This window comes from Leiobunum rupestre, chromosome 4, assembly GCF_980474605.1.
Source record: "Leiobunum rupestre chromosome 4, qqLeiRupe1.1.hap1, whole genome shotgun sequence".
In the NCBI taxonomy this organism is placed as follows: Eukaryota; Metazoa; Arthropoda; class Arachnida; order Opiliones; family Sclerosomatidae; genus Leiobunum; species Leiobunum rupestre.
The window spans coordinates 68,379,544-68,523,722 of NC_143387.1; the positions used below are offsets into that span (position 1 = coordinate 68,379,544).

Below are 144,179 nucleotides of genomic sequence, written 5' to 3' on the forward strand. Positions count from 1 at the left end.
GTTTTGGGAATCCCGAGTTGCGTGACGGAAGAGGTCGAGCTTCCTGAAATTCGTCCCGAATTTTTCAAACGATTATTTGGACTTTCAATAGTCGGGTAAAGTTGACTATCGAAAAAGTGTTAGGTGGAGAGCTGAATATAAACCGCGGGAATGGACGGGAATGGATGGGAATAAGATTGTTCCCCTAAAACGATTAGGGAATATATGTAGAAGGTAATTTGGAGTTCACGAATTCTTCAAAAATGATAAATTGTGACATTTTCAAAACCATAGTGTTAATATTTGGGTTTTTAATTTTGTATTGTAAATAAGTTCATATTTTCAAATTTAGACGCTAAAATGCTAAATCGTTTACCTGAAAATTTTGTTATCTCTTTTGAATATTGCATTCAAACATTTTATTTCCAATATTGAAAAAACATTTTGAAAAATATTCGGAACGAACATTTTCTTGTAAAAAAAACGAAAAGTACCATTCTAAAAGTAATTCATGTTAGCCTTATAGCCCACGATACTTGAAATTAAAGCTTCTAAATTTGAACTTGTTGAATCTAGGTCACTAGTCTTTAATGCTAAAAAATAAAAAAAAACGTAAAATTCAAAACGGTTTTGGAGGGGATTTAGGATAAATGAAAATTTTCTAAAGCAGTGGCGTAGCTAAAAAAATTGGGCGTACATGTAAAATGGGAATATAGGACCCCTCTATATTTACGCCACTGTCAGTTCAGCCATCGTCGTGAACTTGGGGGACCTATTAAAAACGCGGGTTCCAATGAAAAGTTACGTCACAGTTTTACAGGAACCCAACAAATATTTTAAAATAATTTCGAAAAGTAACTTAAAATATGGTCAAAATTATATTTTGTCTCCAGCAGGCTAACTGTATCTTTTTCTTAAGCCATATATTACACTATGACCTCAGTCAAAATTAAAATCTTGCCTTCGATTAAGAAACGGAGGCTGGTTAGTTCAGTACTTTTTCAAATTTTGATTCCATTGAGCCTTACACAAAAGATAATTTGAGTCACAAGTAAGGGAGCTTCGCTCACTGCGATTCAATGAATTGGTTGAATTGCAGAAAGGGACGAGCTCACTGATGTCTTTTCCCAAAAAAACCCGAAATTTATGGGGATGTTAAAGACAATAAATTAATAATAATTTTATTCAATTTAGTCAAATAATAAATTTTATCATAAGCCTTTATTTAACAAAAAGAATGGCCACCCTTTATTTTGATTATATTTAACTTATTTAAAATAGTTTAAGTTAACTTTCGTTGTAAACTCAAAACAAATATTCTTACTAAGTCATCTATTTTGTTGATTAAATTTCTATTTTATGCAAAGAAAACTATTTAGTCTACACATAATCGTTTTAATACAAAATTTTCAAAAAAGTATACGTTACGAAAATGGAGGATCAAATTTAATTTCTAAAATATATCTAAAATTGTGCAAATCAAAATTCGATGTTGATCGAAAATCACAATCCAAAATGTGTTATATTTGATTAAATTTTTAAAATGTATTCTGATTAGAACAACATTATTTGATACAAACAGAATAGGCTTTAAACTGGGTGTGTCTTGATTTTAAAAGGACCTTGTACCAAGTAATTTTTGTCAAGCTTTTTGTAAAAATTTAGCGTTTCTTATCGGGTGAAGACAAGCCCGGCAAACATACAGAGATTTAGACCCAACGGTAGTGCTGTTTTGCTTCGCTCACTCGATCAATTAAATCCTCAACAAAAAAGCGCATTTTCGTACGAAAGGATGGGCCCCAATTTTCCCAAAGAGTAGGTCTAAAGTTAATAGTATCTGGAAACGTTCTCCAGTGTAATAGAGGAGCGAATAGAATCGGAGCAGCCACGAGGAGAAAGTGAGGTCCACTCCTTTTATATCGAGCGGGACTAGAGACGCGTCTATTAAATGGAGGATTTCGGATATTGGGGCAAAATGGTGAGAGAGGCAACCACCAGGGGGACCTGACTGCCGCGCTAGGCCGCGAATCAAATCTTCCTCTGCTGGCGCGGAATTGATCTAAAAAGAAGGGTCTCTGCAGACAGGGCAGGGACGCTGAACGTGGGTAGATCAAATATAATAATAGAAGCCCAAAGTAAAATCCTCCTGAGGAAAGCGCGCAAGAAGCGAGGAAGAGAGAGAAGATTTTGGCCATTTCCGGCGCTCCACTTTTCTCCTTCAAACGGGATTTTAGATTTTATTGTCATTTAAAGAGAGGCTTTCTTTTCTAAAACGATTCTGAAAACTTCGCTTTTTATATAAAAATATAAGCGCTCGCATTTTATATTTTTTGGGATGAAATAATATTAAAGGTCCAACTCTTTTAATAAAATTCACGCGACTATTTTTATAGGCTTCGAACGTACGAAATATAGCGCCCTATGTTGGAATACTTTCAAACTAAATTTGGGGAGAATAGCGGATTTTTCGGATAGGCCCGATGATAGAATGTGCGAAGAAGGTTCAATTTTCCGGGGCCCGACCATAATGTAGGAGCCCGGGTCACAATATATTAATAATAATATTAAAGGCCTAACTCTTATAATAAAATTATCTCGGCCATTTTTAAAGGCTTCGTGAGTAGAAAATATAGTGCCATCTGTTGTAATATTTTCGAACCTAATTTGGGGAGAATAGCAGACGATTTTCGAATTTTGATAGAATGTGGGAAGAATGTGTGAAGAATGTGTGAAGAATGATAGAATGTGTGAAGAATGTGTGAAGAATGATAGAATGTGTGAAGAATGTGTGAAGAATGATAGAATGTGTGAAGAATGTGTGAAGAATGTTCAATTTTCTGGGGCCCGGCTCAGGAGATTCGTGCCCATTAAAAACCACCAAGAGCGTATAAATATACTTCTCAAATAAGAAATAAATTATGTACTTCTGGTAACACTGAATCTAAAACCATTGTTCCAAATTGTATTTCTATATGAAATATTCAAAGGGGAGTTTCTCTGGCCAAGTGGATTCTGCCCGTTTTTAGTGACAAGGGTTAACCAATTGCGAAAAAATTGATACTTAATTTATAAAAAATATATACTAACACATTCATTTGTATTTCTGTATTTTTCGATTTCCAGAAAATTATCCAAATATTTATGATTTCTCAATATTTCCCATATTACCCAGAAACAAATTACTGATATTTCTCAATATTTCCCATATTACCCAGACACAAAATACTGATATTTCTCAATATTTCCCATATTACCCAGACACAAAATACTGATATTTCTCAATATTTCCCATATTACCCAGACACAAAATACTGATATTTCTCAATATTTCCCATATTACCCAGACACAAAATACTGATATTTCTCAATATCAACTTAAAAATTCCAAAATTTCTTATTTCTTAAATTTCCAGAACTTAGTATTTCTTAAATTTCCAGAATTTCTTATTTCTTAAATTTCCAGAACTTAGTATTTCTTAAATTTCCAGAATTTCTTATTTCTTAAATTTCCAGAACTTAGTATTTCTTAAAATTCCAAAATTTCTTATTTCTTAAATTTCCAGAACTTAGTATTTCTTAAATTTCCAGAATTTCTTATTTCTTAAATTTCCAGAACTTAGTATTTCTTAAATTTCCAGAATTTCTTATTTCTTAAATTTCCAGAATTTCTTATTTCTTAAATTTCCAGAACTTAGTATTTCTTAAAATTCCAGAATTTCTTATTTCTTAAATTTCCAGAATTTCTTATTTCTTAAATTTCCAGAACTTAGTATTTCTTAAAATTCAAAAATTTATTATTTCTTAAATTTCCAGAACTTAGTATTTCTTAAATTTCCAGAATTTCTTATTTCTTAAATTTCCAGAACTTAGTATTTCTTAAAATTCAAAAATTTCTTATTTCTTAAATTTCCAGAACTTAGTATTTCTTAAATTTCCAGAATTTCTTATTTCTTAAATTTCCAGAACTTAGTATTTCTTAAATTTCCAGAATTTCTAATTTCTTAAATTTCCAGAACTTAGTATTTCTTAAATTTCCAGAATTTCTTATTTCTTAAATTTCCAGAATTTCTTATTTCTTAAATTTCCAGAATTTCTCCTTTTTTAAATTTTCAGAATTTTTTATTTCTTAAATTTCCAGAATTTCGTATTTCTTAAACTTCCAGAACTTAGTATTTCTTAAATTTCCAGAATTTCTTATTTATTAAATTTCCTATATTTTTCGGATTTCCCAAAATTAACTATATTTTTTCGGATTTCCCAAATTTTCCTATATTTCTTAAGGATTTCTAAATTGCAATAAAGAACAATTTATATTTCTCAGTACTCGTATATCAGATTTCTGAAGTGGCTTTAGCCTCTCGGCCGGGGTAGTTTTCTATTTGCTGATCTACCGAGTTTATTCAAAGACGAATAAATATTAATAAGCGCGAAATTAAATTTAACAAATATATCTTGAAATCAGATATAATACAGGAAATAAGCTTGAATATTTAAAACTACATTTTATTTTTCAATTCCGAGATTATATTACCGGCAGAGGGAGTAAAAAACGTATTTCAATACGGAAATAGAGAAAATGGAAAAATATCCGGAAGAAAAGAGTCTTTACTTTTAAAGAGATCATAAAAGTTCCCCGTCCGGAATATGTTATTTAATACCAATCTGAGAGAGAGATGAGGTTCTTGGAATGAAGTATTGAATGGGACCCCACCCGCAAAATAATACATTCCATATCCGAGGCAAAACTGAGGAATGCATCTCCTATTATATTTGTACCGGGAAAAAGAACCAATGGGGCATTCGTAAAATAACGCTTTAAGGGGGAAGACTACAGTGGCCATTGTCTACTTTCGCGCTATTTCAAGTTGAACTCTTTTAATTTTGTATTTTAACTTATAAAATATAAATATATAAATATATAAATATTTAAGTTTAGAACAGCCTCTTGTTTAGTGCTTAAAATAATTTTGACAATTTTAAATTTAAAAGTAAGTAAGTTTTTACGTTTTAATTCGGACCCCCGGAACTAAACAAGTTGGGCAAGTGCCAAAACTACCCTTTAGTTAGGACCTTATATCTCGTTAACTATTAATATCAGAATTATCAAAATCATTTTAAGCACTAGAGGAAGGTTCAGCCTAATAAGAAAAATATAATTCAATTATGTAATTGTTAAAACAGAAACGTTCAGCTTGAACGAAAAAGAGGTTTTTACTGTATTCTTCCCCCTTAAAACGAACACGCGTACATTCTTACTTTCGAAAATTTGTACTCGGTAAAAATGTATACTCTAATGAGGTAAAACTATACGAAGTATATTTTACTAATCATAAATATTAAAATTTTGTTCCATGGTTAAAAATTGTAACTTAGTAAAAAAATTTAAAGATCCGCTACTACATGGAGTTGTTTGATAAAATAAAATAAAATGTATTTATCGTCGGGAAGCTTTCGGGCCGTGGTCCTTCTTCAGCCTATAATACACGAATACTAAAATCGCTCGAACAAAATATAAATTTTTACAACATTGTTTATACAATATTATCTCCAACCTAACACCTCACTTTTTACCTCTCCGAGGGGACTTTGTACCCTAGGAGGGGTTATACAACCACCATGTCTGTCTGTCTGTCTGTCTGTCTGTCTGTCTGTGGGTAGGTCTGTCTGTCGGGCCTGCGAACGCGTTTGCATTTTCGGGGCAAAGGGTAATCACTGTGTACCCAGTTTCTTAGAATCAGGGAAAAGGTTTTTCCAAAAGCGCCCTCTTTTTGTCATTGGGTGTAGTAAAATACTTTAATCGGCCGGGATTCGAACCCGAGCCCTCTTGCACGACAGGTGAGCGCTCTACCGCAGAACCACGGATACAGTATTTAGTATTATAGGCTGAAGAAGGACCATGGCCCGAAAGCTTCCCGACGATAAATAGGCCTACATTTTATTTTATTTTATCTTTTAAATTTTTTTACTAAGTTACATATTTTACTAATAGTGGGGTGGCGGAGAGGTTAGCACTTTCGCATCGCGTGATCGCAGCAAGCGGAGCCGGGTTTGATCCCAAATTGGGGCACTGGGTGAAAACTCGGAACAACTCCTTCCGCGTTGAGTTTGCAAGTTCTCTCCCCACTGGTTTAAGGGGTTTTCCCCGGAGGTCTCCGGTTTCCCCATCCATAAAAACTTGTTGAGGTTAACGGTAATAGTTAGTGTAGGGAGCTGTTGGCTCGCGTGGCATGAAGGGCTTGCCACCACCCTCCTACGCGTTGTAACCCGGCCACCTGAATTAATGGCTTTAAAAGTCGCGTAATGACTTAGGCCTAAGGTGGTGCCTAGGACATTTGCCTAGCTGATTATTATTATTATTATTATTATTATTATTAATATCAGAAGTAATATCCAGATGAAGTATCTAAAAATAATTAGCTTCACGCGCCAGCCGTTTATGCCACGCGAGTCAACAGCTCCTTACAATTACTATTATCATAAGCCTATCATAAGAAGAGGTCTACCGTAGAGCCCCATGTTTATGGCACCTAGGAGCAACAAACGCAGCACCCCACACAAGGAGAACGCAACCCGTCGAAAGTCGTGCATTTTCTTGCGTACATTTTTCATTGGTTAGACGCTTTAGCGCCTGCTGCCGTCGGAAGGGGAAAATTCGGAAATTGACTCCCCCCCCCCCGCCCGTAAAACGTTCAGCGTAAAGGCTCGTCCAATGAAATTTTACACAGCACTGCATTACCGTGTCTAAAGGCTAGCTGCGTTCTTCTTGCGTTTGTTGCTCCTAGATGGCATTGTACATGCGAGAAGAAAATGAACGCTTTTTTTTAATCAAAGAAGAAAGGGCTGATTGAGTCTGAGAAGACCGCGAGCCCGGCGAAGACACCATCTGATTAATCAGGGCGAGATATGTGTAACGGCCACGCCAACGGGGAGATACGTGGGGACAGGGGTGGGGACACCCGTGGCGGAAGTATTCCGACCACCCGTTGGGGGACTGGTGGTCGTTCTCACACGGCCATCCACAAACTCTGCCTCCTGGACGCCTGGGAAAATGAACGTTCGGCGATAGGGCAGTAGAGACATCTTTTTTCAAAAATTCTGAATCTAAAATATTGTCTTACTTGGTAGAGCAGCCACCCTCGGGTTGATAAATGCCACAAAAAACGCGTCTATATCTCCAATTTGAAAAATAAATACTTCAGAAACAAGTTTTCTTATTTCTAAAAGCCAATTTTAGGTTCTGATGAATCATTTTGCAAAGATAAGTGTTATTTTTAAGTTTTAAAGCGATAAAATTGTGAATAAGCCTTGGCTACGGTTCTGAGGACTTGTGGCGGAGTTTTCTCCAGCCTGGTTCTAACAATGTGAGTTTAAAAACGTTAGCGCACGGCTGGAGCGCAGTGGCGTAACGACAACGTTTGCCCCCCACCCCCGCAGGATATCACAAGTGTTGTCTGTTTCAAATTAATTTGTTTGAATTACACAAAAAAGGCCAACTACGTTTTCTACACAAATATGCAATAATTAATATTAATAATAATAATTGGTAATGCTATAAAGCAAAATACCTTTCGATAAATGAAGAAAATTAGATGCATTAGATGTCTATAGAAACCACAAAGAAATATATTTAGAGTATTCTACGTTTTAGAAAAATTTTGTATCAGAGGTTATTTTTCAAAATTAACATCGAATAGTTAGGAGACAATTACGTTAAGCTAGGGAGTCGTTGTCGAATATCGGGGTGAAAGCTAAAACTCGGGGTCAAACTCCTCGCCAAAATCAATTTTTGTATAGCGAGCTTTGCCAAAATCGTAAATTTCAATGGAAACTGTAAGCTACGTATCTGGTCCCCCATTCTTTGGCTATATTTAAAAGGCAGAGGTCGACCGCAAATTTCATTTTTAGAGTCCGGGTGCCCAAATTGAAAACATCACATAAGTACTTTCGACTTTTCCTCGGCTCTTAAGCTATAGAGGTTCGCCGCCGCCGCGTAACGTCTAGAGCCCGCCCTCTACGCGTACAGCCCACGAAGTCAAAAGCCGGTGGCAATAGCAACTGATACGCCGGAAGAAGCGAAGAGTCTCGGAGACTCTGGTATCCGTAAAGTACGTTGCACGATCGTATAAAAACTTATAGCGTCACGTCTCTGTGTTTCCTTTTCGGCTCGCGACAACCTTTTTTTATTACCAGTGGCCGCCGCGCGAGGGCGCCCCGGAATCAGACCGCAAACCAAGATAAACGCGACTTTTTATATTGAATAAGCCTAATCAATGATGTAAGCGAAGACCCGGAAGACAGAGAAAGGGAAACGCGAGAGAGAGAAAGGGCGGACCAGCCAATAGGAGAGGTAGGGGGCAAAGTAATTTCGGGCCCCGTTTGGGCGACCACCTCGGCGGGTAAAACTAGATTTGATGGACGGAGGGCAACGGGGAGAAGTAATAGGAACCCCGAGGTTTTTTATATCAAGGTAAATGCTCTATCCGACCCGACAAATTACCTCGATGAAATCCCCGGGTTTTTTATTCCCCACCTACCGACCTCCCATTCACGACGCGAAATACTAAATTTGGCCCTTTTATTACGCAACGATATTTACCAGGGTTGTAATCCCGGAAGAGGTCAGACTGAGTTAAATGAGAAATCGCTCTGTAAATAGGAAATTGAGGTATTTCTTCCACTAATTAGATTTTGTAGTTGCGGCGGGGTTTATCGGTACGTTTTCAAGCAGTCCGAGGCAGTCTACGCGAAAATTATATTACTTAAGCTTCGTTTACTTTAGCGAAAATAAAATTGAAATACCAAAATGTTTTCAGAAATGTCTCTAGCGATAATGGAAATTGTGTAAAGATGGTGGCGCCATCTTTCGTTTAATATTTCATGACAAATTGCAAAACAAGGCCAATTAGGACGGCCTTGATATTTTTTTATTTAGTTATTAATCAAGATCGTTTTCTTTAGCGAAAAAAAATTGAAATACCAAAATGTTTTCAGAAATGTCTCTGGCGATAATGGAAATTGTGTAAAGATGGTGGCGCCATCTTCCGTATAAAACTTCATTTATTTATTTATTAATAAAAAAAATGGATCACTAAGCTAGAACAAAAATAAATAGATATTAATAAGCTAATGGTGCGGCCGTACAGTGTATTAAAATGGACGTAGTTACAGGTTTTAAAATATTATGGCGAGGTAAAGAAAGGTCGTAGAAGAATAAAGCAAAACAGATAACACATTCATTATTATAACCAGGGCTTGTTTTTGGGTAATAATGCCAAAAGGGGGAAGTAAAGATAAAACGTTTGGCAAGTTGGTCAATTTAAGGTCGCGCAATTTTTCGAACAGAGCGACGGAGAGTATGACGAGTGGTACAAGAGAGAACATCAACGGTAGGGAATTCCATAGATCGATTGTTTGGTGGGTAAAATGCCATTTGCACAGGGATGTCTTGGTCCTAAGTTTAAAGATTTTGGCGTCGTGTCCTCTAGTCAAATCGAAAGAAGGAGTTGGTTGGGGTTGACTGATGAGGCGCCTTTCCACATACTCCCGAGTTGTAAGATATCATTCACTACATGTCTGAGTTTGGGGGAGTCGAATTGAAGTGTGGTGTCGCGGTCATCGGGGGATAAGTGTTCTAGACCGCGAGTCAGTTTGGTAAAACGATTGTGCGCTTTCCTAAGGCCATCTTGGCTTCCACACTTCTGACGCGAAGTTTATGTGGGGAAGAACCAGCGACATATGGGGTGCGGATAAGTCGTGGGGACTGAAAGAAGAAGTTCCGTCTGGTTAATTATCTTGAACCGTGGAGTTAGGGGACAAGACATTTGTCCTTGGAGAGCCACATAATGTTTCCTATTAGTTGTGAAGCTTGAGAGCCACAATAGCACCTTGTAATTTATTCCAGCTACTGATAGTGCATTTACGAGCTCTTGATGAGGGATGGTGTTAAAGGCTGTACAAAAATCTAGGTAGATGGCATTGACTGATTTCCCTTCATCGAGCCAGGTTGTCGAATAATTGGTAATCAAAAGTAGGTTTGTTGTGCAAGAATGTTTAGGTCGGAACCCATGCTGTTAAAGTGAAGGAAGTCAGTTTCATTCAAGAAATGACGAGAGAGGTTCGTGCAACATGGCTAGTATTAGCAATGGGTCTGTTGTTAGAAGGGTTGGTATGAATCCCGGCCTTGTGGATAGGCGTGATAGTGGCTTGTTTCCAGGAGTATGGCACAATTCCCATACTATAGCTTAGGTGTATTATTGTGGCGAGCGGGTAGGGGAAATGTAGAGGTGTAAGCAATCGGGCCCAGCCGCTTGGTTGTGGTTCAGCATTAGGAGTAGTCGAAGAACGGAGTCAACATCACAACGGAATTCGGTATATATCCTACTTGGTTCGCTGGTAAACGGGAGTGTGGTTGGTGACGGATAATCTTGGTTAGAGGATACTTCGATAAAGTGTTGGTTGAGGATATCAGCAATACGGGCAGGGTCAGTAGCCGTGGTACCATCAGCAGCTGTCATTTCGGTCATAGTGAATTTGTTTTTACGGAGTCTATTCACGTGGTTAAAGAAAGCTTTGGGATTGGAAGCGATTTGGTTCGTAAGGTTGTTTTCAAATTTCGCTTTAGCTTTACGTGACGCATTGGTAACGGCGTTGCGGGCCTTCTTATATTCATCGTGGGCAGACTCTAGTTGGGGAGCTGTGTATTGGCGTACCTGAAGTTAGCTTTGGTTGGACAGGATTGCTTTGGCGACGGACTGATATATCGCATTAGTGAAAGCATTCTAACAGGTTTCGACATCATTTTGGTACAGCTCTTCATTCCAACTGATGGATGAAAGGTAGCTCCCAAAATTGTCACAGTCCCCTTTGAAGAAGTCACGACAAATACGTGTGGGTTGAAGAGTGCCTTGATTGGGGCAATCCAATTTATACGTTATTATATTATAGTCACTTTTCTCTAATGGTGGATGTTGACCAGGTGGGGATCAACTGTGAAGATCAAATCGAGAATACTGGGCTTCTGGAAGATATGTCCTGTACGGGTTATTGGACCAGATTCTGGAATTGTGGAGTCTGATGAGATTGTAACGAAAAATATGAGCCCCTTTGAACCCCTTTAAGAATTTGTTTATTAGCTTTTGGTGGCATTGATTCTGGGAATTCCTAGTGTGACCTTTTTAAAAGACTCTTAGGTTAACTAATTAGGTCCGGGTGGCTCGCGTCAATTTCACTATTGGGTTGAGCGAGGAGGCGTTAGTAAACGAAAGGAAATACCTTAAATGAGGCACGTTGATTGTCTAGGGGTTTGATCTTTGAAATAGGCTTAAGTTAAAGAAAGGGGCTGAAATGAGTTGCCAATTTACCATATTTTAATACTAATTACTATCGGGTAACAAAACCACAAATAACAATAAACAAAATAAAAAGAACATGCACTAATAATACACAATAAAATAAAATAAACATGCATAGTAGTTTTAAGCTTAGTATATACTTAAAATTATCCAAATAAGGATTTAATTAATCAAACGTTTGATGTTAAAGAAACTAATTTTAACATGTCCAAATAAGGACAGACTCCAAATAAGGAGTTTATATTATAGGGGGAATATTCCCCGATCAATTTAAATATTGTCCAAGTAAGGACTTAACATTTTAATCATTAATTCATAAGAATTAATGATGAATGGAAGCAAGATAATATGAAATAATTACGAAACAGTTTTTCGAGTCCATGTTGACATCTCGTCGTTGGTTTCGTGATGAAACGGTGTTCCGTGCGTCGGAGACTCCGTAGGCGCCGCGCAGCGAGTTACCGAATGGGCTATTCGCCTCTTTTTCAAACTGTATTGCTGGACGCGCAAATATTTTAGAGTCCGAACTTTTACTGGACGCGCAAGTTCGAAACATTAAGTTTTCAGAACATAGTCGAGTTTCTATTCGGGAGTGGGACTGATTATGTCTTGCACGATAGATTGGAAATTTTCATCTCTCTCTCCTTTTCTCGAAACGTTCGTTGTTTTTGTATTTCTTGTTGAAACAGTTTTTGGCGCGGGTACCAACGTGGTTACCAATCAGGTTCCAGGGGCACTGATTAAAATAGGTCACGATGGACATGACGTGACCCCTTACACTTAGGATTGGTGGGTTCATTGGGAAGGCCAATAGCCAAGCCCAACCCTTTAATTAAGTTCTGGTTCCCACACTCTGTGAGAAAAACGACGCGCACATTGGGAAATCCCAATTATACAGAGGACCCTCGTCAAAGTGGTCATAAAAGTTTCCAAGAAGAGAAAATACATTCGCGAAAAGAAAAATATATATATACCGACAATAAGCAAATAAATCTTTCGTGGTAAAAATAGCGCGCCCGCTTGTGGCTAAAGCAAGATTATTTAAATTAAATAATCTTGACTAAAGTTTTCCCTTTATTTTAATTTTTGGTCGTAATTAAATATGATGTTTTATTACAGTATAAGAAATTAGAAGTTTCATTTAAATCAAGGAATACCTCTGCGTATTGTTCCATACCAGAGTGACTGAGAAAAATCATATCACCTCGGGTAGGAATCGAACCTACGACCTTTGGGTTACCGTCCCAACGCCACTACCATTGAACTACCGAGGCCACGAATAACCAGGCCTCGGACATCCAATTTAAGAATGACTCGATCTGGTTAACATTATTGACGGGATACATTTAACCCGTTGTTGACGGTGCCGTAGCATTTCTCGTCAACTAATTTATAACAGGACCTTGATAGCCTGTAGTCATAACATTGAGAATTTATGTTTTATAATTACGCAGGAATTAATATAATTAGAAGTTTCATTTAAATCAAGGAATACCTCTGCGTATTGTTCCATACCAGAGTGACTGAGAAAAATCATATCACCTCGGGTAGGAATCGAACCTACGACCTTTGGGTAGTGGCGTTGGGACGGTAACAAGTTTTTAACAATAAAAATATTTTGGTACAAGCTAGAGCAGTACAATTAGAATAATTACGTGACGAATTGAACTAGCGACGAAATAGAACTTAATCGGCGATGATTAGGTTCCACGTCGCCGCTAGTTCATTCCCCGCCTAAGTAATTATTCCAATATAAGATTCTCTAATAAGGGTAGGTTCGAGTTACAAACTGGGCGCTTACAAAGAGAGTAGTACCCGAGGTGTTAATTGCCGATTTTGTTCAAAGTCGGGCGTAATGTAGACCTATATGAGATATGTAATTTCCCAAAAGGAGACGTTGCACTTCCCTTTCGATTTGCCATGGAAGCTGAAAATGTTTTTCACCACTTAAAACTAAAAAATCTCCATTTTAAAAAGCATGGAATTTTTTCGGTTTTACTTACCAATATTTAAAAAAAATTGAAAATCACGACATGGGTAATTTCGACCACGTTTAGGTAAATTTCATCAATTTTGGGTAAATTGGAACATTTTTGGGTTAAAGTTGTAAATATTTTTGGGTAAAATAAGGAAAAAATCTAATTTTTGTTTTAAGTGGTCAAAAAAATTTTCGGTTGCCATGGCAAAACCAATGGATAGTGCAACGTTTCATTTTGGGAAATTTCAAATGTCATATTGGTCTACATTACGCCCGACTTTGAACAAAATCGGGAAAAAACACCTCGGGTACTCTCCTTGTTAGTATCCGTACCATGGTTTATGAAAATTAAATCTGGGGATCTAAATGGCGGAACTAACTTTCGTAAGTTATTATATTGTTTTCATTTAATATAATATCATAACTAACTGATTATGAGAAATAAAAACGACTTCGTTATATTTGCATATTTAATAAAACAACTGATGATATTTACAATGGGTCCTACTAGTTTCGTTTCGCTTAGCAAAACATCCTCAGGGACTAATGTTTTGCTAAGCGAAACGAAACTAGTAGGACCCATTGTAAATATCATCAGTTGTTTTATTAAATATGCAAATATAACGAAGTCGTTTTTATTCCTCATAATCATCAACGCATATTGCACTTGCAACATCTTAAGCCTTATCATAACTAACATAATAACCATTAGTATGACACTGAAAGACGTCGGTTAATGATATTAATGATGGTCTGTTGTGGGGTGATTGCGTAATCGGAGGATTCGAAACCGGAAATTCGTCTAAAGATTATCTTTACGGCTGTATACATGTATACTAGCCAAAGCACGTTTGGGCAAGGTTTGGGTCTCCAATTCGAACAAAACTACCTTCAGAAACCAAAATAAATTTTAAAATGTGTTCCGATTCAACTCGCGGAGAGTTGTCAGTCCTTAGGATGTAAGTGACCTTCTTGGTTTCTTACACGAGACTCTTCCACCGCACGATTTTTTCTTCTTAATGGGAGATTTTAACCTACATGTTGACTGGTTGAATCCGTCCCTTCGTACAGCCCAGGAGCAATTTTTTTGCGATACTGTGTTTGGCCTTGGACTTCAACAGCCGGTAACAAATCCCACACGCGGAAATAACTTCCTTGACTTGGTTTTCTTAAATGACCAACGTTTCCTCACTGAGATTCACACTAGAGACAGCCTACCAGGTTGTGATCACTTTGCGGTTGCTGGAAGCCTGAACTTACCTCGGCCTTTTGTTCAGAGAATTCATCGAACTATTCTCAATTACAAAGATCTGTCTAAAAATGATCTTGAAGACACTTTGTACTACGCGATATTGATGTGACTTGGGAACTTTGGCTTGATCTCTTTTGGGCATGCGTAAGGGACAATGTTCCGAGTATAACCATTCATGGGAAGAAGTGTCCGCCCTGGATTACGGCTGATCTTGTTCGCGCGAGCCACGTGAAGAATTCTCTTTTTAGGAAGGCCAAAAAGTTGGGAAGAGATTTTGATTGGAAGAGGTATCGGGATTTTAACAACACTTTGAGAACTAAGACTAGAGGTGCATATGATATATTTGTGTCAAATTTGCATGATACCATTGCTACTTATCCTAAGCGGTTTTGTAGTTTCGTCCGCTCAAAGTCCCAGCTCCCTCGACCGTCTTCGTTTAAAGTAAAGAATGGGCAAATATCTGTCCTTTGGCCAAAGCTAAGGCCTTTGGTGAATTCTTCTACCGAAGCTTTAGCACGCCAGACACTGCCTTAACTCTACCATCCATTTCGACACCAGAAAAAAACATTTTCCATCGCTTCTGTTGACGCATCAGATGTTACATTGGCCTTGAAACGTTTGAAGAATGGATCAGCCTGTGGGCCGGATGGTATTACACCTAGGCTTCTTAAATTGATGTCTCCTGCCATAATTGACCCGATGGTGAAAATGATTAACTTATCACTATCGATGTCTTCTCTGCCTTCTGTTTGGAAGCTTGCTAATGTTGTGCCGGTCTTCAAAGGGTCGGGCAAGCGTAACGATCTTTCAAATTATCGACCTATATCACTCACGTCTGTCGTTGGAAAATTACTCGAATCGATTGTTTACGAGAAGCTGAATAAGTTCTTGGAAGACAATTCCTTAATACCTACCTCGCAATATGGATTTCGACAGGGTCGCTCTTGCACGCACCAGCTTCTGAAGTCTTTCCACGAGTGGTCTTCCTTTCTCGATGAGCGTAACCCACCTGACATTCACGTAGTGTCGTTTGACTCCGTTTGCCACAAGCGGCTTATTTTTAAACTTCAAAGAATCGGGATCACTGGAGAGGTATTGCTTTGGCTTCGGGATTTTTTATACAATCGCTTTCAACGAGTGACCTATCGTGGTGAATTCAGCACGTACCTTCCAGTGCGTTCTAGAGTGCCTCAAGGCTCGATTTTGGGACCATTACTTTTCAACATCTTTGTGTCTGATCTGCCGTCTGTGTTGACTTCAAAATGTTCTCTATATCAGTAGGCGGATGACAGCTATATATCTCTCGCAATTAGATCTTCCGCGGATCTTTTGAACTTGCAAGATAACATCACTAGTATTTTCAATTGGGGTGTGGCCAACAACATTTCCCTCAATATTAAAAAATGCAACTTCATGGTAATTTCAAGGAGGAAGTCCCATGATGATGTCACCTATAATATTAATGGCGTTCCACTTAACCGTGTGTACTCTATGAAGATTCTCGGTGTCGTCTTTTCAAGAGATCTAAAGTGGACCTCCCACATTAATTACGCTAGCAATCGAGTTCGCCGCTTATGTGGTCTTATTCGTAGAACCACTGGTTTTACGCCCGCATCTACCACTCTCTTTCGTTCGATGTGCTTGCCAGTGCTGGACTATGAGTCTCCAGTTTGGAATCCTTATCTCAAGAAGGATATTGCAGCACTGGAACGCGTGCAGCGTAATTTCACGAGTTACTACCTTAAGTCGCCTCGGTCATATTTGCCTGGTCATATTCCTTATGGCCAACGCATACGAAATCTTGACCTTTGGCCACTCTCCGTTCGTAGAAGTGTTTCGGATATGGTCACACTCTTGAAAATTTTCAAGTCACCGACCTTTAATATAGATGACAAAATGACATTATGCACCCGGAAGACCTGCCCTACGTATAATCTCAAATTTGCAAATGCTTGGCTTTTGAAAATTCCTTCTTCTTCAGAAGTGCACGGACTTGGAATCTTTTGCCAGCTGACATCCGGGAGAATGACACTTCTCTTTCAATTCAACATTTTCGATCTTTGGTCTCGGAGTTCTTCTTTTCGGATTGGCTTCTTCAAAATTCTTAATTTATTTATTTATAATTTAATTTATATCTAGTAAAATTTATATTGAGCATTTGTTTTTTTAAATTATTTATTTTAATTGTTTGTACTGTTTTGGTAACCACCCTGTATAGGCTTTGCCTCTGTGGTTGCCTGCAAACTTTGTGTTGCGAAATAAATATTATTATTATTATTATTAATGATTTATATGGTCATTGCCGAGACAGACTATCATTAAGAAATTTATCATTGGGAGAATAGGAAGTGTCATACTTACAGTACTATGTTACTTATGGTATTACTCAGTATGTGAATATGTAGCTTTTTTATAACTTTGGTCGTCATTTTCCAAAATGGCGAATTTTTGACTCTTCTTTAAACGTGTGATAGAAGAGCGCTTCGTACTACTTAAACATCGCAATTTTACAAAATCTTTAATTGTAATATGTGGAAACAATATCGATTTACCCGGTTTCAATGCATGTTTGACAGTTTCCGGTTTGCTGTATTACGCAAATACGCAAAGGGGCGGACGTAGAGTTCCTGGATAAAAAAAACATTAAGCTAATTTAAATTGAATAACAGTTTTACCCCATGCTTTTTCAAAATGAAAAAATCAATAACTTTGAAACTATATTGATTCTATTTTTAATATTTATAGTATAAACGAAATATGAAATACTCTTTCGAAAAACACTAAAAAACGAATTCGAGTAAGTCGAAATAAGGTTCGTTTTACGGTGATCTATAGAGGTAAAAACGACTGTCAGGCCGCACAGCAGAGAGGTCGTAGCCCCACCCCTGTTAATTTTGTTTGGACCCAACATAGTGTTTCATACATATAAACATCGTTAGGATTTGAATTGACAACATTTTCCCAGCATTAAACAAATTTGAATAGTGGAACTATAATTTAGATAATCATGGTCCAGTTGTTTCTTCATTTAAGTGGGTGCTATGGCATTTTTTTGGGTTTTAGTTACGTTGTGACTTGTCACGTATGGAAATCAGGAACGTATGTAATTAAGTGCTTCGTCTTAGACGAGGGGTAAGCGAGGGGTCGGACATTCAGGGAATATTGTACGGGATTTCGAAATCATTTTCTGGATTTTGGTGGATTTCGAAATCTTTCTTCGGATTTCGAAATCTTCCTACGGATTTCGAAATTTTGAAATGGATTTCGGATTTCGAAATTGATTTCGAGATTTCGTTCCGGATTTCGGAAAATAGTGGATTTTTACAAAATTCTAAATCTTTTTTTGGATTTCGTTTTGTGATTTTGGATTTTGTTCCGGATTTTGTGATTTCGCGCCGGATTTCGTGATTTCGTGCCGGTTTTCGGGATTTCGTTCCGGATTTCGGAAAATAGTGGATTTTTACAAAATTGGAAATCTTTTTTTGGATTTCGTTTTGTGATTTTGGATTTTGTTCCGCATTTCGTGATTTCGCGATTTCGTGCCGGATTTCGTGATTTCGTGATTTCGTTCCGGATTTCGGAAAATAGTGGATTTTTACAAAATCCGAAATCTTTTTTTGGATTTCGTTTTGTGATTTTGGATTTCGATTTGGATTTCTAAGGGAGTGTATGGGATTTTGACTAAATGTCCGACCCCTCAGGGGTAAGACACTCTGCGAACTCGGTGTACACTGCCGTACCTTTGATAGTGCTAAATGGAACTCGCAAACTCTTGAAAATATGTACCTTTAGCAGTGCTAAATGCACGAACTCGGTGTACAGGTTATCTGAGACTGTCTTACCCCTCGGTCTTAGAGGGGTAGGGCGAAAAGTTAGGTTTTTGCCTAGTCAAATAGAAAAAGGTTGGTTTTTGGATTCAAACAGAGTTCAAATAGAGAGGAGAATGCAGTGGTATAGCCAGATGGGTGGCCCAAGGGGCAAGTCCACCCCCCCCCCCGAAACGTATGGCTTTTTTTTTGTTTCCCATTGTGTGCTCCCCCCGAAATCAAATCCAGGCTACGCTACTGAGAGCATGGACGCCGGCAGAAATTATTTCAAGGGGGAGTTATATAGTGAACTCGCTCGATGGTTTATACAACATTTACACATAAAACGATCCGATAAATGAACGAGCTATAGCTAAAACTTAGTAGGAATAGGGATACAAGTTCCCCGTAATTGATGCAAAGGTGGGAGCTGTAGAGATTACCTGTGCAGGTCAGGTCAGATCAGATCACGATAGAAAATATTTTTTGCAGGTTGCAGGTTGGACAGGTGAAAAGAGTGGCAGATACAGGTTGGGTAGATCATATTATCGCAGATTTGCAGTTTTACCTGCCAACCTGCCATATATACGAAAGGTCCGCTTTATCGCAACATAAAAGAACTAACAAAACGAGTATGCCATATGTATACTATGCTGTGACGAACTGGTGCCTCTCTTCGCTAAAATAACCGCGGGGATAATTGAAATGTGTAGCTTCTCGGATTACGTTTTCCCTTACTCTCTCCACGCCAGCTCCAGGCTGCGGCCTCTAACTCTCTCCATGCGGTTTGGTTTTAGTTTCGTTTTTACACTCTAGACTCTAGTCTCGTCACTCGTGGGCCTTAGCTGTAAAATACGTTTTATTTTGGAGACTAAGAATTAAATTTCTACGGTGCCGGCGACGTTGGATGATTATTTTCTTTGTAGGTTAAGACGTCAAGTGTTTAACAGACCAGTTAATATTTAATATGTCTTTTAAAACATTACCAGTGGGAGACTCTCACTGGTAATGTTACTTGCTTACTCTTTAGCATTTACCTCAATAAAATATATATTAATACTTCTCTACATATGTCTTTATTAGTATTTCTGCAGGTGATTTGCAGGTTACCTGCGCAGGTTGCAGGTTGAACAGGTGAAACAGCCTGCAGGTGCAGGTTGGGTAGATCATTGGTTTTAGAAACAATTGCAGGTTGCAGGTGGTACAGGTTAGAAACTTGGCAGGTGCAGGTTGGACAGGTCGTCGCAAATTGCTGCAGGTCCCACCTTTGAATTGATGTAACACACATTTCAAGTAACTGGATCACTCTTCTTCGTCACTGCACCCCACAAAAATTTCGACAGAAAAAACAACAGGGCAAGGCCCGATTCAGGGGGGGGGGTGGTAGGGTAAAAAGGTATGGCTAATGAAAGGAGGGGGGGTGGAGCAATTTCCCTGTTTGCCCACCTCAGCGCATGCCCATGGAAAAAAAAATATCCCATTTTCAAAATGGTCATTGTGTGAACTCTAGAAAAAGTTGGTTTGGTTAGCTGCCCTCTTACTCCATCCTTGAGTCCTCTATTAAAGGGGCCCCCAAGGGTCTTAATCCGGCACTGGGGCCGCCAAGAGCCCAGTTAAAAACGTATAGTTCCGTGCCCTAAGAGATAGCTTTTTCCTAGAAATATCAAGCCTAGTACCCGGGGCAGAGGCGTAGCGAGGGGAGGGCAGGCGAGGCATCCGCCCCGGGCGCCGACGATCAGAGAGGCGCCAATGAGGCACCGAAAGTATTAAAATGGATATTGTATTACATATTACACTCATTATTGTTGGAAATTAAAAAGTTGAATTGTGAATGTGGCATTTTCTGCCATTCGGTAGTCAAGTTTTACGGGCGTTTGAAGAAAGATAAAAAATGTCGTTCTTTTAGATATTAAACTACAATCATTGTTCCGGGTTTTCTAGGAAGCTTATTTTTGATTAACCATTCATTTATTTTTATAAGTTCTCAAACATTATTAAAGGCTTAAATTAGCGATATTTGTCAATTTTACGGACTGTTTTGTGAGATAATGCTACAATATAGAAGGTTAAAATTGATATTATTTTGTTAAATATAATAACAATTATCTGTTTGTCATACTTCGTAATTTAAGTCTGACCGGGAGAAGGTGGGGGCAAGCCTGATAATGGGTATATAATGGGTAGTTGGGGGGGGGGCGCAAATTTGGGAGTTTTGCCCTGGGCGCCAAATATCCTCGCTACGGCACTGCCCCAAGGTTGAAAAAATAAATTATTTATTTTAGTTTTGGTCAATATAACTAAAAGACCGAATTAGATTAGATTTCACGGTTAATTTCTCTCAATTTTGTTCGTTAAAAACTGTAAATTTGGGTTTTAATTTTAGTATGACCATAAGTGCAATAATATTTATAAGTATGACACTTCCTATTGCTTTAATATTAATTTTCTAACCAAACCTTCTTTCGGCACTGATACTCTCTTCAAGCTGCGACTTGGACTCGCAACTTACCGTTCTTGGGAAATAATTTTCGTTAAGAATTTAAGCCTAATATCAAAGAGCACGTACTGGAGTCGCGAGGAATTTTGACATTGTTTTGAAACACTCATGCGAATCGCGCGTGCCAAAAAAAAAACATACTTGGGCTCGTGCCACCGAGAAAAACCTTTTTAAATTTTATTAATTAAGTGTAATATTCCGCCGATCTATCGGAAACCAGATATTTCGGCTTTGGCGGAAGTCTCGCGTGTTTTAGACACTAGGGGGCTCTGTGCTGATAAAACATCTGGATTGCGCAATAGCTATGAAAATCAGTTCCGTTGTAAATCTCGTTAATTGTCATACTTACTGTTATTATGTTACTTATTATATGGCCTATTGAATCTTTCCATTATTTCAGTTAATTATAGTCCTTTTTTCATCATTTATTTGAAATCAACACGCTTTCTCCTATTCACTTCCGCAAGAGAGCTTTACAACGAAAACAAACTTCACCATTGAGTTGAGAATATTAATTGCATTTCCGTACCCTTAAAAACTACTATTCGAAGTTATGGGAATGCGAAGTTATGGGAATTTTGTATTCGGGGTTTTGGTTCGAAGATATGAGAATTCTACGTAATGGGAATTCGGAGATATGGGAATTTATGGAAATTTTGTATTCGGGGTTGTGGTTTCCGAAATTATGAGTCGTTCCCGAAAATACCAACAACTTCAAGGAAAACCTTAATTTATTAGAGAATTATATGAGGCTGAGCTACCACAAAGGAAAGCCAATTTCGCCTTTGAGATGTAAATGGTCAAGTTTTAATAGCGACGCTAGCGCTTTCTACTCGCCTTGAGGAAAAACTCCCATCAATTGTTATATATTTTAATGATAAGGGCTTTTAGGAAACAAAATTGGGACTCGGACAGTAGACATAGCGCCAACTCATTTTTCCCACTCATAAAATGATTTTAGTAGTGCTACTAGCCACTTTTCAAGAAATTGCTTGCTTTTTCTATCTGAGCGCTCGAGATCGACCCGATCAACTTTTCAAGTTTCATTTGCGTACTCGGATCAATTTTCATGTGTTCTACCACGGCCAACTTTTATTTCTCGCGCATCTCTCGCGCTACAGCGGCCATCTCATTCGTTGACGTTTCTGGGTTAACCTATGAGCAAAAGATGTGTATGACGTCAGCGCCCCTAGCGGATTATTTTTTTTTAGTATAGTTTTTACATTGAAGACAATATAACCACCGAGCGTGGCGCTGACCTCCTACACATTATAGTACAATTTATAGGGGGAAAATCCTTGCTCGCGGAATTTCGACGAATGTGTTGGCCGTAGTAGCGCGAAAAGCGCGTGATCAAAGTTGGCCGTGGTTCTACTTAACGCTATCGAGCGCTCCGGTCTGCCGATTCACGGCCAACTTAGATCCACTGCTACTCGCACTAGAAGGCCCCCCAGCTTTATTTTCCTCCCATGTTAACGACCGTATGAGGAAAAGCCGATTTACGTGGGAAAATTCCGCTTGGCGCGCTAGGAACCGGGACAACCCTTCTAATGTTATCCTACGGGGAAAATTTTTCGAAACAGTCCCACTTTTAGGAACCTTTTCCCTTATCTTTGCAATATTGTTCAACGCTGAGATTTTAATATGATTTGAAGTAAGGTTTTAGCTTTATTTTAAGACTATGTTTGTAATTTTCCGATCTTTTGTTCGCGTACAATCTTCTTTTAAAATCGACCAAAATTTTAAGGCGAGGAATTGACTCCGTATCGAAAATAAGCCTCGGCGTCATCTTGCGCGGCGCGAGATTAAAAAATGTAAAGCTAAGAACACAAAATAAAATATCTCAGATTATCTGATAATACAACTTGGGTTCTATTTTTTACTTAAGTTAATATTTTATTACTTAAATTTTAACGTTTTATTATTATTAAACTGTTCAAAACATTATTTCAAATGGTTAAAGTTTGCTGTCTCTGATACAACCTAAGCTAATACAGTGTTTTGTATTAATTTGTGATTGTAACAATCAACAACACACTGAGAAATTGGATAAAACTATTATGAATCGCTTAGTTCCTCCTCTTCTGGACCATTTGATACACAATATTTCTCAAAATTTTGAAAAAGTTAAACACCTACAATACAAACCAGTTAGTCGAAAAGTTTTGAAACTTTAAATTTTATCTAAAACAATTTTATATTTCACGTGAAATTTGTTACAATAAATTAGATTCAATTTGTAAAACTATGAAATTTAATATAAGACAAGTTTTTAAAATTTAATACAGTTTGAATTTATGTTTAGTTTTCAATCAGGCGCGCAAGATGACGCCGAGGCTTATTTTCGATACGGAGTCAATTCCTCGCCTTAAAATTTTGGTCGATTTTAAAAGAAGATTGTACGCGAACCAAAGATCGGAAAATTACAAACATAGTCTTAAAATAAAGCTAAAACCTTACTTCAAATCATATTAAAATCTCAGCGTTGAACAATATTGCAAAGATAAGGGAAAAGGTTCCTAAAAGTGGGACTGTTTCGAAAAATTTTCCCCGTAGGATAACATTAGAAGGGTTGTCCCGGTTCCTAGCGCGCCAAGCGGAATTTTCCCGCGTAAATCGGCTTTTCCTCATACGGTCGTTAACATGGGAGGAAAATAAAGCTGGGAGGCCTTCTAGTGCGAGTAGCAGTGGATCTAAGTTGGCCGTGGCCGATTTCACCAACTCAACAGATCGAGATCGCTCTTGCCACTTGGAGCAAGGTTTTATGTATTTCAACGCGCTTGGTAAACTCAGTAATTTTTTTCGCTTGTTCCTTTTCAACTCTATGATTAAACACAGGAATTTTCGAAACATGTTCCATTTCTCTGTCGATTGGAGTGAGATCAATAGGCGCTTAAATAAAACGTCTTCAAGGAAATCGCCAAAAAGTAACATTTCCTAGAGCCAGGTCCGGCAAAAGTAAACTACAGCAACCTCATCTTGTTTTATAATTATTTTCGGCGGATACGATAGAATTTGACGCGGAGATTACGATGGTATTTTTTTAGGGCCGCAAATGAAGATTTAATGTTTTAATTTAATGGTAAAGTTTTTGCAAGTTCCTAGATTTTGGGTTGAAATTCTTTTTGTCGTGTGTTCGCCGACACCGTACTATTTTAAAAACACCTTGAAATTTCCCAAAATTAAGAAAACTTGTAATTTATTTAACAAACTACTGGAATACCACGTGGAAATTTTTTTATCTCCCAAACTACCGGAATACCACGTGGAAATTATTAGGACTGAAAAACACGTGGTGTCGGCGAACACACGACGAAAATAATAACAACAAAAAACGTTAAAATACCCAGTTAAATTTTTTCAATTAAATTAAAAAAATAAATAATCATTTGCGGCCAAAATAAAAAATACACACGCTATCAACGTGACAAGGTCTATACCACGACGAAAATAATAACAACAAAAACGTGAAAATATCTAAAAATGTTAAATTTTTTAAATTTAATTAAAAAGTTAAATAATCATTTGCGGCCAAAATAAAAAATACCCATGGTATTTACGTGACAAGGTCTATCACACGACGAAAATAATAACAACAAAAACCGTGAAAATACCCAAAAATGATCAATTTTCAATATTAAATAAAAAAATTAAATAATCATTTGCGGCCAAATTAAAGTTACCCACGCTATCTACGTGACAAGGTCTATCAGGCGCAAACAAAATAACAATTAAAATCAATGAGGTTTCTGTAGTTAACTTCACCCCCAGGACCTGCTGAATTGGCTGAACTTGGCTCTCAACGCCATCTAGGTATTGTATTGAGAAACTACTAATTTCAGTTACAAAACTTTACTTTTAATAAAAATTTTATAAAATCTTTAAAAAACAGTTAATAACAATCTTTAGCATGTTAACTTTATGTACATGTATACGCAGATTGCTTGTTTCACTCCAACATTTTCAAACTTTTAAATAAGCCGAAACACTTTTTGAAAACAGAGTGATTAGTGACTTCTGGTGGTAGTGAAGAAGGATTTTCCTAAAAAAAACATAAGAAAAAATTTAAAATCAGATAAATGTATTATATTATTTTAAAGGGGCTTTAAACTTCATTTACATAGATGAAACATTATACTTCCAGTTATTGAGAACAGGCTAATAGTTCATATATTTTTGTTGATGAGGATAAATGAGTCACAACAAGTTATTGGTATCAAATTTCTAAATGATTATTTTCCTAAACTGAGGATGTTGATATAATAATCAGTGTAATTTAACGATTATTTTATTTTTACTTTGCTAGCTAATTTAAATTAAAAGTTTAAAACTGAAAAGGAGATTCCTTTCCAATATTAACTGGAAGTTACACACATGTACCAATTTTAGTTAGTGGCATATGTGTTGATAATTGTTTTGCATGTCAACGAGATTTATAACCCATTTCAAACAGAAATAAAACAAGCAAATTGCTATACTAACGATTATGAAGTCAACAAAATAGGCTAGTTTCACAAAAGCAAAGCTATCCGATTTTGGTAAGATAACGCTAATATTAGCGAGAGCATGTTGGTATATTGGGCAATGAAGTTGTGCTAAAAATTAAACATAAAATTAGCAAAGAATTTATAAAAAATGAAATAGAATTTAAAAGCCAGAACTTAATACCTTTAACGGCGAATTTATAATCAAATATTAAATGAGAAAGTAGTAAAAGATGTTCCAAAGCATTTTGGACTGTTTCCTCAAAAATGGAGTAAATAAAACTTTCAATGACTGAGTCCATGTTTACGAGATACACATTAGAGTTATTTTGTTCCACTCCGAACCTTTTAACAAGCAAATCTAAACACAAGAAGTACCGCACGAGACGCATGTTGTACATTAGATTTAAGAACAATTCTTTGCCCTCAACGCTTTTTAACTTTGCATAATACACCAATAACTCGTGGGCTAAAAGGCGGTTTGTGTTAAAATAATCTGACTTGCAAATTAAGGCTATTTTTAACAATGCCTCTATAGACTCAATGAGTAAAACTTCATCTTCTATCAGCAAAGAGTCTTCTTTATCACTAATTAATTTCAGAGTTTCTCCATACCAACAGATAATGCTCGTTAATTTTATATTACGACTGTTGAAGAATTTTGATATAAATGTGCCATGAAGAGTGTTTTTACTGAAAAACAAAAAGATATATTAATTAATCATAGTATTCATCCATCATAAGTAACGTAGTAAACATAAGTATGACATCTTTATTTTCAAAACATTAAACAATGCTGAAGAGATAAAAAAGACCAACATTTGGGGAAACTAAAATGTATTTATTTAATTAAAACCGATACGCGGTACTTCGGCTGATAGGCCTATAAGGCGAAGTTACAATTTAAGTCCTTGAAGGCCTATTAGCCGTTTTACCGCGTATTGGTTTTAAACAAATAAATTGATTTTAGTTTCCCCAAAAGGTTTTTGGTCTTTTTATATCTCTTCAGCATTGTTTAATGTTATCTTTACATAGAAAAAACAGTGGTTCTCGTATTTTCTTAACTTTCAAAAGATTTTAACCTCTCTCTACACTGTGGCTATTCTGTAAAAAATAATGGTAACCACAACCTGCCAATTTGAATGATTAGGAGTCACGTCGTTAAACATATTTTGATTTAAATGGTGAAACTAAGAATATATTCACTCGCACTATAGTATGGATAAGCTCCATAACCTCTCCACTAATTCAACACAATTTGAATATTAGTTAAACTCGTTAATTATTTCCAATTAGTTAATGATTTTGAGCTCGTTAAGGGCTTGAAGCCTAGAAAAGGGGTTAACTTAAAACTCGTAAGCTCGCTATATTTTTCAAATTCAAACTCAACTAGAAAAAATTTTGAAACTCTAACTCGACTCGGTAGGTAAAATCTGAAACTCTCACACCCCTAGCAACTAGAACAGTTTCATGAAGAATTAAACAGTATAAATTCTCCAAGAATGTCAGTGTGAGAATGAATCAGGGTTTCACAAATCTATTTTCAGAGTGGGTATCTTCCAACGCAGTGGATTCTTAGGGATGATAGACAGTCAATTAATTTGGAAATACGAATTACATCATATATTCAATGTAGATTAAGCATTTGCAGCGTTGGAGCTTTAGACACATTACAAATTTAAACATACTATTTTAGTATTTCTGGCTCCCCCCTTTTCGGCTTTCCGTTGCTATATGCAACGCGTTTTGAAATTTTTAATGTTTAGGCTTAGTTTCTCTATTCGGTGCTATAGTCGCCAGCCAGATTTCCCGCACGGTACTGATGAGTTCCAAATAGAACGAAACCGGTCTACCGTTGGAATTTCTGGCTATTTTATTTATTTTTAATTTAGATTATTACTCGAAGATCTATTTGATCCGAGTTTCGCGTTTTTTGCTCGAAGACCTATTGGTACGAGTTATTAGTAAGTTTTTTTAATTTCTTAAAATTTGTTTAGGATTTAGCTATATTATCCCTTTTAATTATGGACTAATCTACTTTTTCGCGTATTTTATCATCCTTCTCACAGTCCATAGGTGGTTTCTTCTAACTTAACTTATTATAATCGTTGACAGAGCGATTACAGTAGAAAAATTATTATTTGGAGGATACGATGTGTCATACTTATATCTATTACTTTACTTATAATTAATAAAACTGTGCTTATAATTACTTATGTATGATGAAATGTCTTTGAACATTTATTGCCAAAACGGATATTAAGTATTTCAGTACCAATGTTGATTGGTATTTGAAGCATTCCTTAACTGACAAGAGCTTGATGAAAGATGTGATGTCATTCGAAATTCTGGACCAAATATCCATCTTTTGGTTTAAGTTTTTAGGTGATTCTATCCTATTAACAAAAGAAAAAATTTTTAAATTTTTGTTAGGAAAATAAATTTTAAACCAAAAACTAAAACCTAAGTGATTCCATTAAGGCGTTGAATATTCCCTGAGCTGTAGCTTCCTCAGATATCTCTATAAAACTGACTAGTAGAGGAATCAACTCCATAGGAATAACAGAGCCCCGAACTGCCTGCAGGGCTGTTAAAAGATGGAAAGTCACACCGTGATCCACCAATTTGTCCTTGGACATGCTCTCCATGAAGTCTTCTGACGTACTTTCTATTACTGTTAAAATAAAAAATCTGATTAAAGACAGCAAATCAACAAAGTAAAGTAAATTCTAAATTTTTACTGCTATAAAATGATGAAAGTTGTACAGAAATTCTCTTGAGTTCTTTAGAATTTACATTGAACGGTTCGCACAAATCACTATATTCCAGACCCAAATTTAAGGTATATTTGCGGTTCACCCTGTTTACAAAAAAATATATTAAAATTTTGGGTTTTATTATTCTAAATTATTAATAATGCATTACCTCTTATCACACAAGCCTTCCACGGTCATCAAAAGGACATTTCTATAGTCATTAACATCACAGGGGTTTTTGCAACTATATGCTCTATCTACCACGATGGTTAAATCAGGCCCACCAACGAGTTCTGTATTAGAGTAACATGTGACATTTTGATTTGTATTTACAACGCTGCATTGTTCGAACGTTGGTAAAGTAGACGAGGGTTCTGTGGCATCAGGTAAAGCTTCAAAGTGGCACTTTGATATAGCTTTGAATGGTGCCACAATTTTGCTATGAGAAAGTTCCTTTGCAATATTCGGCTTAATTTGACAGGATTCATCACTATTGATATCAGGTAAACTATCCAAACTACACTCCCAAAAATGTTCAGCTTTAAGTTCTTCCTTTATTTTCGACGAAGTTACTGACTGTTTATTAAATTTGAGGGAATTGTTAGATTTTTCAGGTACAAAAACAATCTTCTTTTCAACATGATCAGAAAAATTCATTATTTTATCAGAATCATCATGGATGTCAGGTAGAGAATCAAGGCTGTTTTCAGATGGTAAATGGAACCTATTTTCATTCGTAAGTTCATTCTTTATAGAAAATGTTGCTTTTGATGAAAAATTTTCATTTATATCAGGCAAAGCAGAAAAGCTGTCTTCTGAATGACATAGTGTTGGTTGATTACTAGAACATGGATCTTTCGGTATTTCTTCTTTTTTGGAATAACCAGGTTCTGACAAGGTTTTATTAGAAGATGAAGTAGAATTTTCAATATGGGGTAATCTATGTTTTTTTACAAAAATTTTAAGTGTGGGTTTTGCTATCATTAGCATTTCAATAGAATAAGAATCTTTTTTAATCTTTGTATGCTTTTTCTTCTTATTAGTTTTTCTTTTAGATTTGTGATGACTTAATTCGGGTAATGAACACAGATTTGTTTCGTGGCTTTTGAAACACTCTTCAGTTGTATTTCTTCTTGCTGTTGCAGGTATTTCATCGAAATTAAGGTTTTTATCACCCGAATCTTGTTTTCTGAAAGTTTTTTTGCTACAAATATCTGTTGCGAAATCTACAATTGTGCCCTTTATTTGGAAACTTGTGACCTGATCCTCCAAAGCTTTATCTACTAAGAGTTGTTTCGGTGTTGCCTTGGCTGATGTTTTTTCATGTTCAACTTCTAAACGCTTTCCAAGTGAAACTTCTGGTAAAGAATCCAGACTATGTTCCGATTTGATCAGCGCTGAGTAACTCTTATTACCCAATTTGTTCTCTGTCATTGTGGTTTCAGTTGAAACAAATTTTCCAAGTAAAACCTCTTGCGAAGAATCTAGACTCTCTACTGATTTTAACAGTGTGGGGTACTTCTTATTTTGCAATTCATTCTTCTTCAACTCTGTCAGTGTCGAGCAATCATTAACAAAAGTCCTTGTCGAAGATATTTCAAATAAAACATCTGGTAAAGAATCTAGGCTGCCTTCAGACTGGTAGGTCTTACTAAAACTCATTTGAGTTTCATTGCACATTGTTGAGCTTTTGTAATTAGAATACTGCTTTTTCGAATATGGTTCTCTCGAAGGGTTTTTGAGGGAAATATTATTATTATTATCCACAATGTCTTCAAATTGGAATGGTGTGTGCTGACTTTTTAAATCTTTTTCAATTACTAGTTCTTCATTTATGGCCAGAGTTACTTTAGCTAAAGGTTTTTCAAGCATAATCTTTAAAGAGTAGTCAAGAGACTCAAGACTGTCTTCTATCCGAGCTGGTGTAGGGCAATGTTCTTTCTTATTTATGCCCAACCCTGTTCTTGAAACTATAAATGGCCCAGATGTTGATAATATGAAAGGTGATTTGGTTGTAAGTTCCTCCAACAAAACCTCAGGCACAGATTTCTCCATGTTATCTTTGAAGCAAACTATAGCACCGGATAGGCAATCTTCTTTCTTCCCACAATAATTCAAATCCAATTTCCTAGTGGTGCCATTACTTGAGACTGGTGGTAAGTCATATAACACTTCAGACAAAGAATTCACAATATCTTCAAAGCTTAATTTTGCATCAGATAGATAATCTTCTTCCTTTCCACAAGAATTCAAATCCATTTTTTTAGTGGTGTCATTACAAGAGACTAGTGGTAAGTCATCTAACACCTCAGACAAAGAATCCATGATATCTTGAAAGCTTAATTTGGCATCAGATATTAGATCTTTCTTTCCATAAGAATGCGGATGCATTTTTTTAGTGCTGTCACTATCAAAGACAGGTGGTAAGTCATCTAAAACCTCAGGTAAAGAATCCACAGGATTTTTAAAGCGTACTGTTGCATCAGATATGGAATCTTCCGTCGGTCCAAAAGGACTCAAATCCATTTTTGCGTTGTCATCATCAGAGACTGGTTGCAAGTCATCAAAACTAGAGTCTTCTGAGCATCTGGACTCAAATGAAGATAAGGCGAGACATTTTACCTCCTCACTGGTGCTCAAATACATTTTTCCACTTGCGTCTTCAACAGAGACCTGTGGTATGTCATCTAAGCTCAAGTATTCATAGCAAGAGTCATCAACAAACTCATGTTTGGACACAAGCTCATTTTCACCAGACAAATCCATTCCTGAATCTTCTTTGAAGTTGTCAATATCTGGGATAACAGAAAGATCAACATCTGAAATAACTGAAGAAAGTGCCACTCCTTGTACAGGATCAAATTCCAGTTTCATCTTTTTGGCGGGAGGTGGTTCAGCTTTCTGGGTCAAATTAAATTCCACAAAAGAGTCTGTGTCACTGAGGTCATCGTAATTATTGTTCAAAGGCACTTCAAAGTTGGGCCATAGTGTATTATTTTGGTTATCAGAGGGTTCAGATTTGACTTTCAGAACATCAATGGTCTCTTCTTTAAATATGGAAACAAAACTTTGGTTTGACTCTTTAAAAAAGGGTTCTTTCTTTATATTAAAACATTCAAATTGAGTTTCTTCATCTATGGTTCCAATATTTGCATTGCACTTCACACTTTTTGAATTTAATTCATTCGTCATATATTGAGCATCGACTATCAATTTCTTTTTCGGTGGAGCTGAAAAACACTTTTCTTTCTTAACATTGCAGTTATCGGAGGAATCGTCATCCCAAATAACAATTTCTTTTATCTTGAGCTTCTTTTTCTTTGGGGTCTTTTCTTTGAAAATTTCCAACTCTCCAGTATCAAGATTAGGAAGCGAATTGATAAAGGACAAATCAGATTCAACACTACTAAAAGAACTGTTACTTAAACAAGATGTTATTTTTGTTTGCGGAGAACTCTTGAGATTTAACGTTTTTTTTTGTTTTGGTTTCACTTTAGCTTTGGCAGTGGTTTTTCTCTGTTTAACATTTTTTACACCACTCTTCTGTTGAGATAAAATGTTGAAAACCCTGGAAAAAAATGATTTATTTTTATTTTATTAAATTAATCAGTCAAAACATCGACGTTTAGTAAATGATGTAAGTAGGTAATTGATGGGTTTTAAAATTCATTTTCCATGTGAAAATACCTTAACATATTAAGCCTTGGAAATGGACAGTTAATACTATACTTACTCATTATACAGTTCCAAATTAACCACCCCGTCTGGTTCATCATCTTCTGAGCTTTCTAAATTAATTCGAGATTTACCAGCCATCTTAACCCATTAACCTAAGTGTTAGTTAACTGAAACATCTAAAATTAGTATTAAAACTTACTACCGCGATTCGTGAACAATGTTATTGATCGCCCAGAGTAATAGTTGAGTGCAAAGACTATATAGCATATATAGTCTTTGGTTGAGTGTTTCGTTCGTAAATAGATGGCGATAGGTGGCCTGTCTTCGAAAAGAAACTCGTCGCTAGGTTACGCTGAAGTTTACGAAAGACGCCGGACGCGATTTTCGTACGCATGTTTTGTAGAACAAAACTAGAAATTCAAAGTTTTGGATAAATTTCTGATATTTAATATTTATTAGTATGATTTTGTTGGTTAAACTACGAATCTTTTATTTAAATTAACGTAATATAGTTTCCACAAATTGGACGGTTCGATTTTGACTCTCGACATTCGCGAATATAACTTTTGACAATCCAAGGCCTAAGAGAGACGCTTTCCAAATACCCAAATAATTATGGATGACGGCAGAACGGATTATATATTTTCGGTTACGTCTCTTCTAAGTGGTGTTTCAAAAACCGAACTCTTAAATTTCGTTGCAGAGAATAATAATGAGGTAAATTTTTACATATCGTAATTCCATAATTTCCTTGTGGTATTGGCGCCTCTATTGAGATGACAAATAATAAATCATAATAAATGCAGTGCCGTAATTAGACACGTGCATCAGGTGCCCATGGGCCAGAGGCCCCCAAAAATTAAACGTAATAAAATTAAAATAATAAAATTTTACCCAATTTCCGCCGCTATCTGCTGTGCAGCTCAGATCTCAATATCCGAAAATCTTTTATCGATAGATCGATTAAATCGACTATACATTTGTTTCTATCATTCCTAATAATTTAAGATTTACAATTTGCAGTGTGACTCCAATCATTTTTGATTTAGAAAAATGCATTCGTCCTAATGTAAATATTTTGTGAACGATCTAGGCAAGAATGGGTTTATTATTTTATTTCTACTTCGGGAGTGTGTAATATTGAGTAATATTATACAGATCAGATCTGGAATCGGGATGGACTAGGTGGCCCCGCCAGCGGTAGGCGCAAGTAGGCACGTGCATGCCTACGTTGAAATATTTCGGGCCTACTTTGGCGGCCTCCAAATTTTGAAATGTGCCTGCATGGGCCTCTAATATTTGAAGCAACTACATGCAAATTAATGTATTACACGGTTTTTGTATTAAAAAAAATGATAAACCTTTCAATTATTTTTTAGAAAATACATTAGTTGTTAAAAATTCTCTCTCATGGGGCCACCCCTTCCTTCAAAGTTTTATTTATGTTGGGGATTTGTTGACATCGTTGGAGGGACACCCGCTATGCGCTTCTTAAAATCGTCCCGTATTTCAAAATTGGTCACTCCTTAAGAGCGCCAACGTATCTACAACTTTCAAAGCAATTCAATTATTAGATGTGAATGTTTTCAAGAGTCCTAGAAAGATCAGGGTTATGATTTAATTCTCAAAATGCCACAACGTCGCGACACTATAGGTGATGGAGCGAGAAAAAAGGTCTTCATTTTGATAGAAATAGGTTTGATTCCATAATTATAGCATTGCAGAATATGGCTGAAAACGCATAACCCGAGGATGCCGCCGAGTGTCGCGTGTATGTTTCCCAATTAAATAGCTTCAGCAACTTGACTTAAATTGTGGTTTTAGATAAAGTGTTAGGTGATACAAATTATCTAAAGTCGTATTAACGGAAACCGTTGCTATTTGTGAAGCTACAGTAGCTAGCTTAGGTGTTAGAAGGTCTGAACGGTTTGACTTAATTGGAAATGAAGCTGAAAGTTGGAAGAATCCTGCAATGTTCAGGTCCCGGCAGCGCCGTATTAACCCATGCCAGGGCCCCTAGGATTCGAGCTTCTTTGGGACCCTCAACCCTTCAACATCCCCCTCCCCATTGTGACGCGTGGGCCCCTGCTCTTGGTAGGCCTATAGGTTTTAGCATAGTCAATCTTATGGATAATGCGTCACTGCATGGGTACCGGCTCTGAGCAGCGAACGGAAACGGAAGATAATACCTAATGCTCGGTTTCCACTAGCGCTCGTTATAATGTATTTTTCATCACGCGCGGTAAAACCTTTGTACGTCCTTAAGTTGAATGACGTGCTAGAGGAAACCAAGGCTTACAGGTGACTAAAACATTGCGTCAATACTTCCACTACTGAAAGTGGAGCAACCGAAGCAAATACCCTAATTGAGTGGATGAGAAGCGCTTACTTCGAAATAATTGATAAATTTACCAGTAATGGAAACTACGCTATAAGAAAACACCGGCCTTTTCAAAACATTCATGGCGTCTGACCCCCACCCGGAAACATTTCTTCACGAAAACGACTCATTGTTAATCATACAACCGGTTCCAATGCGACCTCCATAGGTAAAAGGGACAGATAAGAATAGCCAAAAATAAAATAAAAAAACTCGAGTAACGTCACTGACTGACTGCTTTATTTACTTATTGGCAATACAAGATGGCTTTGAGAATCTTGTCAAATACTACATTATTATCTTACGCATTCCAGTGGCAAATACTATATCCGAAAGGAGTTTCAATTATCTCAACAGAATTATAACACGTCTGCGGACAACAATGGGGGAGGAAAGGCTATCAAACCTAGACACTTTTTTGATTAATCGCCTTATTTGCATATCAAAAGATCAACAAGACGTTCAATATACTTACTATTGGAGTTTTAAATCCAATGTTAATCAGCAGAGCTACCCTACACTAACTAACTAATGAAACTAGTAAGAAATCATAACGTAGTGATTCAAAAAAACAAACGTTTATTAAGAATGAGTACTTTACAAGATGAACGACATATTAGGAGTGACGGCCATAATAAACGCTGTAAGCGAATATATATACACATAAGGTTAAAAAAATAGTAAGATAAGATTAGTGATTAAAAATATATCTTATTTACAATAAACTTTTTTTAACCTATTAAAAAAAACTAAACGAGAAAAGCCGATAACGCTTTTTATCTTCAACACTTACACCATGGATTAACTAACTAGCTTCGCTACAGGATGTTCCTCACCGCGGAAAACGCGTTTGCATTGTATTGCTCATACCCTCTAGCGGTGGAAAAAAGCGTTACCGGAATTTGATATGTTTACTGGACCCACGTGGTGTCGTGTTTTTACGTTTTCAAAAATTCAAAGTTTTTGGTTTGCTTGTGAGTACTTAATTTATGTAGAATGTACTTTCGATTTATTGGGGATATCCCCAAAATTAAGAATATTATACTATAAGAAATATACTTACTTATTTAATTAAAAAGTAGAAAACATGTACTAGAAGAACCGTTAGCTAGTTAAAAATTCAAACGACGACCTTGGAACCGACAAATTTTATCCACCCCGAAATATCTTTCAAAACATGTCGTTTCGAATCTATTTCCATTTGGCCGACTGCCCATTTGGCCGACTGCCCATTTGTCCGACTGAGAAGTCGACCAAATGAGCTGACGGCCAAATGGGCATTCGGACATATGAGTAGTCGGCCAAATAAAAAGTCGATCAAATGAGGAGTCGGCCAAATGAAAAGTCGGTCAAATGAGTAGTCGGCCAAATGAAAAGTCGGTCAAATGAGTAGTCGGCCAAATGAAAAGTCGGTCAAATGAGGAGTCGGCCAAATGCACCCCACCCCGTAAAACGAACGCGGACTTAGCGTGGAGGTTTGAGGAACATCCCGTAGCAAAGCTAGTTACTTAATCCATGCTTACACGTACCTTATTTTGTCTTGAAAAAAATAGTTTTTGGCCTTAAAAGTTGAAACGCAAAGTAACGCCAAGTATTTGGGTTTGAATTTTCGCCGCCATCTTAAGGTGTATCGCCAGCGCCAACAGCACCTTAGTGAGCGATTTGCGAACTATCCTAACTTTTAAAATCGCGCAATTTAGGCTTAGGTCTCGTATAACTGGAACGCGCCGCGTGTGCAAAACAAATCTTTCGAGTTTTCAGCAGCGCGCGCTTTTATGTTGTTTTTCTGTCTCACCGATTTATCACCAGGTGTCGCGGCGGACGCGCGCTTTTCAAATTCCCGAAATTTGTTTATTTTATTAAAAATTAACCACTTAATATTTTTTTATGCGGTTTTCGCCATAAATTTTAGTTTTTAACGGGCTATAGGGCTATCAAACCAGTTAAAGCTTGACCGTTCCCCTTTAAGCGTGATTTATCAAACTACCTAGGAGACAAGCCTTATTTAGTAGTTGACTAATTTGGAAAAAGAGCTAATCAAAGGGTGGCATCCTTCGATTAAAAAGAAAGTCGGTAATATTTAATTGTAAATAATTTATTTAATAATTTAATTTTTATTAAATAATTTAACAATAATAACGTAAATATTTATAAGAAAAAGCCAAATTCTTTCAATTTTCGTTTAAAATTTAAGGAATATTTAGGTTTAATAGAAAATATTATGAAACATTCATTGAGTAACTTGGAAAAATTACGAAGTAACTATTTTAAGGAAGTTTTTGTTTAATGATGGATTAAAATACAAAGATTCATTATTCGTAAATCAAACTACTAAATTTTAATAGACTTGGTGGAGGGATAAATTGCGACCGTTTTATCCCAAGCAGGGGCGTAGGAACCGGTGGGGGTTGGGGTGGGGGCCGTGGGGCAATTCCTTTCCCTAGAATTTTGCTGGGAGAGGCAACTAATGTTATTGCCCCCTCCAACTTTTTGGTCAGTTGAAATCTTCAAAAGGCTCAAATTCTCATTTTAAAAGCATATAAAGCTTATAGAACCTCAACTGTGTTTAAATTTCATTCTTTTCTCGCCAATTTAAATAGTAGTAAAAAGTACACACGCATTCGGAGAAGCTACACTCCATTAAAAATTCCAAACCATTCTCCAGACCCCTTTTCGTTTCTCTTTGACCCATCCAACTTCTAGAACGTTCCTACGCCCCTGATCCCAAGTCTTGACAATCCAAACCTGACATATAGAATGCTTTCTAACAAGTCTAATCCCATGCAATTCCTATATTTATCTTTTTCTAAATTCACTTGTGAAAAAACGCGTTCCACATAAGAATTTGATATTGTGAGGCATGGGATTTTTATTGAACCTTCAGCGAGCATCTTTAAACAAATAAACCTCTTTTCAAAACTCTATTGGGTCTTGTTAGTTTACCCATATCAAAGCATTTACAGTCCTTATTTGTTTTTCTAAGTTAGACAAGTCTGTATTGAAAAATTCTTTGGGTGGTGTCTTGAAAGATTCAATTTCCGAGAGAATTATGTTCGGAGCAATATTCTTCATGACATCTAAAACGCTTTTGGCATTTGGCAGTCTTATTTGACAGTGTAAACAAACCGCCTTTATAAATTTAAAACACATGAATTTTACGTCGTCTTTGTTACTGACATTGCTTTTGTTTATATTTTCGACAAGCCGAGAAGCCCGCTTTACAGGCGGGCCCTCAGCTAGTTGTGTGTTTCGAGGCACTCCACCTCAGTACGCCCCCTCAATCCCTTTTTCCCATGGGATAATTTCCGTGCCACCCTTTTCCCCATAGTCGAACCACCGCAGTAAGGCACCCTCCCCCTTTTACCCATGCGAGAATTTCCGTGGTACCCTTTTCCCCATAGTTGAACCACCGCAGTAAGGCCCCCTCCCTTTTTTCCATGCGATAATTTCCATGGTACCCTTAACCCCATAGTTGACCTCCCCCCGTAAGGCCCCCTCCCCCTTTTCCCATGTGATAATTTCCTTGGTACCCTTTTCCCTAAAGTAGAACCACCCCAGTAAGGCCCACTCCCTTTATTCCCATGCGATAATTTCCATGGTACCCTTTTCCTCAAAGTAGAACCACCCCAGTAAGGCCCACTCCCTTTATTCCCATGCGATAATTTCCATGGTACCCTTAACCCCATAGTCGACCTCCCCCTTTTCCCATGCGATAATTTCCATGGTACCCTTTTCCTCAAAGTAGAACCACCCCAGTAAGGCCCTACCTCACCTTTTTTCCCATGTGATAATTACCGGGGTACTCCCCATTTTTCCCATGTGATAATAACCGTTCCTCCCCTTTTTTCTCATTTTATGATTATCGTGGTACCCACCTCCCCCTTTTTCCCATGTGATAATTACCGTGGTACCCACCTCCCCCTTTTCCCATGTGATAATTACCGTGGTACCCACCTCCCCCTTTTCCCCATGTGATAATTACCGTGGTACCCACTTCCCCCTTTTCCCCATGTGATAATTACCGTGGTACCCTTTTCCCTAAAGTAGAACCACCCCAGTAAGGCCCACTCCCTTTATTCCCATGCGATAATTTCCATGGTACCCTTAACCCCATAGTCGACCTCCCCCTTTTCCCATGCGATAATTTCCATGGTACCCTTTTCCTCAAAGTAGAACCACCCCAGTAAGGCCCTACCTCACCTTTTTTCCCATGTGATAATTACCGGGGTACTCCCCATTTTTCCCATGTGATAATAACCGTTCCTCCCCTTTTTTCTCATTTTATGATTATCGTGGTACCCACCTCCCCCTTTTTCCCATGTGATAATTACCGTGGTACCCACCTCCCCCTTTTCCCATGTGATAATTACCGTGGTACCCACCTCCCCCTTTTCCCCATGTGATAATTACCGTGGTACCCACTTCCCCCTTTTCCCCATGTGATAATTACCGTGGTACCCTTTTCCCTAAAGTAGAACCACCCCAGTAAGGCCCACTCCCTTTATTCCCATGCGATAATTTCCATGGTACCCTTAACCCCATAGTCGACCTCCCCCTTTTCCCATGCGATAATTTCCATGGTACCCTTTTCCTCAAAGTAGAACCACCCCAGTAAGGCCCTACCTCACCTTTTTTCCCATGTGATAATTACCGGGGTACTCCCCATTTTTCCCATGTGATAATAACCGTTCCTCCCCTTTTTTCTCATTTTATGATTATCGTGGTACCCACCTCCCCCTTTTTCCCATGTGATAATTACCGTGGTACCCACCTCCCCCTTTTCCCATGTGATAATTACCGTGGTACCCACCTCCCCCTTTTCCCCATGTGATAATTACCGTGGTACCCACTTCCCCCTTTTCCCCATGTGATAATTACCGTGGTACCCTTTTCCCTAAAGTAGAACCACCCCAGTAAGGCCCACTCCCTTTATTCCCATGCGATAATTTCCATGGTACCCTTAACCCCATAGTCGACCTCCCCCTTTTCCCATGCGATAATTTCCATGGTACCCTTTTCCTCAAAGTAGAACCACCCCAGTAAGGCCCTACCTCACCTTTTTTCCCATGTGATAATTACCGGGGTACTCCCCATTTTTCCCATGTGATAATAACCGTTCCTCCCCTTTTTTCTCATTTTATGATTATCGTGGTACCCACCTCCCCCTTTTTCCCATGTGATAATTACCGTGGTACCCACCTCCCCCTTTTTCCATGTGATAATTACCGTGGTACCCACCTCCCCCTTTTCCCCATGTGATAATTACCGTGGTACCCACTTCCCCCTTTTCCCCATGTGATAATTACCGTGGTACCCTTTTCCCTAAAGTAGAACCACCCCAGTAAGGCCCACTCCCTTTATTCCCATGCGATAATTTCCATGGTACCCTTAACCCCATAGTCGACCTCCCCCTTTTCCCATGCGATAATTTCCATGGTACCCTTTTCCTCAAAGTAGAACCACCCCAGTAAGGCCCTACCTCACCTTTTTTCCCATGTGATAATTACCGGGGTACTCCCCATTTTTCCCATGTGATAATAACCGTTCCTCCCCTTTTTTCTCATTTTATGATTATCGTGGTACCCACCTCCCCCTTTTTCCCATGTGATAATTACCGTGGTACCCACCTCCCCCTTTTCCCATGTGATAATTACCGTGGTACCCACCTCCCCCTTTTCCCATGTGATAATTACCGTGGTACCCACCTCCCCCTTTTCCCCATGTGATAATTACCGTGGTACCCACTTCCCCCTTTTCCCCATGTGATAATTACCGTGGTACCCTTTTCCCTAAAGTAGAACCACCCCAGTAAGGCCCACTCCCTTTATTCCCATGCGATAATTTCCATGGTACCCTTAACCCCATAGTCGACCTCCCCCTTTTCCCATGCGATAATTTCCATGGTACCCTTTTCCTCAAAGTAGAACCACCCCAGTAAGGCCCTACCTCACCTTTTTTCCCATGTGATAATTACCGGGGTACTCCCCATTTTTCCCATGTGATAATAACCGTTCCTCCCCTTTTTTCTCATTTTATGATTATCGTGGTACCCACCTCCCCCTTTTTCCCATGTGATAATTACCGTGGTACCCACCTCCCCCTTTTCCCATGTGATAATTACCGTGGTACCCACCTCCCCCTTTTCCCCATGTGATAATTACCGTGGTACCCACTTCCCCCTTTTCCCCATGTGATAATTACCGTGGTACCCTTTTCCGAGGGGGTAACCACTAGGTTTTTTAGTGTACACCCGACTACAGATTACTTGGTACTACAGAAATATTACTTGTACTACACGTATTACTGAATATTGATTGTATTACCAATTATTACACCATACTGCCATATATTACACATTGTATTACACGGTACTTCGCGGAATTACGAGGTACTACGCCGTATTACAGCTACTACACAGTATTTAACGGTATTACGGAGTACTACAAGTTTTTAATGGTATTACATAGGGACACCAAGAATGTATTTATGTGTACCTAGGGATAATATCAAGAACGTATTGAAGTTACTAAGAATATTTCAGCATAGCATTAAACCCTGGTACCATCCTCACAGCTTTTGTGGAGAAAGTTCGTCTGCATTTAAGGCGCTTTCAAGGTCATACCATATAGCAAACTTGAATGGGAAAGCAGACGATTTTAAGCTACAAAGGCTGCGAGGATGGGAATCAGAACCCTGTAGTCCAATATTCTTAGTAACTTCAATACATTCTTGATAATATCTATGTCGAGACGTTTTTTAGCGTTCCTCTCAATCCACCCGTTGGTCCCCCCAGTACGCTTCGCCGCTTAAAATCCAAAAGTCTTGGTATTTCATTGGTGGGTAATATTTACTTCACTCGACGCGAGGCCAAATTTGATCACGCGCTGTTCGCGCTACAGCGGCCAACCAATTCGTTGAAGTTTCTATGCTAACCTATGAGCAAAATATATGTGTATGGTTTGAGCGCCTCTAGCGGAATATTATTTTTAGAATAGTTTTTGCATTGAAGGCAATATAAAAACGAGTGTGGCGCTGAACTCCTACAGGTTATAGTACAGTTTATACGGGGAATTGTTTTGCTCACGGAATTTCGACGAATGGGTTGGCCGCTGTAGGGCGAGAGATCAAAGTTGGACGCGATGGAATTAAACGCTGGTGACGTTTGTTTAGCCCCCCCACGCGACGGGAGGTAAGGCGTTGATAATCATTCTTCATAATATAAATAATTACATTTTTGGTAAGACCAGAAATAAATAATGTTATTGTAAAACAAGCTGGCACAGACAAAATAGTAGCCTCCTCCTCTTAAGACCTAATTTTACATCTAGCGTTATTTAAAATAGTATTTAATCGAATATCTAAATATCAATGATAGCAACCTATACGGCGAAATTCCCAATCGGGGAGAGAAATACCCCTTTGATTAAAATCCGCGGCTCAGCACTGGCATAGATCGATAGAGATAACTAATACCCATCGGATGACGCCTGAAAAGGACCCGTCACTTCGAGGAATCTCGTACGGGCCTTGATTCCGTGATTCCGAATCTCAAGAATCTGATCTGGAATCTTGAGAATCTCGAGAATCTAACAATATATACGAATCTTCGAAATATAGGAATCCTACTCGAATCGTTGAATCACATACGAATAGGCCCGGGCGGCTAACCAGCGATCGAAGCCAACTCAAATTGGGGGCCAAAGAGGAAAAATTTGGCATTAATGGGAAAAGGGGCTAACACGATTGCATAGCCGGTGGGGCCAACTACTAGCCAGTCCGGCCCTGTATACGAATCATGGAATCTCTTGATTCCAGATTCATTGATTCGGAATCTCGTACACGGAACCCTCGAAAGGACCCCGAGAGCGACCCGAGCCTCGGATTAACCCGAGGAAATTAGATTAATTATAACTTACTGAGTTTACAGCACACATTGCTGCGATCGGACGATACGACGATACCTTCGCTCGACTTACGCTCTCAGTTTCTTTGAAGAAAAACAACGAGAAAAAGCCTCGGAAGAAGCGCTAACCGAGGAATTAACGCGAGCGAACCTTCGGAGTGAACTACCGTCGGGAACTAACCCATTCCCATTTCTAATTTTTCCATAAAATGGGGGATGATGGGTTGTTGTCTCAGTTGTTGTCGGAACTTTTTATACGCGTAAACCGAGGCATAAACAACGTAATACCATCGGCTCGACCATCGGTGATTTTCCCACTCGGGCTATGCGAGTAAACGTCGACGTCCCCCCCCCCATCCCGCACCATTCCCTCTTCACTTTCGCCTGGAATTCCACCTTCGCCCTTGCCTCAAAGTTCCACTCGTTCCTTCCTATGTTCCCTCTGTCTTTCCTAAATCGAATTTGAAAAGTATTTCCCCCTATATTTACAATATTACACAAAATCATTTGGTAATACATGAGATTAAAATATTATGCAATAATGCACTGTACTATATAATACTACATCTTAATAGACAACGTACTACACTTACTACGCGCAATATTACTTGATATTACGCGATATTACACAGTATTACACGGTACTACTAGGTAATTCCTCGTATTACACAATAATTCACCATATTACAATACTACGCTGTATTACAAAGTAATTTGTAGTATTTATTCGTAATACAAATAGAAGTGTACACCTACTACACGAAGTGGTTACCCCCTCGCCCTTTTCCCCATAGTAGAACCACCCCAGTAAGGCCCTTCCTCCCCCTTTTTCCCATGTGATAATTACCGGGGTACCCCTCTCCCTTTTGTTCATGTGATAATTACCGTGGTACCCTCTCCCCCTTTTCTCCATGCGAGAATTTCCGTAGTACCCTTTTCCCCGCAAAATAACTCAAATTCGCAGTCGTACCAAACCCCCCTGTACCCCTTTAAACCCCCTGCATCCAATGGCTGATGCATAAAGGCCACGGGACTAACGTACGCCGTGAGAGCCACGGGACTTTCAAATCGGAACTACCCTTTACGATCACCTATCCCCCCCCCCTCCGAAATTCGCGGCGGAAAGAGAGAAAATTTCTGGTGTATTTCGGGTTGGGACAAACACGGCCCAACTCTCAGGGGTGACATATTTTGAGAAAATAGATAGTCGAACCACCTCAGTAACGAAGCGAAAGGCAGTCTCGGTTTCCCTCTGTTCCGCGGGTCGCTTTTTCCTCGCCGGCCCGCCTTCGCCTTCGTTACTGACTAACCAAAAGCTCGAACGACGACGAAGTGGTTTTTATTTCCACATCGATATATATATATATATATATATATATATCGAAGTGGGACTATTGCTATGGATGGAATGTCGTTAAGTGTTGTAGTTTGTTTGGCGTGGAAAAGCGACGACACGGTAGATGGAGCTGCCAAAAATAAATTATGTAAATTATTTTATTGGCGGCGCCGGGACTCGAACTCAGATAGCCGCTGGCCGCGTTATCTCTATGAACGACGCCTTTACCAACCAAGCGACGCCGCTCCGTTCAAATTTCACTCAGAACTTCTAGTCGTTTTTAGCGACGCGGGGTGATTTGGCTAGTTCAGTTGTCGCAATTGTCGTTCCTTTTTCCGCGTTATTTTACGTATATTTACGGCGTTTAAGGTCAAGTGAACCTCAATCTTCGCCTCCTCCCCCAACCCCAGTGGAGACACGGGTAGGGGTCGGCGTTTGAATAAGAAATTATACGATTGTTTATATTTATCCATAACCGAGAATTATTCAGAAATATTCGAAAAAATGATTAATTTTGCATGTTAAATCGTTGTTTAAATTTTTGCGGTAAATTTATTTGTTCCGCCGACCTCTAGACACGGGTGTGGCGGGGAGTTTGAATTACAGTGTGGGGCTACAGAACTTTTACCGATGGCCAGTTTCAGGTCTGTCAGGTAAACAGGGGACACAATTACGACCCCCCCCCCTTTTATAACAATACGTTAAAGTCAACTCTATTAACTTAGGATGGTACTTTTTATATCAAACGATAGAACGCGCAGTGCCGTTAATTTGTTTTTCACCGAGCAATTAGTTTGAAAAAGAATTAAAAATGTAATAGGAAAAATGTAAAAGGATTAGTTTGGTGGGAAGTTTGGAACTTTTAGTCTTGATCACATTTATAGTTGGTCCAGAGATATCGCTCTTGTCCGAAAGTTTCGGCGCGTTTCTTTGTTTGAATATTTCATCGAGCAATTAGTTTGAAAAATAATTAAAAATGTAATAGGATTAGTTTGGCGGTTAGTTTGGGGGGCAGTTTGGAACTTTTAGTCTTGAACACATTTATAGTTTGTATATTTGGTCCAGAGATGTTGCTCTTGCCTGAAAGTTTTGGCCCGTTTTTTTGTTTGAATATTTCATCGAGCAGTTATATTGGCGGAAAGTTTGAATTAAACCCGGGTCTCCTGAGGGTGGGCGGGTTGGTCTCATTCGATAGAACTCTTTTTTCCGCCCCCTCACGCGTTCAACTAATTTACGCCCCCTCCGACCAACCCCCTTAAAGGGAGAGTGACCGGACAAAAAAGTTGGTCTCATTCGATAGAACAATAAAAGTAAAATATTGGAATCGTCTACGCTCGCGTCTACGTGAAAGAGTCAGACCAAAAAATCCAAAGCAGTCGAACATAGGGCCTGTTGCAAAAGTCTGCTTTGCTAGAATCGCACATGTTAAAGTCAATCTGCTAGCACTTTGGCTAGGGCTTTTGCAACAGGCCCTTAAGCTGCGAAGTATGCGACCATAGGATGGTAAATTATATATCAAACGATAGGAAATCACATGGCCTCAACAGCTTTTGTATTGGTTTGCCCACCCGCGTATCCTGAGGGTGGGCGGTGCCCACTCTTTAACATATGATGGTAAATTATATATCAAACAATAGGAAATCACCCGGGTCTCCTGATGGTGGGCGGCATCCACTCTTTAACTTAGGATGACAATTTATATATCAAACGATAAGAAATCACGTAGCCTCAACTGCTTTTGTACTAGTTTGCCAACCTGGGTCTACTAAGGGTGTATGGGTTTGCCCACTCGAATACACTGATGTGGAACTAATATTACGGCCTGAGCCGACTTGTTATAATATAGATCAAAGTCGGGTCTAAATCACAGTCGTTCACGACTAGGAATATGGTTTTCATATTTTTTAAATCTAAACTGTTCAAAGTTTAGTTTTCTAAATTGGTTCTAAAAATTCCTGGTTTTAAAATACGTGATAAGAAAATGTTATAGAAGTTTTGAAATTCGCCAAATATTTTCAACGGATTTCCATTTTCCATTTCGAACAATTTGGTCAGCCATTTCAACTGCCTTAAAATAGATTGCAAAAATCCAAATGCAATCGAGTTAACGGGTCGTTGAACATACCATGTATTGCTCCATTGGCTTAAAACGCGATCTATACAGTCGCTGATAACTAGCCACCTCGTTTTCGACATAGAAATTAATTTGTCCGGGTCTTCGTCATCGTTCGTAGTTTTGAAAATGTCTCTGTATTTTATTAAAAATCCGAAGGTCAAAGAGAGGAGTTTATCGGCTAGCCCAAAAAATTGCCCAACACCCCACCCAAATTTTTTTGAAAATGACTGTCGAAAGTAGCCCTATTGGGCTGGAAAACCACCCAACTGGCAGCCCTGCCCAAAGACAGGGACGAAATACTAGCCAAGGAAACAACCGCGATACCAATACGGTCAAGCTGTACCCGTAACTAAATGGATTACGGCGTTCACGGAACTCCCCACTCCTTACGTTTTCACAGCTTGGGACCATAACAATACAAAATGTTATTTTTGTTGAGATATTGTTCAAAATTACCTTAATTTTCCGTTTATTTTTTCCGATAAGAATGTTATTATTTTTGGCGTATTTTCTCGGTACAGCTGGGAATGTATAGTTTATTTTCAAAACTAATTCAGATGTTTTCCCAGGCCTCTTTATTTCCTCGCGGGAGATCTTTTAAAGGTTTGAACGTTCATTATGGCCGTTATTCGACTTGTGTTAGGCGTTCGGTTGCGTCGTGGCCCGTAGGACAATCCACCTTCGTCGTCCTTTGAGTAGGAAACGTTTTGTGACCTCGTCAGCCTACTCGCCAAATTGAAGTCCACCCGACGCGGTATTCATCGTATTCCAAAAGGTGCCCGAAATGTGGTCTTGTCATTCGCGATAATTCGCTGGAGTCGTGGAAGGTTCTATGCTGTTTTTCTTCGGTTTGCTTCCAAATATCCCATTCGTGTCCGATTGAAAACCGCCAAACCGGTCTCCGTCGCAACTTCGGTTAAAAATAGCATCAGAGGTTTTAAGCAGGGTTTCGTCACCCCATCCATTTCTAAGCCGCAGTTCACGTTGTCTGCTCGGAAGACTTTCGCTTCCAAGGACCATGGCACCTAGGAGCAACAAACACAAGGAGAACGACGCTAGCCTTTAAACACGCTACCGCCGTGTTGCGTACAAATTTCATTGGACGAACCTTTACGCTGAACGTTTTATGGAAACGGGGAAGACAATTTCAAATGAAATGAAAATATAGAGCTAGCATCTTAAAAATATAAGCCTAACTTTCAAAACATGCTTGTTAAAATAATGGAAATTTTTCACCTTTACGACAGCAACAAGCGTCCCCCATGGTGTTCCCTTTTAACCAGCTAGCGTTTTTGACATATTAAGGCTTGGCAAAAACACGACGCTCTGTTTACTGGTGAAAAGTTTCCAATATTTCCACAAGCACTATACAAACAATACCTGGCGGGTCCTGGCTCTCGAAAATATTACTTCTTGGCGATTTCCTGGGAGGATGATTTATTTAAGCACCTATTAAAATAGTGTCATGAAGTCTTTTCTATAGAAATACATTGAATCTAGGAGGATGATACGGGTCATTCATATTCATAGATTGAATCCTTCTATTAGGAAACGAAACGAGTCTAGCAGGCCCGGACTGGCTCCTTTGGGGGCCCTCGGCTAGAGGGTGGTGTGGGGGGTATGGAATAAAAATTAAATGATTATGTATAGCACAACAAATAACATTTAAAGTGTACTAGATTCTACGCGCTCTGTAATTTGAAACGTCAAACGCGTCTAAAGGACTTTTAGGAAAAATTTATTATAAGCAATTTGGGGGCCCCTTGAGCCGGGGGTCCTCGGCGATCGCCGACCAGCCGACCTGGCCAGTCCGGGCCTGGAGTCTAGGTGGCGCTGCGGCGTCTTGTTCTTTGGAGATAGCGCCTATCTCAACGGCAACCAAAAGCGGGCGTAGCGATAGTTTTCGATTGCAAATGTAAGGGGCCAAAATAACACATAACCTTTCGGGGAGGGTAGTTTGCAGTGGAAGAATAAGTCACTCTAGTCCTCAGCTGCGCGAATGTGGGTTCCGGGCAGCCTTTTGTTGGGCCGTGATGAGCAGTAGCCCTGCCAGGATTTTTTCGCGAGTAGGCACTGCGTGATTAAGAGGCCCCCATAAAAAACTCCTTTGTAATTTTCGTTGTTCTTTAACTAGCCAAATTGTATATCATTATTTAAAAATTTTATTATTATTAAATCAATAAAATTTTTATTATTATTAAATTAATAAATTTTTTATTATTATTAAATTATTAAAAATGTTATCATTATTAAATTAATAAAAATGTTATTATTATTAAATTAATAAAAATTTTATCATTATTAAATTAATAAAAATGTTATTATTATTAAATTAATAACAGTTTTATTATTATTAAATTAATAAAAATTTTATCATTATTAAATTAATAAAAATGTTATTATTATTAAATTAATAAGTTTTATTATTATTAAATTAATAAATTTTTTATTATTAAGTATATTATTTACAAATAAATATATAACCTCTTTACCCAAATTCATCAACTACTTATTTAGGCTTGTCTCCCCCATTGTTAAGGGGGAAGACTACAGTGGCCATTGTCTAGTTTCGCGCTATTTCAAGCTGAACTGTTTTATTGTTTTGTTTTAACTTATTAAATTAATATTGATGTGTAAAACAGCCTCAAATAATTTTGACAATTTTAAATTTCAAAGTAATCTAATTATTACGTTTTAATCAGTACCCCCGCCAGGAATTTTTAACACACAGGCCCGGTCTGATTTAAAGACCCCCCCTATCTATATATTTTAATTTTGAAATGTCCGATTTTAAAGAATTTTCTTGACTATAGTAAAATTTTTTAAATTATGACACTAATATGTTAATTTAAACGTTTTCTTAGGAAAGATAAAATTTTATGCCCTCGCAATTTAATCAAAGAATGATACTATTCGATTAGAGCTTTTATCTCGGAAGAGACTTTGAAAAAATTTGACTGGGAGAGAATCGAAATTGAGAACTACCTGTTTGTTAAGGAGCAGAAAACGAAATGAACAAACGCGCGTTATCTGGGACAAGTCCGACCACCGAAGATCTAGGTCCTTTCTCTACAATCAGTGGTCACTGATATCACGTGATTTTTTTTGCTGCTTTCCTTGCACGACGGACTTCCCCGTCCCGGGCCAGTCTTTTGTCATATACTCTATATCAATGTTAACAGAGTACACTACCAAAAGCAGAAACCACAGAGTTCGCTGCCTTTGTTTGTGTACTCAAGTAATATTGATTTCGAGTATAGGTGGTTCTAAAGGGAACGTTTTGTTAGGGCCATTTAGGACTCTTGGAAATTGGAATTGAATAGGAGTTCTTTTTTTAGGGGGCTAGATGACCAATTTTAAAAATAAATAAAATTTAAAAATCACATTTGGAGGCCCCAGAGGCAATTTTTTTAAACTTTTAGAGGCCCCTAAAATAGGCCTAAAATTTTTGAACATAGGCACGTGCCTACTTATGCCTACTACTGGCGGGGGCACTGGTGATGAGGGCTTTTGTTTGCTATATGTGAGGCAGTCACGATGGCTGTCTCATTGCATGGTTCGCAAAGCCCACTTTTGTATTGTCACTTTTGACCTTGTGCCGTATATGCTCGCGAAGCATCACTTTTGGTCTTTGTAAGGGCCTACTCTCCAATCCCAATATAATATTAATTTACAACCCCTTTTCTTTACCATACTTTCGTTTTAAAGATAAGAATTGAGAATTGCCAAAAATGCCAGTAATGGCTTGTTTTCTTTAATTTCCAAGAAGGAATATTTTCGGTTATTTCTATTCTTAATAGACGTTTAAATAAAACCTGTTCAGTGATTTGCTTAGATGTGGTAATACAGATAGTATCGTTCAATTTCGCACACGCCTCCTGAAAGAAGAAAAATGCGCTCGCGCTATCAACTTTTCAGTGACTCACGCGCATGCCCGTAGGGGGGAGGGGAAAAAGAGAGCGGAATTTATTGAAACGTCTATTGTATTTTACTCTTCGGAGTTTCGTTATCTTTAGCCCAAGGGTTTAGATAATTTATGACTGTGTTATTGAAGTTTTGCGCAAAAGTGCGTGGTAGTTAACCCGTGACCCAAAGTGGGTCACCAATAATTGGTGGTGGAACTCAGAATAACAATATGGCATAGAAGTTGGTGTGTATATAGCATTGAGCCTTCACACCATGCGCGCCAGATTCAAAATAAAACAAATGGAAAATTAACTAACACTAATAGAGAACAAGCAACAAAATGAAAACACAAACAAAAGATTAAAGAACGCGACAAAACAAATAAAAAACCAAAAAAGAAACCAGAAATAATGGTCGGAAGAAAGTTATCAAGTCCGAACAGCGTTGCGAAGTATATCACAAGTGGCGGAAATCACGTCGGAAAATCCGGCGTGGACCGCTTTCAACAAAGAGACGGGAAGAGCCCTCTTATGGAGACTACTAAGAAGACTTCGGCGTGCTGCCACTTGGGATGGACAGGCGAAGAGGATGTGCTCCGTGGTATCCACCGGCCCGCACTGCGAGCAAGAATCCGAGCTACTCAAATTAAAGCGGAAGAGAGTTGCTTTCGTGGGAAGGCGTCCGCAGCCGAGACGCGCCAAAAGAGTGTCATCCCGCCTGGGGAGCTGAAGCCGCGTTAAGTCAAAAAGGGACGCCAACACGTGATTGGGTCCCCTTGACATCACCATCGACCCGGACCAAGAACAATCATCTGACTCTTAAGGGGTTGGAGTGTGCAATAACTGTTGGCTTTACCGGGGAGTCGGGTCCGGCTCTTGTAACCCATAAGGTCGGTGGTGCACTGGGAGAAGTTAGCTCTGATCAAATGATCCTATCTCCACTTCCGACTTCGGTCAGGTATGGGCTGGAAACTGGGCTTCGGCTCAGGTTAACGGAGAGGGTCAGGGCAAACTGGCCGCCTCGGAGGATTGGGTAGCCTGCTGTGGGGCGGAGGGTCTCCGTATGAGGCGCTGTGGTCCTGTTTCCCGGCCTTTTGGGGCTACACCGGGTGTCCGGTGCCAGCTGTGCTGGGTTACTTGGGCCGCTGTGTGCCAGTCGTTCCCCTTCTTTCTGAAGGGTATGGCTCTCTACCTACGTAGGTAGGGTGTCGGCTGGAGTTGCTATAGCATCCGCTCTTATTCCCACTGCTGTGTGCGAAGAGGGGATTGGTCGTCCCATTGTTGCATCTTCTGTTGGGTTGAGTGGCTTGCGTCGAAGGTGAGACCATCAGCGGTAGGGTTCTCTCACTGCCTTGGCTGTTCTGTGACTTCTGTCACCTGTCCGGGCTGTGGACGCCTGCGTAGGGCATTATGATGCGGTACACCGGGCTACAAATCTGATACACATGACTCTTTGGTTAAAAACCAAGACTCCGTCGAATTTACATTAGAGAGGTGGGGGGGCGGAGTGGTTAGCACTTTCGCCTCGCAGCAAGAGGAACCGGGTTCGATCCCAGCTTGTGGTACTTTTCTGCTCGTGTTTAAAAGCGAGAGCGTGTTCCATTAGAAATATGGTCAGGTTTTGAACGTGTTCAATTAGAAATATGTTCGGGTTTTGAACGTGTTTATTATGTCATGTGTTCAGGGTTAAAAAGTGTTCTAAATGTATTGTGTTCAGGTTTTGTACATGAGTTACTGGAAATGTTCCGCTTGTGAACATATTGAAAATCTCCGGACCCTTATACTGTTGTAAAAACCTTTAAATTGAATATTTATTAATATTAAAAGACTAGTTACAAAACGAAGCTCTTGAATGGTCTAAAAAACTGTTAAAAACTATTTTATTTTTCAGTTAACATAGCTTAAATTAATAGATCAGGGTTTTCTACACTTTGATAAAGTGGTCACTAACACTTGTAAGTGAAACTTTAGGCCTTGGCGGGAAAAAGTAATAATTTTAACATTTATTCTGCATTTGTAAATTACTAGTACAATAGTTTCTAAAACTATTTTTAATTTTAAACAAGTCAGTAAATAAACTAAAACCTACCAAACTTTACGACAATAAGAGGCCGGAAATAGCGGTACAGCCGAATGTAGATTTTATCGCTATAGAACACGAAACCATAGATCATGTCCTTGAATTAACATGTTCACAGAACAAGTGTTCAGGTTTTGTGTTTAGGATATCAATTTTCATCTATTTCGAAGGGAATAACACTAGGAGAATGGCGATGTGTTCACAATAGAACACATTTTAGTCTTCGTAACATTTTCAAGCGTTCAAATTCTAATCGTGTTTACGTATAGAACATTTAAATGTGTTCAAAACCTAAACACACTTTTTTCTGTGTGGTTTAAGCGGTTTTCCCCCGAGCTCTTCGGTTTCCCCTTCCATAAAAACTTGTTGAGGTTAACGGTAGTAGTTAGTGTAGGGAGCTGTTGGCTAGCGTGGTATGCTGGGCTTGCCACCACCCTCCTACGCATTGCAACCCGGCCACCTGAATTAATGGCTTTAAAAGTCGCTCGATGACTTAGGAGTAAGGTGGTGCCTTGGGTATTAGCCTAGCTGATTATTATTATTATTATTAGGTCCTACAAACCCTCCTCGGGTTTGGAACTCAGTAAAAACTTGCTCTCTACATCCAACATCAGAGATGTACAGCCTCGACGGCTTAAGCTAAAAGTCCGGTCATTTGTGCACGGATCTAACAACTTTATAAAAGTCATCAAAAAGTGATCTTAACGATTCATTTCTTCCTCGCACTTTCATGCCATCAACCGGAGACCACTTCACCTTCATTTTTCGCCACCTGGACTCTTGACAAACAATTCATTTCAATATCGTTACATTAAACTTCGCCTTCCTGCGGTACCTTCTTTTTTTTAAACCACGTAAGTGGAATAACGGCAGCTTTACTCGTCCTTCGGGCCAAAATGTTACTGTTAATCAAAATGTTATTGTTAATATTACCTTTAAGGCAACTTTAATTTAAACTAATTTAATTGAATAATTTGGCAATTCTCAACCGTCCTCTTCTTAAGGCCTTTTCACACGAGCCAACTTTTCAAATCAAAATGCTGAGTCAGCAAAAATGGATCAGTGATCCATTTTTTACTCGCGTACTTTTTTGGTGGATCAACTCATCGAACTTTTATTCACACGAACCAACTAGTTGACTCAACTCAAGTTGACTCATCTAGTTGGGTCAAAAGGTTGGCTCGTGTGAAAAGGCCTTTATTTGGTCTCCAATCAAAGCTTAGACTGCCACTAGACACCTCTAAAATTATTCATGCCCTCGCTAACACCCTACTATTTCCTATTATCGTACTAATGTATATTTTCCCTTTAAGGCTTACTAATTTTGAATAAAACACGTCACGACTCTAGTTACGGCACTGCATAAATGTCCATTCATTCTGCTACATTCCAATAATTCCAAAAAACATTTTAATTATTTAAGGCTGAAGTAATCGCTAAGTTTTTCAACCAGGAAAAACATCACTTATTTTTCTTCTTTGGCAATAGTTCACCAAGTGAGATTAATTAATTTTTTTACCATTTAATTAATCATAAATGGTTTATTAAAGCAAGTGGTGGTTCCGAAAAATAGAGGTCGGGGATGGTTAACTTTTATTCAACAGATAAAGCTCTCAAAATTATTCGTAAAATGTTTTGATCAAGTAATTTATATTTCTGTATTATCCGATTAATTTTTTGATAAATTTGTAAAATTAATGGGAGAAACGACGTTTTTTTCGATAAAAAGCTCAAATTTTACGAATAATACATGTTTTTTAATCATGTTCCGAAATATTAACCGGTAAATTTCTTTGTTTACATTTTTTTCCCGAAAAAAATCAATTTAAACATGGTTAATGATTAACCGTCCCGACCTCTACCGAAAAAATCCCCCATATGTGCTTAAGTTTTTCGTATCACCCCAAAAACATCCCGTAAAGTATCGCCCCCTATCGGCAATGCGATATCTCAGATTATCTGCAGAAAATAATTACCCGTAATTATCAGTTCTCTGTTGATAAACGTAATGTATGTTTGCACTTTTTCATATATTAGTTTATTTTTGTTCAATCAAAAGGATGTTTATTATAATTAAGGAAATAAAATTGACACTAAGCCTCGGTCATAAGACAATGAACGTGGTAAATTCGAGAGACTAGAACTTGAATAGGACCCAGTAAAATGTGTATCAAATAAACAGTTATTTAGTGCTTTGGAAATATTAATCGGACCTATTACGCTAGGTTGGACGTGCTGCAGAAAACGACATCTATCGGGAATATTTTTGCAAAAATTAGAATTTCTAAGTTTAATCGTTTTGATTATGAAAATGAATAAAAACTTAATTAAATATTAATAAGTAACTTTGATTTTTATAAAACCATATTTTTTATTGAAATTAAATTTTACTTGGTCAATAATTCGTATTTTTATTCATTTTTACAACGACATCTATCGTACTATCCAGGTACTATACTAGAGTCGCCACTTGCTTTAAAGGTAAATTTGAGTAACGATAAAGATGAATTTTTATTAATTAGGCGGAGAAATAACCGACATTTTAATCGCGTCGGATTTGAAAGACGTCAATACATCGACGAAAAGTTTTTGCGTCTATTTCATAAATACCGATAAATCGTCCAACGTTGGTATTACCATTTCAAATGTTCAGGAGGTCAGAAATAATTATATTTGCTTATTTTTATTATTATTTTGAACATTAAATAGGTTAATCCCGTGCTATAAAACTTTATTTGGAAACGTGTAGCATTATTGTGCACAGACGGTTTACCATACGCGTTTTCTAGAATGGGATTAACTTGTCTATATAAAGACAGAAGTAAAAGAGTCTGCCTCGAGAGCCCTCCCAGCCTAGCTTCTACCATAGGTTTCCTGAAAACTTCCAACTTCGCCAACCTCCCTCTTACCCCCTATACCAGCAAGCAGGAATCCATACCTCTACTTGGAATGCTTATCCTGCCGTATCGCGTATAGTAAGATCACTCTGACGGCTTTGGCCCCGCCTACGAAAGAAAAAATTCCCTCTGCGCGCGCTCCCCTTTCACGTTGTTGTTTGTTAAGTTACCATAGTGACGTCAAGAAGACCGTCAGCCACATCGAGACGAAAATCTGCCGCGATAAGCATTCCTAGTAGAGCTATGGATTCCTGCAGCAAGCTAATCATATTGATCAAATTCAAATATTTTTTTTAATAGTACCAGCGATTGTAGGTGGTTTCTTTTCACTTGTTCCGGGGTTTCGGAGTAGGGTAAGAAGAGTAAGGCTATGATCGTCATTTTACTTCGATTCTGTGGTAGCGAATAGTTTGAGTCGGAGTAAAAACGTTTTTCTTAAATGGCTGCTGTGGCCTTTTTAGCTGATAAATTCTGGTTAATAGACGATAAAATCCGATTTACTCCTTTACACCTCCTTTTCGAGAAGGAGTAAAAAGAGTAGCCCTAATACTCCGAAACAAGCGAATACTTTATAGGGCGGAGTAATTATCATCCCTGGAACCGGCGAATAAAACGTTTTAGGGTAAACAGAGTACACTCGGTCCGAGAACAGGCGAAAAGAAATCACCAAGTATCGACCAGGGTTGGATATAAGACACTAGTCACGGCATTTGACTACTAAAATAAATGCTCTGACTGCTAAAATTAGTCGAAATCTGGGGGCTCACTAGTCAATTTTACTAGTGAAATATTTACCTAAATATTTATAAATAATGTTTTTTTTCTCTCCAACCCCAACCTGACGCGAGGTTTTTATCTCGCCAACCCAGACCCTATGCGGTTTTTAGTTTTTTTTATCTCCAACCCCAACCTGACGCGAGGTTTTTATCTCGCCAACCCAGACGCTATGCGGTTTTTAGTTTTTTTTTATCTCCAACCCCAACCTGACGCGAGGTTTTTATCTCGCCAACCCAGACCCTACGCGGTTTTTAGTTTTTTTTATCTCCAACCCCAACCTGACGCGAGGTTTTTATCTCGCCAACCCAGACCCTACGCGGTTTTTATTTTTTTTTATCTCCAACCCCAACCTGACGCGAGGTTTTTATCTCGCCAACCCAGACCCTATGCGGTTTTTAGTTTTTTTTTATCTCCAACCCCAACCTGACGCGAGGTTTTTATCTCGCCAACCCAGACCCTACGCGGTTTTTATTTTTTTTTATCTCCAACCCCAACCTGACGCGAGGTTTTTATCTCGCCAACCCAGACCCTATGCGGTTTTTAGTTTTTTTTTATCTCCAACCCCAACCTGACGCGAGGTTTTTATCTCGCCAACCCAGACCCTACGCGGTTTTTAGTTTTTTTTATCTCCAACCCCAACCTGACGCGAGGTTTTTATCTCGCCAACCCAGACCCTATGCGGTTTTTAGTTTTTTTTCTCTCCAACCCCAACCTGACACGTAGTTTTTTGAGTTTTTAATCTCCTAGACCCCGACCTGACGTGATTTTTCGAGGTTTTTATCTCCCTGATCCCGACCGCGCACAATTTTTCGGGTATTTTTATCTCCAACCCAACGCAATTTTCCGTGGTTTTTAACTCCCTGATCCCGACCGCGCACAATTTTTCGGGTATTTTTATCTCCAACCCGACGCAATTTTCCGTGGTTTTTAACTCCCTGATCCCGACCGCGCACAATTTTTCGGGTATTTTTATCTCCAACCCGACGCAATTTTCCGTGGTTTTTAACTCCCTGATCCCGACCGCGCACAATTTTTCGGGTATTTTTATCTCCAACCCGACGCAATTTTCCGTGGTTTTTAACTCCCTGATCCCGACCGCGCACAATTTTTCGGGTATTTTTATCTCCAACCCGGACGCAATTTTCCGTAGTTTTTAACTCCCTGATCCCGACCGCGCACAATTTTTCGGGTATTTTTATCTCCAACCCGACGCAATTTTCCGTGGTTTTTAACTCCCTGATCCCGACCGCGCACAATTTTTCGGGTATTTTTATCTCCAACCCGACGCAATTTTCCGTAGTTTTTAACTCCCTGATCCCGACCGCGCACAATTTTTCGGGTATTTTTATCGCCAACCCGACGCAATTTTCCGTGGTTTTTAACTCCCTGATCCCGACCGCGCACAATTTTTCGGGTATTTTTATCTCCAACCCGACGCAATTTTCCGTGGTTTTTAACTCCCTGATCCCGACCGCGCACAATTTTTCGGGTATTTTTATCTCCAACCCGACGCAATTTTCCGTGGTTTTTAACTCCCTGATCCCGACCGCGCACAATTTTTCGGGTATTTATATCTCCAACCCGGACGCAATTTTCCGTGGTTTTTAACTCCTTGATCCCGACCGCGCACAATTTTTCGGGTATTTTTATCTCCAACCCGACGCAATTTTCCGTGGTTTTTAACTCCCTGATCCCGACCGCGCACAATTTTTCGGGTATTTTTATCTCCAACCCGACGCAATTTTCCGTGGTTTTTAACTCCCTGATCCCGACCGCGCACAATTTTTCGGGTATTTTTATCTCCAACCCGACGCAATTTTCCGTGGTTTTTAACTCCCTGATCCCGACCGCGCACAATTTTTCGGGTATTTTTATCGCCAACCCGACGCAATTTTCCGTGGTTTTTAACTCCCTGATCCCGACCGCGCACAATTTTTCGGGTATTTTTATCTCCAGCCCGACGCAATTTTCCGTGGTTTTTAACTCCCTGATCCCGACCGCGCACAATTTTTCGGGTATTTTTATCTCCAACCCGACGCAATTTTCCGTGGTTTTTAACTCCCTGATCCCGACCGCGCACAATTTTTCGGGTATTTATATCTCCAACCCGGACGCAATTTTCCGTGGTTTTTAACTCCTTGATCCCGACCGCGCACAATTTTTCGGGTATTTTTATCTCCAACCCGACGCAATTTTCCGTGGTTTTTAACTCCCTGATCCCGACCGCGCACAATTTTTCGGGTATTTTTATCTCCAACCCGACGCAATTTTCCGTGGTTTTTAACTCCCTGATCCCGACCGCGCACAATTTTTCGGGTATTTTTATCGCCAACCCGACGCAATTTTCCGTGGTTTTTAACTCCCTGATCCCGACCGCGCACAATTTTTCGGGTATTTTTATCTCCAACCCGACGCAATTTTCCGTGGTTTTTAACTCCCTGATCCCGACCGCGCACAATTTTTCGGGTATTTTTATCTCCAACCCGACGCAATTTTCCGTGGTTTTTAACTCCCTGATCCCGACCGCGCACAATTTTTCGGGTATTTTTATCTCCAACCCGACGCAATTTTCCGTGGTTTTTATCTCCCTGATCCCGACCGCGCACAATTTTTCGGGTATTTTTATCTCCAACCCGACGCAATTTTCCGTGGTTTTTAACTCCCTGATCCCGACCGCGCACAATTTTTCGGGTATTTATATCTCCAACCCGGACGCAATTTTCCGTGGTTTTTAACTCCTTGATCCCGACCGCGCACAATTTTTCGGGTATTTTTATCTCCAACCCGACGCAATTTTCCGTGGTTTTTAACTCCCTGGTCCCGACCGCGCACAATTTTTCGGGTAATTTTATCTCCAACCCGACGCAATTTTCCGTGGTTTTTAACTCCCTGATCCCGACCGCGCACAATTTTTCGGGTATTTTTATCTCCAACCCGACGCAATTTTCCGTGGTTTTTAACTCCCTGATCCCGACCGCGCACAATTTTTCGGGTATTTTTATCTCCAACCCGACGCAATTTTCCGTGGTTTTTAACTCCCTGATCCCGACCGCGCACAATTTTTCGGGTATTTTTATCTCCAACCCGACGCAATTTTCCGTGGTTTTTAACTCCCTGATCCCGACCGCGCACAATTTTTCGGGTATTTTTATCTCCAACCCGACGCAATTTTCCGTGGTTTTTAACTCCCTGATCCCGACCGCGCACAATTTTTCGGGTATTTTTATCTCCAACCCGACGCAATTTTCCGTGGTTTTTAACTCCCTGATCCCGACCGCACACAATTTTTCGGGTATTTTTATCTCCAACCCGACGCAATTTTCCGTGGTTTTTAACTCCCTGATCCCGACCGCGCACAATTTTTCGGGTATTTTTATCTGCAACCCGACGCGATTTTCCGAGGTTCTTATATTAGGGGTGTGCGAGTACTCGATCATCATCGAGTACCCGACGTTTTTTGAGGTCGAGTACTTGAACTCGAATAAGAAAATTTAAATACTCGTCGATTATCGAGTAGTAAAAATTTGCCTTATTCGAGTACTCGACTACTCGAATAAGCCGCTTGCTAAACTCGTCGAGTTATTTCCCCGTCGATAATATTCAGCCCGTCGTGTAATCGTCTAAAAAACGCCACCCTCCCCCTCTGTACTTCTAGAACTTTCTCTAAAGTTTCGGTTTCGAATCGAGCTTCACTTAGGCGGTTTTTCACGACTCTGACGGCGGCGTTTTTCGGGTGTTAGGCTTAACGTATTCTTTTAACAATTAAAAACCGTACGGAACTATGTTAAAGCTAAGTAGAAGAATAATATAATTAAGTTAATTTAGATTTTAAAGTTATTAAAATTAATTAAAATTTTTAATTAGCTACTGGTTTTTCTTTAATCGACAACCCCGGGCGATTTTTCAAACTATTAGAGTACCCGAACGATTTTTCTTAAATACTCGATACTCGAAAAAGGATTTTTTTTTAGCTTAATCGAGTACTCGAGTACCCGACTCGACCAAAATATTACCCGACTCGACTACTCGACGAAAGATTGTCGAGTACTCGATACCCGACTCGATCACCAAAAACCACTACTCGCACATCCCTATTAAGACTTATATCCCTGATGATGCCTGATCCCGACCCCGCGCCATTTTTCGGGCATTTTTATCTCCAACCCGACGCGGTTTTCCAAGGTTTTTATATCCCTGATCCCGACACCGCGCCATTTTTCGGGTACTTTTATTTCCCCGAACCCCCATTTTTTCGGGTTTTTCCTCTCCAAACCCAACCCGACGCGGTCTTACGATATTTTGATCTCCCAATGCCACGGGATTTTTCCAGTTTGTTTCCCCCGTCGTCGACCCCTCAGAAAATCTCACCAGGTAATAGTGAGAGTAGGGAGCTGTTGCCACCACCCTCCAACGCTTTATAACCCGACCACCTGAATTAAAGGCATTAAAAGTCGCTAGATGACTTGGGTCTTAAGCAGCGTTCAGACTATGTGAAAATATTACGTTAGCATCGGTCGTGTCGTTTCGGTTATGTTGGTCGCGTCGGTTCGTTCATTTCACTGTTCAGAAAGGAACCAACCTTGCACGGAGATTAACATAAAAGGTGATTGTTCATCCAATCAGAGCTCAGTAATAACGGCGGAAAAATTGAAATAATTTTTTATCCACCTCTGATTGGTTATAGTATTTCGATGGTTCTAAAGGTCGCCACTACCTAGAGTCAGCGCTGATGAGGCATAAGGCTAAATGTCTGCTATGAACGTTTTGAGCTTTAAACCGAGACGCCATCTAGGCAGTCCGCAACGAAATGTAAAAATGTAAACGACACGCGCGAAAATTTAAAGTCTCTGTTGAGAGGTCTGAATGGTGTAAGAAATCGAAAGAACCGACACGATCGACGCAAACGTAATATTTTCACATAGTCTGAACGCTGCTTAAGGTGGTGCCTTGGGTGTTAGCCTAGCTGATTTTTATTAAAGGTGTGCATGTCGGGTCTTTTGAACCTGGAGAATGGAAATGGCGTCGTCGCGTTGGCCAGGATCATGGACAGCGTCATGGTTCCGGCGGTCAAGCTGGGACCGGCGAGTTTGGACTGCAATTCTTCGGCGCACGAACTAAGCCCCGAGAACCAGGAGCGCCTGAAAGCCAGCACGCTCGTCCACTTGCGCATGTACGCTGACTCTTTGCTAGTGGCCGGAAAAGTCATGAGCCGAGACAGCGTGGTGGACAAATTGAAAACCTTCTCTTTGCCGACGGGGAAATCCAGGGAAGCTCGCTACAAGAAACGCACCTTTTTAGTTCATGTCGAAGAGGTGCTCAGGCAATGGCTCGACCAGGTCAAACAGGTCAGAAAATTTATAACTTAGTTATTGTAGCTATTGGTGCGTAAAAGTAAAAAAAAAATTTTGAAAACAATGGTTTTTATTAATTACATATATATATATATATATATATATATATATGTAATTAAAATAAACGACTATAGTTTTGACTTCTCCAGGTCATCTTAAGGACCCTGAAGAGAAGGCGAACTATAGTTGGTTATTTTATTTGATTTTAAAGATATTATGCAATACATACCATTGTTTAAAAAAATAGTTAGGTCAGAAAATTACGAATTGTATCCTAACAGTCTAATCATAAGTAACATAATAGATATAAGTACGACACGTAGTATACTCCCAACGGTAATTTTACTAATCATAGTCTGTTTTTACAATGACTATTAAATTATAACGTGGTGAGTTGTCACTGTCTTTGGAACTAGGTACCACCATCGATGTTTCTATTAAAAACGCTGAATTATCGAATTGTCATACAAATTTGACTTCTATAAACACCCACTTTGTTTTTTAAGTGAAGTATTTTCCAATTTGAGACTTAAATTCAAATTTGGCTCAAAATATTTCAATTTCAAAAAGAGTATTACGAATTGCTTTTAATTTTTTTTTAAATTTTACATTTATTTTATATTATTTTTTAAACTGAAGGCTTCAACGTTCGTTCGAAAAACACAAAATAAAACAATTTCGTTTAAATAGTTATCTGTTTTAGACGTATTTATCGCCATCTAGCTAACCTGGCAGAATGTTTACCAACAAGAGGATTCCGAAGTGACAAGTTTCCCGTTCCAAAATCTGTCATTAACCGATATGGTTTTGTGTCATATGATGGTTTTTACGTTACTTCTGGTTTTAAAGTATTTCAAACGCTACTGTAGCATTTCTTCACATTTTTTAGGATTTAACCGAAAGCAATCATTTGAGGCAAGATTTCGAGTACATGGGACCCCAAAGCGAACTAAATTTTTGGAAAACTTCCTGGGAAACATTCGGCTTCATTTTGGACGAAATCGAAAGCGACACCTTCCGGAAAATTACGCTCTTCCTTCGCGAAACAAACTCTACTTACTTAAAGGTTCCAATTGCAATGCTTTTATTTGAAGGCGCGACAGTCTAGGACGTATAATAGTAGAAAATTTCAATTTCCTATCCTGTTGCGAGGTCCGTAGCTGAAAGTCGAGAACACCTTGCTCAAGGTTGAAATCGTCATAATTATAGTAGTTATTTTTAGCCTCTTCCTCTAGTATAAAGGAAAGAGGCTGTTATTTTCGCTCCTGATGTATGCGGTGGTGGTGAAGGTGAATAATACGTATAGGTCGCCGGGAACGACGATTTCTCTTCAACATCACTCGATATAAATCTAATTCAGGCGTCATTCGATTGGTATTAGTTATCTCTATCTACCATATTCCGCGGTTTTTAATCAAAGGGGGATATTTCTACGGGGAGGGTGATGAAAAAACCGGTTTTGAGGGGATGAAATTTCTTCGGTAGAGGGCTTGCTCGTTGGTTGTCTGTACGATAATGGCGGCGCCCTGTAAACGTTTCTTAAAGAGTGTATAGGTCGCCGGGAATCGACGAATTCTCTTCAACGGCACTCGATATAAATTTAATTCAGGCGTCATTCGATTGGTATTAGTTCTCTCTGTCTAGCTATGCCAGTGCTGAGCCGCGGTTTATAATCAAAGGGCTAAAATCAAGATGGCTACGAGGAAGAGGCTACTATTGTGGCTGTGCCATCTTGTTATTATTTTAGGATATTTTCGAGATAAAAATTTTGAAGGTCGAGATCACCATTTTCAAGGTCAAAATCGTCATAATTAAATAGAAGTAATTTCATATTATAAGATTTTAGTATATTTTCTAGACGCTTGCAGCAAGATTTTCTAAAACGTTCTAGACTGTCGCGGAAGCTTGACCTTCCTTGATCAAGCTAACTCCCTTTAAGGGAAAGTGCCAGGCTTTTTCCCAGGTGCGGATTTAGGCATGATCTTAATGGGCTGCAGCCCAGGGCCCCGTACAATCAAAGGACCCCCTTCGCGCTCAGAAAATAAATAAAAACAATGGGCGTTATTCCTATTTCCCTCAAGCGGCAGTTTTCGGAAGCTTGCGGGTGCAACATGGTGAAGCAGATGTTATTTTAACAGGTTTACCATGCATTTTTGAAATAAAATAAATAATTTAGAACGAAAAATGCATGGCAACCCTGTTAAAATTGCGTCTGCCTAACCATTTTTCACACGAGAGCTTCCGAAAATCGCCGCTTGAGGGAAATGGGGATAACGCCCTTTAAATTAAAAAAAGGGGCAAAAAAAAATTTTGAACAAAATGGCCACAACTAACCCAAATTTGGGTAGGCCCCAAAAAGTGTTAGTCCAGGGCCCCCAAAAATAACGGTCCACCCCTGATCAAACCCTACAATTACAACCAAATATGTTAAATCGCTATAAAATAGTTATTACCGTTTCGATGTGAAACTAAAACGCTATAAAATCAGAGCCATTTTACTTTAATACACACACGCTGAGCCACTCGGTTGAAGAAGGAAGATGCTAAAAGGAGAACTCAACTCGTCAAAAGTCATGCATTTTCTAGTGTACATGTTTCATTGGTTAGACCCTTTAGCGCCTGCTGCCATCGGAAGGGGAAAATTCGGAAATTGTCTTCCCCCTTTCCGTAAGACGTTCAGCGTAAAGGTTCTTCCAATGAAATTTGTACACAACAGTGTGTTAGCGTGTTTAAAGGCTACCTGCGTTCTCCTTGTGTTTGTTGCTCCTAGCTAAAACCAACTTGCATAGGTAGTGCGTCCAACAGATTATCAGAACCTAGTTGCTTTATCTGTACCGATGGATCAGATCATTCACACTCAGATTTTATCAGATCAGATTAAATTGGTCAAAATGCAAACAAGATATTTTAAACCTGAAACTAATCTAAATTCATTATAAACCAACATACGATGACCAGACTTCAGATGCCTTTCGAAAGTTTTTTAATTTGTTTATTTTTATTTGCTATATATATATATACTAAACGTAGAAGTCAGATACCTATTAATCATAATAATAATAATCGGCTAGGTTATTACTCAAGGCACCCCCTTAGACCCAAGTCATCTAGCGACTTTTAATTCCTTAAAGCCGAGTTCCCACTTGACGAATTTTCGAGACTTTCGCGACGAATTTAATTTTCGTCGTAGCTTTGAGCTTCACTAAATTTCACTCGCCTTGCGTCAATTCGCTTCGCGAAAACTGCATTTTTCGCTAAGTGGGAACTAGCCTTTACGCTAACTGCACCTGACGATATTATTATAGCATCTTAATTCAGATCGGTTACTTGAAATTATGAATCAGATACCATGTGAAATCAGATTGCTAGCTGAGGGGAATATAAAAGAGTAACCGGATCTGACTAACTGATTACTTTGAAATATCTGAGAATTATGATCTGAATAACCTGATCAGTTGGTCGCTGGAAGCACCATGCATAGGTTAATAGAAGGTGCAAATTTCTATATCTTATCAGAAGAGTGCGCCACCTTCGGTCAAAAGTTAAATAACCGATGAATATTTCTTAGCAGGTTTTCCCCATAAAAATAAGGCTTTCATCGCTACTGGCACTTTCCATTTAAATATTTCAAGGTAAATGATTAATCTTCAACGAAATGTATTACAGCAATGTATCGAAGTGGAGGAGCAAGTCCGAAAGGTCTTTTGCGAAGTCAAAGAATGCATTAAATACCTCAAAATTTTAAACGAATATTGCGTTCCACTATACACTAATGATCCAGTAAGAGATTAATAGGGATGCACCGATATTAGAAAAATATTTTTAGGAAAAACTTTTAAGGAAATTCTCGATTAACTAACCAATGATAATATTTTATTTGATTGGCCGAGCCACATACTCCAGACTTCAGAAGCTAGATCATACCTTTTTTAGACAGGGGGTTACGAGTGTAGACAGAAATCCACGATATTGGATTTGTGATAGAAAATATGTATCAAATAAAATGAAAAGAAACATATTCGGATATACTCTTTGCAAACTTGTTTTCATGAAAAATTATAATAAAATGGTATGACAGTGTACTGGACCGTCTTTTACAATGATTTTATCATATACACTACTGTTATAATAGATAACTTTGTTAATATCGGCCACGAATAGCAGATATATCGATGCATCCCTAGAAATTAGGTACTATCAAAAGTTTATAATACTTATCTTACGAGATGAGTATCCATCTCCCTATAATTTTATATATTTACTAACGATATTTTATTGGTTTAGGTCACTGTAATTCGAGATATTCCTTTGATTATGCACTCAGTTTGTTTGCTAAATGGCCAACCTTGTTTCAGAAGAAACGAACGAATTTCTTCCGTTTTTACCAAAGTAGGCCGTACCCTCTAAGATTTTGATGTACAGGTTAGCACTAGAATGTATTCAGGTTAAGCAGAGAATATGCCGCCACAACTATAGGCTTCGTGCGTAATTTACATTTTGGTCATAAGTATCACCGCCTACCGACCGACTTTTAAATTGAATATATGAAAGCTGTCTGTTCGCTCAAAATTATCTCGGTGCAACAGCTGAAAGTTTCAACCGAAAACATTGAAATACAAAAGTCGTCTGCTATTACTTCACATAATTAGTTGACTGATATTAAGGCAGAAGGCTACAACCTCTGTTTTTATTATCCATGGAAGATATTGTCCTACTACACTTTATTCAAGCTGCATCAAAATCAGAGTTACAATAAGATTTATAGAATAAAACTTATTTTGGAATAACATAAAATACGGTTTGGAATTGAACAGAACAAAATACAGGTTGTCCCCTAATTATGATTTAAAAACTATTTTGGCCAGGAATTTGATATTTTCAGATCGCATAGCACGCGTAGGGGGTCATCAGATGATAGAAAACTCAATTAACTTGAACCAAATCCTCAAGGTCATTCAAATCTATCTCAAGAACCGTTGGGCTTAGAGACTAGGCTCTAATTAGAAAGCTGTACGCCATTACATTTTATGACCAAGTGGCTCCGAACCGATGTAATTTGGACAATGTTAAGCTAAGAAAAGAAACAATAAATACAAGAAGGTCATAAATAAAAATGTCCGAGATATCATGCTTAGGGGCTAATAATTTTGAAAGTACTTGTGCATCGACATTTTTAGGAGAAATCAACTCTCGTAAGTGATGACGCATACTTTTCGAATTTTAACCGACTTTCTAAACCTAACGGTTCTCGAGATATATTCTCAATGACCTTGAGGACATCGTTCAAGGTCATTGAGTTTGGTATCATCTGATGCTATGCTATCTGAAAATATCAAATTTCTAACAAAAATATGTTTTCAATTATTAGATCGGATCATTTTTAATGAACTCCCTGTATAGAGTTTAGATGATGCCAAACCTTCGTGTTAGAAGTAAAATAGCAGATTCTGAATCGGAAGAGTTGCTTCCGTGTTCGGGATGGGCTAGGTTGAGTCGAGTTTGGAGTTTTATGAAGTTGGATTGCAGTAATTGACAGGCAAGGTTGACAGACAATTAGAGTTGTTTTAGACGTATTCGGTTGTTGAGGACACCAATATTAGGATTTTTTTAAATTTTGCATCTCCAAAAATACCAGCCAGAACAGGGAACCAGATGTCTCATACTGCTTCTGGAACGTTTACGTTATCGAATAAAACACAAATAGAGTTTTCACGACACTTTTAATTAACAAATTACTGATCAAAGACAGAGCTCAACTTAACGCGAGACAGAGTATAAAAGACTTTATTGGTGGATCATAAAATTTCTTTTGCGGGTGAAAATATGCCGCCATGTTACGGTATAAAAGCAGGTAAATAAGCCTACTATAATACCTCATGATATAAAGGTACTGTCACGAGCAAAAAAGTAATTTTTAAATCCGATCAAAGTCAGAGTTACATTGAGGATAATCAACATTAATACAATAAAACATTTAGGAATAATATTAAAATTTAGAAAGGGTAACAAACAATAAACAAAGTTTCCAAATAGGCTAAATAATCGAATCCACGAAACGGTCAAATGGTCCTATCTTGAAAACTATTGGTCAGATCTTATCAGAAGCTGGAACATTGACGCTCACTTATTCTCTGTTTCCCTGAGTACATTCTTGAATAGAAAAAAGAATTAATTCTGATATAACGCGCAGATTACGAATCAAATGATAATTTCGTGCAAGAATTTCATCACCGAAGACGGGGCTTACACGATATGGAATCAACCGCAGCAGAAATTAATCGAGAAAGTGGGCAAATGCATTCGATTGAATGAAGAATATCAGCGGTGTTTCTACAAGAAGAAACGAGAAATGGGGCCCGGACAAACGTTCGCTTTCAGCGAAGCTTTCGTTTTCGGAAAATTCAACATTTTCTGCAGCCGCTTGCAGAAGATTCTGAAATTCTTCGCGATGGAGACGTTCTACAAAAACTTATTTTCTAATCCCATCACTGGCATTCTGGGCTGCACCGACGAAGGTAAAATACACTGATTCGCAAATTACGTACGGGGAAACAAACATTTAGAGCGAACTTAGCGAAGCCATTAGAGGTTCGATTTTAATGTTTTTTTTAATTATAATAGATGGCGCCAATTTATTATTTTTTATCGGGCAGGGAATAAATACTTATTGATTTATTTAAAAAAACAACCTATAAAAATATTTTTAAGAGCCATAAAATAATTTTAAAAATCCTTTAAAATTTTAGCTAGCTCCTCCTCTTCCGTAACTCGTGATAGAAGCATTGAGTTGGGAATATTAATCTAGAGGTCCAATCAAAACGTCGGATTTCAGAATTTCGCGAAAAGAGTTTAAAAAAATAAGAATACTGCCATCTGCTCCCAAATGACGATAAACTTTATCATTCTACCCGTGGCGCCGTCTATCTCTCAATGGTTCGTTCAAATAAGACGCGTTTTCCGGCAAATTTTTTTTCCCCAAAATAATGGATGGCGCCACGGGTCATATGATAACGTTTTCTCGTCATTTTAGAGGAGACGGCACATTCGTAATTTTCAAAAACTTGTTTCGCGGGGAGCAGATTTGATTGGATCTCTAGATTAATATTCCCAACTCAATGGATAGAAGATACGATCAAAAGGCTTTTGGCATTTCCCCAGCGCTATTTCCGAAAATTAAAAGATTCTGTACCTTTGAACCGACTTTTTATGTAAAAACTAGAAACAAAAATTTAATTTAAACATTTGAGAGCGCTGACGCCATCTAGAAAGACTTTAAATATTTAAAAAATACCTCTAATGGCGTTACTCCTGTGAAATAATTTTCTATTCGTTTGACTAAAAACACTATTTGTATTTCGTTTTATTCCTACAGATTTGTCAAATTTGAGTTCAAAGTTCGAATCAGCCGCCGAATTCATTCGAACTAAAACGTACGATCTGATCGATTATAGAAATTTAAGTTTCGACGAAGATTTGATTTATTTCGTTAACGAAACTAACGAAATTCAGGTTAGTTCGTACTATAATGCAATAAAAAAATTTACCTGATGCTCCCTTGGTATTTGTCTTAGACCAAAGATATAATGTAAATATTTGGACAAAATTCCATTGTAAACGAATAACTTTTAGGGCCTATTCACACGAGCCAACATTTAAACAAAACATTGTTGACCAACATGGGTCACAACCGAGTTTCTCGGTGTGAATGGAGAAAATATTTACACGTGTTTTCCACACAAACACTTTTGTTGGTAAAATATTTAAGAACGGGTGGTTTTTCTGACCGAGGCTTAGCTCCAAATATTTAAATCTCGCAATTTTGGTACACATCCTTTTAATTATATATAAAAAATGCTAATATTAATGTAAAAGACAATTATTTTTTATATAAATTGACATATTTTGTAGTAGAAAAGATGTGTAATGTTTTTCGCTATTTGACTCGGTGTAGCTTCGCTTCAATCTGCGCTATGCAAGGTGTCTGATTCTGAACTGACATCGCATTTTTCTCAAAAACTATAATAGGTAGAGTTTTTAAATTTTCAGGGTAGGGCACATTCTAATTTCTATTGTGTTTTTAGTTTTTGATTGAACTAGTGCCTTCTATACCCAATTTCTTATTTTTCATGACCTCAGGCTTACAGTTCGGGGTTTGGATAAGAAATATCCGTTTTATTAGTTTTTATCCATAACCGAAAATTATTTGAAAAAACTTTTTTTTTTTTGCATATTTTACCTTTTTATAACCGCGAATAATATAACTTATCTTGTATGTTTACAAGTATTCTCTACTACTTTATCATGGGAGGTTTTCGTCTATAACCTACTGGTCAAATAATACATTTTTGAAAAACATGAAAATCTTTTAAGAATTATAAATTAGAAGTTTCCATACTTCATAGTGCGGGACGCATATTTACAAACCTTGCTTCATATGTATACCCTGTCAATTTCGAAACTCTACCTATTAAAAGCCACGCTCTCAAGTACCCTCGGAAACGTTTTGCCTCATTTTTAGCGTTTGGAAATCTTATAGTTCACACGTTTGATTTCCAGTGACTTTTGAAGAAAATTGGGCATGCGTAGTATAGAAAGATAATTAGAAGTTCGTCTGCTCACGCATTTGAGTGACGTTACAAGAAATTCTAATTAAAAATGAATGCACCAAGAAGAAATTTGTTGTATTTTTTTAAACAAAATAGACAAAAAGCTGCAATAAAGTTTCTTCTAAAAAAGGCAAAAAAAAATTACTAGGTGCAAAAAAATTGACGATTGACGATTTTTGTAAAAAAAGGATCATGGTTCACAAAAACCGACTCAATAACGACCCGAATCGCTGCCAAATGGTCAACGAAGCGATCTGAAACGCTGGGACGCGCAACGGAGAAAATGCGATGTGTGAGCAAAATAAGACATCCTGCATAACGAAGTGTTACTTGTTCGAAAATATCTTTGTGTCTTATCGCGCCATCTCAATACAGCTAGTGGAACTAATATGATTTTAAGCACGACAATTGCCGTTCACAAATTAGGTAACACAATGAGGGGGGGGGGATTTTTTACACGCGTTACTAAACATTACAAGGGGGAGGAGAAGCGTCGAAGACATATTACGTAACATATCACAATTCTAATCCGAAACCTAAATTATCAATTACTTTAAAGTATACAATTTAATAGTTGTTTATCTCATGTGTAAATCAATAAACAAATTAGCTTAATTTTTAAACAAATTAAATAGTTTTAAAGCTCATGGCGCTTTTGTAATTCTTGGTGTGTTGTGGAGTTAATATTATTTACCACGCTTTTGGCGTTACGTAATTTGTGAACAGCCCCGTAGACTAAATAAAGGCTGCCCTACAATGCACCATCTATTGATTCTTAAAATATTTATATTATATTATTTATTTTTAAATATTAGGAAATATTAAGAAGATAAAATAATTATATTGGCACCGTAAAATAATTTTATTGATGTAGTTTGGGTCGCTACCATATAGATGGGACAAACTAGCACAATAAATTTAATTTCCATTCTGGAAACGACGAACACTTTCCGTAAAACTAAAGCTAGGAGTACGCTAACCGACCCATAAAAAGATCCTGCTTCGATTTTAACCTTCAACCGAAAATTTAATTAAATCAATTTCATAACCTATTAAACTTATACGTATTCATGAAAATGTTGCCATGAAAATTAAGCGGAAAATAATTACTAATTAAATTTAATTTAGATTAATATAATTTTGGACTACATTACCAATTCATGCAAATGTTTAAAAAAACAATTAAAAAACAGTTAAACCAAAAAAAAACCAATCACAAAATTTTATTTCGATTTTTTTTTCAATTTAAATAAATTTTACGTTTAAAAAAATAAACAACCCTGATAATTTGTTCATTATGTATAGAAATGTATGGTTTCAATGTTGAACAAGCATTTCGAGCTGATTCCGAATTGTCTTCAAGCTTTGCGTTTCTTACGAGCCGTCGAAGGGTTGAAGCTGGAGCAGTTGGTCATGGACGACAAAATCCGGAGGGTCCTGGTCATGTACAGGGACGAAATCGTCTCTATTTCGCGACATTTCGAGAAGAGGAAGCGAAGTCCCCCTTGTCCCAAATACAGCCTACCCTATATGGGCAAAATCCTGTGGGCCAAAAATATGGAGGCCAAAATATCGGAACCAGTCGTCATTATTCTGAGTCGAAATTGGCCACTTTCTGCCTACTCAACTTGGGACATCGTCAAGAAGAAATACGACCTTCTGAGACAGAAATTGACCGTCTTCAAGGTCGCCGTCTACAAATCGTGGCTCAAAAAAGTAAAAACCCGTCATAAGTTTTTAATTATGTTTGACTTAAGTGTGTCAGTTGCTTATCGTCCTCGTGTGAACGTTTTACTGAGCGCTATTTTTAGAATGACCGTACATTGTCGGTGGACTTCCTTCTAAGCTAAAAGGCTTTGTGACTAATCGTCATAGAATATAATAAAAAATAAAATAAAATGTAGTAGAAATATAAATTGTTTCTGTTACGTCACAAGACAGCGCTTTATTAGTACAGCCTTCAGATATCTGAACGTAATCAGTTAGTCAGCGGTTCGAAGCACCAAACCGAATGTCTTTACGATCTAGGTTGGAACACTACGTTGCCCGTAGTGCTTCCAATGGACAACTGATTATTCAGGTCGTACAATTTTAATGTTCGGGTGTATGAAGGTAATAAGTTCGTCAGATCAAGTTAATATTTACTACCCCTCACCCAGAAATCTGATCTCAAATTGCATCTGATTCATTATCTCGATTAACCAATCTGATCCGATCTGCTATAATTAATATCATCAGGTTCAGTTAGCAAAGGGAACTTAATCAAGGAATTTGGAAAATTTAAAACAGTTTAAAATTGTTCTATCATTACGCTATCAGACAATGGCACTAACAATGCCGAAACTAGTCGACCAATTTTATTATATAATTACTTTAATTATGTAATAAAAATGTCTTTTTAAACTTACGCAATAATATGTGTTTTTATAATTTGGAAAATTGATAACAGTTTGCATTTTGGCCCATATCAACTGATCTGATAAAATCTGATAGTAAATGTGGATAGTCTGATATCTGATCTATCGTAATTATTAACTCGGTTTAGATATCGCAACTGTTATCTTGGAATCCTTTTAAAGCACTACTCGTAGTGAGAGAAAGTAACTTAAGCCAATAAGGTCCAGTTACTTTAGAGGTAAAACCATTTTTATCCATTCGAGGATTTTTATCGCTAGGGGCGCTTATATTTTTGAGTATAATGCCAATCTGCCATCACACCACTTGTAGCTAACAATAGTAATTTATACTAACTGCCACATATTAGGAAGCATAATTATAAACTCTTGGTTACGTCTCTATTCGTGAAAGTAAATTTTTTATAACATTTTATTCATAATTGTCAGATCAAATCGCGTCAGCTGATCGAATTGGTACGATTCGAACTGAGTTCCGAATATAACATGGTGTTCAATAAAGATCTCCTGGAAATTTTGAAAGAAGCGGACTTCTTCGTGAAAAATGGGTTCGAGATCCCGTCCTACACGCAACACCTTTTGAGTGTTAAGAAGAAATTGTACTACGCTAAAGCCACACTTCAGGTATCAGCTCTCATTTCAATTTACCAATTTAATCGGTTAATTTTTATGAATAGTGTAGTGCAAGAATGTATTTATTTCTTCTTCGGGAGAATGACGACGTTGAATTTCCTGCATGCTCTAGCAGTAAGTTCCGTCCCCTTAAAAAAATTAAATCAGCCCGATATCTCACTGGTTCCACAAATCTGACGTCTTCCAACGTACGCCATTGAAGCTTAGCCGATGACGTTCTTCCTTCTCCCATTTCATGTCGGGGTAGAACTCTGCCATGTTGCCCGCGGATTCTATCAACATAATCATTCTCCCGACAGTTGAAATAAATTCAGTCTTGATAGCGTTCCCTCAGCTTAGAACAGTACTATCTTAAGATTAAAAATTGGATAGCGATAGCTATATCGTTCCGAGTGATCTAGTGAAGCAGACTACTCATCATTTAGAAATTCTACAACAGGATCATCGGATTCCGGACACTTTAAACTTTCTATATTTCAACATTTCATGTTATTTTCAGTTAATTTTAATTTCTAAATCATTAAATTAAAAGAGACCGGATACATTGAAAAACCGTCCGTAAGACTCTTGGGCTTGTGGGAAACGCAGTTGGGGCACGACAATGATTGGGTAGCAAAGGCCACCAGAGAAAAACATCGGAGCAAGGCAACGAGGGAGCAGCTAGAAAGAAGATTAGGGCAAGACAACGAGGGGATAGCCAGAGAGAAGGTTAGGGCAAGACAACGAGGGGATAGCCAGAGAGAAGGTTAGGGCAAGACAACGAGGGGGTATCCAGAGATAGGATTAGGGCAAGACAACGAGGGATAGCCAGAGAGAATATTAGGGCAAGACAACGAGAGGTTAGTCAGAGAGAAGATTAGGGCAAGACGACGAGGGGGTATCCAGAGATAGGATTAGGGCAAGACAACGAGGGATAGCCAGAGAGAATATTAGGGCAAGACAACGAGAGGTTAGTCAGAGAGAAGATTAGGGCAAGACAACGAGGGGGTATCCAGAGATAGGATTAGGGCAAGACAACGAGGGATAGCCAGAGAGAATATTAGGGCAAGACAACGAGAGGTTAGTCAGAGAGAAGATTAGGGCAAGACAACGGGGGGTAGCAGATAGATATTAAATAATCTCTACGTCCCATGTAAAACATTCGGGATAGCCGAAACCACAACACTTTTCATAGCACTAATATTCATGTTCGTTAATTTGGTTTTAATATTTCTATAATAAAGGAACTACTACTGATGGCTAAATATAACAGCGGTATTTTAATACCTGAATTGGAAGGGATTCTTCGTCCGTTGGTCGTTAAAACCAACAAATCCTTGAAAGTTGGATTGAAAAGACTCAATTTCTTGAGTATTAATTTGCCCACGTACGCAGACGATAAAAAGGAAATGCTAAACATTGTCAAAGGAATCATAGAAAGGTTGGCGATAATCCAGTCATTTATAGAAATGACTATAGAACTTTCATAATTTATTATCAGGGCAAATACCATCATGTCTTCGCGTCTGAGGACTTCTCTGGACTCATTGTACCATTTGGACTATTACAATTTGGACATGGACAATTCCATAACGATAGACGACTTTTTAGAAAACTTAGAAGTACATTCCTTAATTAATTAATTTCCGAAATAATAAACTGACCAATAAATTAAATTTCGAATTAGTTAACTTACCAATTAATTAATTTTAGAATTAGTTAACTTAATAATTAATTAGTTTTCGAATTAACTAACTGCACAATTAATTAATTTTCGAAATAATTAACTGACCAATTAATTATTTTTCAAATTAATAAACTGAGTATTTAAATGAGTCCGATTTTATATCCAACGCAGACTCGGTGTTCTAAAATAAGTTCTGAACTGTGTATGAACAGTATTTTAATATCGAACGCCGTTAAAGACATTTTGGGTGTGTTCCACAATTCCAAATATTTTAAAGCCCATCGTAAGTAAATATTTTTATATCTTTTAGAAGCGTAAGTTGCTTCAAAATGTAGAACTATATTTATCTACATATAATTTGCTTTAAAACCCTAACTGTCATTTTTTAACCCATAAAAAATAGTTTACATATTTCTTAAAAACCTGTTTAGGAATATGATTTAACACATTTCTTAGTTAAAAACTACTAGTAACAAACATTTTGACTGCCTAAGACAGAATTTTCCCGTGCTTTTGATCATGAATATCAGCGCCTTCTAGTAGCGGCTATAAACCCTACAGTAAACGCTCCATTGTCGAACGGTCGAGTAGGACAACCACTTGTACTCTTTTAACCCTGGTTCTATGTTTCTTGTGAAGCTATTATTCATCCTGTGACATGAGACATTTGAGGTCAAGTATCACGCAATATTAAATATATTCGGGGAGTGTGGTGAACTTCTGTAATCCTATGCTGTGGTCCTCTGGGCACGACCTACAAACTAGTGGTTATCATACTTCCGCCACAGGTGTCCTGTCCCTACCGCTTAGTATTCGTCCTTTGGCGTGTCCTGAAGGCATGTCTAGTAGGATAAGTGGACAGAACTGTCCCATCCGACTGTATGAGTGATTGGATTAAATGTAACACTCTGCGCAATATATTCTGAATTTAAAAATTGTCTGCTAAACCGCGCTACAAATGGTTTTTAAGTTAACTAGCGCCAATTACCCGTAGCTTATTATAAACCTGGCGGTAAAATAGTGAAATATGGTCTTTTACTCTTCCTTTAATAAGTAAAATTTTACGCCTATTTGAAAAATATCAAACAATTATCGTGAAATTACTTACTCATAGCTAGTAACGAACACCCGAAAACGTGAATGGGGGAACTTGTAGGAGGTGCAGGCTGTACACATAAAATTACGTCTACACCCCTAAACGGTATTTCTACACGTTTTCGGGCGCTGGCTTAACCCGTATAATATGTACGATGTTAAATGGTTCTTTGATGAAAGATAATGAAATAAATAATTTCTGGCGATTTATTTCCAGCGAGTGGTATCGACTACGTCCAGATGCAAGACGCGGCTTACGATTTCGTCACCATTTATTGGCAGCAGTATTTTAGTTCTCTTTTGAAAGCTATTTGCAAAGCTTTAGACGTTCTACGCGTTTATCTCATTCACGGTGATTACGATTCGTTAATTTCGAAGCACGCGCTGGGCGCCGCCATTTTCCTTCACCGCGTGCAAATTAAATATACTGCCTACCAACAAACAACCATGATAGCGTTGTTACCGGTCTTGGTTTGTTCAAAATGACGGCGCCTACATTTTGCCCCGAAACAAAGTCTGTAAAATAGCTGAAGAATATTTATCTATTAAAGGTCAATCCGATTTGAACAATCCCTCTTTGAAAAAGCCCGTTTTCAAATTGGAAGCTCTCATATCAAATTCAAGGGTTTCCTACAGTCCGGGGATAACCGACATTCTTCAAATGGTCCACACGTCTTCCGATTTGATAGTGAATACCACAAAAGAATTGCCCAATTGGTCAAAAGACGTCATTCAAGAGGTTAGTAATAAAGAGTACAATAAAATACACGAAAAAGTAGATTAGTCCATAATTAAAAGGGATAATATAGCTAAATTCTAAACAAATTTGAAGAAATTAAAAAACCTACTAATAACTCGTACCAATAGGTCTTCGAGTTATTAGTAAGTTTTTTAATTTCTTCAAATTTGTTTAGGATTTAGCAATATTATCCTTTTTAATTATGGACTAATCTACTTTTTCGCGTGTTTTATCATCCTTCGCACAGTCCATAGGGGGTTTCTTCTAACCTAAGAGTACAATAAACCAGTTCTTTTGAAATCCGTATTTATTTATTTAAGGGACAGATATTAAAACAGTTATGCAATTTCCGCGACATTACAAAAAGAGAATCGGCCATTCAAGGGAAAAGACCAGGTGGATCTGAGGTTATTTGTGAAATGAAAATAAAATTAATTTTTCGTTTTTATGGGAAATTCTAATTTGCCATCCATTAATCTAATTTAACATTACCACTCATGCAAAGAAGAAAAGATTCATATTACTTTTATTTCACAAATAACATGTACAGAAGTTCCGATCTCCAGCGGCTTACACACGGGGAGTTTCCGGACCCTAACCACTTTTGACCAATTTTCGAAGCTTGGTCACCACCACGTGGACCTCTCTTGAGTCTGTAGTTCTTACCTGATCAATAGATGGCGATAGTATGCCCGTGTTTTAGCGGTGCAATATTTTATTAAGAGCACTCACACAGCATCAACAATCTCACAATTTAAGGACTCAGCACTCAAGCTCGCGGTTAATTAACATAGTAAAATAAAGAGTTTTCTCGCTTCGGCTACGTATTTTTTTGAAACAGGGTCAATGTAGCCGCGGATGGTATTATAAATTCAAGCCCATTATTTGACCGCCTTTTTTCATGGCTGAAATCACTTTACCTAGCGAACTATATTTCTGTCGGAGGCTGGTAACTGTGATTTCAATCAAGACAGTTTGGCCTCCATCCAAGTTGTTCAAGTGGCAATCTAGCGCCTTTGTTATTTTGCGTATTGCCAGCAATAGATGGCGGGCATAGCCCTGACGAGTAGCGTTTCACTTACAATTGTTAGAGCGGCTTCCATCTAGAAGAGTTTTCTGGAATAGGGAGCTGCATGGGAATGTATTTTTCCATTTCCTGCGGTAACCGTGGGATTACCGCGATAATGAACTTGAATGAAACACTTTCGGCAAATGGAATAGCGAATGGTTGGAAAGGGTACTTTCGGGATATTCTCTTTTCTGCACGAATTTTATCAATGCGCTAAGTCACGGATAGTCATGGAATGAGAATGGATTGAAACGGATAGTCATGGAATGGGGATGACAATTTACTCTACGGGAATGGGCGGGAATGTAAACGTTTTCGAGTCAATTGCAGCTCTCTATACCGGAAGCATTTATCAGTTTCTTTATTGATAGATCGGAGACTTAATGTAATATTTCCGCAGATAATTCTAGTAAACGACAGTGGTCAGGTACAGCGAGGCGGTTCTTCGGTAATTAAGAAGGTGACCGACAACAAGGAGATTTCCAGATTGAATCTCTCGATGCGAACCAGCGTCCAAGACTTGAAGGCCGTTCTGGATAAACAAGTAGCGAAACTAAACAAATACTCCCACTTGTGGACAGAGAACAAAAAGAAGGTCATCGAAGACTTGCTACTCGAAGGAAAGTCGGTCCACGACTTCGAAAGCAGCATTTCCTGGTACAACAAAATCGAGAAAATGATCCAGAACGAACCGACGGAGCTCAGATCGGGTGGTTTCTCCGTCGACGTGTCCAATCTGAAGGCGCATCTGTCCTCGGAAGCTAAAGCCTGGTCGGAGGCCATCGGCAACGCCGTCAAGCTCAAATTCAACGAGAACATTCACCGTATCCACCACGTCCTGACCGATATGACTCGCAGGCTCGCCAGGAGCGTCAAGGACTTGGACGACGTCCAATTGGCCGTCAAAGCCTTGCAGGACGTAAGGAAATGGGAGGTAGATTTCGACTTGTCCGTCCTGCCCATCGAAGACTGCTACGCCATGCTTCACCAAGTCAACGTTTCGGTCACCTCTGACGAATTGGACCACCTGGAGAGTCTACGCTATTACTGGCTCAAAGTGTGCGAAATGTCCGGCGAGAAACAAACCCTGTTGAACTCCGTCCAGCCTCACTTTCAATCCGAGCTGGACAAAGATTTGCAAGTTTTAACCCAGCAGTGCGAAGCGTTTTACCTCGATTACGACCAGGTTGGTTTACTTTTAAACTTGATGCTCGTGCTAAGTTCATCCCTCATTTGTATTATTTCTCTTCTAGAATGGACCTATGGTCAGTGGCCTAGCTCCTATCGAAGCGTCCGACCGATTATCGGCTTTTCAGGTTGATTCTGTTCTCATCATTTTGAAATAGACCCTTCTATAAATACCTAGCTAAACCGAACCAGCCCTTCACAATGACTTTATAGCGTAACTTAATTAGGGATTCCAACTGCGATTGCTCTCCGGTTTAAAAATTTTGTTTTCCGTCAGTCCTTGGGTTGGCATTTTCTGAAGCTCAAAACATAAGCTGGATTTCTTTTATACTATCACTAACCAAGGAAGATTATGTGAAGATATTATATTTCAAATTATATAGCAACATTAGAAATTTATTATTAACACAATCAATGAGATATCATTATTCCATTGCAACCGATAAATGAGTTACAAAACAATTAGATTTGCAGGTTTGCCCGATAATTCTTTTATACATAAAATATCCTTTGAAATAGAAAACTTGTCTAGGTTAGTGTAGGGAGCTGTTGGCTCGATCTCGTGGCATGCAGGGCTTGCCACCACCCTCCTACGCATCGTAACCCGGCCACCTGAATTAAGGGCTTCAAAAGTCGCATGATGACTTAGGCCTAAGGTGGTGCCTTGGGTATTAGCCTAGCTGATTATTATTATAGTGTTAGAATCCGTTTTTCTGTAATAAATCGGGAACTATTTTTTCCTTCCCGTAAAACAAAATGTTCATTTGGCACCATCTAGTATAAGTAAAAGCATTAATATCCAACCTTTAATGGCTTAGCTCAAAATGTTTGTTTTAGTGTAGGTAAAGGTAATTAGATTTGCAGGTTTGCCTGATAAGTCTTTTCGAGCTCCCTAGTTCAAAAACAAAATTGACAAACCTTCGTCCTTTCATACCCAAAGAGGAATTTATAGAAAGGTCTATTATCTAGAAATATATTTAATTTTTTCTCGTAACAATCTAGCACAATTTCGACGCGTTATGGTTGAAATATCTGAACTATTGCGAAGGGGCGGCTCTGTTCGGTCGAGTGGCTCCTGATTTCCCGCGCCTTCACCAGCTAAAAAAAGAGCTTCATTTGCTCCAGAAGTTGTACCGCCTTTACAACGAAGTGATTGATCGAGTCAATAAGTACTACGACATCGTCTGGGAGGACATTGATATCGAACGAATCAGCAATGAGCTCGTTGACTTCCAAAATAGGTACCAAATCTGGGATCTTTACAAAAATAATTTTGTCGAGGCTACTGCTAGACTAGAAAATGTTTTGGCTCTTAAGGCCTATTCACACCGGTCAACATTTTCGGAAAACAAAGTTGGCCACAAACCAAGTTGCTCCGTGTGAAAGGAGAAAATATTTCCACAACGTGTTGGTCATAAAAACGGTTCTTGTTGGCTAAGTTTTGAAGAACGGCTGGTTTTACGACCGAGGCTTAATTTCAAATATTTAAATCAAATAATTTTCGTACACAGAATTTTGATTCAATAAATCTAAATTAAAAAATGAATTTTTGCGCACCTGTAGTAACTTAAATCGACATATTTAGTAGTATAGTGAGGGAAATTATTTAAGAGTTACGAGTAATTATTTTCGACGGTTAACGCTCTAAATCTCTAACTTTTCGTTCACGTTTTAAGAAAACCCAACCAACTCGAGTCGAAAACGGCGTTCACCAACAAACTGCTTTGAGACTTGACCTAATCGAGTTGATTAGATTGTGGTGCCAATTGGTACACATTTTCGTGCATTTTTGGGCAGAACAAAATCGAATAAAATTATAGGAAAATAAAAGTATTAAAATGTTTTTAGTTTGCATCACGCAATAGTAAAAAATCGCGTAAATACCCAAAAAATAAGGCAAAACCGATAAAAACTGCAACAACACAAAAAATTCCAAAAATCGTCAAAAATTTACAAAATTGCTAAACACGTCAAATTTCGCACGCTTTGTAGTTGCATCCAACAAAACCTAATGTAGTATTCGATAAAAAGATTTTGGAAATTTCCAGATGTCGGAAACTTCCCAAAGGTTTGAAAGAATGGCCAGCTTTTTTCAGCATGAAGAAAACGATAGACGATTTCACCGAGTTGTGCCCCCTGTTGGAGCTCATGACAAACAAAGCAATGAAATTGAGACATTGGAACCGCCTCTCGGAAATCACCGGTCACAATTTCGAACTGGACAGCGGCAACTTCTGCTTGCGAAACATCATGACGGCTTCCTTGCTGCCGAATAAGGAAGACATCGAGGACGTCTGCGTCTCGGCTCTGAAAGAAAAGGACATAGAAGCCAAATTGAAACAAGTCGCTCTGGAATGGAGCACCAACGAACTGAAGTTCTCAGCCTTCAAGCACCGGGGAGAGTTGCTGCTTCGAGGAGACCACACGGCAGAAATCATTTTCCAGTTGGAGGACAGTTTGATGGTCCTGGGTTCGTTACTCAGCAATCGCTACAACGCCCCTTTCCGGAAACCGATTCAGCGCTGGGTTCAAGATTTGACCAACACCAACGAGATACTGGAGCGTTGGCTTTTCGTGCAGAACTTGTGGGTTTATCTGGAAGCCGTTTTCGTCGGAGGGGACATCGCCAAACAACTGCCCAAAGAAGCCAAAAGATTTTCCAGCATCGATAAATCGTGGGTTAAAATTATGAGTCGGGCTCACGACAGAGCGAACGTCATTGGTAAGTTTTCAGCCAGCAAACAATTAATAATATCTATCTATGGTAGTTATATGTTGTTTTTTCACTTAAAAACAACAAAATAATCAAGAATATTACCATATTTGCGCAAATATAATTGGTTAGGGACCTTATATCAGAAAACGTTGTAAGAACATTGCTTATGTTTCAATCGTTCACCTTGATATTTTTCAGAATGTTGCACCGGAGACGACACTCTGAAGCAGTTGCTGCCTAGTTTGCAAGAACAACTAGAATATTGTCAAAAATCTTTGACAGGGTATTTGGAGAAGAAGCGGTTGCATTTCCCGCGTTTCTTTTTCGTGTCGGACCCGGCGTTGTTGGAAATATTGGGTAAAGCCAGCGATTCCCACTCGATTCAAAATCATTTGCTGAGTATCTTCGACAACACGGCCAATCTCTGTTTCGACGACAATGACTACGATTTGATTCACGCCGTCACTTCGTCCGAAGGCGAAGTCTTAACCGTATGTTCAGCCTCAACTTGCTGATCCGCGTATCATAGATATTTATTTAACTGATTAAAATATTTATTTATAAATAGTTGCAAAAACCGGTGAAATGCGAAGGCAACGTTGAATGCTGGCTCTCAACGCTGCTAAATATGGTAAATTTCTAAAGTCGTTTCGTATGGCAGGGTTGCTAAAAACCGCGGTTTTTTAATCAAACTAAAAATCATAAATAATCTAGTTTAAAATTTGTTCCAAAGTCATCGCCATACTTGTTTTTGGATAAAAATAGAATTTAAATAAATAAAATCCTACAAATTAAGGCTTAATAAAAACTGCTTAAATATGTTTAAAATTGCTTAAATCAGTTTAAACTGCGTAAACTCGTTAAAATCTGCTTAAATCTGTTTAAAACTGCTTAAATATGTTTAAAACAGCTGAAAACTGTTTAAAATTACTTAAATCTGAGTGAACTTGCTTAAATCAGTTTAAAACTGCTTAAACTCTTCTAAAAAATGAGGGAAATGATTAAGATGGCGCCCTTAAGTACTAGGTGATTGCCCTTTCCCCTTCTTCTTAAATAGCTTCTTAACCCCCTAGTACTTACTTGTTAGTGGCGCCATCAAATCGGTGGCTGCTCTTAATAATTTCCCTCACTGCCGTTATTTTTAAAAGTGTTGTTAAAACATTGCCAACCCTGGCTCTTCATTGAACTCAAGTATATTTTTAAATTATGTATTTTCGGTATAGATAAAAGATTCTTTACACGCCGTCATCAGACAAGCGATCGCCGGAATTCAGGAAGCTACTTTCAACCTGTTGGAGTTTCTCAATTCCTACCCCGCCCAGGTACTTACGAAACATTTCCCCGTTTCATTTCCTAATTATACACGAGCATTGTTTTGGTTGCGATAGATTGGTCTTTTGGGTCTACAAATAATCTGGACCAAGGACGCCGAAAACGCTCTGTTTTCCGCCACGACCGACAAGAAAATACTGACGCAGACCAACGAGGTCTTTTTGGAAGTCTTAAATAGTTTGATTGAACACACGGGTACCGAACTTAGTGCTCTGGAGAGGACCAAATTCGAAACCTTAGTCACCATTCACGTTCACCAAAGAGACATTTTCGATAATTTGGTAAGAAAAGACCGATACGTATTTGAAATAGGAGAAGATACTTTCACAGGGTTAGCAAGGACAATTTATAAATACACGAATGCTTACTAGATGACTACAGTCTCAAACGTAGAGGTTTTTTGAATTATCGAAAAACCTCGAAATATTTTATGTAAATATCATATAAATATTTTTGTTTATTTTATTGTTTTCATCAAACATTTATTTATACTTAAGGATAATTGTCCTTCCTTTTAAATGTCAGTTAAATCGGTTTGTCATTGATTCCCTAAAACTGACGTCTTCCGATTGAAGGACACTCGGGTGACGTTTTTCCTTCCCCCTTCTCGTGTCGGGGAAAAACTAGACGATGGCGCCGAAGGATCGTCTCAACCAATTTCATTCAATAAGGAGACTTTATCAACTTTATCGTTCTACCGTGGCGGCATCTGTCTCTAGTGGTGGCCACTTTATTGCAATTGAATTTTTTCGCGAATCTGATGCGAAATTGAAATGTATGATTACTCGTAACAAACAAACCTTTGAAGTTGTTTAAAAATAATTTTATTCTGTCAACACGATCCTTTTTAACTCAAGTTACGGTGAGTTAGCTAATAATTATTTATTTTTAGCCATATAACTTTACAAAATATAGATGGCGCTACCGCCTAATTATAAAGATGAATTTCGTACAGTCTTATCAGAACAGGTCCCGCGTAACCATGGGAACCGAAATTGGAATTGGAATTCTAGCAGTATTATTCCCAATTCAATGGTCTCAACATAGGAATTCTTATTTTTACTTAAAACATTTTAAAATGACGCCATCTATAATAAGTAAAAACATTAAAGTCGAATTTTTCAGGGCGTCGCTATAAATGTTTGTTTCCCTGTACACAATTTATGAATAGATCTTTATTTATAAACTTGTTTAATTTCCTTTCACTGATAATTTCTTCCCACTGTAGTGTTCGCTGAAGATTAAATCACCCTTGGATTTCGAATGGCTTCGACAGTGTAGATTTTACTTCAAGGAGGATATAGACAAAACCGTCATCTCGATTACGGACGTTAATTTCCATTACCAGAACGAATTTTTGGGTTGCACAGAACGACTGGTTATAACGCCGCTTACCGATAGGTAAGCTAAGAATAGATCCATACACAGCGAGTAACCCCTTTTACTTAGCCCCCACTTTGATTTTTGAATTTCCCGCCTTTCCCCGATGGTGCATAAAATATTTTTGGTGGTGCACTACGGTGCATGATGGGTGCAATAAGGTGCACTAGCTAATTTTAAAATTGCTTACTTGGGGGGGCTAACTTAATGGAGCCCCTTTGGCTGCCGATTTTTAAATACCCGAAGTATAAATATAATTTATTTCGTGTTTTTTTATAAATGCCAAGTTTGTCCTGTTTTGAACTTTTGATTATAATGTTTTAAAATGAAACTTAAAATTAAATTGGCGCCATCTAGTTAAAATTCATCATTAAAATCGAACTAGAGCGAAGATCCCTTCACGGGGGTTACATCATTTGAGGTCTATTTTTAAATACTCGGAGTCTTATCGGCTGACAAAAAGGTCTAAAACGGATAAATTAAAAAAAAAACATGTAAAATATTTTTCTTTCTTTTTAATCTTAATTTTTCCTGAGTTGATCTTTGGTTTGTACATAAAATATCGGTTAAAATAGTGTTGGAATCAGTTTTTCTATAATAAATCGGTAACTCTTTTTCCCTTCCCGTCAAAAAAGTGTTCAGTTGGTGCCATCTAGTGTAAGTTTGAGCATTAATATCCAACCTTTAATGGCTTCGCTCTAAATGTTTGTTTCGGTGTAAGCAGTTCCAAATGGTAATTTTTTATTTATTAAAAGTAAATATTTAATTAATCAATCGGTGAATTGTAGATGTTACATCACTTTGGCACAAGCGATCAGTATGAGTATGGGCGGTTGTCCGACGGGTCCAGCCGGAACTGGTAAAACGGAAACCACCAAAGACATGGGCAAGGCGTTGGGAAAATACGTGGTCGTGTTCAATTGTTCCGACCAGATGGACTACAGAGGCCTCGGCCGCATTTTCAAGGGTCTGGCCCAATCAGGCAGCTGGGGCTGCTTCGACGAATTCAACCGTATCCGACTTCCGGTGCTGTCAGTGGCTGCCCAACAGATCGCCATCGTTCTCACGTGCAAAAAGGAGAAGAAGTCTCACTTTATCTTCTCGGACGGAGATACCGTACCATTAAACCCTGAATTTGGAATTTTCCTGACCATGGCAAGTTGATTGACCTTCGTCCATTCCTCACCCCTTTCTCTCAGTTCCCCCGAGATAAAAGTTATTGATCTGGTCTAAATCGCGAAATTTAGAATCCGGGTTATGCTGGCAGGCAAGAACTACCCGAAAATCTGAAAATTCAGTTTCGCACGGTGGCCATGATGGTACCCGATCGACAAATCATCATTCGGGTCAAGCTGGCCAGTTGCGGATTCTTGGAGAACATCACTTTGGCAAGGAAATTCTACACACTGTACAAACTATGCGAAGAACAGCTGACGAAACAAGTAATTATAATTAGGTGGTTTCTTTAAAATTAAGGCTCCGTAACGGCATAGTTCCTCGGTAGCTAGTTCAAAATACCATTCTAAAACGTTAATTTTAACCATACTATGACTGAAAATTTCGTAATTTTAATCGCTGATATCAGAGCTTCGCTTCAATTTGTCTAGTGTTAAGGTTATGACCATACCTTACCCCTCAAGGTTCACTACGACTTTGGTCTCCGTAACATTCTGTCGGTACTTCGAACGCTGGGAGCTGCTAAGAAGGACCACCCGACGGACTCCGAGAGCATGATCGTCATGAGGGTTCTGCGCGGGATGAACTTGTCCAAGTTAGTGGACGAGGACGAACCCTTGTTTCTGTCGTTAATCACGGACTTGTTTCCGGGCATCACGATGGAGAAACAGAGCTACGTCGCCTTGGAGAAGGCCATCGAGGAGACGGTCCAAGCAGAGGGACTTATTAACCATCCTCAGTGGACCTTGAAACTGATCCAGCTGTACGAAATTCAGCTGGTTCGACACGGCATTATGACCTTGGGACCATCAGGTTCGGGCAAGACGAAATGCATTCAAATGTTGATGAAGGCGTTGACCAAACTGGGAACCAACTACAAGGAGATGAGGATGAACCCCAAAGCCATTTCTTCCTCTCAAATGTTCGGCCGGTTGGACGTAGCCACCAATGATTGGACCGACGGCATTTTTTCCACCCTTTGGAGAAAAACTCTCAAAGCCAAAAAAGGTAATTGACAGATGGAGCGTACTTTTCTGGATAAATTCGTGAGAAACTATTATTTGGAGCTGCTTGGCCGCCTGGTTAAAAATCGCGGTAATCCAATAGTTATTCTCTAAAATAAAATGGTGACGAAAGATAACTTACATATAGTGTCCCAAAATATCATACTGGTCACTAACGTCCAGAATTGAAACAGGGGATCATATCTGGCTGGTTTTGGACGGCCCGGTCGACGCTGTGTGGATTGAGAATCTCAATTCAGTCTTGGACGATAACAAAACTTTGACCTTGGCCAACGGTGACCGTATCCCGATGTCCCCTTCTTGCAAAGTCATCTTCGAGGTGCACAGCATCGACAACGCGTCTCCGGCCACAGTCTCTAGAAACGGAATGGTCTACATGAGCTCTTCCGGGCTCACTTGGAAACCCCTTTTACAAGTAAGGCTTATTTAAAATTCCTATCGCCAGTTGCGTCACTTGGAGGTGCGAAAACCTAGCGGGTGTCACCCCTGTTACGATAATAATTGTACTTCTTCGTCATCTTGAAAGGTTGGAGTTCCTTTTCATGGTTATTCTCATTCCTTATGTTTAGACACAATTTTGTGGTTTTATTTAGGTTTTGAGCAAACAAATGTGTCATTTCAAGTATACTACTGCCTAAAAATAATACTAAATTTCTAGTATCCTACTCAATTATACAGGTTGTTTCAAAAGGTTATTTAAAATTTTTAAGGAGTTGTGGGGGGTGAGTTGAGAAGTATGCCTGTTTTTCCCATTTTCCTACGATGAGTTAAAAGAACGCTTCCAAGTGTGGCCTACTAGCCCCTGGAAGTAGGCTGCAACAAGCGCGAAACCAAGAGAAATGCGATGTCAGGGGTACGACGAATTTTACGAATGCGTGGGAATTGAGATATATAACAAAAAACAAATGAGTAAATAAGAAATGTGCAATGAGTTTAATTAAACACAGAAGAACAAAGAAGGAAAATGTGTATTGTGTACAAGTTACAATAAAATGTTCGAAGTTTCTTCCTTCAAGTCTTACACAAAGACGACAGCGTCGAAGGAGGGAATCGCGTACATGCTGAAATACTCCCGGTGTGTTCCGAATCTGCTCGGTAGCGGCTTAGATCCTTGCCACCAAACCAATGTCAGAATCTACTGGCGTGACGTATACCAGATCATTCTTCCATCCCCACAAGAAAAAAGCCAGCGGAGTTAGGTCGGGTGATCTCGAAGGCCATAAGACTGGACCTCCTCTCCCTATCCATCTGCGTGGAAATCGCTGTTCAGTTCTTCCCGGACCGCCAGGGCATAGTGAGTAGGAGCCCCGTCGTGCTGCAACCACATTCGTCGCAGAGTCGCTAGTGGTACGTCGTCCAGAAGATTAGGCAAGATATCTTGCAGGAAAACCAGATAAAGCCCCGTTTTCAATTACGATATTTTTCAGGCTTTTCGCTTTTGCTGTTTTGACGCGCTTTTATTTCAAAAGAAGCCTATATCAAATCCATTTAGATATCTGCTTCTCGTGACCAAAAAACCGATAGAGAGGCTTCTCGCGGTTGGTTTTGACGCGAAAGCGTGATTTTTGTTCGAAAAAATCGTGATTGAAAACGGGGCTTAAGACGCCCCAGTGAGTCGTTGCGGCAACATGTAAGGGCCAACCAAGACGTTTCCAACTATTCCAGCCCACATGTTAACTGAGAATCGCTCCTGAAAACCACGTGTAAACGTGGTATGCGGGTTTTTGAGCGCCCACTCGTGCTGGTTGTGGGTGTTGAAATGGGCCTTCCCTTCCAAAAGTAGCTTCGTCAGTGAAAAGGACGCTTTTAGGAAACAAGACATCTTGTTCTGAACGCTCCAGGAACCACCGTGCGAAGTCCAATCGCAATGGCCAATCCCCGGATTTATCGCTTGTACTCTATGTCTATGAAAAGGGTACTGAAGATTCTCGTGCATGACCCGCCAAACGGACGAATGACTGGCTCCCATTTCATGTCCTACAGCACGAGTGCTTGTTGACGGGTTGTCGTTGAAAGCCTCTAGCACCTCTTCTTCGAACTGAACATTGCGGGCAACCCGTGGTCGACCTACTTCGTTCCTGTTCTGTAAAACGAACAATACGTTTGTAACGAACCAGTCGCAGAGAAGTTCAAGTAAAAAATTAAGTATGTGCCTGTCTTACGTAATCGACGATGGACATTGGTAAAAGTCCCTGAGACGGTGATGCGCTGGTTCGGTAGAGACGTTGAGCAGCCAAAGCATTTCCATCCGCTAGTCCATACACAAAATTAATATCCGCCAGTTCTTCCGAAGTGAACTCAATTGTTGCAGTTTGAAAGTGATCGGAAATCGCGGTCCATAACGACTTTAAATACTGGCTACGTTCAGCAGCAGTCAACGGAAAAAAACCCGATGACTTCGGTGAGTAACCGATGACTATCGTGACGTCAAAACCGGAAACACGACAAAGCGTACAGTAGGAAACCGATGTCACCGATTAGTAATCGGTGAGTCTGATGAGCTCTGCTGAACGTACCCTTTGATTAAGGTTACATTTTTACGTTGGTTACGTCGATTTGCTTACAAAGTCCTGTTTTACCTATAACACGAACCCAAACCTTAATGTTCGCATTGCTTGGTTTTGTGCTTGTTGCAGCCTACTTCCAGGGGCTAGTAGGCCACACTTTGAAGCTCTCTGGCGCTCTTTTAACTGATCGTTGGAAAATGGGAAAAAACAGGCATACTTCTCAACTCACCCCCTACAACTCCTTAAAATTTTTGCATAACCTTTTGAAACGCCCTGTATATAGGCCAAAGATTATTTGAAAATTAAAAGTAAAATTATTAACAATGAATGTCCTTTTATGGTATGATAAGTATAGTCCAGGCAGTCGCACAATGAGTTACCGCACAGAGTGATACCGCCCTTAGTGACGCCACTTCCTCTTGCTCCTCGAAAATGTAACGTTTCTGTGGTTAAACTATATAAGGCTTGGGTGAATCAACACTGCGCCAACCACAGCCATACCATTATTGGTCTGTTCGAATCTTCGTTCGAACAATGCTATCAATGGTCCAAGCACCATTTGAGCTTCAAAATGGAAGCGCTGGAATGTAACGTCATCAACCAGGCCACCAACTTGTTGGAAGGACTGTTTCCGCCGGAAGAAAAAAGGGACGACCTCAACGCCCATATTATCCGCAAACTCTACGTCTTCGCCTTGATGTGGTCCATTGGGGCTTTCGTCGAAATAAACGACCGGACCCTTTTCGAGGAGTACCTCAGAAGAAATTTTAGCCAGGTCTTAGATTTACCACCCCGAATCGAAAACTTTGACATGTTCGATTATCTAGTTGATGGAAAAGGTACGCTATACTTTATTTAATTAAATTAATTATATTAATCGATTATTTGATATAAATTGAACCAGAAGTTTATAATATATCTTACGAGAGACGTATTCATCATGGCCATTAAGACTACCACTATACGCTACCTTAGAGCAAGAGTCAAGCAAGTCTGAAAACTCCTATTTGAGAAAAACCAGTTTTAAGTTCGAAAACTAGCATAATAACAATGTTAATCTAACAATGAAAATTGATAAAAAAAAGAGTGAAAATATATATTGAAAATTTTGTACTGAGTCACCTTAATTGAAAAACACTGAAGGATTCTTATTTTGAATTTCTTTCAATAGTCACGTATCTCGACTTACTTGACTTTTGCTCTCAGGTAGCGTATATAACAATGCCAAACGATGTCAAATATAAAACTGATATTGCATAGGGATATGTATTTATGTATGAATCATATTTTATCGATGTAAATAATTTTAGAAACTAACTACATGGCGTATTTCGCCACTCACAATATGGCTTTCGAAACTCTATTGAAAAATTTAGCTGGAGCCCGCGAAGTTACACGTTTCAAATTAATCACATACCTGCATAGAAATATGGTAATTTCTGTCGTAAGATAAATATTATATTCGCCACAGAAACGAGTCTAGGCGGCGTAACATCGCTGGCTTGTCTCTGAGGTAGCGCCTATGATCTAGCGTCAGACAAATTTAAAAGTCATAAGAACGGTTTTTCTTAAATAAACTTATCAAAATATAAACAAACGATGCAAAAATCAAATTAAAATTAAGTATCATTATTTTTAAAGTCAAATTTACGAATAAAGATGAGGGAAAACTAATAGCGTCTGCTTTAGCCGCCATCTATCTAGCTTTCAATGGCGAACCAAAGGGGGCGTAGTGATAATTTTCGGTCGTGAATACTTCTTATGATACTAACGATAATTTTCTAAGGTAATTGGCAACACTGGAATACAAAGGTGGAAGATTACATTTACCCGGACGTAACTCCGATCGATTACAGCTCAATTCTTATACCAAATATCGATAATGTTCGCACCGAGTTCTTAGTAAAGACGGTCGCTAAGCAGGGAAAGGTAATACAAGAACTTATTCACACACTTTCTTGCCCAATTTTGTTGGTGAACACTGTTTTCCATTCGAGCTAGTAAAACACGGGGCGTTCTCGTTCACGCAAATTGACAATCTTTAGTAAATTGCGATCTCGACCTTGAAAATGGTCATCTCGACCTTCAAAATGGCAATCTTTAGAAACCTGTACGCTCCTTCATTAAAACAAGTGTCGGTTTCAACCAAGGCACAATAATGACATTGGAAACAAGTTATTAAAGCTATAATCGTTATAGAAATCTGTTGCTCTACTTGGTGATTGACTCTCCGTAAATGTCGCGTAAACATACAATTATAGTAACTTTTGACCATATACAAAAATATTTTCATATGGGAAGTATAGTATAGGTTAAAGTAAAAGATAGTATAGTTTGTCTAATTATTATATAATACAACTGTTCTTTGGTGCCTTTATTATTTTGGATATTTTGGATTTTAGGGACCCTCGCCACCAATAGATAGCAGACGTAGTCCAAACGATTTGTTTTTCGTTTATAATTGCTGGAAGGCGAGGGGTCCGATATTCATGCAAATCCCGTACACTCTAGACAAGAATGATTTTATAAATCTTGAAATCAGCTTCCAAATCCTGATATCTCGGCGAAAGTTAGTTCCAAAATCTCAAAATCAGCCTAAAAAACTAAATCAACGCGAAAATTACGCTCTGAAATCTAAAAATCATTTTCTGATTTCTGAAATCACTTTGTTTCAAAATCGCGTACGCAAAATTTTCAAATGTCGGACCCCTCGCTGAAAGCGTTTTGTAATTTTTTTCTTATTTGATAGAGCACTTGCTTGAATATAGGTATTTAAAATAGAAATTATCACTAAGTTTTGTTCAATCAAAAGGAAGTGCATAAAATTATTAGATTTTAATATTTGAAGTTTAGCTTCGGTCAGAAAGACTGGTCGTTCTTTAATACGTCGCCAACAAAAGCGTTTGTGTGGCCAACACGTAATGAAAAATGTTCATCCACAAGGAGCGACTCGGTTGACCAATAATATTTTGCAAAAAATGTGTGAATATGCCTTACGAATGTTTCAGTACAAAATCAGGATCTTTATTATGGAGAGGTCAGTGCACTATCAGTTTTTTGTGTGCAAATTGTTCGTCAGTTTCAGACCGGAGAATAATGTAACTGTATAATGGTACAAGAAACTACATAAAGGAAATTATATAAAATCTATTATTTTATGCTACCAATATAATTATTTTATGTTACCAATATAATTAGTTTAAGCTACCAGTATAATTATTTTATGCTACCAATATTATTATTTTATGCTACCAATATAATTATTTTATGTTACCAATATAATTATTTTATGCTACCAATATAATTATTTTATGCTACCCGTATAACTATTTTATGCTACCAATATAATTATTTTATGCTACCCGTATAATTATTTTATGCTACCAATATAATTATTTTATCTCCTAAATTATTTATTAATATTTAAAAAAATTATTTAATATAACAAAACGTTTAGATTCAATAAATAGAGTAGTTTACAGCCTTTAACCTGAGTTTGCTGTAATTTTCCCGTTAAAAATCGTATTAGTTCCACTAGTGGTCGTTAGATGGGTCGATGATCAAGTTGCAACTCTTTATACATCTGAGACTGGCTGGTTCTCCGACCTCTCCACAAAAAGATCCTGGCAAGACTTTAAAAAGTACAAATTGTCGTATCTTTTCGAAAGCCCGTTCTCCTCTTGGGCGAACCTGGAACGGCAAAAACGGTCATGGTCAAAGCGTTCATGAAAAAGTACAATCCAGAGACTCATTTGTCGAAAACGTTCAATTTCTCATCCGCTTCAACGACCATTCACTTCCAAGTAGGCCTTTACTTCATTCTTTTGCAGATATTGATATCAGATGTAAATGAACCGAAGTTATAATGTTATATTTCTCATACTTATGAGTTCAAACATAAACCACTCTCCCCGAGTCCCCCATTTCGACTTTCCGTTGCTACACAACGCATTTTGAGATTTTTAATGTTTAGGCGTAGTTTCTCTTTTCGGTGTAATAATCGCGAGCTATATTTCCCGCACGGTACTGATGAGTCCCAAATAGGTCGAAACCGGTCTACCTTTGGAATTTCTGGCTATTTAATTTTATTGTATTTAGTTTTTCACTCGAAGATCTATTTGGTCTGACATTCGTGTCTTTTTGTTTCCTCAAAGACCTATTGGTACAAGCTAAATTTGATTAGGGTTTAGCTTTTTTATCCTTTTTCATTATGGAATATTCCACAAGAACACTTCGCGTGCGAATTTAAAGCCGTGTAAAGTCTCAGCGCGGGATGGCGCCACGTATTAATGGCTTCAAAAGTCGCTTGATGACTTAGGCCTAAGGTGGTGTCTGGGTATTAGCCTAGCTGATAATTATTATTATCAAAATACTGGGCGAACGAAAGACTAGTGAAAGTTTACCAAAGACGTGACAGTCTCGTGGGACTTAATTATTAGTCTTATTAGCACGTGTTTTAGAAATCAGATGTGACACATGTGAGGTATTATTCAGTTTTGAAAAAAGAGGAAAAAGAACTAGAAAGAATACAGGTCTTCCAAAATGTGATAAAAATTTATTTTACCTTTTCAGTTTATTGCTCAGGAATAAATTACTTAAAATTATTAAATAATCATAAATAATATAACCATTTTAAAAATTAAACTCTATGTATCCATATGCCTTGCTCATGTAGACGAAATTCTTTTAAAATTTAAATGAAAATAATGGCACTTGAAAATCACTTCCTTGAAAATCCGCTAGGCGTGCGGCCGTTCGCACGATTAACGATGTCGGCGGTGTCGAGCCGCTGATTATACAGACGAAAGCGGAGGGACGCGAAATGTCCTTGTAGAACACATTCCTTAATCAATGGTTCAAGCCCACTTAATGAAGTATAGCTCATCTCGTGATAAACGACTTTCTGTCGACTTAGTTACTTTAAATATTCTTTATTTTAGTATGATCTTTCTCCAATAGTTGGAAGACACCTTTTTTACTGCGCTTATAACCACAACTGCTGTATTTTAAGTAACTCTTGAACCATTTTGCCAGTTTGTTTTAATTTTTTATTGAGCCAACCGTTGCATTGCACCACATTATTGCGCTATAAGGAAAATGCCTCCCAGTTTTCGGGCAGGTTCAATAACTTCGGGTCATTTACTTCTGTTTATTCGGTACGTTGAAATTCATTTTGTTTAACGATCAGAGAACAATCGAAAGCTTCATCGATAAACGAATCGGAAGCACGTTCGGGCCTCCAGCCGGCAAGAAAATGACCATTTTCATCGACGATATCAACATGCCCATGATTAACGAATGGGGCGATCAAGTATACACAAGCAAACACATACCCACATTAACAGGAAATTAGTATTTGTATTCACTTGGAATGTCTACGGCTTACTTACAACCGTGCGGCGAATATACTTGGAAAAACGAATTTAGCGAGTCACTCGCTAATAAGCCGCAGCCGACGGAAAAAATTTAAAGAAGTTCACTCGGAAAATGAATACTGAGCTTCTTGTACATTTTATTATGTTATTCGTGAAATTAGTATTGTTTCGCGCAAAATCAATTATTTAGATGGTTAAAATAAAGAAAATTATTTATTTTGAACTCGTATTGCAGATATCGAGTCGACACAGTTTTTAACGTAACACTGTGTTAATGAAAATCTCGGCAGTAAACAAATCCCTCTCTATTCGTAGTTTTCTGGTGGGTGTGGATAGTTTCGTGGTCATGGAAACGAGTGTATGTCGGCCATGACATTGAGACACCTATAGTGTTCACGATATCATTTTCCAAACAGGATTGTGTGATGTAGAATATTGTTATAACGGCTGTTTTAAGGCGGAAATACGGCTAATGCCCATGGCGTTACGAGCAAGCACCAAATGCGAAATACCGCCGACACCATAGTCTTCTTTATACATTCCAAGTGTATACATTTATAACTTCCTGAAGTTAGTGACTCCAATCGCCTTTTGAAACACAAATCTATTTGAAAGGTAACGAACGAAATTGTCCGTCAGACAATCGAAATGAAAGGATTTTACAACCTGGAGAAACCGGGAGAGTTTATAGTCTTACAGGACATTCAGTTTATAGCTGCCATGTGTCACCCGGGAGGCGGTCGCAATGACATTCCTTCTCGTCTGAAGCGCCATTTTGCCATCTTCAATTGCACCTTGCCTTCCGATTCATCCATTGACAAAATATTCCGTAACTTCACTTTTCTTATTAATAATTATAGGAACTCCGTTGTACCAGAAGTATCAGGTATTTGCTCGAGATAAGAGTAATATAAGCGCTCTTTTAGGCCCGATTTTTTTTATATGGGAAAAGAATGGATGACGTTGATACTACTCTAAATACTTAAGATATAATAAGTAAATATCCTCACGTAATGTAATCTGATTTCAAAATTGTATACCTGACTAATTATCTGAGTTGAACTGCGATAATTTATTTCATCAGATTCAGTTGGCTAAACGTTTAGCATATTTATAAGGTATGTTCCCATTTATCCCAATTTTACCTTCTCCCAAAAACATGGTGTCCCATTAGTCCCAATTCCATTTCTCCGAACCGGAGTTCATTTAACCCAAAAATATGTATTCCCATTTTTCCCAACGATCAAGTTTCCCAAAAAAATTGATTCCCATTTCTCCCAACGATCAATATTCCCAAAAATATGGATTCCCCTTTCTCCCAATCATTATTTTCCAAATATATGGTAATTGCGCGGTTTTAGGTTAGATTCATGTTTATACCAAGTGTAATTTTGGGACAAATGGGATTTGGGATAACTATTTTGGGACAAATGGGATTTGGGATAACTATTTTGGGACAAATGGGATTGGGACACATAGGATTGGGGGAAATGGGATTGGGAAAAATTGGAATTGGGAGAACTATTTTGGGCGAAATGGGGGTAAACCATTTATAATCATGGTATTTGCCTGTTAATGAATTTAATTAAAATTGAATGAATTTAATCGAGGGATCTATAAAATGGAGACATCTGAAATCTGGTTACCTTCTACATGGCAGTTTACGATGAACTCGGATTAGTTTCGGATTGAACCATCTGGTTTGCATTTGGACCCGTTATAACTAATCTGATAAAAACTGGACGTAAATGCATATCTGATCTATCGTACTCGGTTCAGATAACGCAACTGTTATCTGAGAATCTGTTGGAAGCACTAGTTATATCAATGTAATTATAGTGCTTGTACCGGAATTTCAGATACACGTTGGGTTATTTGACCCCAGAAAATAATTACAATAGATCACATATTGGAGTATCGGCCTTTCGGCATTTACTCTAAGATATCAGTAAATGGGTCAAATCAGATAGTTTAAACCCGAAACGCAGATATACTGATCTCTTCACCTTTAAGGCGAGAAATATAAATGATACATCAATAGATAGTAAATTAAAAGCATTCGCTATGGCTAGTTTAATTTGGGCTAATAGAAACCAGATATTTTGGCATTAAATATATTTCTATAAAAAAGTGGAACTAATATTACGGTTTAGCCGACTTGTATTTTGATAATTCTACCTTTCCAGGCGTGATAGGTAGCGGGCATTTTACACTGGCCAGAGGTTTCAGCAAAGAAGTGTCCGACATCGTATTGAATCTGGTCTCTCTGACGCGAAAACTTTGGCAGTGGACCATCGCCAACATGCTTCCCACGCCGGCCAAGTTCCACTACATTTTCAACCTAAGGGACCTGTCCAGAATTTGGCAGGGGATGGTGTCGGCGCAGTCCACCGTCATCAACACTCCCGAAACCGTTCTGTCACTGTGGAAACACGAATGCACGCGCGTCATCGCTGATAGGTAAGTACTTTGGACGATTCTTTGTTAAAAAGGCGATAGAACGATACAAAGTGGACAGCGGTGAAGATTCTTTCGCAGTAGTAACGCCGTTAGAGGATTTTTAAATACTCGAAGTATTACCAGAGGGCACTATAAGTCTGAAACGTAGAAATTTTAAACTATCCAAAAACCCTGTTTATTTTTATGCCGAATGTTTCCAGAGATTAACTTTCGTTTATAGTTTTGGCGCAACACGTCGATAAAAATTGTCTAAGTAATCAGTAGTTATTCAATTTCTGCCAAAATATTTAGATTGATGACATCTATACTATAAGTAAAAACAAGTGATATCGAACAAGGGGAAGATACTTACACGGTAGCAACTCCATGAGACGACAATTTTTTAAATTATCAGATGGCACCCATCAGTCTGAAACGTTGAGATTTTACATAAGCCTTTTCAATTAGTGGACAACGCGATAGGGTCAATCCAACAGCTAATGAACTTCTCGGATGACCGCTACTTGGCTTAAATGTAAAAACTTGTTGAGGTTAAAGGCAATAGTTAGTGTAGGGAGCTGTTGGCTCGCGTGGCATGAAGGACTTGCTACCACCCTCCAACGCGTTGTAACCCGGCCACCTGAATTAATGGCTTTAAAAGTCGCTAGATGACTTGGGTAAAAGGTGGTGCCTTGGGTATTAGCCTAGCTAGCTGATTTGTTAAACAAGATGTCACGGACATTTAAGTACACACAATAACCCCGACGTATTAACTATATTTTAAATATTAAATTTAAATTTGAACAAATTATCTTAATAAACCCAAGAGGAATTTTATCGAAAAATAATTTAGTTTTGGAAATAAAGTAGTGAAACACAAATACGTTAATTTTAACTAATTTTTAGAAAAACCGAATTTCTCGAGATACAAGGTCTTAGAAATAAGGTAGTGAAACACGAACACGTTCATTTAATTTGATCTTTAGACAAACCAAAATTTTCGAGTTAAATGGTTTTGAAAATAAGGTAAAGAAACGCGAACGAGTTAGATGGCAGCTGTATCAATTGGCACGAAATTCAAATATGATCATAGTGCGTACGCCGGTTGTGGGATCCCGCGAATTGACCAGAAATCTTACTTAAAATTAAAATTTCTTAATGCAACCGAAAACGTTGTTCTGAAATGATCAAACTAACTTAAATTACATTATTCATCTAAGTCGGTCTTAATGTAAAAAAGGATGTAAATTTAAATTTGAATGACCACTTCCGGGGCCCCGATCTCAAATATGTTAACAATTCCGGTGAGGACATGATATTGACGTACGTCTAACGTAACGCGGAATATCGTGCGAAACTAATACACACAAATCCCCTAGGATTGTGTGTAATAAAAACGTTAAAATCGAGCTTCTTAAGGCTTCGCTCTAAATGTTTGTTTCCCCGTACGTAATTTCTAAATAGGTCTTTTCCCGCTGTAGGTTTGTGGATTTGCCCGAGCAAAAATTATTCGAATCCGCGATGGCGGACTTAGTAAAGCAACAACTGGGAAACCATTACGTCCAATACGTGAAGAAACTCTCTTATTTCGTCGATTTTCTCAGGTGAGCTCGAATTTGTTTTTTGTTTACAAATGTACTGATTTCGGGGCATTATCAATAGGGACACTCCAGAGGGAACCGGAGACGAAGAGGACAGCGAAATTGAGATACCCAAAGTTTACGAACCCGTAATTATGTTTTCTTACATTTATTCCTTATAGGCCTTTGAGATTGTAAATGTCATATTATCAAAGCTTCTGTGCGAAAATATTCTTGAAAAATATTCAGAAATGGCTTACGTTTAGAAGGGGGGGGGGTGTTCTGATCAACATACCTACAAGACTGAGAAGATCAGGAACGAAATTTTAATTAAAAACTGGGTCGAAATTTTTTTCGGAGGGGGATAGGGGGTTCTGATCAACATACCCACAAGACTGAGAAGATCAGGAACGAAATTTTAATTAAAAAATTATTCGGAGGGGATAGAAGTCGAGGATGGTTAACTTTTATTCAATAGAAAGCTCTCAAGTAATTTATATTTCTGTATTATCTGATTAATTTTTTGATTAATTTGTAAAATTAATCGGAAAAACGACGTATTTCGATAAAAAGATAAAATTTTAAGAATAATTCATTTTTTTAATCATTTTCCGAAATATTAACCGGTAAATTCGTTTGTTAACATTTTTTCCCCGACAAAAATCAATTTAAATATGGATTATGATTAACCGTCCCCGACCTCTAGGGGGGGGGGGGCTGTTCTGATCAACATACCCACAAGACTGAGAAGATCAGGAACGAAATTTTAATTAAAAACTAGGTCGAAAATTATTCGGGTGTTCTGATCAACATACCCACAAGACTGAAAAGATCAGGAACGAAATTTTAATTAAAAGTTTAAATTAAAAACTAGGTCGAAAATTATTCGATTTTGGAACAACGGTTGAAATCTCTGCAAAAACAGTACAATGAAGTGATTCGAGGAACCGGACTCGACTTGGTTTTCTTCCAAGACGCCATGACTCATTTAGTTAAGGTATTGTCAATTTAATTATATAATTTCTAGAAGTATCACGCTATGCGTGAATGTGCAGAGGGGGGAAATCCATGGCCGGGGTTATTTAACTTTAGCAGGTTGCATTACAAAGCTTTTCTTATTGCCTTAATTTTGATTATTTGTCAACAGCGCCATCTGCTGCGAACAAATATAAGCTTTTGAAAAAATAGGAAACAATAGTGGGGTACATTATTTATAAAATAATTGATTAAAATTTATTTTCCTAGAAAATAAATAACTATTTCCAGTAAATGTTTTTTTTAAATTAAGACTATCCTTACTCAATGTAAATAATCTAGATGGCGCTACTGTCCAGGAACGAATAGGACATTTGGGGAAAGCATTTCTGACTTATGAGCACCGTTCAAATGATTCCGTAACCCAACCTGCTAAAGTTAAATAACCATGGGATTATCATACCTAAACTATGTACTATATACTTCTGATAATACTAATAGCTACTTGAAAAATCACGCTCTGAATACTGAGGTTGTCCATTTGCAGATTGCTCGAATAATTCGAATGCCCGGAGGAAACGCCCTTTTGGTCGGCGTCGGAGGGTCGGGGAAACAGTCGTTGACCAAATTGGCTTCTTTCATCGCCGGATACAAAACCTTCCAAATCACTTTAACCAGGTAACTACGTCTGCCATCTACTGGTGTCAATGCTTAATAATATACAGAATATCCAAAATAACCAAGGCATCAGAAAACCGTTTTTGAGCATAGTCAAACGATAATGTAATTTACAAAGAGCCAATCAGCAACAAGAGCGCCACCCTCCCCTGATTTCGGTAGCGTTTGGATCTTCAGTAACTTTTTTTCAAAGAAAATGTCGAAGAGGAATAACAACTATAGTTTTGACAAGGCTTAAGACAAAACATTACTTTAAATTAATAGGCCTAAAGTACCCCTATACCATAAAATGGTTACCAGCTTTTGTTTTCAAAGCTCTGCTAGTGCCTTCGAAGAAGCTGACACGTGCTTTGAGTCGATTTCGATTTCGTGTTGCTTACCTTGATGGTTGCTACCTCATTTATTTTTAAATATTAGGTCCTATAACACGACGAACTTGCTGGAAGACTTGAAAATCTTGTACCGCACTACGGGAATCCAAGACAAAGGGACGACGTTCATTTTCTCCGACCAAGACGTCAAAGAGGAGGGTTTCCTCGAATACCTAAATAACATTCTTTCATCCGGGATGGTAAGCAGTTATTTATTAGCCACTCCAAGTCTTTTCAGATTACTAGATGCAAACGTGAGAAGTTCATTAACTGCTTTCATTTGCTAAACAGACAATTTGCCATTATAAAACGTCAAAATACAGCAGCCAAGTGAACTTATATCGTTAGCAGCTAATTGAAGAAATGCAAAAATTACTACTTACGATATAAGTTAATACTTCTGGTAATTTTATGTCTTTACTTTAAATATATATCGATTTTGTTTCACATTTTACTATACTTCACTTTACAGCAAGTGGACACCGGACTATAGATTACTTGGTACTACAGAAATATTACTTGTACTACACGTATTACTGAATATTGATTATATTACCAATTATTAAACCGTACTGCCATATATTACACATTGTATTACACGGTACTACACAGTATTACAGCTACTACACAGTATTACACTATACTACAATTTCTGAAAGGAATTTAACAGTATTACGCAGTACTACAAGTTTTTAATGGTATTGTATGGTAATACCAAGAATGTATTTATTTATACCAAGGGATAATGTCTATGTCGAGACATATTATTGCCCAAAATTTATCTCCCGGTTTGGGTGAAGGTTCGGGTGATACAACGCCAAGTGCAACCTTCGAGGTAACGTCGAGGGTAACGTTATCCTAAAATCCACAAAAAAAGGTGAATTATTATACGAGGAAAGTCAATAAATATTTTACGGCGAAAAATAAGTCAGAGGATAATTAGAATTAGGGTGAGTGAGGGTAAGAATGGACACTTTTTGTAAAATTCCATTTAAAAACACAAATTTAGAGTAGACCATTTTAAAACGATTTGAAATACAAATAATGAATGTTCATTTTTAATTTACTCTGGTTTTTGGCATTTAAATTTGTGAATTTTTAAAACAATAATTATTTTAAGATATGAAGTGAGTAAGTCAAACATTGGACAAAATAGTTTTGAATTGGACTGGGGGGGGGTGCTAACTAAAGACAATAAGGTTTAAAATTAGACCCCAATTCGCTAACTTTGGACACTATTAGGAAAACTATGGACAAGAAGGTATATTTTTGGACAATTTCGTCTATCATTGGACATTTTAAAAAAACATATAACTTAGTGGAAAATTTTGAAAAAAGATTTTTTTAAGATGAAGCCTAATTATACGGTAAATTTGTTTTAAGAAGTAATTTAAGGCAAATAAATAATATGGAAACAAATATTTTAATAGGGTAGATATTGTAATATTACAATATTAATATATTACATATTATACTTCTGGTGTGCAGTTATCACAGAAATAGTTTACAGTATCTTTGGAAATTTCTCCTTCGGGGTTTTTTGTAAATTTGTAAATTTTGAAGATTTCTTAAATTTCCCGTAGAAATTATTGAATTTTCTCAAGATTTGCTAAAATTTCAATTCAAATTTACAAATTTTTGCAAGATTTCATAAAAATTTGCGGAAAACCATCAAATTTCATAAGATTTATTAAATTTGAGAAATTTGTCGGAATCGATAAGAAATTTAAAATTTGCCAAAACATTTGAGAAATTTGAAAAGATTTTCTAAAATTTAATAAGTAATTTGAAATTTGGAAATTTTCAAATTACTGGCGTATACTAACAATGTAAGCGAGGCAGCCTCATAGAGGGAACTAGCTACGTGTTTCGTTGAGCTCCAAACTCACAGCCGTACGGGAAATTTGAATATGAAAACTTGTTTTTAAAGTTTCCTTTCAAGCAAAGACCTTAAACTAAATCCTACCTCGTTTAAAATTGAATACAATCGACATGTGATTGATCACAAGGTAGGCTGTCCAATCTTAAACTTTGCACTAGTTAATTTAAATGACTTTAAAAAAGGCAAAACCATTAAATTATAAATTTCGTGTACTAGAAAAACGCGAAATTGCTTAAAATAATAATTTATTTTTATCTCACCATTTCATGTTTGCATGCTATATCTTATTTCCTAAGCCACAAAACGAAATTTCCAATGAAATTTCAAGACATTTTTTCCATAATTTTAGTTGTTTTATTTCAAGACTTGCTGTATAAATTGTCGCGGTGTGAATATTTAGTAATAAATTGCATGTTTTAGGGTATGTTTAAGGCTTCAAAATGAGACCAATTTTGCGCTTTGGCATCAAAGAATAAATTTTCAAATAAATATTTTTCAAAAGTGTCCAAACTTCGCCATGTCCATTCTTACCCTCACTCACCATAGTATATAATTAGCAACAAATTGCGCGTAAATATAACTAGAAATAGAGCCCGCAACCGCGCGGGGGCAGGGATATAGTGAACTTTTTTCGATTCATATGTTACACCTAAGGCGAAATAAAATAAATAAATTGTAAAACAAGATGGCACAGCCAAAATAGTAGCCTCTTCCTCTTAAGACCTAATTTTACTACTAGCGTTATTTAAAATAACATTTAATCGAAATAGGAATGATAGCAAGTCCAACCTATACGCAGAAATTCCCAATCGGTGAGAGAAATACCCCTTTGATTAAAATCCGCGGCTCAGCACTGGCATAGATCGATAGAGACAACTAATACCTATCGAATGACGCCTGAAAAGGACCCCGAAAGCGACCCCGAGCCCGAGCGCCCGAGCCTCGGATTAACCGGAGCGAATTGACCCGAGGAAATAACATTAATTAAAACTTACTGAGTTTACAGCACACATTGCTGCGATCGGACTTAAGCCTGGTTTTCACCGGGCTAAAAAACGGCGGAAATTGTTTTAAACAAATATATTTCTGGCGGATTTTCCAAGGCTTTTCCGCACCTGGTTTTCACTGGGGATTTTTTCAAGCGGTTTGTAATTTGGCGGTTTCGATAGCGCATGCGCTGAAGATTGTATCTTTACTGACTCACAGAATTAAAATGGACGCCATATATAGCTCCAATAGCAGTCCACCGATTTTCTTTCATTTCATTGTTTTTAAAACATCTATTTGCTTTGTCATATAAATAAGGATAAGCGCGAACCTCTTCTATGAATAACTCCTGTTGACTACCATTCATTCTTTTTTGTTTAGAAGTCATCGTGACAAACTGACTAAATTACAATAACAATGTTTATAAACTAAACGCGTCGCTTTTTAGGCCTAACAAATTGAATCAAACCGAGAGTAGTGAGCTAGTGACGTCAACGCATGATCTTCACTGATTGGTTAGCACATTGCGTTGCGTTTTAAAAATTCGGAAAACTAGACCTTCCATTCCGCGCTTGTTCGCGAAATATCGCAAGCTTTCCGTTAAATTTTGCGGAAAATATTTTTCCGCAAACGGCGTGGAAAGCCAATTCCGTTGTTTTTAGCGCAGTGAAAACCAGGCTTAACTCTCTCAGTTTCTTTGAAGAAAAACAACGAGAAAAAGCCTCGGAAAAAGCGCTAACCGAGGAACTAACGCGAGCGAACCGTCGGAGTGAGCTAACATCGGGAACTAACCCATTTCTATTTTTTCCATAAAATGGGGGATGATGGGTTGTTGTCGGAACTTGTTGTACGAATAAACCGAGGTATAAACAACATCATAAAATCGGCTCGACCATCGGTGATTTCCCCGCTCGGGCTATGCGAGTAAACGTCGTCGTCCCCCCGCGCCGTTCTCTCTTCACTTTCGCCTGGAATTTCACCTTCGCCCTTGCCTCAGAGTTCCACTCGTTCCCTCTGTCTTTCCTAAATCGAATTTGAAAAGTATTTTCCCCTACATTTCCAGTATTACTTAGGTAATACGCAAAATCAATTGTTAATACATGAGTTTAAAATATTATGCAATAATGCACTATACTATATAATACTACATCTTAATCGACAACGTACTACACTTACTACGCGAAATTTTACTTGATATTACGCGATATTACACAGTATTACACGGTATTACAAGGTAATTCACCGTATTACACAATAATTCACCATATTACAATACTACGCTGTATTACATAGTATTTTGTAGTATTATTTCGTAATACAAATGGAAGGACCTAAATTGAAAATTTAATCCATCTTGATCAAAGTCTAATATCTATTTAACAAATTAAACCTAACCCCAACCAGGATTTTCGGGCTCCAGGTAATTTTTACTCCAATTTTTTTTTTTTTGGAAATAGTCAGATAGTTTTAGTTAGGCACCCGTTCCGGCGGGCCCCTTTCGGAGGCCCGGGCCCGGGGTACTTTTGCCCCGCTTACCCCCCCCCCCTCCCTAACGCCGGCCCTGACCCCAACCTTCTATTTGAGAGCAGTAGTTCACAAAAGTTGTTATCTGTAAAATTAATATATTGCGCCCATGTTTTTGATTTTTTTAAAATAATTAAAGAGTTAACGAACAATCGGCCCCTCTGAAACCTAGAAAGAATATTTTAGTTCGCATAGCATTAAATAATAAAATTCCATCTTTTTTCAAAAGCCTACAAAATTGATTAAAAATATCAGAAAACACTTAACACTGCGGCGTTTCATTCAGCAATAAATCATGAGATGGCGCCACGTTTGCTTCTAGCATGCTCTAATCGCCCTTAAGGGTGAAATCGGCTTCATATAGCATATTTTGTATTATAATTAACAAATTTGTCTTCGTGGTGCAGGTATCGAATCTATTCTCTCGCGACGAGCAGGCGGAAATCATCCAGGAGCTGATGCCCATCATGAAGCGCGAACAGCCTCGCACACCTCCGACACCCGACAATGTCATGGAATTCTTTTTGGCGCGCAGCAGGAAGAACCTGCACATTGTGCTCTGCTTCTCACCCGTACGATTCTTAGCTTCTTTACAAATTATGAAGTTGAATAAGCAAAACGCTCCAAAATTTTGAACGGCAACGTCGGTAACACTTAGACTTTTCCTAAATTAATTTTTTTCGGTTAAGTATGCTTTCATTTCGACCGCTTATGAAAACGGGGACGGTTCCAATAGAACTTCAACACATTTTTAACATTTTCGCTAAAGCAGGGTATACGACGAAAATGAAAAACGTAATTTTGGACGATACTAAAACCCGTTTTATGTTTGGTTCAGCTTCAAAATTTTAATATTCAGTATTTTTGTGTAATTAGTTTGATATCTTCAAGTTACAAAATGTTCGACTGCGAAGTAGAAACGCGAAAAAATCCGTGATCACGTGACGTTCGTCGTTGTCGTTCAAACTTCTGACACGTTTTACTTAATATATCTATTTTCTAAGTTCAAAAAACAGGGCTATTAAATTTAGCAGGTTGGATTACGGAAGCATTCGCCCATAAGGCAGACTTGCTTACCTCAAATTTTCCCTCATTTATCGTGGCAGGAGCGCCACCTAGGTTATCTACATTGAGTAAAAATAGAATTAATTTAAAATAAATGGACTGAAAATATTTGTTTTCTAAGTTATAAAAGTAATAACATTTGATTAAAATATATAAATAATTTATGGAACCCACCATGGTTTTCTTTTGTTTTCACGAGTTTCAATTTATCCGCAAAAGAGGGCGCTATAGAGTAATGGCACTCCGTAGCTTTGACCATGGTCGCCATTTTGGTCGCGATTTTTTATCTATTGGAAAAAGCATGAGTGTCGTGCCGTGACGTCACACTGCCATTACTCTATATAAAAGTCAACATAAAATAACCATCTTGAAGCTAGGTGGGGAAGAAAGTCTGACTTATTGCGGGGCACGCGTTTCTATTACTTCTATAGCGTCGTAATCTAACCTGCTAAAGTTGAATAAAGATGAATAAACACTTTTTATAAAACCAACGGTATTTATGGTGCACAATAAATTTTTAAAGTTTCGGTTTATTTAGGCCATCATCAGAGTTACAATACCCTGATGATGGCCTAAATAAACGTTTTATTCATTAATTATGCACATGTTGGCTTAATAATTTTCTAATTGAATAAAGATGGTTTGAGTTTGATGGCTTTGCTAATTTTTTCCCGTTCTGTTTATTTTTGTTTGAACGTATCGAGGCTGGTGAGAAATTCCGAACACGAGCCCTAAAATTCCCGGGCTTCATATCGGCGTGCACCATCGATTGGTTCTTGCCGTGGCCCAAGGACGCCTTGAACGCCGTCGCCAGACACTTCCTGAGCGATTTCGACCAATGTTCGCACACCATAAAGGAACATTTGGCCATCAGCATGAGTTCCATTCACCAGAAAGTGGCCGAGTGTTGCAAAGATTACTTCGACAGGTTTGATTTATTTTTTAAGGTTAAAAGGGTGCCATTAACGGGACTTTTAGGTTCGACTAGAATGTCTTTGATTTAACATTTACACGCAAAAACGCTGTTTCAAAGTGCAGATTAAACATTCGTCTAGTAATTTATTATCTCAATAATAATAAGATTATCCTGCTAAATCAGGGGTGCCCAAAGTGTCGATTTTTAGTAACTGACCATCTCGACCTTGAAAATGGCGATCGAAACCTTGAACACGATCTCGACGTTTAAAATCTCGAAACTATAAAGTAATCTAACATAAAAATAACTATTAAAAAAAAGGTGATCTCGACCTTAAAAATTACCATCTTTTAAATTTGAAATTTGGGCACCGCTGTGTTAATTCATAAACTTGTTTGTAATATACTTGAAAATTAGTTTTACAAATGCAAAAATTGAAGCATTCTCTGGAACCTGAACCAAAACCCATTTGTTTTTTTGGTAACAGGTACCGAAGAACGTGTCACGTGACACCCAAGTCTTACCTGTCCTTTATCAGCGGCTACAAGAGCGTCTATTACCAGAAACGCGACGAAATCGCCGAAATGGCAAACCGCATGGACAACGGTCTGGCCAAATTGGCCGAAGCATCCGTGTCCGTCGAGAAACTCAAGCGGGAGCTGGCCATCATGGAGAAAGAACTGGCCGTGGCTGTGGACAAGGCCGCCAAAGTGTTGAACGAAGTCACGATCAGAGCGGACGCGGCTAAACTGGTCAAGGACAGCGTGGAAAAAGCCAAAGTCAGGTCGCAGGCCATCGTAGATGAAATTGCCGTGGACAAATCGGTGGCCGAAGAGAAGCTGGAAGCGGCCAAGCCAGCCTTGGAAGAAGCCGAAGCCGCCCTCAACACGATCAAACCCGCCCACATCGCCACCGTTCGCAAACTGGGTCGTCCTCCGCACCTGATCATGAGGATTATGGACTGCGTTCTGATCCTTTTTCAAAGAAGACTGCAGTTGGTGCAAAGGGACCCCGAGAAGAAGTGTATGAAACCATCCTGGGACGAGTCGTTGAAGCTTATGTCCGGAGCCGGATTTCTTCAAGCCCTCCAAAACTTCCCCAAGGACACGATCAACGACGAGATCGTGGAGCTGATGGAACCTTACTTCAACATGGAGGATTACAACATGGAAACGGCCAAAAGAGTCTGCGGCGACGTGGCCGGACTCCTGTCTTGGACCAAATCCATGGTCTTCTTCTTCGGAATCAACAAGGAAGTGCTGCCCTTGAAGGCCAATTTGGCCATTCAAGAAGCGCGACTGTCCATCGCCATGGCCGAATTGGCCAAAGTCGAAGCGGAACTCAGCGAAAAGGAGTCCGAGTTGAAGAAAGTCAAAGCCCAGTACGACGAAGCCATGAGTGAAAAAGACGTAAATATCCCACTTTATAATGCGCGTTGATTTTAATTACCGTCTTCTTATTGTTTCCATTAGAAACTCGAGAACCAAACGTCAAATTGTCGTCGTAAAATGTCCAGAGCGGCCACTCTGATCACGGAACTCGGCGAAGAAAATCTACGTTGGACCGAACAAAGCAAAAATCTGAAAGAACAACAGCGCAGGTGGTATTTTTTTAATTTAGTAGATATCGCTATTAAGCCCATAAAATGAACCAAATCTTAAAATCGACCACGCCAAACTTCTCCAATTATCGGCGTATAAACGTTTCGAAAGTTGAACAAGGTTAAAGCCTTCGATGTTAATTTGTATCTATAAAATAATATTCAGCATTGATTGTACTGACAAATTCTAAAAGATCGTATTGGCTAAATATGGTAGTTGAGGTTTTTCAAAAATAAAATTGAGATGTTATAAAAAGCGCTCTAGAAGTTTCAACGACAATTTTATTTAATTTCAAACATATTCGCCAACTAAAAAACGCGTGACAAAACGTTTATTTGAACAATACTAAATCGCCCCTTTGTCTGTGAGCATTGGCTAGACACACATTTTGTGTGGCCAACACATTGTTAAAATGTTTTATCCATTGAGTAACTTGGTTTAGAAAAATGCTGGTTCGTGTTAATAGGTCTTTACCATATAATTTATCGCTATTTGGATAGCTGGAAAATTTTAGGATTAAGTATGTATGTTTAAACAGTATAAGTATTATACGAAGCGTGACGTTAAGTTCGACAGAAAAACGGTGTGGTCTTTAAGTTCTAAAATAGTCGGCTACGAAGTACAACCGCGAACGTAATCGTCGAGAATGGTTACGTAGCTCTCGATGTTTTAACCTCACCAATAATTTTATTAAAGATGATTTGCGCGCAGTCGCTTTGTTAAATGGTTACCAAGAACGCGTATAGGTTAACGAAAACGTACGAGTGTAAATTCTAGCCTTGGTAGTACTCCTTGCGTCTGTAAACGGTTCAACCTATACGTTCCTGGTAACCTAAATACGTTCTTGTTGTGACTTATTTGTTCTAAAAACTGGTAGATTGGTCGGCGACGCTCTGTTGGCCACCGGCTTCCTCTCTTACATGGGACCATTCAACCAAGAATACCGTACCGTGCTTTCGACCCACTGGAAGGGAGAACTGAGCCTCAGAGAAATACCCTTCTCGGAGAACCTTAATTTCATCGAAATGCTGACCGACCAAGCTACGGTACGTTCGTATCGTAAGACTACAAATACATTTCACATAAGTGTCTCAATTCCCCATCTTCCGCGTGTTAAATCTTTACCGAGAGCCATTTATAGAATGACCACATATTTTTCGGGAACGTCAGATTTAGTCAATAGGTCTAGTTCGTACTCTTTGTTAAGGGGGAAGACTACAGTGGCCATTGTCTACTTTCGCGCTATTTCAAGCTGAACTCTTTTTATTTTGTATTTTAACTTATAAAATTAATATTTAAGTGTAGAACAGCCTCTTGTTTAGTGACTAAAATAATTTTAACGATTTTAAATTTAAAAGTAATTAAGTTATTACGTTTTATTTCGGACCCCCGGAGCTAAACAAGTTGGGCAAGCGTACAAACTACCCTATAGTTAGGACCTTATATCTCGTTAACTATTATATTATAATTATCAAATTTATTTTAAGCCCTAGAGGAAGGTTCAGCCTAACAAGAAAAATATAATTCAATTGTGTAATTGTTAAAACAGAAACGTTCAGCTTGAACGAAAAGAGAGTATTTCAGTTACCTATATTTGTCGCTAGAAGCTCACTTCACACGTAGTTATCAGTATTTATTTTGAGCAATTGACAAACGTATGGGTTATAACTAGAATTTAGTTTTATGAATGTATTCTATCTATCGATCCAACTTCATCGGTGGATGTGTGTAGCAGCTGCTGCGACATAATACTACACTTTGATCTTAGACAAATGAAGAGGATGCTTAATATTTCGGTGATTGCCAGTGATTTCTCACAATATTTCGGTGATTGCCAGTGATTTCTCACAATATTTCGGTGATTGCCAGTGATTTCTCACAATATTTCGGTGATTGCCAGTGATTTCTCACAATATTTCGGTGATTGTCAGTGGTTTCTCACAATATTTTGGTGATTGCCAATGATTTCTCACAATATTTCGGTGATTGTCAGTGATTTATCACAATATTTCGGTGATTGCCAGTGATTTCTCACAATTTTTCGGTGATTGTCACTGATTTCTCATAATATTTCGGTGATTGTCAGTGATTTCTCATAATATTTCGGTGATTGTCAGTGATTTCTCATAATATTTCGGTGATTGTCAGTGATTTCTCATAATATTTCGGTGATTGTCAGTGATTTCTCATAATATTTCGGTGATTGTCAGTGATTTCTCATAATATTTCGGTGATTGTCAGTGATTTCTCATAATATTTCGGTGATTGTCAGTTATTTCTCACAATTTTTCGGTGATTTCCAGTGATTTCTCACAATATTTCGGTGATTGTCAGTGATTTTCTTAAATTATTTTTAGTGATTACCTACGATTTGTACAGCTGATTACTTAAGTTATTATATCAATTGATGTATTGCTAAAACTTGGTATCTTTTGGTGTAACATAGCGATAGTTATCGCGTCAGGACTGAACACACAAAAATATAGACTTAATACTAGATAGCGTAAAAATGAAATTCACTAAAATACATCGTAATAATACGTTTTTCGCTGTAGATCGCGGAATGGAACTTCGAAGGGCTACCCAGCGACGAGTTATCCACTCAGAACGGAATCATAATTACCAAAACCAACTGTTACCCTCTTCTGATTGACCCCCAAGGTCAAGGGAAACAATGGATTAAAAATCGTGAAATCAAATACGAACTACAAGTATTTAACGGACATTGAAATGGTGAAATCCGTGTTTTCTGGTGAAATTGAATTTTTTTTACCTCGGTATAGATTACTTCCTTGAACCACAAATATTTCCGTCAGCATTTGGAAGACAGTCTGTCGTTGGGCAGGCCCATTCTCATCGAAGACGTAGGAGAAGAACTTGATCCCATTCTCGATAACATTCTAGAGAAGAATTTCATTCGTACAGGATCAGTGATAAAGGTACCGAAATTGACGATTACTGATTCATTCCGCGTTATCAGGGTTGCCGCAGTACCTGGCTTTCCTGGAAAAGCCTGTAATTTTTAATATGGGTTTTTTTTTAAAAAATTCGTGTACAAATCAGGGAAGTGTCAGGGAATTTAATTTCGGTTGCAAATAGGAAACCTTTACTAAAATAAGTCAAGGAAAATTTCCGGAGATGGTCTGAGAAAACCTGGAAAAGTTAGGGAATTTGAAACTGAAAATACTGTGGTAACTCTGGTTATAAAGTTTGTTTTGCGCCACTATTGCCGCCATTGCTTCTCATAATGCCCGCCATTCTCCATCACGTAGCAATGATTCTAGGTGGTGAAAAATCTTGCCATATTCCTTTAGTCATACTACAGCCTTCTCGAGAACTCCCCCTTTCGGACCATTTTAAATATGTGGATATAAAAGCGAGGCATTTCTCATTTATAGGTTACATTTTTTAAGCAACCTATTGTATACAGTGAAATAATTATTGATAGTGGTAATATTCCATTAATGATATTGCTATATTACGAAATATACATTAATAACGTAGGTTACCTTAGCTATACAGGGTGTTTTTATTTGCTCGAAAAAGTGATTTTTTTCAAAAACTATGTTTTCTAGAATTTCTAAATTTTAACCGCTAGGTGCTATAAGAAAATTGCCAATGAGAAAATTGTAGAGCGTCACCGAAAACGTACAAATAGCGGTGACGGAAAAAAAATGACGTATTTTTCACTGACAAAATACGACATGAAAAAGTGACAAGATGGGCAAGCTAAAATAACTTTTTTTGAATTCAATTGGGAGAGTAGTGTAACTTTATGAAAGTCAGAAATTTGTTAATCTGTTGTTTAATGCAATAAACACCGCTGAAAAATCGAGGAGACAATGGCGAAGAAGGTATTACACAATTTAATTTCGTAGGGTGAAAAATGCGAATTTTTTGAAAAAACCAAGAGACATTTTATTTATCTACTTACAAACAAAATTTATAAGTACGTTTCGAAAATACCACCTTCAGCTGCGATGCAGGATTGGGCGCGAACAATCATATTGTCGAAGGCGGCTTGAATAATTTCCGGGGTTACTTCCCGGCAAGCGCTTACAATTCGTTGACGCAGCTCTTCAAGGGTCTCAAACGGAGTGGCGTACACACTTCTCTCCCAATGGAATTCAAAAAAGTTATTTTAGCTTGCCCAACTTGTCACTTTTTCAAGTCGTATTTTGTCAGTGAAAAAGAAGTCTATTTTTTTCGCGCCAACGCTATTTGTACGTTTTTGGTGACAATTTTCTTATAGCACCTAGTGGTTAAAATTTAAATTTTCAAAAAACGTGAAAATACTTTTCGATTTAGATGCAATTTTGGTAGAAAGTGTCCCCCGGCACGTATAATGTACAGTAATAATTTCAATTTTCTAGAAAACACAGTGTTTTAAAAAAATCACTTTTTCGAGCAAAAAAAAACACCCTGTATATAAATAAATTTGGGTCATGGCTGGCGAAACACCCAAACATAAAATTATTTAATCAGCTACCTACCAACGAACCAGCCTAGACACAAGTCATCTAGCGACTTTTAAAGCCTTTAATTCAGGTGGCCGGGTCATACTGCGTATGATGTTAGTAGCAATCCCTTTATAGCACGCGAACCAACAGCTCCCTCAATAAGTTCTTAAGGAATGGGGAAACCGAAGAACTTGGGAGTAAACTTCTTTAGCCAGTGGGAGAGAGAACTTGCAAGCTAGAAGGAGTTCTTCCGAGTTTTTCTTCTAGTGCCACAAGCTCGGATCGAACCCGGAGCCTCTTGCTGCAAGGCGACAGTACTAACACTCCGCCACTTCAGCTGAGCTATAATTAGATAAAACCAAGTGAATTGGGGCCGTTTCAGGTGATGATCGGAGAGAAAGAGTGCGACTACTTGCCGGGCTTCAAACTCTACTTCACCTCCAAGCTGTCAAATCCTTCCTATTCGCCCGATATTTCGGCCAAAGTGGCCCTCATCGATTTCACCGTCACCATCAAGGGCCTCGAAGATCAACTTCTCGGAAGGGTCATCGTGAAGGAAAAAGCGGTACGTCAAAATGGCGGTGGTTTAAAACATTCGTTTCGTCAAACGAGTTTGATACCTCCTACGACGCGCTTCTTCATTTTAAATGTGTCAAGAACGTATTTAGGTTTCTATGAAAAAACGAGTCAACCTTGCTGTAATTATACTAAGCAAATCTCTCAAACTACATTTTACAAATTGAGTCGCGCCATCTAGTATCAGTTGTTTCTTAAGTTTCGACGAAACGACAATAATGAGTTACGGAAAAGTAATTTAGTTCGTAAAACTGAAAAGCTAAATTAAACTACTTCATTAATTTATTTCATCATAATTAACAAAATAGTTGGTAGATTTTTAATAGGCATTTTTATAAAGTAACATTGGCCTTCTTGTATCGATGACGTTTTTGTACGAAAAGCCCTGGACATAAGGGTAAATTCGAAAAGGCACACTGTTTTTAAGTATAAACTGAACTGAACTTCTACGTATTTCGAGAGATGGCGTTACTGTTACAATTTGACTTCAGATTTTCAGTTCTTCTTGCTTCTGTAAATGTGTAAGACTCGTTCTTTATCTGTAACCTGAATATGTTCTTGAATGTAGAATATGTACTAATTAACCTAAAGAGGGCGCCACCTCGATTATTTACCGAATCTATTACCCCAGGAGCTCGAAAGCGAACGCATGAATTTGATGCAAGACGTCATGACCAACAAACGTAAAATTCAAGACTTCGAAGACAGCCTTTTGTTCCGATTAACTAGCACGGAAGTAAGATTATTCAGTATTTCGGAATAAAATGAATCGAAGGTAATTTGAAATGAAACTTCAGGGCTCTCTAGTCGAAGACGAAGATCTAATTATTGTCCTGCAAGACACGAAAACGGTAACGCAACAAGTGACGAAAAATCTGCAAGTGGCCGCCGAAACTGAATGCAAAATCAACGAAGCCCGAGAAGAATTTCGCGCCGTCGCCACCAGGGGGAGTTTACTCTATTTCTTGATCGTCGAAATGAGCATGGTCAACGTTATGTACCAGACGTCTTTGAGGCAATTCCTGCAACTGTTCGACCTCTCTTTAGCCAGGTAGGCCATGCCGATTTTCGAGGGTTAGCCACTTCAGAAATTTGGGGTAACGAGAAATCGAAACAATGATTAGATTGGAGAAATACAGATATTTATTAGAAATCTCGGCCACTCCTAAGAAAATCTCTAATTTTTCGTCTGATAAATACCGGAAATATTTTAGATATACCGGAAATATTTGAGACATACCGGAAATATTTGAGATATACCGGATATATTTGAGATATACCGGAAATATTTTAGATATACCGGAAATATTTTAAATAAACCGGTAATATTTTAAATAAACGGAAATATTTGAGAAATACCGGAAATATTTCAGATATACCGGAAATATTTGAGAAATATTAGAAATATTTCAGATATACCGGAAATATTTGAGAAATATTAGAAATATTTCAGATATACCGGAAATATTTGAGAAATATTAGAAATATTTCAGATATACCGGAAATATTTGAGAAATATTAGAAATATTTTAGATATACCGTAAATATTTGAGAAATATTAGAAAATTTTTGGAAATAACGAAAATTTTTGGAAATAACGAAAATATTTTAGAAATATCGGAAATATTGTTAATATCGGAAATACTGAGAAATATCGGAAATATTGGTGAAATACTGAGAAATATCGGAAATATTGGGAAATATTGTTAATATCTAAGAAACTGGGAAATATTGTTAATATCTAAAAAACTGGGAAATATTTTTAATATCTAAAAAACTGGGAAATATTGTTAATATCGGAAAAACTGGGAAATATTGTAAATATCGGAAAAACTGGGAAATATTGTTAATATCGAAAAAACTGGGAAATATTGTTAATATCGGAAAAACTCGGAAATACTGAGAAATATCGGGAAATCCAAAATTACATAAATTCAATGGAAATATTATAAATATTTGGAAATAAGAAAAGTGTGATAGCTAGCATCTTAAAAAATAGGTTGTTGGAAATTATCTTCCAGATCGGTGACCAGCAACGTTGTTTATCAGCGTGTTCTGAACATTATCTCCTATTTGACCTATACCACTTATAAATCTCAAGTCCAGGGAGTCTACGAGAACCACAAGTTCTTGTTCACCCTTTTACTGGCTCTCAAAATCGACTTGCACAGCGGGAAAATCACTTACCAGCAGTTTTTCACCCTGATTAAAGGTATACTCTTCATTTTAAATGAAAATATTAAACCTTGGACAAACAAACTAATGTACCCAAATTAAAAGCAAAAAAAAACGTTAGATGACGCGCTAAAGATATTAGGCCTAACGTCTTTCGCCTAGTGCTTACCAGTTCAATATTTTGGTTGAAATCTTTCCAATAATGAACACTGTGGGGCTGCTTTAAATAGAATCAAGTGTGCAATATAAATTGCCTATAAGTCGCATGATGACTTGGCCCGTAAAGACAAAATATGTACCACGATAGAATCTATGACAAATAACTTAAAATTCGGGTCCTGTTTATTTGTCCAAAATTAAAAGATTAAACATAATGCCAAAAGTAAATGAACCGAAGCTATCGGATAGATTTAGATCTTAAAACTGCATTTTCCCTAACGCCGCGCCATGGTCATCCCCCAATTTTTTTCGAGATGTCGCTATAGGCGTTAGTGGGGGAAAATGCCGCTTACATTTAAGCTATGACTATTCGATAATTTTGGGTCGTTGTTTTCTGATAATAGCAACTTTCGTCATTTAAAAAAAATAATGATGTAGGCGGGGCCTCGTTGGAGCTGAAGAAAATCCCTGTTAAACCTTTCAAGTGGATGCTGGAGGTGACGTGGCTCAATCTGGTCCAACTCAGTTACTTACCTGAATTTGAGAATATTCTGAAACTGGTAAATATGTCCCAATTTTATAGTAGTAGATGACCTGTTTTGGCCAACCGATGATTTACCAGGTAACCAACAACGAGAAAGCGTGGAAAGCTTGGGTGGACACGGACAAACCGGAAGAAGAACTGATGCCGGATAATTTGAGCGTAACCTTGAACACTTTCCAAAAGCTTCTGCTTATCCGTTCCTGGTGCCCAGATCGGACCATTTCTCAAGCTCGCAAATACATTTCCGGTAGGATTAAAGTTTTTAAAAAAGGGTTTCATTTAGCAAATTGTGCCCGTTTAATAGAGTCTCTGGATCCTGTGTATTCCGAGGAGATCATACTCGATTTGGAGGAAATTTGGTCCGAATCGGACACCCGCACTCCTTTGGTCTGTTTCCTGTCGGTGGGCGCTGATCCTACTGCTCAAATCGAGTCCCTGGCCAAACGGCTGCAGCTTGACTGTCGTTCTATTTCAATGGGTCAAGGCCAAGAGGTTCCGGGGAGACAGTTGCTGACCCAATCGATGGAAAACGGAAGTTGGGTTCTGCTTCAAAATTGCCATCTGAGTTTGAAGTTTTGCGATGAATTACTCGATTCGCTGCTGGAGAGCGAAGTCGTCCATCGAGACTTCCGAGTTTGGCTGACCACCGAAATACACACACAGTTCCCCATTGGTCTTTTGCAGGTCAGTTTTGTCGGAGTTAAGTTTAATCTCTGATCATGTAATTAAACTAAATTTTGCGGTTTACCATCGTGAAGTTGGCGATAAAGTTGACAAACGACCCTCCTCAAGGAATTAGGGCAAGTTTGAAACGAACATTCGCCAGTTTGACGCAAGACATCTTAGATTTTTCGACGGGTCCTCAATGGCACGCCGTCCTCTACGCCTTGGCTTTCCTGCATACCATAGTCCAAGAACGGCGCAAATACGGACCATTGGGTTGGAACATTCCGTACGAGTTCAACAATTCGGACTTCACGGCGTCCATGCAATTTCTTCAGAAACATTTGGATGACGTGGATCCTAAGGTAGGCATCTGCTGGAGGACTGTGTCCTACATGCTGGGGGAAGTCATGTACGGTGGCCGAGTCACCGACGATTTCGACAAACGCCTGCTGCACACCTACACCGGCAAGTGGATCAACGACCATCTAATGGCGTCCGATTTCGAATTCGCCCCCGACTACCAGAAACCCATGTGTCACACGGTGGCGCAGTACATCGATTTCATCAACTCTTTACCGCAGATCGACTCGCCGGAAGTGTTCGGTCTTCATCAGAACGCCGATATTACGCACCAGATTAACACCTCGCAAGACATTCTACTCAATATTCTCAACATTCAGCCCAAATCCAACACCGGAAGTATTGGTGACACTCGAGAAGACGCCGTGCAGCGCCTTACTCGCGACATGTTGTCGAAATTACCCAAAGAATACGTGGATCACGAGACTAAGGCCTGTCTCGTGGCTCAGGGTTTGTTGGAGCCCATGAACATTTTCCTGCGTCAAGAGATATGTCGAATGCAGAAACTACTGGACGTCGTAAGGACCACTCTGTTGGATCTTCAATTGGCCATCGAAGGCACCATCATCATGAGCGACAGTCTCAGGGACGCCCTGGACTCCATGTACGATGGGAAGATACCCACTTCCTGGAAGAAGGTACCTGCCATTTTCTTAGCGTGTAATAAAACAAGAATCGGCTACACCCGAGGTGTTAGAAACCACTTTCCCAGCTACAATCACTACTAAAATGATTGGCTTTTTGTGAAAGACTTGTTGACATACACTTAGAGTAACATTTGAGCATATTTTTTTAATGATAATGTTTATATAATGGGTATAGTCCATTTTTGATATTATAGTTATTATAGTATTCAACTCAAGGGCGTATTCAAATGGATTTATGGAGGTTCAAACACCCTATATTGATCAAGGGGGATTCGAAACGTAACAATTATTTTAAGTCTAAATGGGGGTGAACAGTTTAAAGATTGTTTAAATAATATCCTAGGTAAGCCCTGGAATTTTCCTTACAAAGCCCTTGTAAGTTTGCATAATCTGTATTTTAGTATACATTTTCACCAGTAGATGGCAGACCGTGCAGTGCCGTCTTTCCCATTGGGCAAAAAGGGCACTGCCCTAGGGCCCCAAGATTCTAGAGGGCCCCATTTTCCAAATTGGGAAATGAAAAGAAATTTTAATCAGAAAAATGATCTTAACATTGCTCGAAAGTCCTAAACTTCGTATTTAGTCGCGTCTATAGACAGGGTTAATCTAAAACGAATAAAGACTTTTGGTTTTTAGTATTTTTAAATTCAGAATAAGCTTCTTCTGTAGTAACCTTTAGTATTACAAGTGAAACTATTTGAAGCGATAGTTGTAGATTAGAGCGACGATGGACTTCGCACTGGAGGTTAGAAACTTGGGTGGAGTTACGGGGGATCGCCCATAGCTTTGCCCAGGGGCCTCCAATTAGGTAAAGACGGCCCTGGGCAGACGTCATGCAAGACGAGATAATTATAGTTTCTGTAAGGTGTTTCCACCTAGATACACCTTCCGGAAACATTTTCCCAGTATTTAGTTTTCTTTGATAGAGCCGAATCTTGTTTTAAACTATTCGCGACTTTTTTCTATATAATTTAGTACATTTGGTTAGATATCTTGGGAATCGGCCACTTTGGGATTTTGGTTCTCTGAATTATTGGAGAGGGACGCCCAGTTCCGCAATTGGCTAATCGAAGGAAGACCCAACGCTTTCTGGATGGCCGGGTTCTTCAACCCTCAAGGCTTCCTTACGGCCATGAGACAGGTAGGACTCGCGGCCACAGAATCGTTTGAATTTCGGAAATAGGTTTCGAAAAAGTTCCAGAGGTACGGATGGGGAGGAGCTACAAGAAATTCGACTCGGTTTTTAGCCTCTTCCTCTAGTATAGGCTGTTATTTTCGCTCCTGATGTATGCGGTGGTCGTGGAGGTGAATTATACAGTGGAAGCTATAGGTCGGTATAGCCTATAGCACCGTATAGGTCCCCGGGAGCCGACGAATTCTCTTCAACGGCACTCGATAATAGGCGTCATTTAATTGGTATTAGTTATCTCTATCTACCTATGCCAGTGCTGAGCCGCGGTTTTTAATCAAAGGGTAAAATCAAGAGTGCAAGCAGGAAGAGGCTACTATTGTGGCTGTGGGCCATCTTGTTTCCAATAAATCTGTGTCATTTTAATCGTTACAATAAGTTGCCGGTTATTAATTTTTGAAGGTCATCCACGCTCTCAGCGACATCTTTATTATAATTGAGCAATACACATTTCACTGGAATAACGCCATTAGAGGTTGAGTTTTAATTACGCGAAAACTTGCCAGAGGGCGTCAACAGTTTGAGTTATTTTAATTATACAAAAACTGTGCAATTAATTTGTATACTGGTTTTCTTTTTTATGTCGAATGTTTCCGTAGTTGGAACTTTTATTTATAGTTTTTGAAATATCGTTAGACGTTGTTTTTATGGTAATAGATTGGTCTTTATCGCCTTCCCAACAACAAGTTTAAATTGGCGCCATCTAGAATAAAAAAGAGCATTAAAATCGAACCTTTGATGGCTTCGGTCGAGTTCCCAATTTGTGAATCGGTATATTGACGCACGAGTTTGCTTAAGTTACAAATAGAGTATCGCGCTTTTGACTTACCTTCCGTCTCAACTACAGGAAGTGACCAGAATTCATAAAGGATGGGCGCTGGACACTGCCGTCCAGCATAACGAGGTCACCCGCATGATGAGAGAGGACGTGACGGCCCCCCCGGCGGAGGGCGTCTACGTCTACGGTCTGTACCTGGACGGGGCGGGCTGGGACCGCAAGAGCTGCCAACTGCGTCCTTCGAAGCCCAAAGTGCTGTTCGAGCCCATGCCCGTCATCCATATCTTCGCTGTCAACTCGATGGAGGGCAAAAACGTCAACCTCTACGAATGTCCCGTTTACAAGAAACCCGGCAGAACGGACGAGAGCTACATCACCTCCTTCGACCTGGGCTCTAGCAACCACCCCAACCATTGGGTCTTGCAAGGAGTCGCCTTATTGTGCGATATCAAATGAGTTGCGTTTCAATTGTTGTTAATAAAAATACAAACTTTCTTTCTTTTGAATTTCTACGCGGTACATTTCCGTTGTTGTATAGATTACTCTAAAAAAAACGGGTGCCCACTTAGCGGCGGAATATGGGTACAGCTAGGGGTACTCCACAACCCCAAATATTACATAAATCGTTTTAGTCCATAATTTGTGTAAAGTAGTGAAAACGAAAACCACAAGAAGGAATTACTGTTCGAACAAAGCTATTTAATCGATATTTATTATTATTTGATAAAGTAGGAAACGTTAAAAATAATTAATGTTCTAACAAAGATAATCAATCTATATTGGTTATTATTTGGTAAAGTAGGGAACGCGAAAACCACGAGAAAGAATTAATGTTCGAACAAAGTAAAGTAGGGAACGCTAAGAAGAATTAATGTTCTAACAAAGCTTAATCTACGTTGGTTATTGTTTGGTAAAGTAGGTAACGCGAAAACCACGAGAAAGAATTCATGTTCGAACAAAGCTATTTAATTGATATTTGTTGGTAAAGTAGGGAACGCGAAAACCACGAGAAATAATTCATGTTCGTACAAAGCTATTTAATAGATATTTGTTGGTAAAGTAGGGAACGCGAAAAAGAATTAACACAAAGCTTAATCTATATTGGTTATGGTTTGGAAAAGTAGGGAACGCGAAAACCACGATAATTAACGTTCGAACAAAATAATTTAATCGATATTTTTCGTTGTTTGATAAAGTAAGGAAAGCGAAAACCTTGAGAAATAATTATGTTCGAAGAAAGCTATTTAATAGATATTTTATATTGTTTGCTAAAGCAGGATACACGAAGACAGAAATAGAGTAAGTTTTTGGACCATATTAACAAATGTATTTCAGCTATTTTTCGATGAACAAAGGATACACGCAGAAAGAAAAAATGGGGTTCCCCTGGGGTATTTGGTACCCCACCAAATATTTTCCTTCCGCTGCCACTGCCTACGTTACTGATTGGATCTTTTGGGGTATAATCCGATAACAAAGTACATTATTTTATTTTGTTATATATTTGAAGCATAAGTAACATAATAACAATAAGTATGACACTTCCTATTGCTTTATTGCTAATTTTCTAACCAAACCTTTTTTCGGCACTGTTACTCTCTTCAACCTGTGACTTCAACGTGTTTAAACTCCTCCTTGGGGCTTGCTCCAGCCTAGCAGGCGTGAATGAAGCCAAATGCCCCGTTTCATGGGCGTTGTTTTAACCGCACTAAATTATAACATAATGTTTTATTTGGTCATTTGGGGGAGTAGGAATTTGTAGATCTGGCCAGTGCAAGTCGGCATGTGATCCTTTTTAAACAGGGGAGGGGAGGCAGAAAAGAAACAGTACATTTGAATTTCGCCAATCATAGAACACTTGGTTGACGAAGCAACGACTAAATAATGCGTCTGCGGAGCAGTGTTGGGCACCGCTCCTCTCATTGTGAGCGGATTTGTTATTATGAGCTAAAATGAGCGGTAAAATATCTTTTTAAAAGAGCGCAAAACAAAAATGAGAGGAGCGCCAATTTTACCGCTCAAAAAAAGAGCGGAAAGAGAGGAGCGAAAATTTTACCGCTAAAAAAAGAGCGGAAAGAGAGGAGCGCCAATTTTACCGCTCAAATAAAGAGCGGAAAGAGAGGAGCGAAAACTTTACCACTCAAAAAGACGTGAGCGTGAGCGGCTCTTTGGCGAAAATGCCAAGAGACGATCTTGAGGGGATTCGATAACGTACTACCAAACTGACTCTTTCAAGTGAATAAAAAAAAGCTTAAATTTTGTAAAGACCCTTTCTTTCATTCCCGAACAATTTCAGTAAATTAAGTTATTGGTAGTTCTGAAATACATTTTATGGCTGTTTATTGTCCGTTATCAGTTTCTCCAAAGCCTAGGAAACTGATAACATGGGCAAAATAGCTAGTAGTGAGAGCGCATGATTACAAAATATACCCGAATTGTTCGAAATTGGTATACAGCTCTGAAAATTGATATACACGTGCCTTGAACTATACTCTCGACTACCTAAATTTTATTTTTCAAAAAAACCGACTGGAAAAACTTTTATAAGCAAAAAACGCCCTTGTTGCCGAGGACGCGCGCATCGTAGTTTAAGGCTGTTTTTAAAATTAAGGGGCTAAGTTGCACCGCATCTCCGCAACTTTAGGAATAAAGAATGGTTATTCGCGTGGTAAAGGTGGTAAAGTTATAATTTTTTTTATGGTAATACGTGTCACAGTGCTACTTAAAACCTGATATGGAACCACATCGAGGTATTTTTTTTACTTGACGGTTTTAACGATTTTTCGTTTTTCTCCATAGGGAAAAATGGCATATCAGGTTTTAAGTAGTACTATGACACGTATCACCATAAAACATTTCATAACTTTTCCACCTTTACCACCCGAGATACACGCGATTTACCATTTTTCCCTATGGAGAAAAATGAAAAATGGTAAAAAACGTCAAGTAAAAAAAATACCTCGATGTGGTTCCATATCAGGTTTTAAGTAGCACTGTGACACGTATTACCATAAAAAAATTGATAACTCTACCTACCACCTTTACCACGCGAGCTACACGCGATTAACCATTTTTTATTCCGAAAGTTGCGGAGATGCGGTGCAGCTTAGATCGTTCTATTTTAAAAACACCATTAAACTAAGATGCGCGCGTCCTCGGCAACCAGGGCGTTTTTTGCTTATAAAAGTTTTTCCAGTCGGTTTTTTTTAAAAATAAAATTAAGGTAGTCGAGAGTATAGTTCAAGGCACGTGTATATTAATTTTCAGAGCTGTATACCAATTTCGAACAATTTATCACCATGCGCTCTCACTATAGTGATTATTAGAGATTCACAACTAAATAAAAATCGACACTCTTAGCCACTCTCCCTTTTCGTCACTCGAGCAGTGCACTCTTCCCCAAAGACTGAGATTAATCCAGGTCTTTAATTTCACTCTTATTCTTGGCAGGAAACTTGAAATTTAAGGCGGAAAATTTTAATTCGTTCCAAAAAGTATATTTTAGTCTCCTTTGCCGTTAATAGATGGCACCACGCTCTCAAGTAAAGTTATTAAATTAAATTTAAATTTAAATTTCCCGCCTTCTTTTAATAGTCTTGAAAATCGATAAGACTGAAAGAGCTGACCTTGAGTACCTTCACTCTTTTCTCGCGAACTCACTCGGCGTGTCACGAAAAATTGAAAACTCCACTCAGTTATTTATTAGGGAGTGGAGTTATTTATTAGGGAGTGGAGTGAGAATCTCTCGCACAAATTCACTCCGAGTTTTGCCCAACTCTGCGATTCTTAGGCGTTAAAAACCTTCCAGAATTCCACATTAAACGTTTTTGCGTACCAAAAAGGGAAAATATTACTTAGAATAAGCCTTAACCGTCGACCGAAACGCCAGCTAGAGTTAGGGCCAATTTACGGCGCTTATCGTCTTACTTGCTCGGAGTGTTGTATATTGTAGTTCCCTCTCTGGTTGTATTCATCCGCGTAAAAAATGTCAATGATGCCCACTCCCTCTATTTACTCATGTCATAATGTTACTCATGCTAAGACATAAGTATCTTATCTTCCTTATGTTTTATCTGGACTTGGAGCTATTTCTAGAATGATCCCACATTTTAGGCGAACTTCAGGCAAAATCATTATAGTTGGGCTTCCATTTCAGCCAACCTTTTAGATTATTCAGGTCTTAATTTTCAGATATCTGAAGGGAATCTGTTAGTCAGATCAGGTTAATATTTTATATTCCCGTCTCGCAGAAATCTGATCTCTAATTGTATCTGATTCATTATCTCAAATAACCGATCTGAACAGAGCTAGCTGCTGTAATTCATCGCACTGAACGGCTATCTCACGTTAAGTATAAATATATACAGGACGTCCACTAAAAATATTGAAAATTTATTTTTTCTAGGAATTGGATATTTTTAGATCGCATAGCGCGCGCAAGGGGTTATTAGATGAAACAAAACTCAATGACTTTGAACCGTTTCCTCAAGGTCATTCAAAATTTATCTCGAGAACCGTTGCGATTAGAGACTCCGTTCCAATGAGAAAGGTGTGCGCCATCGCATTTTATGTCCGATGTAAATTGCCCAATAGGAAGCCAAGACAAAAACACCCAAAACAAGAAGATCATAAATATAATGATCACGAGATCATGCTTGGGTGTTAAATAATTTAGAAAGTACTTGTGCTACGCCATCGACATTTTCAGGACAAATTCACTCTAGTAAGATCTTATGCTATTAAAATTTGTTTGACCTTGCCTTAAACGTCATTCAAAATATATCTCGAAAACCGTTAGGTTTGAAAGGTCGGTTCCAATTCGAAAGGTTTACGCCCTCACTTTTTAGATACAAATTAATTTTAACAGACCTAATCTGAGGTTAATTGAAATAAATTTTTTATGTTGATAATTAGTCATTGAACATTTTTATTTATGATCTTTTTGTTTTTGGTGTTAATATTCTTAGCTTCCTATTGACCAATTTACTTCGGTTCAGAGCCACTTTGACATAAAATGCGATGGCGCACACGGTTCTAATTGGAACCGATTCTCTAAGCCCAACAATTCGCGAGATAGAATTGAATGACCTTGAGGACATGGTTCAAGGTCATTGAGTTTTGTTTCATCTAATGACCCCCTGCGCGTGCTATATGTGATCTAAAAATATTCAATTCCTAGGAAAAACAGCTTTTCAATTATTAGTTCTGGATCGTTTCTTTATATATAATCAGCTAGGCTAATACTCAAGTTACCACCTTACCCCAAGTCAACTAGGAACTTTTAATGCCTTAAACCGGTGGCGGGGTTACAGTGCGTAGGAGGATGGTGAAAAGCCCTTCATGCTACGTGAGCCAACAACTCCCTACACTAACTATAACAATTAACCTCTACAAGTTTGTTAGTGGACACCCTGTATTCCCTTTTAAGTTATTACACAGGTTAAGTCAACCCGCGAGTGTATTGCGTAAAATCTAATCTCATTCTTGTTTCCCCGTTCACGTTGTCTTGGGCTTACTTACCCGGTCTAATAACAGAATATTACAGTTTCAACACCTCTAGCGCCCCTCTTGGCTGTGTAAGGTGCTGAGAGTGTTCCATTCACTCTGACCTGGAACGTGCGGTCCCGCTAAAATGAAATACCACAGCCCACAACGCCAATACATCATCTTTAAAACTTTAATATAGGGCTTTTTTCAGGGTTGGAAAAAAACCGGCTTTTTTTGAAAAAATCCAGACCAGTGGTTTTAATTGGCTATAACCGGTTTTTAAATATAACCAGTACCTTTTACTTATTTAAGTAGAAATTATCTGCAGGTATTGTCGTAAATAAGAAACTAAACAAACAAAGCGAAATAACTATATAAAATAACTGAATTCTTTTGATTTCCTCGGGAAATTCCCCCCAGTTTTTGTGTATGACGCACCGACAGAAGCGAGGCAGCGAACTTTCGAACTTTAAACCGACCAAAAAACTGGCCAAAGTAAACTGGTTTCTAAATATGAAACAAAAAATAAACTAAATTTCTAAATAAAAACTATTAATTTACTAAAATATTTATATTGTAAGCCAAAAAATCCGGATTTTTTCAAGTGGCTATAACCGGTTTTAACTAGGTGGCTATAACCGGTATGGCTTTTAAAGGCAACGATAAAAATTTTGCTACAAAATATGAAATGGTTGGCTTTGTTGGGACGTATAGACGAGGGAGAAGATCCTTTCACAGGGGTAATGCCATCAGAGGGCCATATGTAAATATCAGAAATATTACCAGATGGCGTCAACAGTCGGAATTGTAGAAATTACAAATTATCCAAAAACCGTAATTTTTTTCATATTTATTTTTTATGCCGAATTTTCTATTTATGATTTGATATTTTATATATAGCTTTTGAATAAAACATCACTTATCAACGATTTATTATCTTGATTACTACCAAGGAACCATAACAAGTTAATTATTTCCTTTCAATTATACAATGCGGAAGATTTTTAATTGTAGCGCGTCAAAGATGACCGTGATAGGACTATGTCAGCGACCGATGGAGGCTGAGTTTTCAGGGGTCACGTGCTGGAAGTGGGTAAACGCTTCGTTACAAAACCGTCCGTCAGAAAGCTCTCAGAATTTGAATCTAGGGTACGGGGTTCTATATTATCTGTGGTTAGGAATAAGAACATTTTTTATCCTCGACGCCGAAATTCACCGTTTGGCCTAATACGTGTTACTCTCGTTGACGCATACCATCGTGGAGTGTTTGCTTTTTTACAAATACCATATAAAGTGTAACTTGCACGTCCAGGCTCTATATATTTATATGTATTATCGGAGGCTCAATTGACGTATCTAGCTTGATAGCTATCGCGTCAGTACAAAAAGCACCAACTTAAAAAATATTTCGCGTCTACTAATTGGACAAATCAATATTGAAATAACGAGCTACGAAGAGTTTGAAAACTTGCGGTTGGATGAACTTGGATCAAAGTGAAGTAAGGGATTTCTAAAGGGTTACCAACTCTTTTAAGAATTTACATCGTTACCTCAAGTACTTAATAATGACTATCGAGTTTAATCTTCTCCTAATGGAACGCATTAATAGAAACACAGATTGGTTTCCTGTCTTTTGGGTGAGTTCGGAGATTTCATTCCGTTAATTTGGTTTCTCAAATGGTCATTATCAAGATCTTTAACTTTCTCCCCGAATTAGACTTAAGCACCAGGTTACCACACCCTTTTGCAACTCGAATATAATAGTTTTCTAGCGGAATCAAGAGGAATAGCATTTTAAAAGATTGTGCCCCTTAAACTGTGGTTTTGGTTGAAACTCGGGGCTTAGGTAGACCTTATGCTAGTATGAAAATTCCCAAAGGGAAAAATTGCAATGGGCTTTAGTTTTCCCATGGCAACCGAAAATGTTTTGTTAAAATTTAACCAAAATTATCAATTTTACTCAAAATCCTTGATCAATTTTACACAAAATAGGTCAAATTCATCTTTTTGGGTAAGTTTTGAAAATTAAATTTTTTTAAGTAAGTAAGTAAGTAAGTACCCTGTGAAACCGAGAAAATCCCATGCTTTTTTAAATGGAAATTTTTTTGTTTTGAGAGATCAAAAACATTTCCGGTTGCCATGGGAAAACTAAAGCCCATTGCAACTTTTCCCTTTGGCAAATTTCATACAACCATAAGGTCTACCTATCCCCCGAGTTTTAACAAATTCGGTGATAACCACCTCGGGTAGTCTCCTTTTTAGTTTGCGGGGGTGTTCAAACTTTCAATTTCCTCGGGCGGGTTATTTGGCGTAAGATCTTGTTTGAAGTTTGTTGAAACCTTACAAACAACCTTCCATTGCAATAGTTTCGAAATCCCCGATTTGCTAATGTATTTTAAATATAATGCACACTAATTTAACAATGTTATGCATTATATATACATGTATAGCCTCAAAAGCGCCTTCCTGGAAGCCGGTGTAGTATTCTTGATGATCAGGTTCGAAACATTTAATTTCTACACCTGGGGCAGTATTATGTAACTCCGAAATGGCTGTATAGAGCTCGTCGTCCGAGAATTGAGCATTGCAGCGAGTGGGTAGGTTATGTTGAGGGACATAGATCCAGTAAGTCGTGAACATCCGCACTAGACGCTCCACTACTTTATTCTGGTCTGTCACCATGTCATCGCTTTTTTAGGGTTATTAGCTCGCGCGGGAGAATACCCGTTTTGAACCACGGGCCTAAGACCAGAACTGAGTCAGTGGCGTGTGCGCATGGAGCCTATCGCGATAACTCCACCAGCTGTTCCTTTTTGTGTCCCTTATAAGCCTCGTTGGAGCGTTTTGCGGTTAGATGGAAATTAATCGAATTATGATGTCTATAGTCCGGTATTAAACGCTCCAACCGAAAATAATTACAAAAAGGGAAGGGGAAAGGGAGGTTGTGGAATCTCAGACGGAAAAACAGAATGAACTTAATTCAAATTATCTTTATTAACTCTTTAATAAAACATACACTCTTAAAACAATGCAAGGAGGAGGGCGGTGGACCTAAACCAAACGAAACGAGGGGACCGAACAAAATCTTCAAAAGGGAACTTACTCTCTTTCGTTCGCTTCCCGGCTTTAATGACTGATATCTCGCGAAAAATGAAACTTTACCTCAGGTTAGGGGTCTCGATTACATTGTTTAGTAGGTTTTAAAGATGGTGGTCTTTACTTAACTCGCTACCTTGACTCAGTGAATTCTTAGAAGGAATCTTAGGAGAATCTACTACTTATCAATTGTCCTTAATACTGGCATCTTCGCTTCTTCTTTGGAGTGGAGGGATTTCTTCTTTTCCGATACTAACGAGGGGGGGGGGAGCACAAAGAGTCACGACACTTCGTCCAAACGCACGCGGGAAGGGTTGCATGTTCCCCGAACGCCAAAGGATGAATCCATAGCATCTTGACTCGAAGCTGCTATGGAGGGCGGGGGTCCTTTTCTCTGGAGCCTGACGACTCTACTGTAGCCTCTTCGGTTTACGTGGTTCCGGTTTACGGGATTTCCGGGTTACGCAACGCAAGTAGACTCCCAGCAGACTTCGTCGGGATAATTCTTTCGGACCTGAACGGGACTCTCGGACTCTGGATAGAATTTACGTCTCTCACTTTCTCTGGATTTGGATTAGCCTTCTCCCTGGACTCATTGACTATCGTAGCGGGATACGTTAGGGGACTCGGTGGACTTCCTCATGGATTGATATAAGAAGGTGAGAGGACCTCATCATTTCATTTTAGACTTCATTAAAGTTTCTAAGTTTGGTTAAAGTTTATAGTTTCTAAGTTTGGTTAAAGTTTATAGTTTCTAAGTTTGGTTAAAGTTTAAAGTTTCTAAGTTTGGTTAAAGTTTAAAGTTTCTAAGTTTGGTTAGAGTTTAAAGTTTCTAAGTTTGGTTAAAGTTTCTAAGTTTGGTTAAATTTTAAAGTTTCTAAGTTTGGTTAAATTTTAAAGTTTCTAAGTTTGGTTAAATTTTAAAGTTTCTAAGTTTGGTTAAAGTTTAAAGTTTCTAAGTTTGGTTAAAGATTAAAGTTTCTAAGTTTGGTTAAAATTTTAAGTTTCTAAGTTTGGTTAAAGTTTAAAGTTTCTAAGTTTGGTTAAAGTTTAAAGTTTCTAAGTTTGGTTAAAGATTAAAGTTTCTAAGTTTGGTTAAAGTTTAAAGTTTCTAAGTTTGGTTAAAGTTTAAAGTTTCTAAGTTTGGTTAGAGTTTAAAGTTTCTAAGTTTGGTTAAAGTTTCTAAGTTTGGTTAAATTTTAAAGTTTCTAAGTTTGGTTAAAGATTAAAGTTTCTAAGTTTGGTTAAAGATTAAAGTTTCTAAGTTTGGTTAAATTTTAAAGTTTCTAAGTTTGGTTAAATTTTAAAGTTTCTAAGTTTGGTTAAAGTTTAAAGTTTCTAAGTTTGGTTAAAGATTAAAGTTTCTAAGTTTGGTTAAATTTTAAAGTTTCTAAGTTTGGTTAAAGTTTAAAGTTTCTAAGTTTGGTTAAAGTTTAAAGTTTCTAAGTTTGGTTAAAGTTTAAAGTTTCTAAGTTTGGTTAAAGTTTAAAGTTTCTAAGTTTGGTTAGAGTTTAAAGTTTCTAAGTTTGGTTAGAGTTTAAAGTTTCTAAGTTTGGTTAGAGTTTAAAGTTTCTAAGTTTGGTTAGAGTTTAAAGTTACTAAGTTTGTTTAAAGTTTCTAAGTTTGGTTAAAGATTAAAGTTTCTAAGTTTGGTTAAAGTTTAAAGTTTCTAAGTTTGGTTAGAGTTTAAAGTTTCTAAGTTTGGTTAGAGTTTAAAGTTTCTAAGTTTGGTTAGAGTTTAAAGTTACTAAGTTTGTTTAAAGTTTCTAAGTTTGGTTAAAGTTTAAAGTTTCTAAGTTTGGTTAAAGTTTAAAGTTTCTAAGTTTGGTTAAAGTTTAAAGTTTCTAAGTTTGGTTAAAGTTTAAAGTTTCTAAGTTTGGTTAGAGTTTAAAGTTTCTAAGTTTGGTTAAAGTTTCTAAGTTTGGTTAAATTTTAAAGTTTCTAAGTTTGGTTAAATTTTAAAGTTTCTAAGTTTGGTTAAATTTTAAAGTTTCTAAGTTTGGTTAAAGTTTAAAGTTTCTAAGTTTGGTTAAAGATTAAAGTTTCTAAGTTTGGTTAAATTTTAAAGTTTCTAAGTTTGGTTAAATTTTAAAGTTTCTAAGTTTGGTTAAAGTTTAAAGTTTCTAAGTTTGGTTAAAGTTTAAAGTTTCTAAGTTTGGTTAGAGTTTAAAGTTTCTAAGTTTGGTTAAATTTTAAAGTTTCTAAGTTTGGTTAAAGTTTAAAGTTTCTAAGTTTGGTTAAAGATTAAAGTTTCTAAGTTTGGTTAGAGTTTAAAGTTACTAAGTTTGTTTAAAGTTTCTAAGTTTGGTTAAAGTTTAAAGTTTCTAAGTTTGGTTAAAGTTTAAAGTTTCTAAGTTTGGTTAAAGATTAAAGTTTCTAAGTTTGGTTAAATTTTAAAGTTTCTAAGTTTGGTTAAAGTTTAAAGTTTCTAAGTTTGGTTAAAGTTTAAAGTTTCTAAGTTTGGTTAAAGTTTAAAGTTTCTAAGTTTGGTTAGAGTTTAAAGTTTCTAAGTTTGGTTAGAGTTTAAAGTTTCTAAGTTTGGTTAGAGTTTAAAGTTTCTAAGTTTGGTTAGAGTTTAAAGTTACTAAGTTTGTTTAAAGTTTCTAAGTTTGGTTAAAGATTAAAGTTTCTAAGTTTGGTTAAAGTTTAAAGTTTCTAAGTTTGGTTAGAGTTTAAAGTTTCTAAGTTTGGTTAGAGTTTAAAGTTTCTAAGTTTGGTTAGAGTTTAAAGTTTCTAAGTTTGGTTAGAGTTTAAAGTTACTAAGTTTGTTTAAAGTTTCTAAGTTTGGTTAAAGATTAAAGTTTCTAAGTTTGGTTAAATTTTAAAGTTTCTAAGTTTGGTTAAATTTTAAAGTTTCTAAGTTTGGTTAAATTTTAAAGTTTCTAAGTTTGGTTAAAGTTTAAAGTTTCTAAGTTTGGTTAAAGATTAAAGTTTCTAAGTTTGGTTAGAGTTTAAAGTTACTAAGTTTGTTTAAAGTTTCTAAGTTTGGTTAAAGTTTAAAGTTTCTAAGTTTGGTTAAAGTTTAAAGTTTCTAAGTTTGGTTAAAGATTAAAGTTTCTAAGTTTGGTTAAATTTTAAAGTTTCTAAGTTTGGTTAAAGTTTAAAGTTTCTAAGTTTGGTTAAAGTTTAAAGTTTCTAAGTTTGGTTAAAGTTTAAAGTTTCTAAGTTTGGTTAGAGTTTAAAGTTTCTAAGTTTGGTTAGAGTTTAAAGTTTCTAAGTTTGGTTAGAGTTTAAAGTTACTAAGTTTGTTTAAAGTTTCTAAGTTTGGTTAAAGATTAAAGTTTCTAAGTTTGGTTAAAGTTTAAAGTTTCTAAGTTTGGTTAGAGTTTAAAGTTTCTAAGTTTGGTTAGAGTTTAAAGTTTCTAAGTTTGGTTAGAGTTTAAAGTTACTAAGTTTGTTTAAAGTTTCTAAGTTTGGTTAAAGATTAAAGTTTCTAAGTTTGGTTAAAGATTAAAGTTTCTAAGTTTGGTTAAATTTTAAAGTTTCTAAGTTTGGTTAAATTTTAAAGTTTCTAAGTTTGGTTAAAGTTTAAAGTTTCTAAGTTTCGTTAAAGTTTAAAGTTTCTAAGTTTGGTTAAAGTTTAAAGTTTCTAAGTTTGGTTAAATTTTAAAGTTTCTAAGTTTGGTTAAATTTTAAAGTTTCTAAGTTTGGTTAAAGTTTAAAGTTTCTAAGTTTCGTTAAAGTTTAAAGTTTCTAAGTTTGGTTAGAGTTTAAAGTTTCTAAGTTTGGTTAGAGTTTAAAGTTTCTAAGTTTGGTTAAAGTTTAAAGTTTCTAAGTTGGGTTAAAGTTTAAAGTTTAAAGCAAAACTCATGCTATAGAGAAACACCATTTGCGGTACTGAATCTTTCGTGAAACCAATGACATAGGTATTCAGGCGCCCGCAAAGACGTCCGACAAACTTGAATGCCACCTGTTGGCTTTGACCTCCCCCTTAGTCAGGTCTGAAGGGACATTAATGATTCGGCCCAGAGTAATTTCCTTGCTTTTCAAATTTCCCGCTATGAAAAACGTAAAATCTCCAAAAGACGTCGGTGCATGGGAATACTAGCAAATCGCCTTGGGGCACAGGTTTCAAATTCCACCCCTAACCGAATAAGCGAAATCAGGAATTCATACCTCGAACTTGGAATGGTTATCTCGGCCGATTTCCGTCTCTATCTAGGGGGACCGTTTTTTACACACAATCCTAAGGATTTGTGTGTATTAATCTCACGTACAGAGTAGTCGTTGCCGCCGATGCCGTCGATGGCGCCGTGTCGCGCATACCTCTTCAACGGTTATAACTAGAAGAGTCAATGATATCTCGTTCGAATGTACATACATTACCATTGATAGCCTTTCATAAAGTTTTCAAATCGGAGCCCAAGAAGTTGGGCATTGCCCGATTTACCGTTTTCGGTAGTTTGGCTTTGTGTGGTTGATATTTTGTTAAAAATTAAGTCCAGTAACGTTAAAAAAAATATTATTGGATAGGTTAGTATTCAGTGGAATTACAACTTCGGTTATATCAGTAAATATTAAATTTAAGTATAGTTTTCGGGGTTATTTACGGGACCCCAATGTCCATGCTTTTATATTTCCGCCTGAAAGTCGACATAATGTACCTTAATTTAAGTCCGATTTTCATGAAAGTTATATTTTTGAATACCTCTGGTTTCCATATAACCTAGAATTGCAATTACGTAGCTTAAGTTTAATTCTAAGTTAGGTTTTTTGGACAGCGTATACGTACCCCCCTCAACTTCCAACATTGAAAATACGCGTGTTTATAGAGACTATACGCGAATTTATCTCTGGCATTTTTCAAGGCCGTTCTAATATGGCCCAAAGTAACAAATAAGTGTGACACTTATCGGAGTAATACGCGATGCTTACAACGTATGACCTGAAGTAACAAATAAGAGTGACACTTACCGGAGGCCGTTCTAATATGACGAAAAGTAACAAATAAGTGTGACACTTATCGGAGCAGTACGTGATGCTTGCAGCGTTAGACCACAAGTAACAAATAAGTGTGATCTATGTAAAAATAAGAGTGACACTGATCGAAGGAATCTTCGATGCTTTCAAAGTATGACTAAAAGTAACAAATAAGTGTAAATACAATTATGTGTGGCCGTGGATATATATTGGTTGTGATAGCGGCGTTGCAGGTTGCTGTGAATAGCTCAAACAAACTTAACACATTAGAAGGATTGTGTGTATTCTGACCGTCGTACGTCTTGTTTTCATCATTTTGACGTCAGAGCATACGTGTTTTCTCTTACGATTTTCATTGGCTTAAAAATTTCCTACCAAAAATATCCTAAACCCCCCCCCTCCCAGTTACCTAGTATAGTCGTCTGCTAGATAATCTGAACAAACCTAACCCTAAATAGCCGGGGAGTCGAACAAAAAAAGACGGTAGGTTGCGCGAGGTAAAAACTCCTAAAGAGGGGAGACGCGTTCGAGTTGGCGATTTTTTTCTCAGGAACGTAACCAAAAACGGTCCCCAAGATCTTACCATAGGGAATACGGCCGGATAACCATTCCAAGTTCGAGGTATGAATTCCTGGTGAAATGTATGTTCGTGGAGTTTCTTCGTTCCAAGGTCAAGAAACTTTGTCTCCGATTGAGTGGGCTGCATTCGAAGGGGTTTGAGTGAATTTGAAACCTCTTTACCTTGCCCCGGGGTGTGGGTGGAGGCGCTTTACGGGCCGTTCCAGACCGTCTATTCTAACGAAACCGGTGGCTTCCGAAAAGGTAGCCATTGCGAAATAACGCGTAAAATACCGGCTTTAGAACGAAAAGCACAGGACGGAGATAAAGGCGAGAAACACTGTAAGGAAAAGGGAAACTGGGAAAGAAAACAACAATGAGGGAGAGAACCTGAGGTAGAAAAGAAAAAGCCGAAGCGAAACTCAAAAAACACGTCCTTCCACCATCCACAGAACACTAGGAATGTGTGTTCCAATGAAATTCTAAAAGATACTTGTTTTTTAAAGTGCAATAGATGGCGACAGCGTTTCAAGATAAGAAATTTTCCTTTTTTTTAAAGACGACATTGTGGTGTCGGCTAGATGCCTTAAACACCATAAAACTAACACAAACAAACCAAACAAACAAGTTAAAAGATTAGTAAAAACAACAACAGTAAAAGTTTTAAAATCGCGGCAAAGTAGACAAAAAAGCGGAAAGGCTCCTGACGTACGCAAAAAACGTACGCCCTGCCGGGAAAACGCCAAACCCAAATAACGAGGACAGAGCTGGCGACATACCTAAATCACGCAAGGCAGCACGAAAAGTGGTGCGAGCCAGTGAAGTACCAGAACAAGGCAGCACATAGTGCGCAAAGTCACCAGGAACGGAACAAAGCGAACATTGGGGGGGGGGGGAGGCCAAAGTCCAAAACGACACAAAAGCGCCGGGACTGGAAAACGACCAACCCTGGCTAAGGAGAGGCGACGTTCCGCCGGGTGGCCCGACTGGCAAGCCCACATCAAAGGACGAAGCGGACGATCTTGTAAACTATACAAAAAGCGCCCTGGCACTGAGCGACCCCAAACAAGGCTCCATTCAGCCAACAACGCACTCAAACACTGCCGCCGAATATACGTGACGTCAGGGGGCGTGACAAAGAAGGGCGCCAAGGCATCCAACAAAGCAGCCCGAGCTTCGACGTCAATAAGAAATTTACGAATTTAAGTTCGAGTTTGAAATTTTAATATTAATTTTATTCTTGTGAAATATTAGTATTTTTAGCGGAAAATATTTGACGCTTTTAAGGCTGGTGTTCACTAGGGCCGAAAAATATTTGGTCTATCGGCCCTATTTTTGCGTCGAAATTCGGAAATTGCCCTAGTGAAAACTAATCTTATGGCCTAACAGTTTTTGGCTTCAACCCTTAGCGTCACGGCGATTTTTACCTCTCCGAGGGGACAAAGTCCCCTAGGAGGGGTTATACAACGACCGTGTCTGTCTGTGGGTCTGTGGGTGGGTCTGTGGGTGTGTCTGTCTGTCAGGACTGCGAACGCGTTCGCATTTTCGGTGCAAAGTGTAATCACTGCGTACGCAGTTTCTCAAAGGGTTGGCAAAACCACCGTGTGACGGTGAGCGTTAACGGATGCATTTGCGGTTTGGTTTGGATGGTGTTTTTTCGCTCACCGTCGTGACGGTTTGGTGTATTACTTTTTTGTAATGTTTATGCGTAGGTTGTGAGTGTTGAATTTGTTGTGTTTGTGTTCTGATGGTTGTGCATGTTGAGATTGTTGTGTTTATATGGGCGTTTTCTCTCCAACTTCTGCTTAATGACTTTGGGACGGACCGAGTGCTGAGTGTAATGCTACCTCTCAACGTTCAATGGCAGGGTTTCCACCAGTTGTACACGGTATTCGTCTTAGTATCAATTTGCGATCGCATCGGGCGGGATTTGAACCCGAGACCTCCTGATTGACAGGCGGACGTTCTACCACAGAACCACCGACACTTGTTACGCCTTATTGAAAATTAGACCTTCAGCTTTATCGGAAGCGTATTTAATAGAGTACGAAATTTTGGTTTAATTGAAATAGAATTGAAATTGAAATTATTGCATCGAAGAAATTCTAATTTAGCGTTTCTCTATTGATTAAAAACAAATGCGCCACCCAGGTTTCGAACCCAGACCATTCGGCTTGGCAGTCGAGCGCTCTACCACAGAACCACCGATAGCTGCTTAGATTCACTGAAATTAAGACAGGCATCGTAAGCATAATAGGTAATAAAGTCTTTTTTTATTAATGAATTTATGAAGGCCTAATCTGGTATTTTTTAAAGGTTAAATCTTGTTTTAGCGCAGTCAGCCGAGATTAGAGGGTTAAAGGGTAGACCCTGTGGGTGGTCCACTTTCTTAACGACCTATATATAGTTCTGTTAATTCAAAGGAGATAATTTAACGTTAATTGCTTTAAAAGCTGGCGGTTAGTCAAGTGGCTCTCTGTGCTTTGTTGATGGTAAGGTTTTTGCTTCTTGTAAATACATTTGGTGTGGATATTTGGATATCGACGATTTCTAACGCAGTCAATGATTTCTTGGGTGTGCGAGTCATTATATGATATTGGAAATTGGACGGCATTGGTCTTTTTCATGTGGTATGCGTCACAACGTCAACAGGAAGTGAACGAGTCGTCCACTACCAGATATCTACGGTATCTTCATCAAGGGCGAGTGTTGAAATAAAATGAGCGTTAAAGATGCGGCAAGTATTTCGTAAGCGAGTAATTCCAAAAAGCCTCTGTAGATATTTCATTAAAATTTGCTTCGTATTATATTTAACTGATAAACTTGTTCTGTAAAAGGGTTTAATTCAATTGTGCATTGTTATAGTACGTCTAACTTACTGTTGTAACTACTTAACTTATGATATTCTGAATAAATTAAAATTGGTCGTTTCGTCTCAATTATTTTAATTATAATTAAAATTTTATACCGGGCGGGATAGAAATGGGTTAATATTTTTAACAAATAACTCTAAATTGCGGAGATATATCTTTAAGGGTTATCTCGAGAAATTAATACCACTAGGGACAATTCTTCCGAGGAGAGGTATATTTTGGCTTGCCAACTTGTTTAAAGGTTAAATCTTGTTTTAGCGCAGTCAGCCGAGATTAGAGGGTTAAAGGGTAGACCCTGTGGGTGGTCCACTTTCTTAACGACCTATATATAGTTCTGTTAATTCAAAGGAGATAATTTAACGTTAATTGCTTTAAGAGCTGGCGGTTAGTCAAGTGGCTCTCTGTGCTTTGTTGATGGTAAGGTTTTTGCTTCTTGTAAATACATTTGGTGTGGATATTTGGATATCTACGATTTCTAACGCAGTCAATGATTTCTTGGGTGTGCGAGTCATTATATGATATTGGAAATTGGACGGCATTGGTCTTTTTCATGTGGTATGCGTCACAACGTCAACAGGAAGTGAACGAGTCGTCCACTACCAGATATCTACGGTATCTTCATCAAGGGCGAGTGTTGAAATAAAATGAGCGTTAAAGATGCGGCAAGTATTTCGTAAGCGAGTAATTCCAAAAAGCCTCTGTAGATATTTATTTCATTAAAATTTGCTTCGTATTATATTTAACTGATAAACTTGTTCTGTAAAAGGGTTTAATTCAATTGTGCATTGTTATAGTACGTCTAACTCACTGTTGTAACTACTTAACTTATGATATTCTGAATAAATTAAAATTGGTCGTTTCGTCTCAATTATTTTAATTATAATAAAAATTTTATACCGGGCGGGATAGAAATGGGTTAATATGTTTAACAAATAACTCTAAATTGCGGAGATATATCTTTAAGGGTTATCTCGAGAAATTAATACCACTAGGGACAATTCTTCCGAGGAGAGGTATATTTTGGCTTGCCAACTTGTTCCCTAGTGAAAACCATACCATAGGCCGAATACATTTTTTTCCATAATGAAAACCAGCCGTAACGTCTAAAAGGTTTTGGCGTCGACGCTTCTAGTGAAAAAAAAAACCCCTTAATAGTTACAGCTTTTTAGTAAAAATCCTTTAAAATAGGCGCAACTAGATATAAGCGTTATTATTCTTACCTCTCCGAGGGGACAAAGTCCCCTAGGAGGGGTTATACAAACACCGTGTCTGTCTGTCTGTGTGTGTGTCTGCCGTGCGAACGCGTTCGCATTTTCCGTGCAAAGGTTAATCAATGTACGCAATGTCTCGAATTCTCTGCGTTCGCAGTTTTTCTTAGTGTTGGTAAAACCACCGTGTGACGGTGAGCGTTAACGGATTATTTTGTGGTTTGGTTTGGATGGAGTTTTTTCGCTCACCGTCGTGACGATTTGGTGTATTATGTTTTTGTAATGTTTATGCGTAGGTTGTGAGTGTTGAGTTCGTGTTATGACGGTTGTGAGTGTTGAGTTTGTTGTGTTTGTGTTTTGATGGTTGTGCATGTTGAGTTCGTGTTATGTCGGTTGTGGGTGTAGAGATTGTGGTGTGTTTGTGTTATGATGGTTGTGTATGTTGAGTCTTTTGTGTTTGTATGGGCGTTTTATCTCCAACTTCTTCTTAATGACTTTGGGACGGACCGAGTGCTGAGTGTAATGCTACCTCTCAACGTCCAATGGCAGGGTTTCCACCAGTTGTACACGGTATTCGTCTTAGTATCAATTTGCGATTTCTTAGCGCCGGCCGGGAATCAAACCCGGGTCTGCCTTGTGCAAGAGATTTACTCTAACCACTCAGCCACCAACGCTTGTTAAGTTACGGTGTTTTTCTAAAAAACAGCTTTGGCGAATGTCATTTACAAAGTTATAACGTTAGGTACTATAATTTATTCTACATCATTCTAAATATTTATAAATTATATTAATCTTATATTTATTGAAATATTTATAAATTATATTAATCTTATATTTAATGAAATATTTATAAATTATATTATTCTTATATTTAATTAAATATTAATAAATTATATTAATATTATATTTAATTAAATACTTATAAATTATATCAATATTATATTTATAAATTATATTAATATTATATTTAATTAAATATCTGAGTATTTTATTTTATTTGATCGTGTTCAGGAATTGAACTCGGGTCGCATCGTTACAATGCAGATAGTTTACCGCCGAGCCATTGACTTCCTTTAGGAATATAAAAAGTAAAGAAACCATTATGATAAGGCGGGTTTTTTACCTTTTAATAACGCTTAGAAAAAGGATAATTATTCAAAACTCCCGCGGAAACTATATAAAAGTAATAATATAGCGCCACCGTGTGGAGAACTATCAATCAAACCGGGTAAAAAATATAATCTCTTCAATTTTTCGAACTTTAGTCAAATCTTGACGGGGCTAAAAAACATCAAATAAACGTATATAAAGCCGTTGCCGTTAATATGGAAGATTAGTCTTTCTTAGTTCTTGGCGGTCAGACGAAATACTACAGGACGGGGTCCTGGTGTCGGTCAAAAGTTATGAGGTAACTTTGCGGTTGTAATTAGTATGGTCGGTCTTCGGTCAAGGAAAGAGTTAAATTGTGTTTCGCGTTTGGAACGTAAGCGAATGGTCTTAAGTGTATGAACAGTGCGTGTTTAAGACTGAAAGTGTTAAAGTAATTGTGAACTAACTCAAGTCAGCTGTAAGATAAAATTGATTGTTTTTTTTTAATTGGAATAACCTAATTATACCCTTGAAATTATCAACTCAACCTGTGAGGCTAATTAAGTAGATTGGAAGATATTAGTAGCGAACAGCTCTCAGCTGTTAATTAAGACAAGAGTTTATAGTAAGGTAGTTTGAATTTAGTTAAAATTACTCAGTATAATTTATGATATTTACGTAAGTGTAAGTGTGTTTTGGTTTATTTTTCAATCACGATGAACTAAGACAAATCTAGTCTTGGACACTTGAGTACCAGTTCTGCACAATTACGTAGGAGGGATATATATTGTTGGGTTATTGATGAAAGTTAAATCTAGAACGTTACATAGACTGTTCTGAATAAAAATAAACATTTATAATTTTGCATAATTCTTGTTGCCATTTTATTTCTAATCACTCGCCCACAACATTAAAGTTCTGGCAATCCCGAATCAACTAAATTTGCGATATAACGGCGACGGGAAATTATTCTCGTAAATTTATCGCGCGGCCTTAGGGAATATTCTTTTAACAAAATTTCGATAAAGTATCGTTTAATTAAAATCGGCCCAATTCCGTTAAAGTCATAAACCAAAAAGCGAACGGTCGTTATAATACCCTCTGTAGCTATTTCTTTCATTAAAATTTGCTTTGTATTATATTCAACTGACAAACTTGTACTGTAAAAGGGTTTAATTCAATTGTGCATTGTTATAGTACGTCTAACTCACTGTTGTAACTACTTAACTTAAGATATTCTGAATAAATTAAACTTGGTCGTTTCGTCTCAATTATTCTAATTATAATTAAATTTTATACCGGGCGGGATAGAACTGGGATAACATTTTTAACAGAACTCTAAATAACGGAGATATATCTTTAAGGGTTATCTCGAGAAATTAATACCACTAGGGACAATTCTTCCGAGGAGAGGTATATTTTGGCTTGCCAACTTGTTTATTTCTCACATAATAACTTCGACCAAGTTTAACGCCAATATTCCGATAAAATAAAAATTTAGCGCCAACTTTTGTTCGATAATTTTTTCTCTGATAACGAGAGTTTACTGGCCTTTGTTACCATAATTTAATTGTTAACGCTGATGGGAAGAAATATCAATCGGAACACGCAGGGGTGCAGATACAGAGCTATTGGGCTCGCAATTTTAAGAGCACTGATAGGGTCGTCATTTTTAGAAGGAGGCGCAAGGTTGTAAGCAGGCCCGGATTAAGACCTTGTGGGGCCCTAGGCCCAAGCTAATTTTGATGCCCCTTTCCTTGGCGAGCGACCGAGCCAGGCGCTCCCGCCATTTGTAATTGACATATGGATGGAAAATACAATTTAAATGTATACTTTTAGTGACGGTAATTAATGATATTGCTTTACATAGTATTAAAAAATGTGACGCATATACTAAAATTAGTCCGGAATAATTTTTTTTCTGAAAAGTAAATTTAAATTTATTTTTTTCGAAACTTCTTAGTGCCCCTTGTAGGGTTGGTTCCCCTTGAAGACTTGGTGCCCTAGGCTCAGGCCTTGTCGGTCTATTGGTTAATCCGGCCCTGGTTGTAAGTGACGAAGGAGGGGTACCCAAAGCAGATTGGTGAACTCGGTGTTCTCGGTTTTTTAATTAAATCAATCGAAAATTTATCATAGTGGGTTCCTGCTCCCGGGGTACACTCAGGGTGCTCTAGAGTAGAAAATGGTCAACAAAATGCTGATGGGTCCTTGTGCCGGGATGCTCTGACAACTGTCTAGGAGTAGCAAATAGTAAACCAAATACTGATCGGTCCTGGTCCCGGGGTGCTCTGAAAACGCTCTAGAGCAGCAAATGGAAACGTATCTAATCATAAATATAATCTCCCATTAAATCATAAACAGTAGATATCTCAAACGAGCAATTGCTTTTCTTACACCGCGCTCTCATTTTGAAAATGGAGAGAACAAACGTAATACTCCAAGCTCTTCGAAAGACCTTGATATGCTGGATGGAGGCATGGACTAATTAACACAGGGACAACATGTTATTCCTATACGGAGCTCCGAAAGACCCTTGTTAAATGCTCTTCCTCTTTTTATCCCCCTGACAGAATTTTACTCGGGTCAAACCGTCACAAAAAGGAAACGGCTACCGCCATCTAGTAGTTTTCAATATCCCTACAGAATTTTGAAAATTTTGAAAAAAGTAGCAGACGGTTCTATCTCAGTTTTTACAACGGTCTTTTTTTGCCGCAATAATGTTTTATGATCGTTTTTTAGCATTAGATTATATTTTTATTGGGAAAAATGAAAAACTGTATATAGATCGTGTAAAAGTTATTAAAGATACAGCAGTAAACAGCATATGAGTGGAGTTTTTTATACCATTCTCCAAACCCAAATCATCATCATCGTCTACAAAATAAAATCCATATTCTGAAATTGATAGCGATAAAAAGGCTGTTTATAGAGTAGTGTCAGTGCTACATCACGCAACGTCACCCATGCTTTTTCCTATAGAGAAGAAAAAGGCGCCTAAAATGGCGGCCATGGCCAAAGCTACGAGGTGATACTACTCTATTAAGCCTTGGTAAACACTTACCAAAAACAAAATCGTCATACAATTCTTTTTTTCCCTTTTTTTAACTGGAGAAATGAACATCGCTTCATAAGTTTATGAAGAAAAATTCAATTTCTATTTAGTTCAAATTAAGAAGGACAATTCTAGATAATTCAAATCCGAAAAACGAAACTGTACGCGCCACAACGTGGTAGCCATATGCCACCCCCCTTTTCTCATCCCCGTTTGACCCTAGTTTTCCGTTAGTTCTTAACTATACCGCCAGAGCGCACATTTAACAATCGCCCGAAGCAAATATTCGGGAACGGGGTGTCCCTGTGTTAATTAGTCCATGATGGAGGGGATAGGTAGGTGGGCCATGTTTGAAACTTTCTCCAGAAACCCTTACGCTTCGGCACGAAAGTAGGCTTAGAAGCTTTCATCCCCTTAGGGATATCTATACTGTCCATGATTAAATTTTGATAATAATTATGTTTTGTAGAAATCAATAACCAATTTGCCTTTCAGGCCCGTTAGCCCGATCAGCTTACTACCTAAGCTGCTCTCTTCATTGATCATTGGAAACCCCGAGCCGGGAACCCCGCGGGGAAACCCCCAGTTTTCCTAATAGTAGAGCGCCATCTGGTCCCAGTCGTAAGAACACTTTTTTTTACAAGATAACGCCTATATACTTAGCTCGTGCAATTTTAATTATTGGTGAATTTAACTATTTAATTAATATTAGTCAAATAACCTGAACTAATGCGTCACGAACAAATTTTCATAACAAAGACAGATGGCGTTACTGCTTACATTTGAATGGCGATTTTCTGTCTGGTAGAGATATTACTTGTTGCTTGTCTAAACGAAGATTGACTAGTACGTTCTCAGTATCCTCAATTCGTTCTTAGCGATAAAAAATGTGCGATGAAATTATTAATGGACTTGTAAATTTTTGATTAAGAGGAAAACGATTTTTAAACACCCGATTTTTTTTTAAATTTTCGAGAAAAATTTTTTCCTCTCCCTCCTCTCATTGCGCTCCTCGGAACTATCAAATAATGTACATGTAGCTACAGATGTCGACCGTACACGCAAAAAATAGGAAAAAACTTATCTTTTTTATGGCGTGTGCCGGAGACCGTTAAAATTCTATTCATCGCCGCCTGTTCTCTGCATCCATTGACAAAACCAACTAAACGCCATTTTCAAGATATTTGAAATTTTAAGGCTTAGGAACTTTTAAACTAGAGTTGTAAGTAATTACCGAGGCCGTAATTTCCGGAAAATTTTCCATATTTTTCCGAAAAAAATAAAAAATGTTTTCATTTTATGATTAGCTTTATTTAAAGCTAATTTAAATTTCGCGGCATTTTCGCCTCATTTGGTCGAATCCAAAAGTAAAACTAAACCTCTAGACTAGTATAGAATAAAAACACTTAAAAAGTAATATATGTTTCAATTTTTAATTTTTCCAATTTAAGAATCGGAACCTTTTCTGGAAACCTTTTCCGGAAAATTAACAACTCTACTTTAAACCATTTCTCAGTTAGGAAAATATATTTTTTAATTATATTTAATTGAGCTGTTGATTCCTGTAGTAATAATAATTTTTTGTTTATTCACTTTAGTAAGATTAATATTGATTTTTAGGCTTAGGTAAAAGTAATATAAAAATCCCACATATGTTTTTTTACCGGGAAAATATTTATTTGTATTTCCAATGCTAAAATAAAATTATTTTTCTTTTATTAAATATTTTAATTTAAAATATTTTTTTTAATAAAATTCGAAAGGATTTTGATCGGGGGATATATAAAAACAATAACTGTGAGGCGTTTTAAATCTGCTCGGTTGACAATGAATTCAGATTAGTTTCGGGCTTTCTGCTTTGCATTTTGATCCATATCAGCTGATCTGATAAAATCTGGGAGTAAACGTGAATAATCTGATATTTGATTAGAAGCACAATATTTATCAAAAAAAAAAAAACTAAATAATTCAACAATTTTAGAAAATTTTCAATATATTAGCCAAATAAACACACAAACTCGAATATCTAAAATTTTAGAATTTGGCTTTTACGAGGTTTTCCCACTGTACTATCCCTCGTTAATTTAATTTATATTGTCTTTACCCTCGTACATTTAATATCCCACCCTCCCCCATAACCGATTTCCAATAATTACCGAAACGTGCGAATATTAAATAAAGAAAAATCGATGTAGGTTTCCTGGTTTCATTAAAGCGCGGACGATCAAATTTCCCTCGCTGTAAAACGATGAAAACTTTCGCTATAATTGTAATTAAAGTTTATCTTCAAATTTGGTATTGCGTTTATTTTTAAGCTCTTCACTGGGAGCTAGTTCAAACCCTCGTAATGATTCTATTTGATATATTTACCAAGAAGGTATTTAGGTAACTAAGAACGTATGATTCTATCGGTGTACTACCCAGAGACTTGATGAAAAATTGATAAATTCAGCCTTAATTTAATTGACACAATCTAAATTAAGAGTTAAATAGAACTTATTTATTTTCCGAATGAAGTCTTTGTTCTAGATTTGTTGCCAGTCGTTTGTTTCTAAGAGTAGGTTGGATTACATTAGGTTGTAATACCCAGTAGCGGCGCCAGGATTTTTGGGGAGGTAGGCCAACCATCTGGAGGCCCCACCAAAATTATGGAGGCCCCCCCCACCACAATTTTTTCAAATCCGTCCACGTGGATTATTTAATTTTTTTGAAGCAAGTGTGGAAATTTTTGGGTAAAATGGGTACGAGACGAAAAAATTAGGGTTAATTATGAATTTACACATTACTAAAAACTGAGTGTGTGTTAATCCACTTTTGTGTACCGATAACATTTAACAAATGAGTGGGTATTTACTTATTTCTACGACTGAATTCCAG

The 144,179-nt window shown here is 37.9% G+C and overlaps 4 protein-coding genes and 1 non-coding gene across 5 annotated transcripts; 2 read left to right on the forward strand and 3 right to left on the reverse strand.

Moving 5' to 3' along the window:
• Positions 1 to 12,531: 12,531 nt before the first annotated feature.
• TRNAT-GGU (transfer RNA threonine (anticodon GGU)) lies at positions 12,532 to 12,604 on the reverse strand. Its single transcript has one exon. It is a non-coding gene; the product is annotated as a tRNA-Thr (tRNA).
• Positions 12,605 to 24,720: 12,116 nt separating this feature from the next.
• On the reverse strand, positions 24,721 to 30,368 carry LOC149948833 (uncharacterized). The gene is made up of 7 exons (XM_090173984.1): positions 28,273 to 30,368; positions 28,089 to 28,207; positions 27,811 to 28,021; positions 27,561 to 27,743; positions 25,532 to 26,040; positions 25,346 to 25,458; positions 24,721 to 24,905 (listed from the first exon to the last, which is right to left on the reverse strand). The coding sequence occupies exons 1-7, from the start codon at positions 30,360 to 30,362 to the stop codon at positions 24,813 to 24,815; spliced, it is 3,318 nt and encodes a 1,105-aa protein (XP_090030110.1). The 5' UTR covers positions 30,363 to 30,368; the 3' UTR covers positions 24,721 to 24,812.
• Positions 30,369 to 30,411: 43 nt separating this feature from the next.
• On the reverse strand, positions 30,412 to 31,980 carry LOC149948834 (uncharacterized). The gene is made up of 3 exons (XM_090171162.1): positions 31,837 to 31,980; positions 30,493 to 31,671; positions 30,412 to 30,433 (listed from the first exon to the last, which is right to left on the reverse strand). The coding sequence occupies exons 1-3, from the start codon at positions 31,917 to 31,919 to the stop codon at positions 30,412 to 30,414; spliced, it is 1,284 nt and encodes a 427-aa protein (XP_090027288.1). The 5' UTR covers positions 31,920 to 31,980.
• A 28,180-nt stretch (positions 31,981 to 60,160) lies between these two features.
• Positions 60,161 to 61,634, forward strand: LOC149948835 (dynein axonemal heavy chain 5-like). Its single transcript, XM_090171163.1, has 2 exons — positions 60,161 to 60,520; positions 61,416 to 61,634. The coding sequence occupies exons 1-2, from the start codon at positions 60,161 to 60,163 to the stop codon at positions 61,632 to 61,634; spliced, it is 579 nt and encodes a 192-aa protein (XP_090027289.1).
• A 5,241-nt stretch (positions 61,635 to 66,875) lies between these two features.
• On the forward strand, positions 66,876 to 119,475 carry Dhc1 (dynein axonemal heavy chain 1). Its single transcript, XM_090171164.1, has 51 exons — positions 66,876 to 67,041; positions 67,899 to 68,035; positions 70,438 to 70,848; positions 71,976 to 72,170; positions 73,403 to 73,599; positions 73,660 to 73,780; positions 74,017 to 74,092; positions 75,158 to 75,292; positions 75,492 to 75,679; positions 76,000 to 76,086; positions 77,149 to 77,934; positions 78,002 to 78,064; positions 78,939 to 79,177; positions 79,985 to 80,658; positions 80,851 to 81,143; positions 81,221 to 81,283; positions 81,876 to 81,974; positions 82,041 to 82,265; positions 83,213 to 83,385; positions 84,153 to 84,519; positions 84,612 to 84,806; positions 85,005 to 85,548; positions 85,739 to 85,980; positions 88,536 to 88,911; positions 89,859 to 90,001; positions 91,741 to 91,875; positions 93,261 to 93,383; positions 94,063 to 94,276; positions 95,634 to 95,907; positions 97,368 to 97,490; positions 97,549 to 97,615; positions 98,341 to 98,463; positions 98,989 to 99,119; positions 99,537 to 99,690; positions 104,291 to 104,455; positions 105,653 to 105,876; positions 106,352 to 107,273; positions 107,337 to 107,464; positions 108,343 to 108,511; positions 110,021 to 110,176; positions 110,249 to 110,404; positions 112,308 to 112,490; positions 113,133 to 113,237; positions 113,299 to 113,552; positions 114,523 to 114,713; positions 115,274 to 115,395; positions 115,458 to 115,626; positions 115,684 to 116,063; positions 116,138 to 117,043; positions 118,041 to 118,193; positions 119,089 to 119,475. The coding sequence occupies exons 1-51, from the start codon at positions 66,876 to 66,878 to the stop codon at positions 119,473 to 119,475; spliced, it is 12,309 nt and encodes a 4,102-aa protein (XP_090027290.1).
• The last annotated feature ends 24,704 nt before the right edge of the window (positions 119,476 to 144,179 follow it).

Coding starts and splice junctions, on each gene's coding strand:
- LOC149948835 (XM_090171163.1), top strand. CDS start 60,161: ATGTCGGGTCTTTTGAACCTGGAGAATGGAAATGGCGTCGTCGCGTTG. Junction 60,521..61,415: donor GGCTCGACCAGGTCAAACAG/GTCAGAAAATTT, acceptor CACATTTTTTAG/GATTTAACCGAAAGCAATCA.
- LOC149948834 (XM_090171162.1), bottom strand. CDS start 31,919: ATGGCTGGTAAATCTCGAATTAATTTAGAAAGCTCAGAAGATGATGAA. Junction 31,672..31,836: donor AATTTGGAACTGTATAATGA/GTAAGTATAGTA, acceptor ATTTTTTTCCAG/GGTTTTCAACATTTTATCTC. Junction 30,434..30,492: donor AGTGACAGCACTAAAAAAAT/GCATCCGCATTC, acceptor TAAGCTTTCAAG/ATATCATGGATTCTTTGTCT.
- LOC149948833 (XM_090173984.1), bottom strand. CDS start 30,362: ATGGATTTGAATTCTTGTGGAAAGGAAGAAGATTATCTATCTGATGCA. Junction 27,744..27,810: donor GCCTTAATGGAATCACTTAG/GTTTTAGTTTTT, acceptor TTTTGTTAATAG/GATAGAATCACCTAAAAACT. Junction 26,041..27,560: donor AGACATTTCATCATACATAA/GTAATTATAAGC, acceptor TTTGTTTTTCAG/TAAAAACACTCTTCATGGCA.
- Dhc1 (XM_090171164.1), top strand. CDS start 66,876: ATGGGGCCCGGACAAACGTTCGCTTTCAGCGAAGCTTTCGTTTTCGGA. Junction 95,908..97,367: donor ACGCGCGTCATCGCTGATAG/GTAAGTACTTTG, acceptor TTCCCGCTGTAG/GTTTGTGGATTTGCCCGAGC. Junction 108,512..110,020: donor TGCTGACCGACCAAGCTACG/GTACGTTCGTAT, acceptor TTTTCGCTGTAG/ATCGCGGAATGGAACTTCGA.